Source organism: Brachyistius frenatus, unplaced genomic scaffold, assembly GCF_029030835.1.
Source record: "Brachyistius frenatus isolate BFR_SWC_R1_liver_20210118 unplaced genomic scaffold, ASM2903083v1 Contig_25, whole genome shotgun sequence".
Taxonomy (NCBI): domain Eukaryota; kingdom Metazoa; phylum Chordata; class Actinopteri; family Embiotocidae; genus Brachyistius; species Brachyistius frenatus.
Window position 1 is genome coordinate 3009163 of NW_027210624.1, and position 144179 is coordinate 3153341.

At 43.8% G+C, this 144179-nt stretch overlaps 3 protein-coding genes across 8 annotated transcripts; all 3 read left to right on the forward strand.

Moving 5' to 3' along the window:
- Positions 1-29390: 29390 nt before the first annotated feature.
- Positions 29391-90929, forward strand: nrp1a (neuropilin 1a). 2 transcript variants are annotated; one of them, XM_069698039.1, is made up of 18 exons: positions 29391-29934; positions 31231-31659; positions 32981-33155; positions 50392-50573; positions 57829-58056; positions 61135-61290; positions 63997-64163; positions 73559-73714; positions 75773-75917; positions 79428-79759; positions 81045-81189; positions 83541-83630; positions 84413-84463; positions 86681-86824; positions 86927-87204; positions 87338-87434; positions 87555-87608; positions 87712-90929. In XM_069698039.1, exons 2-18 carry the CDS (start codon positions 31593-31595, stop codon positions 87996-87998), a joined length of 2754 nt encoding a protein of 917 aa, XP_069554140.1. In that variant the 5' UTR covers positions 29391-29934; positions 31231-31592; the 3' UTR covers positions 87999-90929. The 2 variants fall into 2 exon arrangements, with proteins under 2 accessions (XP_069554140.1, XP_069554139.1); XM_069698038.1 differs by having other exon boundaries at positions 29392-29934; positions 83541-83651.
- A 4647-nt stretch (positions 90930-95576) lies between these two features.
- On the forward strand, positions 95577-120644 carry itgb1a (integrin, beta 1a). 3 transcript variants are annotated; one of them, XM_069698030.1, is made up of 18 exons: positions 95577-95907; positions 105611-105784; positions 110493-110559; positions 110930-111015; positions 111647-111866; positions 112074-112244; positions 113264-113502; positions 113819-113974; positions 114062-114157; positions 114708-114797; positions 115057-115197; positions 115309-115511; positions 115611-115849; positions 115977-116199; positions 116922-117157; positions 117368-117534; positions 118994-119071; positions 119580-120644. In XM_069698030.1, the coding sequence occupies exons 2-17, from the start codon at positions 105767-105769 to the stop codon at positions 119069-119071; spliced, it is 2430 nt and encodes an 809-aa protein (XP_069554131.1). In that variant the 5' UTR covers positions 95577-95907; positions 105611-105766; the 3' UTR covers positions 119580-120644. The 3 variants fall into 3 exon arrangements, with proteins under 3 accessions (XP_069554131.1, XP_069554133.1, XP_069554132.1); XM_069698032.1 differs by lacking the exon at positions 105611-105784; XM_069698031.1 differs by lacking the exon at positions 118994-119071 and having other exon boundaries at positions 119580-120643.
- Positions 120645-123657: 3013 nt separating this feature from the next.
- rab18a (RAB18A, member RAS oncogene family) lies at positions 123658-133010 on the forward strand. Of its 3 annotated transcripts, none has more exons than XM_069698052.1 (7): positions 123658-123843; positions 125614-125669; positions 128464-128525; positions 128846-128918; positions 129842-129960; positions 131062-131375; positions 131416-133010. In XM_069698052.1, exons 1-6 carry the CDS (start codon positions 123776-123778, stop codon positions 131368-131370), a joined length of 687 nt encoding a protein of 228 aa, XP_069554153.1. In that variant the 5' UTR covers positions 123658-123775; the 3' UTR covers positions 131371-131375; positions 131416-133010. The 3 variants fall into 3 exon arrangements, with proteins under 3 accessions (XP_069554153.1, XP_069554154.1, XP_069554152.1); XM_069698053.1 differs by lacking the exon at positions 131416-133010 and adding an exon at positions 130426-130492 and having other exon boundaries at positions 131062-131296; XM_069698051.1 differs by having other exon boundaries at positions 131062-133010.
- The last annotated feature ends 11169 nt before the right edge of the window (positions 133011-144179 follow it).

A 144179-nucleotide genomic window follows, 5' to 3' on the forward strand; every position in this document is an offset into this window, starting at 1 on the left:
GAGTCACAGTTCTTTGACTACCAACTTGTGCACTCTAGTTTATTTCCGCACAATCCCACGTAAACCTTTCCGCGCCATGAAATACTCACTAATGCACATACAGTGTATCCGGAAAGTATTCACAGCGCTTCACTTTTTCCTCATTTTGTTATGTTACAACCTTATTCCAAAATTGATTAAATTATTTTTTTTCCCTCAAAATCCTACACAATATGTGAAAAAAGTTTGTTTAAAATTTTAGCAAATCTATTAAAAATAAAGAACGAAAATATAACACGTACATAAGTATTCACAGCCTTTGCGCAATTCTTTGTTGAAGCACCTTTGGCAGAAATTATAGCCTCAAGTCTTTTTGAGTATGATGCTATAAGCTTGGCACACCTATTCTTGGGCAGTTTCTCCCGTTCTTCTTTGCAGGACCTCTCAAGCTCCATCAGGTTGGATGGGGAGCGTCAGTGCACAGCCATTTTCAGATCTCTCCAGAGATGTTCAATCGGGTTCAAGTCTGGGCTCTGCCTGGGCCTCTCAAAGACATTCACAGAGTTGTCCCGAAGCCATTCCTTTGTTATCTTGGCTGTGTGCTTCGGGTCGTTGTCCTGTTGGAAGATGAACCTTCGCCCCAGTCTGAGGTCCAGAGTGCTCTGGAGAAGGTTTTCATCAAGGATGTCTCTGTACATTGCTGCATTCATCTTTCCCTCCATCCTGACTAGTCTCCCAGTTCCTGCCGCTGAAAAACATCCCCGCAGCATGATGCTGCCACCACCATGCTTCACCATAAAGATGGTATTGGCCAGGTGATGAGCGCTGCCTGGTTTCCTCCAAACATGACGCTTGGTATTCAGGCCAAAGAGTTCAATCTTTGTTTCATCAGACCAGAGAATTTAGTTTCTCATGGTCTGACAGTCCTTCAGGTGCCTTTTGGCAAACTCCAGGCGGGCTGTCATGTGCCTTTTACTGACTTCCGTCTGGCCACTCTACCATACAGACCTGCTTGGTGGAGTGCTGCAGAGATGGTTGTCCTTCTGGAAGGTTCTCCTCTCTTCACAGAGCAACGCTGGAGCTCTGTCAGAGTGACCATCGGGTTCTTGGTCACCTCCCTGACTAAGGCCCTTCTCCCCCGATCGCTCAGTTTGGCCGGGCGGCCGACTCTAGGAAGAGTCCTGGTGGTTCCAAACTTCTTCCATTTACGGATGATGGAGGCCACTGTGCTCATTGGGACCTTCAATGCTGCAGACATGTTTCTGTACCCTTCCCCAGATCTGAGCCTCAATACAATCCTGTCTCAGAGGTCTACAGACAATTCTTTGGACTTCATGGCTTGGTTTGTGCTCTGACATGCACTGTCCACTGTGGGACCTTATATAGACGGTGTGTGTCTTTCCAAATCATGTCCAATCAACTGAATTTACCACAGGTGGACTCCAATCAAGTTGTAGAAACATCTCAAGGATGATCAGTGGAACCAGGATGCACCTGAGCTCAATTTTGAGTGTAATGGCAAAGGCTGTGAATACTTATGTATGTGATTTTTTTCGTTTTTGATTTTTAATAGATTTGCAAAAATTTCAAAAAAATGTATTTCACATTGTCCTTATGGGGTATTGCGTGTAGAATTTTGAGGTAAAAAATGAATTTAATCCATTTTGGAATAAAGCTGTAATATAACAAAATGTGGAAAAAATGAAGCGCTGTGAATACTTTCCGGATGCACTGTAGGGTATTAATTGACTGTAGGAAAAAACAACCTGTATGGTCTTATGGGTTGGAGGACTTGTTGACTCATACCACGGGATCGCCAGGTTTTCTGCATTTACTCCCCTACAGTCGAAGAATTGTAGTTTTGTTTAAAGAGCACACATACTCAGTTTTTCCAGCTTAAATAAAGGCTAAACAAAAACAGATTACTAACATCACTTCAAAACTCACCAACTGAAACACAAACTGAAAACAACAGAGAAACATTCGTCCTCACATGATCTCACCCTGTGATTTTTTTTTGCTGTTTCCGACCTCCGTATATTCACATCCCGTTCACATTTGCGTGCCTTGTGTAGTTCACCTTGCAGCAGCCCTCCATTTACATAAGTATGTGCCTGCATACGTGCCTTTTTTGCTCATGTGACCATGCCGTGGCATGACAAGAAGGGCTACTGTCTTTCTATTAGAGGCAGCTGATCATTTTGTCTTCCTCCTCAAGATAGAAGAGGCGTACAGAATAATGATGCACATCGAAGATTACAATCGCCCCGTGGATGCCTCTTTGTTCCTCCATGCTTGATTGATAAGGGATGCCACCTGTGCGTGTGTTTGAGTGTGTGTTTGTGTGTGTATGTGAGAGGGAGAGAAAGACTGAAACAGCCAGGACAATCAAATTTTAGGGCAAAGCAGCTAGTTACACATAATTATACTGCAAATGTGTTTTGCATACTTTAGAGTTCGCATCATAGAAAGACTTCCCCTTCTGTTGCACTCAGAGGACAACACACACACACACACACACACACACACACACACACACACACACACACACACACACACACACACACACACACACACACACACACACACATCATGATAATAGCACTTGTTAGCAGGCTGGGTAGAAAATCACAGTGCTAACAAGAAAATGTATAAAAATGGTTTAAACACCCTTTTTCACTTGTCTGAATGATTTTCCAAGGATATTATATGAAATCTGTGCACAGTATATGTCCTTTCCTCAAATAACATTTCATGTACATGTTCTGCTACCAGGCGCATGGCTGGGCAAGATAAAGGCAGTGATCCACCACCAACCTTGGCTGGCTAATCAAAAGATTTAGCAGAGCCCTGTAGTTGGATCGCGCCATGTTGCACGAGGTGGAATGGGGAAGTCTAATTATGTCCAGAGGGCTGAGATGGGCTTCCAACTCTCTCCCCCACTCCCAGATACTTCTCCCCTCGCGAACACAGACACAAACAAACTTTTTTTTTTTTTTCTGTTAACCATTTCATAGTGAGGGGTTGGATGAGCTCCAGCTTGTTTACCATCTCCAGATCCTGTGACAGCTCCACTCTGGACTTTTTACACAGGAGCCCGTTTGACCGTCGAGGCCAGGTGACAGATAAGCTGGTGGACACTCCACGTCCAGGGCTGTAACGATGCTGACATTTGTAAACACAGATAATCGGTGACTCATTCGGCTCTGAGTCCCAGGACCTCTGTTGTTTAGGAAGGTTATCTCCAGCTGAAAGTGGAGTCTGGACCCTGCAGGCATGTGGACAAGACGGCAAGCTTGTGTGACCTTGTTAGCCTTTGAGCACGCAGAAACCTCAAAGCTGGCCCTGGTTAAAGGTTAACACTCGGCTTAATAAAAGGGTCTTTGTAGTTGTTGACCTTTGCGTGCATGGATCTCATCACCCGTGTAAGTGTACAAGTATGTAAAGTCATACAGTCTATTTCCAAGTGAGACAGCATAATAATACAAAATGCTTGTTCTGGGCTAATTTTTTTGTTTATTTTGTTAACTGGAGCCTGCGTAGTGTTTCTCTGACACTGTGCAACTTCACAATAGCCTTGATTGTAATTCGATTTAGTACACTTTTATTTAGCGCCAAATCACATTATTCCAGGGCACTTGGCATAGACCTTACAACAGAACCTTACAACATTAAACAAAGGAACTAAACAATTCAGGTAGGCCTACAGTAAAAATGTATCAAAGACACAATAAGGTTACACAGAAAAGCAGACACTGTGTTTACATTTACTAAAACTTGTGTTTACATGCAAGAGTTCATCAATCAGATTATTTTCTTAATCCTGATCTAATTTGAGAAAGTAACTGCTGCAGGCTCACATAATACATTACTCGCATGCCTGTAAGCATACTGAGATACAAATTGGGATCAAATCTTTCACAGATTACTCCTTTTGTGCTTTAATGGACCACAATACAGTAATGAGCATAGGGCAGGGGAAAGCTGTAACAGAGACCCTTGAAATGTTTCACAAAGCCCACAGTAATGAAGCACTGAGCCAGGCGAGGTGTTCTGAGTGGTATTCATGTTTCAAGAGAATGTCACTGTCCGAAGCTGAAGAAAACGCGTCAGGTCAGGAGCTCAAGCAGGTGGGTTTTATTCAACGGGGTTCTGCACTGTGAATTCATCCCACGGGGTCAGAGTGTCAACACAGAGTTCTACTGTGACCTTCTGAGGCATCTGAGGAAAAACATTCGTTGCAAATGACCAAAAACGTGACGCGATGACACTTGAATTCTCCAACATTTCAACACGTTGCACATTTAAAACACTAGAGTTTATTGCCCACAACAACACAATCGCCACCAAACCCACTCACCTCCTGCAACTCTTTCTGTTTCCTAAAAATTTGATGTGTGGTCTCTGCTTTCGTTTTGACGCAAATGTGCACGTACCAGAGGTCACAGAAATGCTCGTACTAACTCATACAAGTTATTGCTTCCCACTGCTCCATGCACATAACTGAACTGCACTCCACGCATGTCCAACAGGAACAGTCTCAGAACTTTTTGATCTCACCTTGTAGTTATAGGTCTCTGAAATCATTGCTCCTGTTCGTACGGTGAAGCTCACCCTTTCTAGCGCCCATAATGTATGAGACTGGGGACGAAACTGCATTTGTGAGTTAAGCTGAAGCAAATATGAGTCTATGAGTGTGTTCCACAGTTATGGACTTTTTGTTCTTAATTGCCTCTTTATGGTACTATCCCTCAATCACAGATTAGTAAGAAACAGTGGAAAAACACAAGCAGGGACTTTTAAACAGAAACAAAATTTGATTTGTCTGGAGGAAATCTTGCTGAAGAAATTGGCTTCCTTTAATTCAAAGACGTTGTTACTCGATGTTCCAGAAATTAGGTTAGTTCACAGCAACCTGGTTGAGTGCATGTAAACACACGGCCTTCAAATCGACCAAACTCACTCAATAAGGCCCAATATGTGGCGTCAGACAGCTTTTGTACTCATGTCTGTGACCTGCTGACATTTCAGCATGTTGCTCAACTCCCTTGACTTACTGTGTCTGCAACACTTCAATATTTGCTGGGGCCCATCAGCCAGCCCAACACTCTTTTCATAGCTGTGAGTGAAATCAAGCACTCCTATCTATTTGATTTCTCAGTCCTAATATAACCTCTTCCACATGAGGCTTTTTATTACCGCTCAGGGAGACAAGCTTTATTTGCAAGCTGTTTGCTGTGGCAAATCGTTATTGCTCCATGGCATTTCAATTGAATAAGATATCAACTTATTGTGTCATTCACTGGGCCCCAGACGTGACTCCAATAGGAAAATAAGATAGTGAAATAGGGATTTTAATAAAGAGAGCTGAAGATATGATTCTACCTGAAGAAGGTAGGAAATCTCCAACAATAGTGTGAGAAGAATAAATATTCCCAAACTGATAGCTGCTAATCTTAAGCACTCCAAACATCTGCATGCAGAAATAGAGATTTTGTCAGAAGTTCACACACTTGCACTTTCACAACTTCATGTTTCACAGTATTGTAGATCCTTTTGTGATGCTGTTATTTCTCAATGCAGTATTTTTGAATGAAGGGCAGAATTAAGGAATACAGTGACCCCTCGTTTTTCGCGGGGGTTACGTTCCAAATAGAAACCGTGATAGGCGAAATCCGTGAAGTAGTAACCTTTATTTTACAATTGAAATAGATAGAACTGGACATTAAATATATCTACGTTACATATAGTCGTAATGTGATTTCAATGCACGATGCAAATCCGTGAAGCAGCGAGACCGTGAAAGGTGAACCGCGTTATAGCGAGGGTTCACTGTATATGCAATATGTAAAGGTTCGACGTACCCACACATTTTTTTCTCACACCATTTTCAGTGCTGAGTTTTGTAATTAATTTAGACTTTTGACTCCAGTGCCATGGAAGTGGGTAAAATTGTATTTGTGCAGCACATAAAAATGGGATTTGAAGAATAAAACTGCTGCACATCTTTCCACAGACCTTGGACCCTTTGTATCTCCAGTGTACAAAAATACTTAATACTTAAAAAATGTCCCCTCGGGGATTAATAAAGTATATACCTACCTACCTACCTCCTTCTTGTTAAGCAACATACAAATTTCAGAAAACATTCTATAATCATCAGTTTTCTAACATTTAATATTTTCTCCAAGGCATAGTCAAAATTCACAACTGGTACAGGACAGCCAATGTTCATTGCACAGATAAACTGCCTTTTTTACACAGACTTGTGAACTTAATTCAATTCAGTTTCATTTATTAAGTGCCAAAAAAGTTTAGTTAAGGTCACTTAACAGTCAGGTCCTTACCACACAATAAAAGAAACCAACAATTCCCACATGAGCAACAGAAGAAAGAAAAACTCCATTTTACAGGATGAAACTTCCAACAAAACCTGGCTCAGTGTTAGGAAACCATCTGCCTTACCTGGTTGGAAAAAGGAGAGAGCAGAGACAGAAAAGAAAAGCATAGAAAGACAACAAAGAATAAACATTGTGTTGGTTGGTGGGGCCAGTAACCACTGATCAAAAACATGTAGCTCCACAGATACCTGCCGAGATGGCACAAAACGTTAGAAAAGAAAGGACTCAAAGTTAATACGATGCAATGGTGGTGCTCAGTGCATCATGGGAGATCCCCCAGCAGCCGTGGCCTATAACAGCACATCAAAGGGATGACTTAAGGTCACCTGAGCCAGTTCTAAGGAAAATGAAAGATTTAAGTCTTTTCTTAAAGGTAGAGAAGGTGTCTGCTTCCCAAACCCAAACTGGGAGCTGGTTCAATAGTTATGATATCTTAATGTGAATGAAGTTAGAGTTTAAAAATGTTACTGAATTCAACTTAACTCTCTAAAAACCTTTTTATCAAAAAAATGTGCCCACACATGGAGCACAACCACAAGCTTAATATAGTTTGGGTGTTGACTATGCTGATGATCAGGTGTCACACTATTCCTGTTCAGATGGTGTTCATCAGGCTGAAACAAGATTTGCAAGTGAGATTTAGAATATACAATCCCATTTATTCCGACAAATCCAGATCCCACACACTCACCTCCACAGATCTGGACTATTTCTACAGTACAAAGCAGGCTTCAATTAATAACTGCTCACAACAATGTTCTGTCATGTCATTATCCATCGCCACTTATCTGGAACCAGGTCACTGAGGCAGCAGTCTCAGAAAAGACTCTTTTAAATGACTTGGTTGACATGATTTTAGAACTGAGTTGTGATTCAACCGCTCCAAAGTAAAGTTACAGGCCTGAAGCTTTTCTTTGCAAGCCTGTTTATGCTGCTGCAGGCGACATATTTCCCCAAACCCGACCAGTATGTGTCCACACTGGTCTGTATGCAGCTAAAATGTTTGGACACACACAGACACTTTTCTTTATCTGCTCACTGTCAAATTTGTTGTGGGACCCCCAGCTTGACAACACACACAAGCTCACATCAGGCAAACACCAGACAAACAGACCGACTCTTTTGCTGTCCAACCGACAAACATGCATACACCTGCACACACATATGCATCTTATCACAGTGGTGCGATGTGGTTTTGAAGCTGTGACAAACTGTCCAGCCAGCTGAGGCTACCCATGGAGAGCTTTTCTGTTCTGTTGTTTGATGCCGTTTTAGTAATTAGCTCAGACAAAAGCTCCAGCAGCTCCCCTCTGATGTGAACGCAGCCCACACTCGCACACACAGAAAGACACATTCCACATCTATCCTCCGTGATAAACGGCAAGACGGAGCACTGTCGACAGCATGAACACCATCGTTCAGAAATAGTTTGAAAAGGAGCCATTGGGAATCTGCAGAAAACCTGAAGAATGTGAGGTTTTGATTGTACTTATGGTCTCAAACAGTAAACATTTGTCTGATATTCTTCTACAGATCCCGACACATAGATCACACACTGAAGAGTGGCGTATCATGCAATGTAAATGTGTCAGCACATGATAATTCAGTGTAAGCTGTTAAAAGCTGCACTAATAAAGTGAGAAACAAATTATTTTCAGATGGACCTCCAGAAAACTAATAAGAAAGAGCGACTTCAGCAAATATTCAGCAAAAATAATGACTCATATCAAAAAATTATTGACTTTGTATTTCTTGAGAGAAGTTGATTGAGAGTCTATGAAGTCAGAACATTTTTGTAGCCAAACCCTAGTGGCCCTGCAATTTAAGGCACTTCTGCAATGGCCTCACTTTTCATACCTGGAATCTACGTCCCCTTTTATATACACACAGAAAACGGCAACCGCACGCACGTTGTGTCATAGGAAATGTGTGTCCCTCAAAATACTTGTAAAGGCACAGCTTCAGATATTGTGCAGTCTTCGAAATAAAAGTTTGACTTTTTTCTCTTCCCTGAACTTTTTGTTTTTTCCATGCACACACCGAAAATGGCACCGCAACCGACTTTGTGGTCGTGAGCCGACAATTGAGAACGGCTTAACGAGATGTTCTTCTCTGAAACCACGAGCTGTTGTAATCCCTGCTAATAAGAATGCACACATACTAACATACAGCCAGTCTCTGCACCAATTACTTTTTATATCTTATAATGGGCCATAACAGTATGGACCATGATAATATTTATAGTTGCCACCATGGAGCCCGTTAACGACATGCAGCATTTTACTTTTCAAGCTTCAAACTACAGCTCTGCACCATATTTATCTAAGTCTGTTTCCCCCCTCTCGTCTTGAGTGTTTGATCAAATGGGAGTTGTTTTCATATTTACAGAGAGGGTTTCTTTGGCAAATAACTACATACGCCTCTCATCTAGTGATATTGCATTTGAGGGAGGTGAACGTTGATCCTTGGTTTGGTTCTCAGAGCATATATTGTCCTTCTTTGGTTTGACATCTTAGCCTCTATATTTACAGGGGGACTAAAATGTTTATAGTAAAACGATTTTGAAAAATTAACCATCTCTTGTTCACAATACATGTTTCCTTTTGTGGGTAACTCAACCCTGAAATCTGGTAACCGGTCTGAACGTGGGAAGCAGGACAATCCTGTGTTAAACAAGAAATAAAAGATCCAAGCATGTGCAAGTCTCCACAAACGTCTTATTGAATCAACCAATTTCCCAGCTAAACCCTCAAAACCCACCTGGCGCTCTCAGCTGAGCTTCAGCCTCCCCTCACTCACAAAAACCCTCACCCACATTGAAAAAGCCAAAGAAATTCCAAGCCGCGCATTGTGTAGCTGAGCCAAGTGAAGCATTCCACATGTAGTGATATCAAAGGGGCTTTTGGGAGAATTGTGGGTTCAGCACTGCAGACTGTCAGAGCCATTTCCAAGCAGCATCATATCTAAGTGAGGTCATTTTGTTGAAATACCCCCCGAAGCGAATTGCCAACGAGGCCTCTAATAACTTTGTTACCACATACATCAAGGCCAGGCTTTGGTCTTTTGCTTAAATTTGTGGGGGACTTGGAAGCCATCTGTGAGCTGCTGTGCTGCTCTTCCACTCTCTCCTCATTCGTTTGACCTACAGTCATCACTGGCTTTGTTTTGTTTTTTTTTTTCTGTTTTTTTTCTTTCTCGCTCTTCTTTGTTTCCCTGCCTGTCTTCATTAAACTTGTCAAGTCCCTGCTACAGCTACGCCAGCCCTGTATTATGCTCTGCTGTTCTCATCACCATGCCCTTCAGTTGCCTGGAAACTGGGTATGACGAAGACATGTGAACAGGCAGAGAACACCTTCTGACACAAAGTAAACATCAAACCTTGTTATATAAAGTATATGGAAAGTTTTAGAGTGGAAGTGAGCAGCAATTAGAGCGCACTGTTGGATAAGGTAACATTTCCTTCTTAATATGCATCGCTGTGTCTGCGTCTTCTGTGGTGGCGTTTGCAGCTGACACATTCCAGAGAATAAAAGACCATGAAAAGTAAAGTTCCTTGATGTCTGGGATACTACAGTTCAGTTCATGCAGTAAATTCATCATAGGACCTGACAACACTGTGGTTACAGTTTGGTTTGATTTAGACAGAAAACAACCTGGTTGGGTTTCAAGAAAGAAATCTTGGTTTGGACTGTAATATGTAATTTGTTAAGGTCATGGGATATTTGTTGCCATGGTTGCTGTAATAACCATGTGGTTAGGAAGCAATCATGATCATGCTTAAAGAACAGTTCACTTGTCGCTGAAAATGGGATGAAAACAGTAATCTTCCATTTTAAAGGTGTTTTCGTTGACCCATCCATCCACCACAACCTCCTCTCACTATGGAAACGCTGGTGCTCTTTAACAACATCACTTTACTTCCTTCTTTGCTTATGTCTTGATGACCAACCCAGGAATTCTACAAGTCAGCAGGTCACAGATGGCACATTTTTGTTTAATCTTCTGCATGCTGTCATTCAAGCGTTTCAGAAGTAAAACATTTTGTATTAACTTCCTGATTTGGTTATCTTTCCTTGATCTTTGTTCTTCTAGTGTGGAAATGTAAGCTAGGTTTTTAAAGGTTTTGTGTTTATTCTCGTTATTTCCCACTTTGCCCTGCAGTCTGCAGACAAAGTATAGGAAGCCATGATTTAGTTCTTAAAAACCATTCAACCCTTATAATTATCTCATAACTATTTCAAATGCTGTGCCTGTTCTCCTCTTGCGTCGTTGTGATGTAGTTTATGATCGGGAGTCTGCAAAGCGTGTTTCATAGTAAAAATTACCGGATTGCCGTTCATGTGTCTGACCTCCTGCCTGCCTGCCTGATCTGCTCTGTGCAGTTTAACACGGCTTCATTCAAAAATAAACAACACATATTTTCAGTAAAGCTGAGAAGAGAGACACTGCTGGCACGCCTCTGAAACGCACTGCTCTGTGTCTGTTGGAATCAGAAGACTTGTGTAGTATGGCTGCAATCAGCTACGGTGGCCGTGTTGGAGCTAGAACATCCATTTCTGTTGGAATCTATCTTTAAGGCCATTAAAAGGCTTTATATCTTGAATGTAAGTCAGGGGTTTCCAACCAGTAGCCCGAGCGCTACTGGTTGAGTCTCTGTGTGTGTTTGATACCATGTGGTATTGTTCAAATAAAAGAAGCTTATACAGCCAGTTTGGTGGAGCTGTGAATAAATGTTGCAGTGTCACTTTCATTTTGTCAAAGTAGCTCTCAAAGGGAAAGAGGTTGGAGACCCCTGATGTAAGTATGTCATTCATAGAGAAGTGGTTTGTTTTTCTTGGTAATACAGACTCAGCCAAAGGTATATGAAACAAAGTATGTTGACAACTGACAGCTTTCAAAATCATGGTCATTCGGGGAGCGCTTTCGGGGAGCCTGGTTGCGTTTGGCCTGTAGTAATGGTAGACACTGATGTCAGATGATAAGACCTGGCACACACTCTCATCCAAACGTGTTGCATAGGGTTGTGGTCTTCAAACTCCAAACTATAGAGCTGGCTTTGGATACAGAGGCTGTTTCACACTGAAACAAAAAACAAGCCCACTAAGACCCTATAAAGAGGAAGTAATATAATATTTGAATTATGGAGCATTTATTTTGGGAACATGAAAACCTTCTAACATTTGATTGAATACTATAGCTGTATAATTTCTCTTCATTATAACTAAACTAAAGCATGAAAACCAGCAGCGATCAGAAGTGTGCAGGCCGAGAGTACTTTCGGCGATACAGTGGCTGTCTTATCGACCGCATGGTACTAAATCTATCCTCATCTAAAAAAGTGTTTATTAAACGTTTACATTCCTTTGCAGAAGGCAGGAGAGGAGGTAGGAGAGTTGACTTTTTGAATTTTGTTTTCTTGAGATAATGAGAAAATCACTTCATGATCTTGGCCAGTGCTTTTTCTGGAGCTCACAAAATGGTAGCAGAGGCAGATAATTGTGGCTTGTGGGAGCTGGGGGCAAAGATAAGTGCAGTGCCAGTGACTGCTACTATAGTTTTTCTTTAAAATGGTACAGTGGTAACAACAATGACATCAATGCAAATGATAATAGGGTCTATTAAGTTAATTATACTGCTATAAAACAAGGTTCTGGTGGCCACAGAAATCCAACATTACTCTACAGGCATGTGATGTAGAGCTGGAAACTAATTGTATGTTTATACCTTAGTTTCAGACAGTTTCAAAACCCATATATGACAAAGCCAGTTAAGGCTCTGTAACAATATGCAAGTTATAAACTGAGTTACTGTGAAATTCAGTGAGAATATACACGATACATTTACAAATGTAATACTATCAGGGACGACACAATGTTTTGTGCCCATGACGTGAATACAGTTTGTGTTTGAGATGAATGGATGGACATTAACAAGCACATTTATTTGTTCTGCGTGTTGTGAAATATTTGCACCAACACTGGCAGGACTGAACGGTGGACGGCTGTAATGAAACGACTGCTCTGTCACAATCGCACCGACTAACTGCCTAATTGACTTCTTACAACAAAAAGCAAGCAATTTGGGGAAAATGAGATAGCACTACACAGAAAGTATTGCACGCCATGACATTAATAAATGTGACAATAATTAAAAAATGAACGTATTGCGGCTGCTGATAGCTAACAGTCACTTAAAATCAATTTTGAAAAAATGGTCTCTCACTAGTCACGGTGGAAGGATCCGCCTGTTTCTGTGGTTCACAACAAAGCAGTCAGTCAGCATGTCAGCGTCCGGCCCTTTGGAATGACACATCCATCCATTTGGAAACACTATATCTGCTGACACCTGACTGATGCAGGCTAACTTCAACTCTCCAACCAAAACAAAAGTCACCACTGGAGTGCTTTTGTATGTAATAAAACTACTTACTTTATTATACAAATTGAGCATGTTACACAGTATTTACTTTCTCTCTTTAAGGTCACTTTCTTCCAATAAAACTTTTAAGACATCCTTAAGAGCAGGGTGGCCCATTCAAGATGAAGCTCAATAATTCCCAGTTAACCTGTTCCACCTGGTGTTTAATGGAATAATTACTTCAGGGCCACAACAAAGGTTTATCTTAACTTGAATAACAATTTCATCTCATAATTCTTGTGATTTTTCAATAAATATTTTGCAAGTCAAAACAATCTTCGTAAGACAGTTTACACCACCAATCCTTCACACAGATCATCAATGTTTTTACGTTATAGCAGCCTATGATCACACATGTAATACACCCAACAGTCCACCAGAGGATACCATGTTTGTGTCATGATTTTCCATGCCTAAGCATGAAACAAACATGCACCAATGACCAGGCCATTCTCGTTCCCAGGGATACCAGAAGTGGTAAAGTCTGGCTGAGGAGGTCGGGAGTGATTCGATGGAACAAACACAGGACTTTGATGTTCGCGTCCAAGAGGCAGCAAAAGTCGAAGTAGATTTATTTTATGTGACTTAAGTGAGTTACTTAAATAACATACGTAACATTGCTTTTATAAAATTATTTATCCAAACCCTAACCAAGTAGTTTTGGTGCCTAAACCTGAGACATGTTACTTTCATGCCTAGCCGAGGCAAAACATGACACCTACAGGGTATCACCTAGTGGACTGACGGGTGTATTACATGCTATGGCATAATACTGGGTTGGTTGTAGTCTGTCATTCTCAAATTCCATTAACAATTACTCTCACTGTAAACACCAATGTTAAGATTTAAAAAGATTTTTCTCCCCAAACCATTAGTTCCATTAGTATCTGTTCAGGAGCTTTCAGTCAGGATCCTCTTCAGTAGATGGAGTTTAGATGTCATGAAAATACCAGTCTTCAAATTTGAACATCTACAATTCCATTAAAACTGGACAATTTTTTTGTATTATTATTTCTAAATTGTCATAAGGAATGATAAGTTTGTAATAGCCACTGTCTCATTTATAGCTCTAACAGTCAGGAAATGTGTGAAATGAGAAACAAGAGCAGCTGACAGACAGGATTTCCTGCCCCTCATGAATTCAGGCAGCCCTCCATTAGTTCATCATCGCAGACAGCCGGCCAGCCGTATCTGTTGACTTTTCAAAGCAGCGAAGGAACACTATATCAAATGCCATCAGTCCTACTTGTCACCCCGCCGCCCATTGTATCTTGTCAATGTGTGATATACATTACAATGCGATATCCCATCAGTTTTTCTAAAACCAAAACAAGGGCAGCCGATGCGTACATCACTGCCACGCAGCGGCTGACATTAAATCGATACAGGGGGCATGTATTTGTGGGTTGCACTGTGGCCGCAGAGCTAATGACAAAACAAGACAAATTAAGTGTCTGCTTAGGCGCACTTCCTCAGCTTGACAAGATGATGGGGGCAGCGTAATGGGAAAGGAGGGGACGAGCCGACTAGAAACCGTAAGGCCAAGAAGAACGCTTTGTTTTATGGGCTTCATTTGAAGAGTTGTTGTATGTGCTTGTGCACAATGTGATGTGACACTGATTGCCACTGGCATGTCAAGGCAAGATAACCTCTGCGCGCACGTGTCATGCTCGGTGTATATTTACGTTTGTGTGTGTGCTTTGCCTTTATGGCCCATTGTGAGACTGCGAAGGTGCAGAGTTGCAGAGACACAGACCAGGACTGATAACCCCAGACGGAGGCATATCACTACATCAGACGCTGGCAGTGGAACAAATGGGGTCAGAGGTAAAAAACATCACAATGTCAGTCTCAGTCTGCTGCTAGCATGACTGTTAGTCTGAGTTGATAAACCCATGTCTGAGCTGACACACTATTGCAAAGCAGCCACAAAACAGTTGCTCATAGTCTGGGGTTGATTCATATCAGTGAAACTGAAGGAGGAGGTGTGTGCGTTTGAAAAAACAACAGTGCATGAAATGATTGTGTGTCCAATTGCAAATTAAAGTAACAGCTACCAAGAATGCAATGTGTTGGGAACAAGTGTGTTGTTTGGGTCCTGCCAGGCCTCCGTTTTAAAAGTGTTCGTTCAAACCTTGTGGCGATCACACCCAGCCATATGTCTACTCTGTGAACACTGTAGCTTCACAGCCATGCGATCCATTTGGCCTTTTAAAAACAGCCACTCTAATCAAACGCTTTATAATTAACCATGAAATATGACTGGAGGAGCTGTGGTGAGCTGTCGCTTTTGTCCGCTGTCCAAAAAAACAGGCTTGGCTTCCTCGAGGAGGATGATTTCATGAGTCTTTATAGAAAATTAAAACGGATGAGGGGGGATATGTGTGAGCTCTGTGTGTGTTTATTTTCTATCCATCTCTATTCATCTATCTAGCTTGACAAAATTAAAATAATACTGGTAGACTATATACTGCACCCTTAAATATACAGTCAGACTATAGTGTGCTGAAAAGGAGTGGTTTTAACCCCTGCTTGGTAACGTGTTGGAGGTCGGTACCAATAAACATGTGCTTCTCCAGGGCTGATGTTGTTTTTATTTTTGATAACAGTCCTCTCTGTTTGAAAAGCAACTGTGAAGCAACGGGATGTTTCTGTAATTCTTAGTTCTCACTGTCTGGTTGTCTCTGTTGATACCTCTGCCTCTATTTCCATCCCTTTCTCTGTCCAACTCCCTGTCTATATATACTGCATAAACACAGTATATGGTCACATATATACACGTTTTGCCAGGACAAACAACAGCATAAGCAAAATAGAAACACTGGTACGTGACTGCAACATAAATAGGACACAGGAATAACAATAAAATATATCCACATGCACACTCTCAGTATGTATTTAAGAACAAAATAAAAGACTGTCCGCTTCTGTTTATCATGCTGAAATATAGGTTGGTGCCCTTGATACAATTTTCTCTATTCTTACATTGTTAGTACTTAAAACTTATTTCAACTTATTAAGGCCAGATGTGAAAATACTGTAATTTCATCTCTGATATCCACCTGAAAAAGGAACTGGATTTTAAATGTTATGACTTTTTCTTTCTTTGTTTTGTGTTATCCTGTGCTCTGTGTAATTATTGTTAGATAATCCCTATATAATAATCACAGCCTCCCTATCAAACCGTGTCTCTTTGAAATCATGTTCACATACTTGTAATTTGTAAAACATAACTGCTCTCTGTTAAAATGTTCACTGGCAGCATTTTCCAGTCAAGAAAGTGTCTCATTTTGGACCAGATAGGGGAAATACACACACACAACGAAAGCTAGTAACACTTGTATATGATTAGGGTTGGTAAATAAAAGCACTTTGGTGAGACAGTGTCTGCATGGAAGGCCTAGGGTAGCACGAGCAGCACGTTAGCAGAGCACCAGCAGTAGCTGCTGCGGTGCTCCATCTCTATCTACACTGGGTGCATTCAGGCACCGTACTGAGCTGTAGGTCAGAGGCCAACACACAATCGCTACAGTAAGGTCATAGAATGCAGGAAAATAAACTTGAAGTGTAAAAATACAATACAGGTCCATGTGCAGGTGTATAGCACAATAAAAAACACCAGTCGTTCCGCTGCCTGTGAAGACAGCAGGATTAATCCAGTATGGGCATTAAACTCATGACCTTAGTTTTAATATCACTTTGTCCCCTTTCAATCTTACTTTCAGTTTTAAAATAAAATCCAACAGTTGACCTGCCCACATGCTTTAACTTGGGAATCAAAGTGAAGAAATATTTTCAGCAAAAGAGAGTTTATACGCTGATATTACTTAACCATCAGTTAATATTTCAACACAACATTAAGTGAGTAAACTGAGCACTATTACCTGAGAGTTTGTACAGTGTGGCCTATTGGATAAAGCATCACTCTATCTTGTGTTTTGTAATTTTGCTGGTAATCTACAGGGCAATCATTAGTGAGGAACTAAACAAACAATATGATGGTTATTGAACCTTGGCATTATTAGTGTCACACTCTGACCATCTGAGCGAACCGGCCTGTTTTACTTGGTTTATTAGCTCAGATTTGTTCCAGGATTAATGGATAAGAAACTGAAAATCAAAACGTTGGTGAGGAATTAAACAAACAATATCATGGGAATTTGCCAAACTCGGCACTACAACCTCTATGTTTGTAAACTGTAGCTGCAGGTAGTTGTACAACGTAGACTGGTGGACAAAGCATCCATCCATCACTTTATATTTTAGTCATTATTTTGTATTATTAACATGGTCTAATCATTTGCCAGCACCATGTGTGACACATTTATGACATGTAACTGTAGCTCAAGTATCCAAATTGAAAACTGTATCATGAGTCTTTTGCAGAATACTGGCTAGTATGGGGATTGAACCCATGACCTTGGTGTTATTCTGACCATCTGAGCTAACCGGCCTGCGTTCCTTGATTTATTAGCTCAGATTGGTTCCAGAATTAATGGACAAGGAACTGAAAATCAAAACGTTTATGAGGAATTAAACAAACAATATCATGGGTATTCGCCCAAAAGTCTAATCTGCTTGTTTTTCATCAGTAAACTGGGCGCTTTTATCTTAGAGTTAAAAATGTTAACTTTGTATAGCCCAGTTTATTTGTGAAAATGTCTGTAAACACAGTCAAGGCCAGAGATGTTTACTTGTGGAGAGTAATGTAACATTTTGGCAAAGAGCAATAAGATAAAGTTGTTTTATTTTTGTTGTTGTTGTTATTTTTTTATCAGATTTTTTCAAGTCATGAAAAATGTAGAAAATACCAGACTTACCCACTATTATATTTTGCGGGTAAGATTTATATATGACCTTTATTTAACCAGGTAGAATCAATTGAGAACCAATTCTCATTTACAATGATGACCTGTCATTTGATTTTGTTAGACCTGAAGTGCATGTTTTTGGATGATGGGAGGAAGCCGGAGAACCCAGAGAGAACCCACGCAAGCACAGGGAGAACATGCAAACTCCACACAGATAGGCCCAGGACCAGATTCGAACCCAGAACCTTTTTGCTGTGAGGCGACAGTGCTAACCACTGCACCACCGTGCCGCCCCAGTTCAGCACAGTTTTGCTTAATTAATATGCATCTTTTACAGTTACATTTTACAAAGGTGTGATTGCAGTTTACTCCTCTGATTCACTTTCTTATTCTTGCTACTTGACTTCCTTGCTCTATTTCTCTTTCTGCATCCAATTACATTTTTTCTCTCTCCCTGTCAAACTCATTTTTCTCTCCCACTCACTCATTCACTCCTTTCTCTTTCTGCTTTGTCCATCTCTCTCCCTACAACTCAATTCCTCATTCTTGAGATACATACATTTCTCACTCACTGTCCCTTTTGTAGCCTCCGACTCCAACTATTTCTATTCCTTTCTCTCCCAAGTTCTGCCTCTATTTGTCTCTGCCTGTCTCTTCCACCCTCTCACTCTTCTGTCCTGCTGCATCTCTTTCTCCCGCTGTCTGTCTCTATTTGTCTCATTGGACAGGTTGGCTTCTCTGAGGGCTGCACTCTGACATAGCGAAATGGAGTTAGTTTGTTCCTGCAGCGACGGCGGCACTTTGCAGTCAGGATAACAACTCCAGATATTGACGGAGAGGAAGAAGAGGACTTCAGGGGTCACCGAGATGCTGGCAGGAAGGAGGAGTGAGGCTTCAAACCACTGCAGACATTGGCTGTATCGGTACAGTTACTGGAAAACACAGATGTCCAATATGTCAGCCTGAGGTTCTTGAAGGATAATTATGTTTTCAACGATTTTATCAATTATGATAACATGATAGGGTGTAAACCAGCATCAGTTTAGAAATACCACTGCAACAACTGTATGTTAAAGTCTGTATACTGTGTGGGTAATCATTTTTCTTTCTTCAGAATATGTTTTACTAGCCTGAGGGTTTCCTTCCAGCCTGTCTGATCATCTGACTAATTGTGTTTCATGCTCAGATCACAGCACATTACTAAACATTTGCTGTGAGGCTTAAGTTGTGGCAAGACTGACGTTTTATTTACAGTAATGTGTATTTAGTCACCAAAAGAAAAGTAAGGATTCTTGCCAAAAAAAATGCCATCCGTAGTTTACATGTAGTGAACCTTAAATCAGTACCCAGTTTAAGCACCTGTTCCCTTTGAATCCACACCAGGTCTTTTCTGTGCTCTTGTCCACAGTTTTCCAAGGTACCAGGTGTGAAGGATGTAATAAGCATCATGGAGACCTTGTCACAGTTCTTTTGTGGATTTTTTTTTCTGTCTTTTTTCTCTTTGTGATGTTGACTCAGTAATGTTGACATCAGGACTCTGTGGGTGTTGTACCATCTGTTACTGGATTATTGTTCTTCATGCGGCTGAAGATACTTCCTAATGACTCTGGCTGAATGTTTGGGCTTGTTGCCAGGCTGCAGACATAATGGGTAAGAATCTACAGTACAATACATAAATCTACAATATTGTGTAGATACAATCTGTATCTACATTTTTTACTCCCACCTAGTAATCCCCCAATACTACCTGTGGGGGTTAATGTTCTTCAGCTGTTGTTTACCTTTTCAAAAATGTACCAACATGTCTCGGCTACCATGTAGACACAGAAATCCTGTTGGGATCACACAAAATGTGATTGGTCAGCTCAGGCAGATTGCCTTTCCAATGCAGGTAGAGTTTGTTGCGAGTGAAGACAAAATGAAGCGAGTGGAAATATAATAGTTAAAGTATCTTATTCCTTAACACACGTCTAACAAAGCAACCTCCACTGGCACATGAAGGGAACACTGCATATAGCAGTAGCACAGGAGTTACTCCAGTTTAATGTAGGAATGTAAAAACAGTTACTGTGAGGAATGTAATTAAAAGACAGGACTTTTGCCAACCATTTGCGTCGATCGACCTTTATGTTCTCAGTCATTCTTTTCAGTATTTTTTATTTGACATCAAGGTCAAGTAATGTACAGTTAGTCCTTCAATGTTGCCTTGCAACTGCAGCTCTGTGGACCCAAACTGTGTGGCCTTTTAAAGGTATAATGTGTAACTTTTCCATGCTGAAATGTCTTAAAACAACCAGACTTATGCTATATATTTGAATCATTTGAGTACTGATATTTTCCCAAATGTTTCCAACAATCAATCCATCAATCCCAGAGAAATCCTCAAATTTAATCAATTTGTTTCAATTAGGTGTCTTTTCAATTAGGTCTTTTCAATTAGGTGTCTTGTCAATGGTGTCATATCCAATTTATCCAATCTACTTCTCATAAATTCCAATTAAGGACCAAGTAAAGAAAGCTAACGGTAGCTAGTCACTCCATTGAGCTATTTGTTTGTACTGCTCACTCATGATGGGGTGCGATTTTTCCCCGTTTGCTGCGGGTTCGGTCACTGAAGCTGTTCCCGCAAAGAAAAGCATACAGTTGTTCCAAACGACCCGCATTTAGAAGAGGAAGACAGCAAAATGAGGGTTAGTGTTGGTGTGATATTTTCATGACATGGAAACACGAAAAAGGGAAGCTTGTCCCTGTGTTTAACTGGACAGGTACACAACCATTTGGCTACCAGTATCTAAATGATAATGAAAATCTCTCCAATGTTAGGAGCTCTAGGCTGTCTGTTCGTTTATAGCAGTGCATTGCAAGTCCTCATGAAGTTATTTTGGGGGATTTTTCTAACTAGCCTAAAATGTTAAGTGGTAAACTGTGGACTTCTGCTTCGAAGTTGAATTCCTTTGTTGCGTGAAAACAACTTTGATACACAACCTCGTATGTAAACATCCTCTCCTCTTTTCTTCTGTCTGAGAATACTAGCAAAATGTCATACTCTGCACTTAACTTGGTGATAACTCATAAGAACTCAGACACACTGCTTACATTGTTTCTGGCATTAAAAGTGTAATTTGAAGCATCTTCCAGTAACTGCCCTGTCAGATAGTTAGATTTATGGATGAGACATATACAAGCTTGTAGGAATGGGGTGAAGAACTGTATATTCTCCCTCCGACACAGTGAAGAGGTCTAATTTAGTCAGAGCCTGGTGTAATTTCCAAGTCGCTGCTCTCAGGCCGGCTTCTGGCCAGTGTCTGCAACTGGAATCAGTCCAGCAGACTGGGAATGGTTTTGGTGCACCGTCGGTCTGGCAGGCAGGCGTGTTGGAATTAAGCTGCTATTGTGCTGCATCACTGAAAAGAGAAACTGTAACTGTGAAGCAAGAAGGCCTGCTGAAACCACAACAAAATATTTGCCACAGCTCACAGATGATTGTCTTTGTTAAGTGTTATTACCAGTCCATAAAGAGGAAGGAACGTTATCCAAAACTGAACAATATATTCCTCTGTGCTGCTACACCTTAAAATCCCATTAAGCTGTGATGAGGAAACTGGAGAGCCTATTAGCTTTTTAGGGTGAAAGCCAGACTCATTTAGAAAAATGAATTTCAAGAAGTCCTGCCTGTGCACAGCCCGAGGACGATGATATATCCTGAGCAGTATGTGATGGGAAATGTTGTGCATCAGTTTGTTGCCAATGGAATTTCAGTCTTATTGACGAGTCAATCTTTTACTCCGATTGAATTTCTGTGGCATTTTAATTTTGTGCCTTCATGTTAAATCAGAAATAATTGTATGACTTTGACAGAAAAGCGAGAATGCGTTTAGGTGGCTGGTTGTTTATGGCGTGGTCGCATGGTTCTCTTTTAGAACTTGGGAAACATTTGATGTGAGAAATCCCCTCAGTTGTTCTGCTTTCTGAAGAAAAAATATCAAGAAAAAGAAAGATATTCATAATACACTGCATGTGACCGTCTTAAGTCTTGTCGGGGAAATGCAATCTTGTGATGTGAGCGTTAGTGTGCATGCGATGGCAGAGTGTAACCACCACTTCTTGACCAAATTAGGTCTCCATCAAACGTCAGCTTTTTTTCTGTGATCTCATTGGCTCAGCCTCTTTAGTCACATCCTGTCAGTGTGCAGTAAATAATCCAAAACTAAATCACCAGTCCTGTCACATGATAGTGTGTTGTGCCAACATCCGCCTCATGACAACAGTCAGACCTTGTGAGAAGATTCACACAACAAAGATGTTAAATAGCCACATAAAATATATAAAGATGACAGCACAGTGAGTGCAACGTATTCACCCACACAAACACAGACTGAGAGAGGTACCGCCCACCCCTCCAGCAACTCACACACATACACAAGTACAAAACCAGGCATCTCATCTTCCTCAGCGGCTCGTTTCACCGTTTCAGCTAATCTTTACCATCACAGGCCGGGCCGCCATTGTTGGGATTTCCTCTTCTTAATTTCTGAGAAGCTGGTCTTTGTTCTTACTGTGCTGCTGTTTCAGGCTCCATTTCTAACCCTGTTGTGTGTGTGTCTTTAACCCCCGTGTGAGCTCGGAGGGCCAGAGGGGCAGCTAGGTTTACCACCTGTTGTGGCAATTACTAAGTGAACAAAGCATGGAGGGGGGGGGGGGGGGCTGGGGTTCACTGGTCAGCACATTTTATCTTTCCAAGGAAAAAAATTTACAATCACAAGTAAAACTGTCACCACTGTCACCAAACCTAAAAGTGGAAGCTTAACATTTTAATGTTAAGATGCATTTGATCATCCCAACATCTCTGACTAAGAAGCAATACAAAAATATACTGCTGATAGTGACACTGACAAAAATAAGCTTTGCCATCCCCAGAATCTAATGACTCAAAACAAACCACATAAACAGCATGGATCTGCTTCAAAAAGGGGAACAATGACTGAATCAACCAAATGCCTTCACCCTCTTAAGACACAAAGATGCATTCTGAGGTCATGAATGTTCCTTGTTACATGATTTCTCAACAGAAGCTGTTTAAGTTATTATAAACACCTCTATTAGTTATAGAGGATTAAGAGATTTGTATTAGGTTTGTTCATTTTTTTTTTGTTCAGTTTTCAAGAAACACAGTGTCTACTTCGCTTTCAGTACTTCTTGAGTGACACTGGATAAATGGATAAAAAATAGTTAGGTAGAAGTGGATTCTCTTGCTTTAAACTTTGAAGACCAAGTGACCTCGGTAGGGCTTAATGGTTAACAAATCATATAACTGATAAAGGCTTTTTATCATGACTTTCATGTTACACCTGCATATGTTAGGGCGTTTTTGTAGACCTTTTGAACACTACTGTTTACTTCTTTTGTGCATCCTACGAATCCTAAGTGCAATCCACGTTCACTCCCGTTTACACATGAACTTCTATTTCATTGAACGTATCATTTTTATACATCCTTCTATGTGTCTGGCACTCTTAGTGAAATGTCTCTCAGTTTATCTGTTCTGAACACACTTGCAATAGCAAGCATGTCTCACTTTTGATGTCGATGTTACCCAAAGAACTCACCATTGTTCGTAATTGTTGGTTTTCTCTTTATAATGAGTTGAATTAGACAAGTGTTTTGATTCCACCAGCTTATGTGAGAATTGCTGGGTTTCTCTGTATAATGTTGTAAAGTTCTGCTGTAAGGACTTTAATGTGTTAAGTGCCATGAAATAACCAGTGTTGTGATTTGGCGCTATATGAATACAATGTAATTGTTTAGGAATTATGTCCAGATTGGATGAATATTGTGCACCTCACAGTTTACAGGCAGTAATACGTCAAGAAAAGATGTATAGGTGGAGTAGTGTTTGGGCATGTTGTGCATGGGATATTCATGCAAGAGATCAGAGTGTGTTTTCCAGTCGCAGATGTGCTTTATTCAATCTATAACCACGACCTTTCCCTGACCTTGATCACACTTTAGCAGAATGCTGGCAATGAAGGTTAAAAACATAGTCATGAAATATGCAAGGGGTAAGGAGACTTATCTAATATTCAATTCAATTGTATTTAGTTATTTCAGGGCATTTAACATAGTGAAGTTCTTGGAACGGAACTTAACAACATTAGATAATGGAACCCAACAATTCAACAATTCCCACATGAGCAGCTGGGAGGAAAAAACTCTCATTTAACAGGAAAAAACCTCAGACAGAACCAGGCTCAGAAGTGGGTGGCCATTGGGGTGAGTGGAGAGCAGAGAGAGAAAAGAACAGCACAGCAATCCAAGACAATAGCAGCATTCCTGTCGGGTGTTAGGTTGCTCTTACTGTGATTTGCTATGTATTATACATACAGTAGTAATCTGTATCATGTGTGGATACATAAAGTGAAGGATAGTTATCTCTCCACTAAATGCCAGTTTATATCTGAAGGAAGCACCTTCACAATAAAGAGGACTGATGTTTCTTTGAAGAACTTGGACAGACTTGAAGTGTATACGGTATAGATATGTATGTCTGGATCCCCCTGAGAGAAGAGGGCTTCTACGGCAGTCACCAAGGTGATTTTAGGGAGGGTAATCTCTCATAATTCAAGTCAGATGGATTCACCGGAAATCAAATCAGCTTCCCAGACTGTGAGCTGAGGAGGCAATATCCTAGTGCAATTCTTCATTGACCTACATAGCATTTCTTCCTGACAGTTCCCTCCCGCGCTTACACCTCCCTCCCTTCCATTGCCCTGATCTCTGGGGCTCCTGTGCGTTTGATGATGAGCAGCACAATATTCATCATCTCAGCCTCGAAAGTGGTGGGGAAAAAAAAGAGTGGCGAATAGAAAATTAACCCACCCAAATAGAGAAAAATATATATCTACACCAAAAATTTGAATTTGCCAGGCAGTTTGCTCCGTGGCTTTCCAGAAATGTAATTAAGCATCGGAGACAATCGCGAATCTGTGTGTCTCCAAAAAAACGATCGCTTGATTAGGTATCTAGGATTGGGCAATTTCCATCAGTGATGATGTGAAATTGGGGTGCTGCAGAGTGGAGTTGGATGTGTGTGTGTGCCCAAAGTTCACACACACACACACACACACACATTTGCAGCTAAACGCATGTGCAGACACTCATACAGAGCCACATACACACGGAGACAGACAGTAGGCTCCCTCATCATTAATTCAGGAGCCATCACTCTCACCCTCCTTCTGCCCCTGAGAAGCTCTCGATGCTTCCCGGCAACATTATGCATATTTATTCATACATCCTCTCCGCTTTACTAAATGTCACTGTAAATGTTTCTACTTCTAATGAAGCCATTTCTTTATGTTTTTGTTCTATTCCCTCTACCCCGCCCTCCTCCTCATCATCCTCCTCCCCCTACTCTTCCTCTGTGTTTCCGTTTGAATAAGGAATATCCCTGAAAACGTTTCAGGTTCGTTGTTCCTTCTCTATTACCATAATGTTCTCTAAACTTCAGAGGCGCTTTATTCAGCCCTCTGCTAATTCTGTTCACACTTAGTTTCACCTCGACCAGACGCCTCAGAGGAGAAACGTTGCCTTTGTAGCAATTACTCCAGACCTTGATCTGACTGAGCCTGCACCGGCACCAGCACCAACCCGCCGCGCAAAAGTCAGCAGTGCAGAGATTTTTCAGTGTCTCCTCTGTTTCCCATGTCTTCACCCACAGCCTCGGAAAGTGAATATAATAGATCTGGCTCACTTTGGCTTCTGTTTGTCTCTTTCCGCTTTGTTTTCGAATCCATTCACCTCCGTCTTCCCCTCCTGTCCCACAGAAACATGCTCATTCCTCCCAACATAAAAGCCCAGGATTACGACAGGTAGACTGTGTCTGAAGGTGTGTCGTTTAAGCCAGCAAGCCTGTTCAAGAGTGTGTGAAACATTCTTTGGCTAGTAATTATCAGCAGCTGCCAAAATTGTGAAACAGGTACAACAACTTCTATACTGTGAGAGCTGCATAGCCCCTATTCACGCACACAATAACCTTCCAGCCTGAGGCTGTCTTTTACAATGGTCGTCATGGAGGAGAAACCGGAACACTGTGTGATTAGTAGGTAACAGATTATTTTAAAAAGTTCACAGTCGGTGCCTTGTATCCACTTTGTAGTGCAGAAACATGCATTTAAATATTCCTAGTGGTGGAGGAAATACCAAATCTGTCATCGAATACTGAACATAAAAGTCCAGAGTATGATCTGCAGTGATGTCACAGATAAACTTTCTCAGAATACTTGTTGTTTTTACAGAGGAAATACTGCCCGCATGGATATGGGGTGGCTCCTATCAAAGGGTGGGCTTTTTAGCACATAAATCCAAGAGATTAAATGGTCCACATGACAGCAGCCAGCAAGACCCAGAGTCTGGCTGAGATCAGTGCACCATACGTTGGATGACATGACATCAGGACTGGCATCCTGCACCCCGTCATTTGGGGCAGCAACGCTGAAAATATCAGGCCTCGCTGTGCAGCTGCAATCGGAAAATGGATGAAATCTCAGAATGGGTGGCCCAGTTTAGTCCCCCGAGGCTGCTGGCTGGTTTGATTCTCCTCAGCAGAAAACTGTTATATACTAAAAGCCTATGGGGGAACCTTGGTAGTGATTAGCCCAGTTGTGATGGGAGTAAACGTAGCTTTAGGGCATTTTCAGTGGGTGAGCTGGTAAACTTGTTGCATTTCAGAATTCGGTTGGTTTCTTATCACACAGAATAAAGACATAGAAAGTGAACCATGTGAGAAGGTTCAATTTGTTGACTGGTTAAATGTGTCTGGTGCAGGTTTTAGGAAGTAAACACATGAGGATGGTCTTGAAAAAGTTCCTGCCTATCCAAATATCAAGAAGGCAACAATTTTATTGTTAAGTAAAAGTTAGACCTTGATTAAGTAAGCTGCTAGGAACTGCTCATCTACATGGTGGGAAACCAAACCAGTATCTGAATCGACCAGATTCAGGCACATGGGTTGGAAAAATCCCTCAGAGAGGAGTGTTATGCAGATGGCAAAATACCCCACACATTTTTACTTGTAGGTCATATTGACTGAAAAATGTGTGATGAAAAGAATTTATAATCCAATGCCCAAGTTTAATGTCAAAACAGGAAGTGATGTGCCCTTTATGTTGCGAGGTGGAGAGTAACGACGTGGTGAGAGTGGTGAGAGTGGCGGTTGGGCGTCGAGCTTATCTTATTTTCATGCAGGAAACCAGTGAATATTTACAGACCTGTGTATCAGATTTGTGTTTTCATCAGTCATAACCATGGTTCCCTCTATTTGACTAAGTTGTTAAGATCCCATACGATGCACACCATTCATTTGGAAGATATTCCCTCATTAGTGTTGATTATGTTGTTACAAAACCTCCTATAGATGTCAAGCTGAGCTGATATCTGACTGTAAAGGTCATTGCATAATATTTGCTTATTAAATCATTGAGTGAAAAATTCTTCCTCATATGGAAGCATCACTTATTCTTTTTTTCTGTAATTTGTTGCCTGTCTGTTACTTTTTACCCAAAAAGTGTTAAATCATGTTGCAGTTCTTATCAGCCGACTCCACAGAGTGACTTTTCAATCAGAAACTGAGGTGCAACACTCACGCTGACTTCCTGCCAGATGCTTTGAGTCTGTACATTTCACTCTGACTCACTCACTTTGGAGAATAAAGGGCAGGCTAATGAAATCAAGTCCACTGCTCAGAGGAGCCATAAAATGACTGCTTTTGTACCGTAGCTAATTATTCATCAGGGCCGTACTAAAGATTAGCGTGGATATATATGAAGAGGCAAATCCTTAAATGGCTCTTTTATTGTACCTCTACAACCCTCCACCCCAACCCCCATTTCAGATACGGCACTGGCAGGCACCCTTGTGAAATGACTCTAAGACATTGTTCCTGTGTTATCTTGAAGACACGAAAGGCTAGTTAGGGCTGCCTTTGATAGAGATGCCCTGCACCATTTTAACATGTGTGTTATCAGCAAGACAGATAATTACTGAGGCTGGGATGTGAATAAAGCCACTCGATCCTCCGTCTCCTTCTCTCTCCAGGAATAAAAAATAATAATGTGTAAGGATTGCGGGCTTATCTAGTTCTATTGTGCCACCAAAACTTCTCAGAGGACATCTTAATACACCAAAAACATGGCAGCCTCTTGAACTGACAAAGTGCTGCTTATGTTTCTCGTAGGGGAACACAGTGATTTGCTTGCTACTTTTCCTTAGAACAGACAGATTAGAAAGCACAGTACATGAGGATTATTGTTTCCCCACAACTGCAGAGAGCAGTCTTAATTCTGTTTCATTGGAAGCTGAATTAAATGTAAACTGAATAGTGATTAGGTGTGCAAAAGCCTTGAATCAGTGCACTTTTTTTTAAACCCAGCTGTGCGATCTCAGGCAGTACAGTAAGGTGAGCCTGAGGAGCAATGGGTGGCTCTCTCTGAGCTGCTCACCAGCTCTGATGCCCCCTACAGGACCGAAGCTTCTGTACCACAGAGACCTGCAGTCAGAAGCATCACTTATTGCAGTCAATTGAGCTAAAACAGTGGAGAACTCAAGCTGCATGTGTGTCAGGCTTAACCCTGAAGGCCCAGTGAGCGTGGTTGGAGAAGTAGGGTCAGGGAACTTTGAGCCATATGAGTCCGAATCCTTTTTTAGTTTCAGTTCCCCTGATTGGAGAATTGCACAATTTCAGTAGTTTAAGTATGAATGGATGTTTTGACCAGAGCTCTTTCGCCACTGTTTGTAACAGTTTGTTTACAGCGAAACTCATCAGAAATCTTCTCAGATGAGTGTTTTCAAAGCAGCATCTGTGAATGCAGTAATAGAGAAGGTTATTCATAACTAAATCTTTGGAGACTAATGTCCAAACAAGTAATATCGACAAGATTTGTCCTTTTTTTTTTGAGTCCACTAAACTCCTTCTCTTCCAACTCTGGTCTTCATTCAATAATGTGTTCGGCTATAAATGTACATTCCTATGAATTCTGTGTGAATCATAAATAAAAACAAAGGGACATTTATTGTGAATGATTTACCAACTTAGTGTCACATGTCACACCTTTAATGCCACTTCTGACCAGATCATGTTCAGAATTACATATGCTGCCATTCAAAAGTGTCTGTGTTTATTTTTGGTGCAGGCTGAAGTGGGTGACAGACAGACAGACAGACAGACGGAAAGACAGGTGGGCTGTTCATACACAACCAGAGAACAGCTTCTTTGTTCACATACAGTAACTGCAGTGAGTCTCTTGTTTGCCCATTTAGGCTCCCTGAAAACTGCATCAGACCATATAGAATCTGCACAATATTAATGTGATATTGCTATAGGAATTTAAAGTGAGTATGGTGCAGTACAGTTGCCATAATACACGTCATTGTAGTTTTGTGTTAGGTCTTGTGATGATCCAACAAATCTTCTGGGCAATTACAGATCAACTCTGATGTGTGTGTAATATCCTTATGAAACTATTCTTGTTTTTCATAAGGATTTTCTGTGAGTGATCCAAAATAAAAATAAAAAATAGATTTCATTCAAGATGTCTCACAAACGTAGAGACGCCATCGGGTTGGTACATTTTATATTTAATGTGACTTTCTGATGTGTCCAATAAAAGCTACAGGCTGGGAGAGAGAGACGAAGAGAGAGAGTCAGCTGGGTGAAATCTGCATATCGATTGCGGAGACACACACACACCAACACACGCACGGAACAATCGCGCGCATCCGCGTACTCATCCCTCGTAAAGGGGCGTGTGGAGCTGGCAAGGACTCAAACCCTCTGCATTCACATCAGACGAGGAGCTGTGAGCGGTAGCGCACAGAGAGACGGTCGGAAAAAGAACTTATATTAGATCAATAAGGACTTTTATTTTAAATCGACAGCTCTCTTTCTCTCACTGGGACATTTCTGGACTGCCTGTTTCCCCTCACGTTGGTTGGACTTCAGTTGTGACATTGCTGAATAAGAGCCAAACACGGAGAGATCCGAAGAGATCCGCGGTGAAAAGACTATTCTGTACGCGGAGAGGAGAGTGTGCATCGGCTGTGCGTCTTTGCGCGGACTGGACTGGGGTGCGTAGTGCAGTTCCTTTGCGTATAAACGAGAGGTTTGGGGGATCAAATAAGTGGACTTGATTTTGTGGAGCTCCGGAGAAGATCTTGTGTCACATAAACAGAATCAGAGGAGGGCTATCGGATCGTACACTCTGCTCCACGCATGTTGGAAGTGAAGAGAGGAGGGCTGGATGCCTGCGGGTTTGCGAGTCCTCAAGACGCAGGTGAATGCAGTTGTTTTTATTTGACTTGTGCCAATGGTTGAAATAAATACTGCGTTAAAATGCACTGAAATGATAACAGTTATCCATAATTTTCCCCTGATTTAAAATCTGGCTGATACAATACCATTATTATTTTACAATCGTTTTATTGTTCCCATTTTTTTTCCAAAACATACAAAGTGTGCATATTAATTATTTTTTATTTTATTTTTTTGTAAATTATGGGGTGCCTTGTGATGTGTTTATGCAGGATTTTGCACATTAGTATTGTACGTGCTGATTGTTGAGTACCAACCGGCCCCGCTCCTCATTGTGCAGTGTGACCCAGTAAGGGCAGCTTTGAGTAAGCGACTCGAGGCTACTATAATTTACGCTTTAATTGATTTCCTCTAAATTTCAGAGTGCCCGTTTAATGGTGTCACTGTTGTGGGGCAGGCTTTAACAATCGGCGCATCTGGACAGCTATGGTTAAAAAAAAGACATTCAAGAGAACTACAAGGAGGGAAACACTTTATGTCATTTAGCTCCGGAGCAAACAGAGGGCCTGGAATAAATACTGCAGCACAGATGTGTTTCCATTTGAGCTGGAGTATCAGTGTTTTAAAAGACTAAAGGACACATAGGGAAAGTTGTGTTGATTAGGTAGTTCAGTGTGTCACATGAAGTGATCAGAGCCAGATAGAAGCGGAAGAGGGCATCCTGAGGAAATACCCCGACAACATTCTTGAAAATCCAGACTTAAATTAGTTAGACTTAAATTTATGGCAGCATATTTTCACCAAACTGCATGTTCTGTTTTTTTTCAATGGTAAATTGTTAAATAGTGACTTGAAATGTTCCTGTAGGGAGTCCTGTTCTGTCACTACATCTCCCATTAATGTCTGGCTCCTTTTTGTAAAAGAAGAAAAAGGGAGGGGGGCAGAGAGAGAGAGGGTGAATGAGTGAAAGAGAGAGAGGAAGAAAGAGAGAGAGTCATGTCACTTAACGGACTGCTGGTGCTCTGTGACTCAGTGTGCAGCTCCGCTTACATATAAAGACACGGGGCTTTTCAGACATAGGTTGGCTATTTGTAATCAAGCCAATCATCAACCTCTCCGAGTCCCCACGTTGAGCCTATAGAAGCACGGCGGTCACAATTTGGAGAAGGGGTGTATCCGTGCCTTCATAGTCTTATTTGTATCAGCATCAGCCCTCTTAGACAGATTGGGGAATGTCCAGAGAGCACGGCCGCGGCACGCATTCATAACCTGCTCACATCTCCGCCTATTTTTTTTGCTATTTTTTTGCACTCTACAGCAAAGGATTACATCCTGCCCGGGCATCATCTGAAGGAGTAAGGACGCATAAGGGGGTTGGAGTGGGTCATTTCTTCACATATCTGGCGCTTTGGCTTCTTTGGAGAGGATATGGCACGGTCGGCGCTGGAGAGAGGAGAGCAGCCGGCACAGGCAAGAGGAAACAGGAGCTGAATGACAGGATGCCAGCGACCTGAGCCCGCACTCAGATTAGTTCCAACTTCGTCTGAAGAGACACTTCTCTTTTATTTGTTGAATTGAGAGGAGGGAAGAAGAATACTTGCCAAAAATCTTTTGGAGGAGTTTAATCTCGGAGCAGTTTTTTTGTATGCGTAATTTTATTTTTTTGGTGATAAAACAAGGATGCATTGTGGATTAGTTTTTATCCTGTTCATAGGAATCCTCTTGGTGGTCAAGGCTTTCAAAAACGGTAAGTGTGACATCTGATATCTATATAAATAGCGGGTTTATGTACTCTGCAAATGCGACTAATCCCAATATTTTTTTAAAAGATTAGCCCTCTCTGATCGCCGCTGATCTCTGGGCAAACGCACAGGCGCTCACCTGCCCATTCTGCCAACACCTAAAGAAAAGCCCTTTTATAGTATTACTACTCAGGCTTTAGCGTTGCTCAATCGTGCCTTAATAGGAACTTTATTAAAGCCCTCTTTAATTGTGTTTTACTCTTTAATTGTTTTAATTTGTTTAATATACTCATTTAATATGTTTGCCGTACAGTGTCCTAGGTTTTGTTCCCTTGTTCCTCCCTTAATACCATTCAAATGTTCCTTTATAGCTGACTTAATGTGCACAACTACACTTTCTTGTGAGACTTGTAACCTGCAATAAAACAGTTTATTGAGTTTAAAGCCTTTTGGTGTGGAAAGAAGTTTAAGTGCCACTGGTTAAACATGTGAGTTGTAATGAAGTTCAAAAAGTCAGCTCAGAACCTCGACTTACACAACTTCCTCTTCTTCTATTCTTACGTTATCTGTTTCGTTTCTACTTTTATGTATTCCGATTGAAAATATTTCCAAGAGGTTAATGGTAGAGCAGCAGATGGCGGGCGCTTTAATAATTAAATTAAATTTAAAGAGATGAGTGCAAATGAAGATAAATATGAGAAGCAGCAACCTCTGAAAAATAAATGATTATTACTTTTAATGATCAAACACGCAGGGAAGTTTAAAAGAGCAGTCTGCAGATACTGTGACTTCGGGCTTCGGCAAAACCAAACTTCTCCTGATGCTACGACCCTCCATTGAGACTTCAGTGTTACAATATGGACCACTAAACAAAAACTGTTAATTTCTTATCTCAGAGTGATGCAGAAGGAGGTTTATCCTTTGTTTGTAACTGACTTAAATTCATGGGGTCATTATAACTAATTTCTGATGATTACACATATTTTCTCTCTATTGTTGTTGACTAAACATCAAACTTTATGTCAATACTTTGAGTACTTTGCTCCAATTTTACAATTAAAGTGCGTAAAAGAAGAATATTTCTAAAACATGTATTTATACATTATTCAGGCTTGTTTCTGATAAACACCCATTGTTTGACTCGATCCTGACATTGCAATAAAAGTTATACGAAAGATTTAGCTCTCTTTTTTTTTTTTCTGTTGGTGTAAGAGATTGTCCTCAGCAAATCAGATATTTACCTCCTTTTAAGTCCAACTCTTCTCCCATCAGCCTACATTTCTGTTGCTTCTCCCCTTAAATATTTCCTCTCACTCCCTTCTGCAGATAAATGCGGAGACAACATCCGAATCTCAACCGCCAACTACCTCACGTCGCCCGGATACCCCATGTCTTATCCCCCCTCTCAGAGGTGCGTGTGGGTGATCTCGGCGCCGGGTCCTCACCAGCGGATCCTCATCAACTTCAATCCGCATTTTGATCTGGAGGACCGGGAGTGCAAGTAAGTACACAACGATTTAGCGATCTTCTCCATGAAAAACAGATGTGCTCTTGACCCCTCCCTCCCTCCAATATGGGATTTTATTCCCGGGGCCCCAATTTGATCTGAAGTTAGTCGGGAATAAAGCGGGCTAGAGTGGACCCTGTATCAAAATAGTACAGCAATGCGCTTTTATGCCATTAGTGATGGGGAGCTTTTCGATGTCAATGTCCAATGAGATATAGTGTTGATGCTCTCCACACAAACAGACCCACCTCTAGATTTATATGTATTTATATTTGATAGTGTGTTCCATTCATACGAATATTGTGTGAGTATGTGACACTCATTCCTCCCTCTCCTCGTGCCCTATTGCACATGAAACTGCGCCATCTAGTGTCCGCAGGCACACTGAGGCTGTGTTAATGTGATCCTGCTCTGGCAATACATAGGGCAGCAGGAATGTCTCACCCCTGCCATTTGGTTTTGGAATGTCCTTGATTTTCGTCTTTGTGCGATGAAGTCACCGCGGCTTTAATATTGATTTGAACTGCTGTGCTTTTGCAAAAAGGCTTTGGAGGAGAACTATTGGGCCAAAACCTCACCAGACGCCATGAGCTGTGGCTACTTTGTATCCTGGATGAAAAAAAAGATCCATCTTAATGAGCCATTTACTTTCATATTCCCTCTTAAAATCCAATTACTCACCAAATAAGTGAGAAATTCCAAGAAAAGGTTACATAAAAAAAAAAACAAGCCTCAGCTCATTTTAATTTGGCAGTCAGTGTGTTAAAGTCACAGTTGGAACCAAGTAAAATTCTCCACCTCAGATGGGATTTTTTTTTCACTCAGATTTCCCCTTAAAACTTAAAAATACCCTTTAAAGGTGGACCTCTCAGTGACAGTTAGTTACTGATCCTTATTTGACTCGTAAGCGACGAGCTGTCTCATCCAGCGGCTAAGCGGCTAACCTGTTGTCAGATAGGTAGTTTAAGCCGATGAAACCAGAGACAGACAGTAATGTGATGAGTCTGTGTCAGTGCGGCTGCCCCGGAGGTGAGCCTTGCCTGGGCAGACTGCCTCATTCTGATTGCCTGTCTTTCTTTGTGTGTGTGTGTGTGTGTGTGTGTGTGTGTGTGTGTGTGTGTGTGTGTGTGTGTGTGTGTGTGTGTGTGTGTGGTTTTCTGCGTGTGACGGTGCCTCTGCCCTGCTCTGTCTCAGCTGTTTGTTTACGCTGCAGGGCTCAGGAGAGTACGGGGCTTTGCTGGATCCTGTTACTGTATCCCCGCTCCACCCAAAACCTGCACCCTACACTTCTTTTGTGTTCCTTGAAAGGCCCCTGTATACGCTCGCAGGGTTTGTTTTTTTTAATCCCGGATCCAAATCCCTCTTTAACCTTTTCTTTACTGCTGTCAGAGATTTATGGCAGACTGAACGCTGCTGTCTTTTAAAGGCTGGATGCTCCTTGACAGTTCTTCTGGGTCCGGTTTCAGCACCAGGGGGACTGTTAAGCTGTCCAAGATCCTCAGTTAGAAGCAGAAAGCGATGAAAAGCCACGAGGAGGAGGGGGGGTGCAGGGGCCAGTAACAATGCTCGTGTTAATCAAATTAGTCAGGAATGAATTTCCTGTGTCTAAACACATGCGAGGAAGAAGAATGCAGTCCCTTCAGGCACAAGGAAGTCGGTTTGAAAGTCTTTGAGTTTAGTGATCCATCGATGTATCATTTGCAAATTAGCGCTGCTCTTTCATTTGGCAGCCGCACTGAATTTGCAGATTGCGGATTGCCAGTTAATTGGCTGTTCATAAATGTGTTAGCAGATGAAGTTTGTGTTGTGGATGTGTTTACATCAGCGAGCATCTCTACCTCTCCCTCCTCCTCCCCCTCCTCCTGCTCCTCACTGCTTTCCTTTGCTCATACACCATACATGCATATTCCTTACATTTGAAGCAGACACAATGCAATACCAATAGTGTGATCAGGAGGTTATAAACCTCGTGTCTCGAGGATACGTTAACAAATAACCCAGGCAGATGGCTGTGAAACATAAGTCAGTCTGTAATTCATGTGGGTCGTGCTGAGATTGCGCCGGGGAAATGGGGTCATCCTGACCAAGGGGCTTTTCCTATTTTTAACTTGGTGTACTGTTTCATTTTTAATGTTGTTAATGGAGTGGTTTTCATGGGACTTTAGTTCCACTTCTTGATATATTGCGTCTCGTACAGCTTCGCTTTGGCTTTAGACAGAAAAGACAAACCATGGAAGTGAAATCCATTTTCCTCCTTAATTTCAAATGATCATGTAACATGAGGCAGGATTATCATGCTAATCGCTGACAAGGCATGTCATAGGAAATTCAGTTATAAGCAACGGTATACAGTCACTTATGTATCTGCAGACAGTAGTTGGGTGTGATTTGTGTTGGACCCATCAGGATCCCTGTCGCAACCCCACTCATCAAATCAGCCCTTACATAATGGAAACTGATGAGAGCCAGAATGGCTTCCTTATCTGATGGACTGGCAGAGTGGGTGGAGGTGGAGGTGGAGGGGGTGGGGGTTACAATGCATGCTTCAGTGCATTGCCTTGCAATCTAATTAGTGGGCAAATGGAACACACATGCACCACATGTTCTCCAACATGGCTCTTATCAGCAAACCAAACAAGAAGCACTCAAAGTGGTGCTCGTAAAAAGAAAAACAGCCTTTACCGAGGGGCGTCTGGCTGCGCCGGTGTTGTTGCACGTGTGCTACCCTTGACAGGTTTGTTTGGGGAAGTGCAGAGGCCTGTATCCTGAGAGCTGGGGGAGAAAAACACTTCATCACAGAGATAAGGGGACTAAGTGAGCCTTGCGATTCTGAATGCAGAACGTGTTTACCTTTCACGCACCATTGTAGACTTTCACAGAGTGGAGTTTCGGGGGCCGCCCTCGCTGCCTCTCACAGCTAATGAAGTTTGAGGCAAAGGCGCAGGCAGCATCAAGACAAATATTTGAAGTCAGTTCCCTCTCAAAATCGGTGGAATGAGCGAGCCAAGCTCAAGTGAAAAAGTGAAGTAAATAGATATGGTTTTGCTGAGCTCCCTTTCTGTGCACCCATTCTCTCTCTCTCTGCAATCTGATAAGGGCTGTCAGCCTCATCGGGCAGCCATCTGAGGGAAAAATGGAGGTTTCAGTGGATTTGAATCTAAACAAGTGGCAGGCAGGTTTTACACAAAGCACACTGAAGGGCAATTTATCCAATTTGAACGACATGCTGTGGTTCTTATTGTTCAAGTTTTATGTTTCGACGACTGATAAAGTTTTGAACTTACTTAAACCTTGAAATCTTGTATCCTGAGCTGCAGGCTGTTCTCTCCACCTCCTTCTCTCCTGCTGACTTGAAGAGGAGTACCAACTTTCCACAGATATGATGTACTCCTGACAACATTATGAATCATTGATAGCATCGGATTTGCTGACCAGACCAAAAAATTGTTCTTTCTTCAGCACACTGAAATCCCGTGCAGTCAGCCAGTCAGTCAGTCAAGGCTGCACTGTTTGTTTTAAAGAGGTTAAAAACGGGAGGAAGACAGAGGCTGTCTCCTCTCACGCAGCCCTCCCCCCGTTTCTTTGCTTTTCTCTCTGTCTGGATGGTATTTTTCTGGACCTCACTGAAATTCCAGTGTGACCCTGTGTGCAGGAGACGGAGGGCGGGGTGGTGTGTGTGTGTGTGTGGGTGTGTGTGTGTGTGTGGGGGGGGGGGTCCAGATGAGATGTATGGCAGGGTGGTACTAGGTAGCGGAGATATTCAAGGAATGCCTTCTAAAGCAGCCCTTTGTGGGGGGAGACAGAAGGGAGAGTCAGTGAAAGTCTCCCCTCCTCACCATGCTTCAAAAGTCTGCGAGAGCCCCCCTGCCTTCAGGTGCCTGAAACTCAAAGCTTGGAAAAGCACTCTTTTCCTCTTTTTAATTGTTAGCTTTCTCCTCTCTCTGTCCCCCCGCCCCTTCGCTGCACCCTCCCGCTGAGCTGCTGGGCCTGCTGGGAAGGCAAACATTCTCTACTGCTTACCTTCTACAATAGACATCCTGCCCCTCCTGGCATCTGTGACCAGGCCATGGACTCCAGAAGAGGAGCTTGGGAAGGGGGCGGGGGGATTATTAACCTGCCTTGTATCTATAGCCGGCTCCTTCTTTGTCATGTGGAATCCCACTAACTCCACTCATACAGTCATAGTGGCCAACAAAGAGTGCCACCTGTTTCTAGGAAGTGAGAGTGGAGGACAGAAGGCGCTTCAGGGAAAAGATCCACTCAGCCACTTTTCCTAAATCCCTTGTTACCCTTCCACCTTAAAAGCATGCAGCAGCTCCATGATAAAGAGCAGTGGAGCTTCACAGCTGGGGTGCGAAGAGTCAGAGTAACCCCTTGCTCTTTGCTCACCCTCCTCTTCGTGGGCAAATAAGAAGAGGTGGGCTGTGTGATTGTTCATTAGCCGTTGTCATGGAGGAAAGTAAATAATCCAGGAACCTTTTTTTTAACAGGCCGGCGGCGGTGGCAGCTTTTAAAGAAAAGGAGTGCCGTGACCTCGAGGGCTGTGGGGATGGGGTTTGGGATTGACAAGAATTGTTGGAGATACTTATGGCCTGTTAGCGAGCATTTATTTCTGCTGTCAGCATGTTCCTTTTAAAAAAAAAGCGCATGTCACAGGAGCAATCCATGCTGGGGGAGTTCAAAGCGGCACTGCAAAATAGGCATGGCAAAATAGAGTGCGTAGGGCGACACCGCTTCTTTTAACTACCAGGTTCGGCAAAAACAGCTGAACAGCTGGTATTTTGTGCACTGACAGACTCCCACAGTTTGTAACAATGGAAATCAAATTAGACCTAAAATTACACTGAAACAGCGCACCTTGAAAAAAGCTTGTCAGCAGCATCACAAAGAACAATCTACTTTGAATATGTCTTGTTTGCACTTCACAGCAATTATAACAATCCTTATTTTGTCAGCATGTTAAAACTTCCCCAGACTTCAATTTCTATTCGGAAAATATCGTCCCAATTTTCTACTTGCAAGACATAACTGTGAGCGAGGCAGGTGAGCCGTTCAGAGCAAATGGAAGCCACACTGCTGCTAAATCTTCAGACGTGTTCACCTTGTTAATTAACCAGAGGGCACAAAAGACTGGACAGCAGACAGAGATGTTGCATCAGAAAGCCATTGACCTTCACTCTCATTACTCTCTTTCTTCTTCTTCATCCCTTTTAAACTTGGAGGGCTGACTCCTTGGCTAATGAGAAGGATTAAAGTAGGTCTGTGCACATGTGTGCTTGCATGCATGCAGTACATGTGTGTGTGTGTGTGTGTGTGTGTGTGTGTGTGTGTGTGTGTGTGTGTGTGTGTGTGTGTGTGTGTGTGTGTGTGTGTGTGTGTGTGTGTGTGTGTGTGTGTGACCGTGGGGTTGTGGGTCTTTTTTTTTTTTTCCCTCATCCACCGGTGAAGTGTTTCACCTTGGCCGCGGCTTGGAAGGGCAGCCTGATTGAAAAGCTTTCTGGCCGTGGCATCTGCCATCCTCCCCGCTGCTCTGTCACCACTTTGATTCATGCACAACCTGACCACAACCGGGAGGCGAGCCACTCTACCTCGCAGCGGGAGGCAGGTCCACTTCACGGCGGAGGAGTAGGAAAAGGAGGAACGAGGTGGGAGAGGAGGAGAGGAAGGGATGACACAAGGCCCGCGCTCATAAATAATCCGCAGGATTTCAAGCTCCGGTCGCATATTTGCGGCAGCACAAAAGCATCCCGGTCTCACGTGTCTTGCTTGTTTTGTTTTTCATCTCGATGTGGGAGTTAGCAACTTGTGTTTGCCAGGGACTCGTGTCCCGAAGCTGTTTCTGGCTTATGGCTGGTGAATTTGTTTTTCTTCTTCTTTTTCTTTCCAACCTCAAACCAATACAAGCTTCCCTATATGGAAGTTTCTTGTCAAATGGAGCTCCAGCCCACACAGCTTAGCGATGTCAGCCGTATGCTCTTTTACTTTTTTCTTTTTATCCGAAACAGATTGCTAAAAAAGGAGCCCTGTGGACAGACTCCTGATTAGAGGACAACATTTGGTAATCTCAGCTCTCTATCTGGACACACGTCTATTGACTGTAAGAAAAATTCATACTCATTCTCCTTCTAACGCCGATGAAAAAGCATTAAACACTGAGACTATAATTCAATTATATGTTACTGTTTCCAAAAGACAGTTGGCAATAAGCGCCGTCTCCCCCCTCGCTCTGCTTCGTATAATATAACTAGCAACAGGTTTTCCTCTCTTGCCTTTTTTCCCTCCATCAAATGCGGATTTCTCTGTTTATGAGGTTTTATGGAAAACAAGAAGACGTGATAAGAAGGATGAATGAATAAGTTGGGGATGTGTGGGTGGCGGAGCAGTCGTCAGGGGTGGCTTACGTTGAAACAGTCCTTCTCTTCTCCACCCGTTCTGGAGGAGAAAGAAGGAGAAGAGGCTCCATGCTTGAATTGAGGAGGGAGTCGTGGACTCTTTAATACCGCTTGTCCAGGCTTGTCAGACATGTTTCGTTCAGTGGTCTAACCTTGAATGGGGCCTATAATTTTGATTGATGTGGCCGTGGTTCCTACGCAGCTTGTTTGTTGCCCTAACGCCCCGGTGCTTACAGATCTACGAGGGGTGGCAGGTGGGGGGGGGGGGGGGGTGTCTCACCGACCACAGGGCTTTCTATTCAAACAATCAAGCGTGTCCCCAGAGGGGCTCCGGGTGATGCAAAGTTTGTTTGCGGTGGGTAAGGGGGTAGGTAGGTAGGAAGTAGGGGGCCGTGGACCCTCCTGTCTCAGCCCCAGATCCCCGGGGTAATTTTTGGACACGGTGTTTGTTCTCAGCAGGCCGATGGCTCGCTGGCGTTTCTCCACCACTCAGCCTTGCGTGATTCGGCCAGAGCCGCAAGCAGACAGTGATTGATGGGGCGGTACCCCAGTGCTCTCTGATTGAGTTAGAGCCACTTACAATCCCTTTCTTTGTTTGCTCTTTGCTTGATCTCTCCTCACTAAATTGGCAACATTAGTTGTGGTCTTTCATTTCCATTGTAGCCACCATTAAAAAAAAAAAAAAATTCTCACGGCCCTATTTCTTTTGTTACACGGCAGTAATTGTAAAAAAAAAAGACTGTAAATTTAGCCTAACAGCAACCTTTTCTGGCATTATCTCAGTAGGGTAGTGCGGCACCTCTGGCGCCTGCCCGGCCTCTCCAGGATAAGGGACAAGAAGGGCCCTCTCCTGCGTGCATACTTCCACAATCTCCCAGGGGATTTCGCCAGAAAGCTCAGGGAAATGATTGTACTGGACAGATGGCCTCCAAGTTGACAACAAAGTTTGATTGTTCAGCCAGTAAATGGAGGAGTCACCTTGCCCTGCAAGTGCTGGCAATAGCTCGCTGGCCATCAGCACTTAAATCAGCCCTGTAATGCCAAGAATTCAGCCTCTCTGCCCGACACCACGGAGGAGATGGACCGCTTGGCATGTGGCCCTCACAGCACGGCCTATTTGGCTTTCAAAGCGCTGCATCACTGGAAAATCTGAGTTCTTTGCACACAGTGGGAACAATGCAGCCATCAACATGGAATAAAGGATGAGGTTTTAAAAAAGAAATATCACCTTCGAGGGCTCAAAAGAAACTCGCCGGAACTGGCAACCAATGTTTACCTGGTCGTGCCCGCAAATATGTGCCCATTGTAGAAACACTCCTTCTATTTGTTTTGATCACAATCTTTGTTCCTCTTCCTGTTAAGAACTAGAACTATGGCTTGTGTTGTCGCCAATTTAATGTGTGGGTTTAAGGTCAGGTGTAGTTTATTTGGACTGTTTATGTCTCTTTAACACTAAAGAGGACAATCGTGGTCCTCAACGCTCCCACGGGGGGGTCTGGTCCCAGCCTTCCCCGCTCCAAGCCAAGTGGCTGCATGTCCAGCCAGATGACCGGATCATGAACCACCCAGCACAGACTGCTCTCTGACACCCCCCCCCCCCCCTATCGCCTTCCACAGCCTCCAGGGAGGACAAAGTAAAGGAAGAGGAGGGGGAACGCCAGGGGGGACGGATAGGACATTTAATTGAATAATTCCCAGTGCGGTTATTATTACCGTTGCCCTCGAGCTTCCTCGCCATCAAAGCCATGTAAAAGCATCTTAGAGAGAGGGAGCAGGCTTCACCCCACTGAACCGTTGACTGGATTCACTCTGGCACCTGTTTGCCAACAACCACTATCAGCTACTCGCGCTATTTTCCTCTTTTGTTACAGTTCCTGTGCTCCTTCTATCAACAACCTGACTTTTCATGCCTTCTCTATCTCCCTCAGCAGTTTCCTTTTCACACCGCCATCCCACCCACACCACACTCTTTCTCTCTTCCTGCCCATTGTGGAGCAGCGAGAGAGTTTTGAACAGCACCCAAAGGCTTTACCTCTAGTTGACCTCATCTTCAACTCCACCCCCCCCCCCCTTTCCTCTCCTCGTTTGCTCCCCTTGCCTTCTTTGAATGTCCCTCGCATATACAGCTCATTTACTCGGCGGAGAGCTCCACTATTCTCTCACAGCATCCGAGACAGATAGATGATTTGCCTCCGAACCCCATTTTTGTTGCTGCTGTTGTATTTGCTCGTCAGCCCATAAAGCGTAAAGTCATGAAGCGCTCACGTGGCTAATTTTAGTCCCATGTCAGGTTCAGTGGGTCACTAGCTCAAGGTTGTTTACAATTATCTTCACATTTCCTGATGTTTCTTGTCACATGGTTCCAGCGAAGCCTGGCCTTAATCATGTACATCCTCCACATGCAGCCATGAACAGGATATCCAGTAATAGTTTGACCCCACCCCCTTTTTGTGACATACCCTTAATAAATGGGATAGTGTTCTTTGACTGTCATCACCAGTGTCATGATTTATCTGGCTCTGCATCCTGGTCTCCCCTTTTAGAAAGTCACAGTTAGCCTGATTATGAGTGAACCAAATGACCAGAGATACAGATATGATTTTGTCAAGACTTGTTATTTAATGAAAAATGTATGTCCGCAGCTACGTTTGCTCAGATAAAGGCACAATGGAGCTACTGTATTTCCATAAGACAACAAATTCTTCTCCAAATGTGGTGATGATAGCACTTCAACTAGAAGAGACCACAAAAAATGAAACAATTTAGTGACAAGATTTTGGCACCGAATCGGACCCCGGGGACAGCGTGATCGTGGTCGGTGTAGATCCTTGCAGAGCGCCCCGCAGGACGGCTGCCCCGATAAGGAGTCCTGAGTCCCCTGGTGGTGTAGTTGAAGCTGGGGTGGTGGTGGTGGTGGTTGCCTGTGAGACAAACATGAGATTTTGAACAGTATGAGACGTAATAGAAGGTCTGGATGGGTTAAATGGGAGGCAGGAGGAGGAATGTCAGTGAACGTGGTTCAGTCTCAACCCTGAACTGCAGTAAATGTCCAGGGTAATTTATCCTGCTTCATAGTTTTTCTTTACCGAGCTGTGAGGCTTTGCACATCTCAACTGATGTCAGTTGCTTAAGGGGCTGTAAGGGTCAGATACTTTACATTGTGAACTAAGATATGGATTTTTGAGTCTTCATTATACAGAAGGTTCATGTTGAGGTGAAGCAAACATTTGCTCTCTCTCCCTCCCTGCAGGGCATGCATGTATTCATACCACTGAGGTGTTCCATAGGATGAGTACGGTGGGGGGGGGGCGGTGCGTTTATATGAGACAGTTTACAAGTCGGCCCTGCTGTGCCACATCACCCCTTTTTCTCCCCGCGTCCTGTTATTTTTACCCTTGACTTCTCATTGTCGTAACGACGGTGTATCATCTGAGCTGCGCCACAGACCCCTGTGGAGAACTCTCTCCTCACTCACCTCTGCCTGGCCCTCTCTCCTGTGTAATCAGAGATCCTCTCAAATGTCAAGGTGGGACAAATGGGAGCCATTCCCTCTTGTAATGGCCCCAGAAAAGGGCTGGAGTGCTTCTCCCTTCCTCCCTCTCTTTCTGAAAACATTTTCATCCTCTTTATTTTTTGGGCTGGGTTTCTTTCCTCGTATTTTTCAGTTTCTTGCCTTTCATTTTGGTTCCTTTCCTAATTCATATCACAGAGTTTCTGGCTGTGTTAACATGTTTAACCTTTTTCAGAGTGTATAACTGACATATTGCATAGCAGCTCTCAGTCAAAATGACTATATAATAAGGCCACTATTACATCGCTGTTTTACTTCTGTGAAGTGTTTCTCTGAAATCTACCCAAAGGGCAGATTTCAGGTGGCTTCATTTTCCAAAGCACACATTTTGAGTGTGATTATTCATATCTGCACACTAACATGCATGTACGCTTTATTTCCTGTAAAGCTGTGTAATTTCCGGCATTCACTTAGCGGCAAAAAAATTGCTAGATGTGCAATTCTATTTTGCCATTGGCAGTTTTCTAATTGACTGTACTTAGTCATTCCTCACACTCATGAGAACAAAAGGAGATGTGAGCTAAATGCTTTGTCCTGCTCGCAGCAATATTACATGCTAAAAGATCATTTTCTATTTGACTCTTAAAAATCATTATGTTTGTATAATAGTTAGGTGTTAAACCTGCCAGTCTGTAGACCAGGCCTTTAGGTTAGCTGCAGGGTCATCAACTGGGAACCAGCATTCATGGATGTTTTCTCCTGGTGGCGGGGCAGTGAACAGGGACGTCTCCCTGACAACCCCCGCAGCTAATTTATCTCAGGGGTTGCCGGCTCCCCACGTCTTCTCAGTCAGAACCAAAAGCTTGACTGCTCGGCTTCTTCCGAGAGTTACCAAGTGACTTTGTGTAATCCCTTACCCTGCAGTCTGAGGAGGCAGATATTTAAAAATATACAATATTTTCAAAATGAATTTATCACTTTTTATTTTGGAAATTCAAGGAAACAGTTGCAATCCATGTGAAAATCGGATTATTATCAACTATGTATTTTATTTATTGCCGCATTTTTCTCTTTATTTTCTGCTTGTCAAGGCATTTTCACCAAGAGGACAGTTTACTGTTATATGTAGTAAACATTGTCCTCTTAGAGCAAGAATGAACTTTTTCACCAAAAAGTGTTCGAAATCAACAAGGTCTTTTAAGAAACTATTTTAATCAGCAGTATTATACTACATATTAAAAAAAAGGACTTATTTAATTGTTGAAACTAGTGATGTCTATTCACATTTCTATAATCATATTATTATGACCTATTTGTCATGCTCCACTATTCTAGTAAGGGAAGAGAGGGCAATTGTGTCCAAGTAGGATGACTGAAAATATGCACAGCTCTGCTCAGGCCCTGCAGGCATGTCGCAGTCGTTCATGGGAATAGAAAACAAGTCAGCTGAACATACTTGAACGTACCCAGGGATCAAAGTGCAGCAGGCTCTACATGTGAGGTGAGCCCGGGCGATTTAGACAGCAACAGTGGGAGCTTTTGTGGGCAGCTTTATTTCCCCTGCTTGTTTTTAGCCCCACACCCTCCAAGCACCCCCTCTTCAGTTCACAGCGGTGTGAGTCGGCTGTGTGCTAAGCAGCAAGAATCCCCCCCTTGGGGCAGAAATCTCCTTCTGTCAGTCTGTGCTCATATTTCGGAATAAAGGATTATTGTGCATGCTGCAGAGGGAGGGTGATACAATAATTGAGTCTAAACAGCCAAATTCATTAATTTGATTGTTGGCGACAGCAGATCTCTCAACAGTGTAATTAGGGAAGCTAATGGATGAAGGCATGCTAAATCCATCAATGCTAATGATAATTGCAGTTTAGGAAGGCGTATATGATTCACAAGTGTGTGGCCGAGGCCGCTACAAAATCGGAAACAGCTACGGTATCTAAAAATATGACAAGAGCTGAGTTTCACCGTGTGGTGGAGACACCCAAAGAGGCCCATTGGACGGGTGCAGCTGGGCCATTTGGGTGGGGAACATCCATCTTTTTTGTTGATTTTATCTCCATCCATCTATGTGGAAAGACGGCGGTGAGCAAAGCAATCATGCCCTTCTCTCCTCGCCGACAAGGAACCACTTCTAAAGCCATCAGCTCTGATTGGCTGGTGGTTTATTCCGCGGGGTGAGTTGCCATGTTCTGAGGTTCTTCAACTCCTGCAGTAATTTTTCATCAGTGGAGAGTGATGGCCAAAAAAAAAAAAAAAAATGTATGCATCATGGTCAAGCTTGTGTTTAAATGATTAGGTCTTTCCCTTCAATGAAAATCTTAATGTTAGCAAGTCAATTAGGGTTCATGTTTTTAGCTGGGAACATTACGACGTAGGCCTGGTTTACTACCCCATTCTTTTCTTATTTCCTTGTCTGTCCACGCCGGCTGACATGGGGGTCATTACAGCTGGACTGGTGCCCACGGAAAAAGGGAACCTGTTATTCTAGTTCAGGTTAATGAATGTCACGTGCAATAGGGAGGCAGTGTGGGATGGAAAGCGGAGTGAAAGACCATTTTATTTCAGCGAGGTATGTCCCCTCCAGGCTCGGAAAAAGTAACTCGTAGAGCTGCTTGTCTCGGGCCCCCTTGAACAAACGTTAATGATGTTTTGCCGGAGCCCCAAGTGACAGTTTGTTCGGCGAGACTCGTTAATATATGAAGTCTCCGGGCTGGAGTTTTCTGACAGTTGACAACAAGGTCCTTTTTCCTGCTAAGTCTCCCTGGGCCTCACAGAGCTGCCCCGAGTTCGTTGTTTAGGCATTTCCACTTGTGCTACCCAGAGATGTTTTGACATGTTGTAGGTGACATGTTTTCATGAAACAGCAAGTTGTTGAAACTGTCAGCCGCAGACAGAGAAATGCAAGTGAAGGGGTCAGACATTTGTTCAGTGTACAGCTGAACCGAAGGCCCGCCACAAAGAAAGAGCTCTTGTTCGGGGGGTTTCCACAGCATGCTTGAGCTTATAAATGGTCTGATTAACAAATCTAACCAATTGTACGAGGCTTATACAGTCTGTCATAGCCTTAGTCCATTGGCTGAGATTGTATTGCTTTTGTAGAACCATATCAAGCAGACATTTATAGAGGGAGGACAGATTATTTCCATGGGAAAGCTTCAGGCAATATGACTGTTTTATTGTTAGGCCGGTGGTTTGTCGCCTTCTCTTCGGCTTTGTAAGGAGGGCTAATGTTTTCCTTTGACACTAGCGGATTGCTTTCTCTCTGCGCCTGAAGAAAGAAGGCAGGCTAATACATTTGAGTTGGTGAAGCGAAGGTCGTTGAGAATTACATTGGCCCCCCCACCCTCCTACCTCGCTCTTTTTTCCCTTTAATTTCCCCACTGGATTGGCAAACCGCTTTCACTATTAGCACTGTGGTAGGCAGCTCACTGTATGTGTGTAATTATCTGTGTGTGTGTTGTGGCGTGTTAGCAGGCTCACCCAGACCCAAAGCAGACCAGACAGATAAATAGGTGCACGGCTCCGCTGGATTGCATTGTCATGAGGAATAACAACAGCAGCAGCAGTAATACAGCATAAAAGGTCACCACGCAGACTCCTGAGAGGAAGAATACTAACTTGAGAGATCAGGAGGACATAGATAAGCAGGAAACCCCAAAACTGAGGGACCGTCTGGGGTTTACAAAGTAGGCCAGATTCATCTACTTCTTTTATGATCCTAAATCGAGGTTGTTAACTGTCCTCTGTCCTCCCTGAGGACTCTGAAGCCTCGAAGTGAGTCCCCACAGGTGTTTAGAGCAATAGATTAGAGCTACATTTAACACAGCTGGCTAAAGGAGAGACTTTCGAAAGGCGTCAAACTGCCCAGCCAAGCGTTTCTCATAATGCCTTCCAGATGATAAGGGCCTGGATGGATCTGTGTTAGCAGAGCGTAGCGTTGCGGACCCAGCGGCGCAGAACCACCCGAGTCCTGGCTGACACACCAGTCATTTAGGCACAAATAGAGACATTTTGGAGAAGGAGGTCTCTTCCTTGTATCTTCCACAGCGAGGACCCCCGAGGCGTGTTCTCTCTTCCATCTGCATTCTCTCCCCTGCTGCGCCGCCTTCGCGAGGGCCATCCAAGCTGATGATGTGCCAGCGTCAAAACGCAATAAACAGCTTTTCTGGAGGTGCAAGGAGCTGAAACAGAAGCAAAAATAAGCCTTTTCTTTTCCTATTTAGACGGTGAATGAGGGGTCTGTGAGGATTGGCAGAATGAAAACATTAGCTCTTCTTTTCATGGGCACACACCACTACTCGCTATACTGTTCACAATATTCATAATGCTCTGCATGCGCACACATTTGTTTGATCATATATTGGGCATGTATGCTCACAAAAAACACCGAGCGTACACGTAAACATTCGCTCAGCTCCTTCAGCTGCACCGCAGCTCGCTCGTCTCTCCTTCTTCATCTTAGTGATGCATCTCAGCATCAATTTTTTAGGCGTCTGGCAATGCTCAGCTTTTGGCAGCTCCGGGAAGGAGAGGAGGGGAGGAGGGGTAAGATAGCTGCAGAGACAGAGGCTCTGAGGTGAATTATAAGTCTGCTGATAGAACAGAGCAGGGCCACAGAAAGATTGATGCTCTCTCTAGTGGGCTGTGAACCAAAAGGAGGAGAGGAGAGGAGAGGAGAGGAGAGGAGAGGAGAGGAGAGGAGAGGAGAGGAGAGGAGAGGAGAGGAGAGGAGAGGAGAGGAGAGGAGAGGAGAGAGAGAAGAGATGAGAGGAGAAGAGAGATTTTTTTCTTACTGTTGTGTCGTCTTGTAACTTGAACCACGATTTCAAGTTAAACTGAAAACAATAAAATGCATGCCTTTGTTCCAGTTCCTAAAATAGCATTTAGACTAAAGTAACGTGAACTTTCTTTTTTGCTCCTGTGATTCAACTCGACTATATGACATCTTTACAACTAAATCCCAGTGGAGCCCTTTAAACTAAATAATGACTACCTCCCCGGCTGTTTGGCCTCAACGCAAAGGAGGATAACACTATAAACACCACGTCAAACTAGTATTTTTTACTACTTGTGTAAGCCGATGCGGAGCTGATGTAACAGCTGGAGGCCCAACGAGGAGAGAGGAAGAAGAACTGGTTGAGTCGAGGAGTTTTGTGCCTGTACGGAGGCGATCGTGAAAAGAGGTTTCAAGACTGAAGGGCTGGCTCTCAGAGACTACTGGCAGTTGCTGGTTTTAGAGACAGACAGCAGCTTTTCTTGGTATCAAACCTTGAACCCAACACACTAAAAATTGAAAGGGTAGATGAAGAACAAGAGGACGTACTTGATGCATCTTGACAGCTCCATATCACCTCAGATCACCCCGAGCCGATCTAAAAGACGAGTGAAGTCATCCATCCTCCGCTGTTCCCACAGGGGACCCAATTTGGAGCGATGTCACTTCTGTCCAGCTCTACATTAACTTACACTCTGTACTCCCCTCGCACTCGCCTTAATATTTTGCATATGAAAACGTAATAGACACCCCTTCCCCCCCTCTCCCTCAAATCACCTCCAGTAACTCGATTTCTGCTTTACAAATACAATTTTTTTTTTTTCATTTGACGCAGGTGAAGGAAACCATTTAGTAGGAAAAGGTGGCAACGGGTGCGTGTTGATACATGTCAGGTCCCACCTGAGGGATTTAGACCCCCCTCGCCATCAATCAAAGTGTAAATCGCCGTTTTGTGTAAAAATCCCTGCTCTGAGTGAGTTCAGAATCACTAAGGAGGCCTGATGTTTTGACAGTAATTTAGGAATCAAGCAAAACTATGAAAATGGGCCCCTTTTGCCCAGGAGGCACATATTTTCAGAGGAGACAGAAAGAGCGTGTGTGTGACTCATGTGACTTCACACCTGCTGCACATTATACTCGCGTATACCCAAATTAATTTCTGTATTAACTGCATTTTCTTCATCTGGTTTACGATGAAGATGAAGGAACAGCGCTGCAGGTGGTCAGTGTTTGGGCAGGAACATATTCGATAAGTGGCCCGCAGAGCAGAAAATGTGTCGTGAATTTCGCGTTACGGGCAATTAGGAAGCGTAGAAACCTGAACCGAAATCTGCTTTTGGAGCGCCGCTCGCTGCCGTCGCTCCCAGTCAAAACACAGCGCGCAATAGTCATCCCGACCCATCATTCAAACACGCACACACAAGCAGGCACGAGAGCGAAAACCACAACTCAAACGGATTTAATGTACATTTTTAACAACTGCCTGCACACACGCACACGCTGATAACCAGAGGCTGTTTAGACCACCCTGCTTGGCCGGGCGCTCTGATTTCTCCTCTAGCAGCTTAAGTTTTGCATGCCAGAATCTGTGTGTGTTTGTGTGTGTGTCTGTGTGTGTCATGGTTCTCGTTCCCAGTCCTATTTCGAAGCTGTTTTCCTCTTCTGCTCCCAAACTCTGCACCGACTCAATTAAGCGGCCGCTCCCTTCAATAGCCGTGGGTCTGAAATTCCATTTGAATGTGATGTTTGAGTGTGTGTGTTTTTAATAGCCTTAACAGCTGCTCTATCTATACACCAACCTGAGCCAAAGGCCAAAATAATATTAACTCCCATATTCTCTTATAGAACAGGCACACACACACACACACACACACACACACACACACACACACACACACACACACACACACACACACACACACACACACACACACACACACACACACACTAACTCACACTGTGAGTGTTTTCCTGTGGTTAAACAGAAAGACAACTGTTCAGCTAAAGTTTAGTAGTTAAAGCAGTTACATAAACCTGACCTCAGTGCTGCTGGGAGCACAAAACCTCTGCAGTGTGTGTGTGTGTGTGTGTGTGTGTGTGTGTGTGTGTGTGTGTGTGTGTGTGTGTGTGTGTGTGTGTGTGTGTGTGTGTGTGTGTGTGTGTGTGTGTGTGTGTGTGTGTGTGTGTCAATATAATGAAAGCATAGCCTGCCCACCTGTTCTCTGTGTTTTAACCTGAGACCTCATTAGTACACGGTGTTTTATTTCCACTACATTACCTGCACAATATGCTGTGTTGCTCTGTATGTGGTCCTCTGAGAGTGTGTGTATCTGTGTGTGTGTGTGTGTGTGTGTGTGTGTGTGTGTGTGTGTGTGTGTGTGTGTGTGTGTGTGTGTGTGTGTGTGTGTGTGTGTGTGTGTGTGTGTGTACTGTATGTCTTCATAGATGCACAGTATAAACAGTATGAACTGTAAAGACGAGAAGACGTAAAGGAGACTCAGATTTACAGCTCACCGTGTGACTGACGCTGCCTGTCTTGCTCTCTTTGCTCAGGTATGACTACGTGGAGGTGCGGGACGGCGTGGACGAGAGCGGTCAGCTGGTGGGGAAGTACTGCGGAAAGATCGCGCCCTCTCCGGTCGTCTCCTCCGGAAACCAGCTCTTCATCAAGTTTGTGTCTGACTACGAGACCCATGGAGCAGGTTTCTCCATCCGATACGAGATCTTCAAGACAGGTGGGTGATCATCACAGCTTCAACCTGATGCCCAGGACAAGACACTGAACAGATTACTGATATACACCAACAACCATAGCTATGCTTCATATCATACTTAAAAAATTGTAATCTTAAATATTTTCCATCATCAATATATTCTTGATCAAATCTAGCTCACCATAGCTGAATCTATGAAACCTACGCAGTCCGATGCGGTATGAGAGCCGCAGGAATAATTCCAATAATGAAGCAAGAAAGAGCCTCGCCGTCTAATTTCATGGTTTGTTTGTGATGTAGTCAAGTCATCAGAGCATCAAATTATGCAATCGCAATATGGCAAGCAATATGCTTCATTCAAAACCAATGAATCAATGTCCCATATGTTCCGTAATTGTGGCAATTTTTATCTGCCGTGAATTATAATACAATAAGCAATGGCGTAATTTGCTCAGCGCTAATTTAACAAATGTTGTTTAAGTGTTGTTTTATTGTCACATGACGATCCACAGTGAGGAGATGGAGCAGCCATTATGGGCTGGTTGTGGAGAGAAAGTGAATTCAATCCACTCAACAGGGTTCAGGTTCAGAAAGTGCTCTCAGCGCACTTCTGTTGTATGCAATCAGTTTGAGGTTCCTTCCTCAGTGTTTAACCTAAATATAGGAGCTGTGGGTAATTTTAGCTGGGAACCAGGTACTGTATGTTAAACTACAAATATTATCATGGGATGTCCATCTTATCAGATCACAGCCTAACAAGGAGGAGAATTTCCTGTTGGCCTGCCTTCCTTTGTTTGGTCTGGAAGAAGGAGGAAGAGGAGGAGGAGGAAGAGGAGGAGAAGAGCATGTCTAGAGAGTGACTAGAAGGCAGACAGGTGCTACAGACTCCACTTTCATTAATTAACCTTAGCAGCAGTCTACGGGACAGCCCCCCCTCCCTCCATGACCTCGGAGACGTGATGAATGACTCGGCGAGGACCCTCCCTCCTTTTAATCTGGGCTGGTTTGTGTTTGTGTGTCTGGGTTTGTGCGTGTCACCATCACGGCGGAGCAGCTGGCAGAGTGTGGGTGCATTTATGAGATCAAAGCGACACTCAACCTTGACATACGCAGAGTCGTCCGCACACACCGCCTCGTTCCCCCTCGATGGGCCCGTTAAATCTACTACATTCTTTCCACGATTAGCTCGGTATTTCCCGCTCTCATCTATTAGCCAGGACTGATTATAAATGAGCCGTGTTAGGGGCCCTTCGGCGATAGCGGAGGAACTGCTGAACACACTCGCAGGCTGCTGAGATATGAGGAAATACAGATCTAGCGAGAAATAAGCGTGGACGTAGATGAAGTCAGGACTCCAGAGTTGGAGCTTGATGACAATCTGTGTTTTTTTTTTTTTGCTGATTGAAACCAAAGGCGAATCAGGGCTGAGGAAAAAGGCAGACGGCTGAACTTTTTTCATCCGGCTGTTTTGCAGCTAGTTCAATCCCCCTGCGGAGAAGAGCAACATGGGTGTGCCGTGGCTTCCATAGTGGATCCAGACCCTCAAAACGCTTTGAATTCACTGTGTGTTTTGACTACTGCGGCGCTGGCTCCCACCAAGAACGGGGCTCTGAGATCAATTAACGGCTCTGTTTGTTCGAGCAAGAGAGGGAACCAAGCAGAAAGCGAGAGACAAAGCTAGCTGATTAGCACAGCTTATCAACAAGCAGGGTATTAGTTGGGAAAACATTGTGTTGGCTAACACATGTAACGTTAATGATGATACACAGATGCTCTGATAACGCATGGAGGAACGGCAGGCTGGCGCTTGTGCATGTCAATGAAGGGTAATGCAAAGAATGCGGCCTGTTTATCACTGCGATTATAGACCAGGATCACTGGAAGTCAACCTCGGGGACTGGTACTGCCTTTCATCCCCGGTTAAACACAAGCAAAGGTCACATGGAAGATAAATACACTCACAAAGCAAACATATGTAAACACACACTCCCCTTAGGGATCATATGCCAACTTCTACAAGGATGTTTATATGTGCAGGTCTGCCCACTTTAGCTGTAAACTATGTAAATACACTTTCACACACACTTGAAAAACTGGCATTCGTAGCCCTGGCTTTTATCAGCGCTAGCCTGCAAAGTGTCTAATTGGAAGAGAGCAGGTTGTTTTGCGGCTCTCTGTGGCCGCTTCCACATCAGCCTCTCCACTCCTCAATCCCATCCAACCATCTTAATTAGCATGGGCTATTTATTTTATAGCCTGCAAATTGGCAGCCACGCTCGGCTGGCTGAAGTCTGGCAAGAGACAGGAAGAGTGAGATGGTGGAGGAAGGAACAGATAGGAAAGAGGGATAAGGCGCAGGGGGGAATATTTGGGCTGAAGGGAGCAGATTAGCAAACTGGTTGTGTTTGTGTTTGTCTCCCCAGACGCCTGACTTCCAGCTCAAAATAAAAAGGTGAATAAAAAAATAAAAAAGCTGGGCAAACGATAACCTTGACTTGAAAAGCAAAAGCCAGTGTAAACAAAAATCTGTTATAACAGACCCAAAAAGTTGAGTGAACTGAATTGACGCCGGGTAAGAAAAATCAAAATGCTGCTGCTTTTGTAGAAGGTTGTGTTTACCCTGTCATCTCACAGAATCTCACTTAAAGTCCTCGAGTGATTCTGGAAAGATTCATCTTCTTAAGTGTACACATGCACAGCATATGTTTTCTTTTAACAGCTCTGCAGTTTGCTTAGAGCCACATCAAGGCTGGACGAGGGCCCATTGAAGTGGGCGAGGAGGCAGAGATAGTGCCACTGGTAGCCCCCCTCCCCCCTCCTCTTCATCCCACTCACACACACACACACACACACACACACACACACACACACACACACACACACACACACACACACACACACACACACACACACACACACACACACACACACAAGCTCATCTCTGCCTCAGTTACTCAGCAGAATGACTAAGTCTGTTGAAGGGAGGCCTTCGGTGTTACACTAGAAAACATGTCATGCTTTTACCATGTCATCCTGATGCGGGCGCTTCTACTGAGCACACACCTGTGAAAACACTTTCAAGGTGTGTGTGTTTGTGTGTGTGTGGGGTGGGTCCTCATATAGGGCACATTTTGTGGACGGCACGCCCTGATGCCATAGGTCACATCTGGCATGGAGACGCAGTCACATCACACACACACACACACACACACACACACACACACACACACACACACACACACACACACACACACACACACACACACACACACACACACACACACACACACCAACGGCCCTCATGGAAACTCGAGACAACAAATATCTTCAAGGAGAGTCAGAGGGAGAGACTGCCCTCCCCTCTCCAATCAGCAGTGCGTCATCCCCCTCTGAGTGTGTGTGTGTGTGTGTGTGTGTGTGTGTGTGTGTGTGTGTGTGTGTGTGTGTGTGTGTGTGTGTGTGTGTGTGTGTGTGGGGGGGGGGGGGCATCATAGGAACAACATGCTAAACACCATATCAGTAGCACAGTGCCTGAGGATGTGTGTGTTGGTAAACGCACCGTTCCATCTGTTTAAATGACTGACACTCGGCAGGCTTCAGGTTCATGTTTGATTTAGTGTTGAAAGAGTCCATTTTCCACTGGCGATTAACCCCTTCTGTCAGTGTGACATAAGGACAAAATGGAGAGAGAGGGGGGGGGGTGTAATAGAAGGGGTGGGGGGCAATAATGGGGGCGGAGGGGGTGTTGAACTGGGCTAACGATCAGCCAGAGAGCAACACAAACAGTGGTGATTTACCTCGCAGGCCAAGAACAACACCTTCAGCTCCTGGGACTCCGGCCACTAATAACCCTGACGTGGAGGTGGAGAGAGTGATGATTAGATGGAAAAAAAAACAAAAATAAAACCGTGGATGTGTTGAACGGGAGGAAGAGACATTTTCAAAATGAAAATAGCGAGAGGCTGTCCCATTTAACGCCCGTTCCTTGGCGCGATGTTGTTCCAATGATTAACGCCCGGTCGCTGGCCTGCTCTCAGCACTTAGAGCAGCAGCTTAATAGAGACGCAGAGGACAAGTCATCAGGGAGAGCACAGTTGAAAGGCACCCCGCTCCCTTAATGTGAAAACCATATTTATTTAAGATTAATCATAAATCATGAACACTCGCTAAAGATTGAAATCAAATCTTCATTAAACATAATTTTGCTGGCTACAACTCATCCTGTTAATCAAATTCTAATCAATCAGCAAGCAGGTCGCAGATGACATTTGTTTACTCTCCCATCCAGAGGAGGACTCAGTATAACAGAGAGTTAAAAGAAGCCATTAGAGGCAGCAGTAAACATCGGAGTGCCTGGTTGGAGGCTGACGGTAAATGTTTTGCATTCAAGGTTACTTCTTTTCCTCTCTGCTCACTTCCTCCCGTAAATCCAGCTGTTTGTTTAAAAGCAGAAGTCGGACAGCCGGGCGCACTGAAGCTACACTGTTTGTTTCATCTCAGATGAAATTAAACAGTGGATGTGTTTGTTTCCTGCGAGCCTCACCACAAGTTGCGAGTCCAACTTTCATATTTACAAAACCAATTTTTGTTACCTATTTCGACCCCGCTCCCATCGGAGCGATGCATCCACGAGGAGCGGCAACAACAACAACAACAACAACCGCAGCGATAAAAAAAACAGTGGCAGCAGAGACGCAGCGCGAGTAAAGGGCAGGGAGTGACAACTGGATATATTTGTCTCCTGAAGCTCCTTGTCAACACAGATTCATGCACATGTACGGACGCTGCCATGGGAAAGTGCGACTGCTGTCAGTGAATGCCCCCTCAACACAGACGTCGGCACAAAGCATCCAGCGACGGGAGCTGGAGACGAAAAGCCCTCCCGTGTGGAGGCACGAGATAAAAGAGATCTGTTGGATGATTATCTCGCCGGTGGGAGCGACCACAGCGCTCTGTCTTTCTCACCACTCTATTTTGTTGGTGGTGTTCTGCGCAGTCAGGCACACAAAAGACGACAATGGGGGCAGTTTGTCCTTGGCCCGGCCTCATTCATGATCATTCAGAAAGAACACAGAGACCCAGAGAGCTGATGGAGACGGTGACACATGGACAGTAAACCCGCATCAATTTAGGCACCGTGTGCTTTTATGTGTCTTCGTGGAAAGACAATGTATTGACAGGAAGAGACAGGATGTAGCGAGGCGAGAAAAACAAACAACAACAAATAGAGACAGGGTCACATAAGTAGCGGAGTTGGAACAGAACAAAGATATTTGGATTTTCTTGTTGAATTACACATGTAATGTGTGCATGTAGTGATAAAAAGGCAAGAGAGAACATTTTGAGAAAACGTATAAATAATTAACATTAGAATAGTGAATAAATGAAAAAATAAATTAAAAGTAAAGAGGGGCATGACCAGTGACCACCAATAACATTAAACGTGTTTGACTGGCAGTCTAGTCTGGATTTCGACAGGTTTTCCAGCGCGAACCATTTCCAAACACCAAATCCGTTCTGGTCAACTGCTGAGCTGAGATAAGGGTCATGGTGGAGGCTGCTGAAATGGATGGAGAGAAGACTTCTGAGCCAATATCCACAGGAAATTCAACACACTGACCTGAAATGCACTTCGGTTCCAGCAGCTGTCTCGAGCCCTGAGGCACCACGGCTAAAAAAAAAAAAAAAAATCCCCCAAAGAAGTGCCTTGCATCTATAGTCCTCCTCCCCCACCCCCCAAAAACAGTCTGACACTTATCCAAAAGTGGTGAAGTAAAGTGTAGAACTGCAGCATCCAGCAACCCTCTCATCACCGGCCCAACGCTCTCCCTCAACAAAATCTCTCTATATTGGGGGGGGGGGTTAAATACGAGGGGAAGCTGTGAAATTAATGGCGCCCACTGCTCTCGAAAGCCACACTTTAGCTGCTGCACTAAATGTCAACTCTCTTTTCGAGTCGAACCGCCCGCTCGCCGCGGCTTTCAACTTGGGAGAAAGAAAATCAACGTGGCTCTCTGTCCCTTCACTCACTGCGGCGGTGGACAGGCTCAAGTGGGCCTGATGGTCTTCAATTAGGGGCCCAGGAAGATGCCTGAGCGATGATGGAAAAAGCAGTTTGCCACATTCATTTAAGCTACAATGACTGTAGCGTGGAGGTTATATCTAGCGATAACTCCCTGCAATTTTGTGTTTCGATTGGCCCCATCTGCACCCATCACGCCAGCTGCCAGACGAGCATGAAAATGATGTTATCCTGGGTACATTTCTGCCACTAATGGCTCCAAATAATTGCCCTGAATGACAGTAGTTCTCTTCTTTTGTGTTTGGGCTTGGTAACTTTTCGGTCCAGCCCTCACAAGAGAACATGTCTTATTCTGTCGCACTCTTAAAAATGTTCCTGCAGCTGCTTGCATCATTTTTCATCACATGTCAATCATCCTCCAGTCCTAATCTTGTTCTCATGATGCTCTGTGAAGTAGCTAACATGGGAAATGTGTTAATGCTCCTCATCAGCTGAAAGGCAGCTCTCCAGGGAGCAGTGCATAAATATTTTGACTTTCCCCTGTGCAGAATTGTGTATTTAAGTGTGCGTGTGTGTGTTGATTTATGCGCAGTCATTGCCCTCAGTTTCCATCACTGACGCTGTAATTTTGCCTGAGCACCTCTCATATGTTTTACAGACGGGTCCTGATGAGTGCTTGTGTGTGTGTGTGTGTGTGTGTGTGTGTGTGTGTGTGTGTGTGTGTGTGTGTGTGTGTGTGTGTGTGTGTGTGTGTGTGTGTGTGTGTGTGTGTGTGTGTGTGTGTGTTTGTGTGTGTGACACAGAAAGAGAGAGATGATTTGTGCAGCGTGAATCAAGCTGTTTATTCATCGTGCTCTGTTTCTGGTGATTGAGGCCTTTCACTAATGTTTACACTATCGGTCCAGATGTTCCAGGAGTTACAGATGTAACACACACACACACACACAGTGAAGAGGTGTGATGTTTGCTCCCATAGGGGGGATAAAAAGCACAGAGCAACATAGAGGAGACTTGAGGGATCCAGATGTAGCCTCTCGTGAATAGAAGAACTGTGAAGGTGGTCTCTCGGCTGTATGGGCCGTAAACTGTCCACAACTCAATGGAGCAGCTGGGAGGCAGAGCTTCTCAATGCCCACCACTATAAGAAACCCCAAACAGATCACAGTAACAGTCACTCAAAAGATGCATCTCCACCTCTTCCTTTGTTCCCTTTGTATCTCACCTTCTCATTTCCTCTCTGCATCCTTCCTGCAGGTCCCGAGTGCTCCAGGAACTTCACCTCCAACGGCGGCGTCATAAAATCACCCGGGTTCCCGGAGAAATACCCCAACAACCTGGACTGCACGTTCATGATCTTTGCCCCGAAGATGTCCGAAATCGTTTTGGAGTTTGAGAGCTTCGAGCTGGAACCCGACACGACGCCTCCTACTGGTGTCTTCTGCCGCTACGACCGGCTGGAGATCTGGGACGGATTCCCTGGAGGTGAGCAAAGATCTGAGCTGTGGATTCTTGTGGATAATTCAAAGTGAAAATGTAAAAATAAAAAAAATAAAACAGTGACTCACCAGATTCATGAACAACCTTTACCTCATGTTATGCACCCCCTCTGTTCTCCTACATATCCTGTGTATCTCCACTATCACTATTAAATACATGCATATAATGCACAACAAATATTCCAAACAAGAAGTGAGACAGCTAATGAAAAGTTCATAAACTATAAGAATGCACTGTTTTGTAATTCAGGACACTTGTGTTTTCTGCTACTTTGAATGCTGCTGGAATGTTAATAAGTACATTTGCTCAAGTACTATAAATTTAAGCTATTTGTACTTAACTACAGTGTTTCCATTTTTCTACTTCCACTCCACCAAATCTCAGAGGCAAATATTATACTTTTTACTCCACTACGTTTGTCTAACATCTTAAGTTAACAGTTTTTCAGTCCGGTGAAAACCATGTTTCTCCCATTTTTTTCTGATAAATTGGAGGATTATATGTTTTTTTATGGGTTGTTAAACCTTCACTTCTCACTGTTTTTCCAGAGGAAGTGAACAGCTTTACACAATGCGATGACATTATCCGGGCCGGTGGGCTAACCGCCTGAACCAGACGCGGCAGGGGTCTCACGGTCGTCACAAACGTAACGCTTCGTCATCGCTCAATGCCAAACACTTACTTCTTGACCATAACAGCCTCCCACCCTTCCTTTTCAGTCAAAGCCTGCATTGTGTTGGACAGTTTGTTAGTGCCTATACATTCAGGAGTTCAAGGTCTAGCGTAGGCTGTGATATTTAAGTTGTTGCCTCTCTGGCACACAGAGTCCCATCTCTCAGGAAATTACCCTAAATGGAATTTCCTTTCATAGGTTTCTTTGTGCTTCCCACCAGAGCGAAAAAAAAACAAAAAAAAACAGGGGTTTATTACGTCTGAACTGAAGTATCTCAGGGTTTAGCAAAGGCTACAGCGCTCATGTCAATCCAGACACGCAGTCAAGTATTGACTTAAAATCGTATTCTCACATCCATCCATCTTCCAATCAGCAGCAGCAGAGGGTGAGCAGTGTTCAAAGCACTGCTTCCATAGCCTGAGATGAGGCTTTGAACTCAGTGAGCAAAATCACCTCTTGAAGTTTTCAGTTTTTCTTCTGGCTATTCCAGCGCAGGGTGCCGACGAGATGAAAGCTTTTTCTCACCATCAGTGGCTGAAAATTTAAAGACATTTTTATCTCGTGGCATTCAACCTGGTGCACATCGTTATTCTCTGCTCTTGCGTTCCAGGTGATAAGGTTGAAGTGTAAATCACAGCGCCTCTTCAAGCGAGTTTACTTAAAGTTCAATATTCTTTGAGCTGGCGTCTTTGAAGATGTTAACTTTGCAGAGTTGACCTCTGATTCCACATAGTGCTTCCACAAGTCATTTGTAGGTTCTCTCCTTGAGGTGGGACATGTTTAATTTTCAAGACTTGTGTTGATTAAGTGGAGTCACAAAGAATTTACCACCTTATTATCACCTTTTAATATATATTTTTACAGAAGACCTCGGGGTCTGAAAAAAAAAAGATTTCTGTGCCACTTCCAACTCATTAAAATTCATCGATATCTTAGTTCATTCAGCTGAAAGTAAGACACAAGAGAAGCAGAATAAGATACTTCTTTTGTACAACAGTGAGCCTGTTCAGGGCAGAAACTGGACGCTACTAATCCGGACCGATGTGACATCCCACCCTTCGAGTGTTGCTGTGTGTGACAGACAGTCCGGTATAAAAATAAGCCACAGTGTTCCAGCTTTTGCCAGGCGGTTCCTGTCGTGCCTGTTGGATCGATAGTGCATTAGCACAGAAGGCTGGAGGTACGCTAGCCACGGGGTGTGCAGAAGTGGGAGATGTCGAGGCAAACGCAGGCCTCCGTGAAGCGGCGAGGGAGTCGCACCTCCCCGTATACCCCCACCTCTTAAAGTACACTTCGCTGGGTCGGCGCTGTGAAAAAAAGAACCTCCACTCCCCTGTCCGTCTTCCCTGAGGAGCGGGAAGGCGGGCAGGACGCAGAGTTCATAGCGAGGTTCTTTAAAATTTTATAGAACTGGGGAGTCATGCAGATAATCCAAGAGATGGCATGTTTTTTGTTCAGCCCAGGTCTTAGCGAGTTTAAAAGCACACATAGATTCCCAGGCACATACACCAGGCACCTGGTTTATGGAGATTAATCTGAGCCGTCACACCGCTGCCCCAGAAGTCCCCGCGGCCTGGCCTTTGCCTTTCATGTAGGAGCTGGGCTGGAAGAGGCATGTTTTGGATGGCAGGAGGCCGCGGGGAGGCAGGACTGTCACTCGTCACTGATCACAGCATTACTAATCACAGATAAGCTGCGGGTCCCCACACACCAACAGGAACACACACTCACAAATGTGCATGGATCATAGCACACATCAGAGACGGAGGGCAAGGTCATTGTGATCTTTCCTGCTCTCCCGCTCCCTCCCTCGTTGCACCATCACTCTTTCCCCGTGTTCCTCCGTCTCTCTGTCTCCCTCTAACGTTCCTCCTCCCGACGCCTCCCGTTTCTCATCCACCTTGCTCAGTCAGCTCGTTGGAACGTGCTCCTCTTAGGCTTTTATTGCCGTCTGTCTTTTACTGCTCTCCTATTGTCTCCACCTTGCCTTTCCTTGTTTGGTCTCCTTCACTAAACTCACTGGGCCGCGCCTGCGTCCACCTCAAAGTCTAAGAAAACGAGTGTGGGTACATGAGGTTTGAGGTATTTACAGCCAGCATGTAGACAGAGCCGGTGACCTGCCCCACCCCACAGGTCACTCTTCCACTTCGCCCTTTTTGTGTCCGACAGGCGAGCAGGCGAGGAATGTTGGGAGTCTTTTCTCACACGTCTTTATGGGGTCGGGGAAAGAAATGCGGCCGGTGCCATACCTCACTGACACACTAGTTCTCACACCTCCACAGGGGGGAGTTGGTAGTTAAACCCATGTGTGACGTTGGCGCGGCAAACAAACAAATATTGAGTTAACCCGAGGAACAATATTTTTGCTTTTCTCTCCTTTGTCCCTGCAGTCGGTCCGTATATCGGGAGATACTGTGGACAGAACACCCCGGGCAGGATCATCTCCTACACAGGCATCCTGGCATTGACAATCAACACTGACAGCGCCATCGCAAAGGAAGGATTTTCTGCCAACTTCACCGTCATCGAAAGGACCGTCCCAGAGGGTGAGCCGGCGTGAAAACACAAACAAATCGGACAGATGGGGAGGGTCATGGAGGCGGAGTTACAGATAGCCAAAGAGCTAAGGGACAAAACAGGTTTAATTGAGGTAGAGATCAGAATTAAATCCAAAAATCAAGAGAGGTTTGTTCAGTGAAAGGAAATTTAGATGAGCCCGATTTGAAACTCACAAGTAACCACCAGAGGAATAAAACAGTAAGAAGCAGATATTCTGTGCTGATTCACACATGGTTGACAAATTCCCACCCGTTAAACAGAGCTCAAGAGTTATTAAATAAACACCTCCTGCTTCTTTATTTGGGGAATGTGTTACAAAGTCTGCCCTCCCCGCAGTTTACAAGATATACGTTCACACGCCGTGGAGCCCAAACCGGCTCCGAAAGGCCGCCTCCCCACCGGTAACCACCCTGGATACACGCTTATACACACACCCCTAGGGCTTTTACACGCAGCGTCGTTGTCACGGGGCTCGACACCCCTGACCCCATTTTGCAAAACGCTCCATCTAAACATTTCATTAAGGAAGACAAGCTCTGGTGGAGTCGTAAATCTGTCCCACGGCGAGACCACCCCATGTACTAACACAGAGTCAGTCTTTGAATTGCAATAGAGATGGATGACATTCAGCAAATCTACCAATCATCTCCGAAAAGGATTTTGCCTTGCCCAAAGGGAAGACAGACGTTGCGTACACACACATGTACACACAACAAACCAAACAAGACCGCCTCGCAGTAACAAGCACAGTGATGACTGCTGATGTAATTTCTCCTCCACTTCTTCCTGAGTTACTTGAATCGCTTTAATCACACATCTAAGATCAGATCTTACAACTCAACATTTCACATACAGCATTAAGAGGCACGGTGAAATATCTGACCTGTGATCAGTAAATACCTTCATTTGGAAGTCAGTTGCTCGGTCTTACATCACCAACGGAGACGTAGCCAAGATTTAAAAAAGAAAAACTTTCTCTATGCTTTTCCAGCCTTGTACCACTTAAATGATTCATAATCCCCTTATGCATAATACACTGCGGATTTTCTCGCTTCATGGCGAGGGGAAGGGTACACTCTGGCTGAAAGCTACTGATGAGAAGAGATAAGGTGTTGAAAAGAGGCCTTGTCTTTTGTTCTTACCCCCGTTTCTCCTGCTTTCATTCCCTCCATCTACCCTCGCTATTTTCTCGGCTATCAACCCTGCTTTGGTGGGGAACGCACATGATCAGATATCGTCCTCGGCGGCAAACAAACGCCTCTTTGTGTTTTTGTTGATCATGGTCAGTAATCTAGATAATGCGGGTCTGAGTACAAAAGTTTAAGAAGAACAGACAGTGTTCTCAAAGAGAGCCGACAATGAGTGTTGGGAGGTGCGAGACAGTTTTCTCAGCCTCACACAGAGACTCTGACATATTTGTGAGCACGAGCATGCGCGTACACGACCACGCATCGACTCCGTGAAGCACAAACACACGCTGACCCACTGACTGAGGTGTGTTAGCAGTGTGGCAGATGGGGGGACCATCTGTGTTAGCTCGTAGGCAGCAGCCACATAGTAGCTCCATGCTGCTCTTCGTCCTGAGCCCTCCGAGTGTGTGTGTGTGTGTGTGTGTGTGTGTGTGTGTGTGTGTGTGTGTGTGTGTGTGTGTGTGTGTGTGTGTGTGTGTGTGTGTGTGTGTGTGTGTGTGTGTGTGTGTGTGTGTGTGTGTGTGTGTGTGCATACAAGCACATTACTTTTTGGGGTTTTATATTTACGCTCCAAGTCGCCTTGCCTTTAGAGAAGTGGGCTGATTTAAGGGTTAAAAGTAAAAAATGTTGTGACCAACTTCTGTTTTGGACAAAAAAGAAGTAAATAAATGAGGAGAACTGTTGGCATGGAAGTGCAAAAGTGTGCCTTCACATAGCTCCTGGTCATTATGGTGACGTTATAGAAGTCCTGCCCAGATGAAAAGGTCATTCTCTTCGTTCCAACGGTTGCTCCACAGCGGTGTCAGCATGTCTGACCTCTGGGGGGGAGAAAGGCCGACCCCAGACTGACCCAGCAGAGCATTTAGCCACGGAGCCCCGTAGATGCCTCAAAACGGCTGCCCCATGACAACACAAACAAGGATGGCCACCTCGTACCGTGGGTGGTTCGCCCATTGAGTGTGATATACGGCCCCTAAATCCAGATACTGAACACACCTAAACTCCCCCAAGAGTCCAAGCGGGGAGGGGAGGGAATAGTTACAGTGTGCAAAAAAGATAAACTGCCCACCGGGAGGTGAGGGAAACGGATCCAGTCAGTGGAATAAATGACCGGAGAGACAAGTCACTCCAACGCCTCACACCAGCGTGAACTTATTAGCCCACGCTGAATGTTTTATGAAGACATTTTTACGTCTTAATGCGGAACACTTCCATCCTGCCTCCATTAGAAACGAGAGAGGGAAAGACACAGAGAGGATTTACTGAGGCGTTGCTGATGTGCCGCTCTTTTTCCGGCCAGCAGCTCTGAGTGCCTGTCGTGTGGTGGCCTTCTCCCCAGAGATGAGCTCTGAGTCTGAGGGACACTGAAAGCACATGCTGGGTACAGTCTGCTAGCTCAGGAGTGAACTAAGCATCTTTTACTTTCTCCCTTTTTTCTCCCTTTTCTTCCTGCCTCCCATCTGTCTTTTTCCTTCCTCCCTCTCTCCCTCCTCCTCTTCTCAGACTTTGACTGCAGTGATCCTTTGGGAATGGAATCAGGAGAGATAACATCAGACCAAATCATAGCTTCATCCCAGTACAATCCCAGCTGGTCCCCAGAGCGCTCCAGACTCAACTACTACGAAAACGCGTGGACGCCGGCAGAGGACTCTAACAAGGAGTGGATACAGGTAACACTTGTCATGTCATAGAGAGGAAATTATTGACACATGGTAGATAATAGTGACCTGAAATCTAAATAAAAAGTTAACAATGTCAGTAAAGAACAATTGGGCAACTTTCCTGCAGGATGTTTTTGGAGGTGAGTCACAGTCTGAGGGCGTATTCAATGCCAGAAGTGACTCCTGCCTGCTTGAACACAGTGGGTGTGTTGTGTTTGTCCTTCAGTGTGTGGAGGTACTTTCTCCATAACACCCAACAATTTGGATGATGAATGTCAGCTGTCCTGATGGACCTCTGGGTGGTTGAGTCCACACCTCACAAAAATTGCCCGTGTCCAACTCTCTCTGTCACTGTCTGCCCATCTGTCTGTCTTCCTGTCCTACCTGATAACTTTTCCCTTTTGATAAAAGAGGCCGCCTCCGGGGATGCTGGGATTTAGTCCAGGCATCCTGCCTAGCTTCACACACTCACACAAACCGGCTCTGTCATATTTTCTTGTCTGTCGGCTTATCTGCACAAAGCGATCATTGCCCACCGAGGGAACTTTATGTGGGAAGATTAAGGATTTAGTTCTTCCATCCCTAGATGGGGATAAGTCACATATCCCAAGTCCACTCACAGCTCAACCCCCCCGGTGACACACCCACCACAGCCCTACCTTAATGCATTCGGAGCATGTTTGATTTATTAACTGAAATCCTTCAGGCCTTCTAAATGCCCAGACTGTTTTTCTTTTTCTGCTCTTTCTCTACAGTCTTTGCTGAAAAGTTTGGCCCCAGCATATTCCTCAGGGGATGAATAATAGAGCTGACCCAAAGCCAAATATTTGCTCGGGGAGGGCCATAAGCAAGCTTTTCCTTTATTATTGCAATGAAAATATTGTCCTGGGGGCCCCCGCTGCTCCTTCAGACTAATTTAATCAGTGTGTGAGTGTGTGTGCGTGCAGGTTCATGTGCGTTCTCCCATGCTCGTGCGTGTCCGTGTTTGTTCTGGGCTTTCTGGGTGAGTAGGAGGGTCTGGCAGGGTCCATATTGTCCTGCAGAGGAACGCAGCATGTGTCTGAGTGGATCGAGGAGAAACCGCCTCTCTTACCACTTCCTGCAGCAGTCTGTTGCATTAAAGTATTTTTCTCTCTGAAGGGAAAATCCATTGTTCATAGTGAGATGTGTGTGTTAAGTGTAACAGAGCAGACTTGACGGCTGCCCTGCCCCGGTTTGCATTCTTGTCAGCGGAAATTACAAGTGATCACAATGATTTGCTGCCAGTCCAAACTCTCCCTGTTATGGTATTGATCATATTGAGGATTTCATTTGGCACTAAAATGCCGATTTTAAAGGGGATGTGCTCTAATGGGCATGCTGATTTTCCAATGCTAATCAGATGAAAACCCTCAAAGAGACTCTTCTAATTTCTAATTTCAAACGTAGCGAAAAGAGCCAAGTCTGCGCTTACCACATAATTTATGTTTTCTAAGGATGCACTTGTGCCGAGCAGTCTGAGCAGAAGTCCAATTATCACAAGTGGTATTAAAAGAGTAGAATTCTTCATTCCTCTTTCATTAAGTCTGTCCGTGGTGTTGCAACAAGCTCAGGCCCCCTCGCGGCACGTATAAATCATCTCAGTGCACAATCAGATGCATAGTAATCAATTCATTATTTATTTCATTATCATTCCCTGACTGCAGTTGAGGCAGACGGTTTTATTATTCATGACAGGCGGCCTTTGATTCCAGGGCATTTCTGCTTTCCTTCTTCTTTGCCGAACATAATCCAGATTTGTCATCCATTTTAATGCCGCCTCATTCTGATGCATGGAGAGAAGGAGGGCAAGATGCTCGGGTCTGTGCGCTCTTCGCCGGGTAATTAGATTGGTGTGGCGTGGTTGAGCATTGAGTGCTGGGTTAGCCAGGTCATTAATCAGCCCTTTGGTGTATACAGAGATGGACACATGTCCTTTGAGGGGGTTTGCAGTTGAAGGAGGGAGTAAAGAAAGAAGCAATAATCCCTCAAAACAGGCCTTCATTTTAATTCTTCCTTTCAGATCTGTTCCTTTTCAGTCCGCTTCATTTTCCCTTCCTCTCCTCATTCCTCTTGAAAATTCAGGCTTATAGATCTACATCAAGGTAAAGGGAGATTTGTGCATATTATCTGCCTGTGTGAGCCGCGGCTTTCTCTGAAGCTTAGCAGTATGAACAGCGGGCTTCTCTGCAGCAGATTGCAGCAAAAGAAAATGAGGGTTCACCACCAGACTTCCCAATCAGTGTCCTGTATGATCTCACATAACACTGGCGAGGAAATACCTGCACCTGGGCACCATATTTGTCTCAGAGGGGAATGCATAGTATAACGGTTCCTCTGGAACTGTGATTTGGGAAACTGCCAGGAAGCTGACACAGTGTGGAACAGCTTTGTCAAATATGTCGGAGGAAGGATCTGATGCCCACCAAGAGTCACTACAGCATCCGAATGATGCAATAAAAGTCTGACTGTGTGTTCCAATATCAATATTACCACACTGTTTAGGATGCCAGAAAAAAGATTTAGTACGTCCCAATACATGTTAAATGTAATATGCCAAAAGTACCAGAATGTCCTACTACATCCGGTTGTATTTTGCAGCATGCAGGCCAGCATGCTGCTTTGGCTGTTCGGACCCACAATCAGCTGCACGGAAGGATATACTTTTGTATTTTGTCTTTTATGAATCACGATGGATATGACAGAGAGGGTCAAAGTTCAAGGCGCACTTTTATATGCCTACAGCTTTCAGCAGTAAATACTTTGTAAAGGTGGCTGCAGTATGTACTGAGAGTTAAAAACGATAGGTTTCAGAACGCAGCTTGACTCTCTGACTGAGTCTGGCAGCTGCCATTGATTTCACATACACAAAACATGAATAATTTACACTGTCCTGGAGAGAACCCAACTGTCAATACCTGAAAGCCTCTTTATTGAGCATCTCATAATGGCAATATACAGTACATCAGAGTTCATCAGAGTTTTTCATCCTTATGAGCTTGAGCTCGATCTCCATATCTATAATTTAGCTTCAATGGCTGCTGCCATTATCTTCAATCTTCTTGCAGGATGCATTATCTCTGCAATGCTTCATCAGTATTTATGTATTTATCAGCCTCTGATGACCTAAATTGTTTAATCACAAGAGGAGATAACGAGTCTCTTTCCTCTGGAAATGCTTCCATCTCTGGCAGATGAAAGCAGTAAACCTGGAAGTAAATCCGTGTTTGTTGACACAATGTGCGCCTGTATCCCCAGCACGTGATATCAATCTCAAGGTAAAGTCAACCATTACTTGTCATGGGGGGAGGCATGACCCGTCTGGAGCGTTATTTCCTCAAGCAGATCTATAAGACAAATAGTGCTGAGTTGAGTTCTAGCAGCTGACCAACCAAACAAGCTCTAATTGCACACTTCCTTGGACAAAATGCAGAAGCTCAGGTCAGATGCTGAACCCGTTTCCTTCTCACCCAGATGTGCTTTCAATTACCTGAGGTCAGTGATTTGCAGAAATGTCCCCTTCATTTCCACTGTCTCCATCCTCACTTCATACCACCGCACAGAGTGATGAGTAATTAGAATATGGACTGGTAATTAACAGCAGCTTCTCAGTTGATGAAGTCTAGCGAGAGCAGAGGAGCGGAGGTTGGCATGCGGCTGCTGGTGAGATCATCATCGTGCCATACAAATGGAAACAATGGATGGTGTCTGTGCCTCGCTGCGTCTGGGCCTCGCTCTCAATTGGAAAATCAATGCGAGGATAGACACCCGCACACGATCAGAGTCGCCCAAAAGTGGGACTAGAAATCGAAACATGAGGGATGGCATGATGTAATGAAACAGTGGCGCATAAGTACCCTGAGATAAAAAAAATAAAAAAAATCAGCTCAGCCGTAATCAGTGTCATTTTTAGTTTCTTAGAGAGGAAAAAAATTCCTGAGAGCTCTGTAGTCAGTCGTCATCACTAAACAATCATGTGCAGCTGTACATCCTGACATCGGATCATCAAGCGGCTTCCAGACGTGACATACCTTCAGGTCTCGTTTCCTTCCTCATCAATGTGTTTCATAACCATTACTCAGAGCATTAGTCATGTGTGTGCGGCAAGGATGGGAATGACCCTGGAGTTAAAGATGATTCACCGGGAAATAAACCTTAAAACCAGTCTGTTGTGCTTCCTGTAACAGCTGCAACTGAAACCTTTAACCAGGCGGCGCTCCACATATACAACAAACCAGACAACCTTTTATTTTATTATCGCCGTCATCTGACCTATACATCCCTCTCTGTCAGGGAAACAGATGATGGGCGCATGGGTAGACATACATAATTTAATGCCACCAAAGAGGTGTCGCGGTGCTAAAAATAAACTGTAATTCCGTCAGGTGAGTATTGTGATAAATGGAGGGTCGTGAGTGGAGCTCATAGTTCCTGCAGCATTTGAGTAATACAATTTTCATGAAAGGAGAATTAATGACACTTTCAGGTAATGGAGCTCTTCTAAAAAGCTTCCCCAACCAACACCAAAGTAACTGTAGGTGAAATTAGTGAACAGATTGCTGAAAGGTGGTTTAATAATACTTCATCTGGGGATAGAAATGCATCTCTTTAGTTTTAAAGTAGCTGAAAAAATATCTTCCCCTTTTATTACCACATGAAGGAGATTATAATCAGATTTTGAGAAGAAACAGGTGACCTGAGGCTCTGCATCTATTTCATGACTTGTGACTGGAGCATCCTCTGAGATCCATAAAGCACTTCCAGAGGTTGTTTCCTGGACCGAGTCCTCCGTCTGTGTCCACCAGCTGCTCATTGGCTTTTGAACACAGAGGAGCACTCCCTTCCTACTCACCATTAGCATTTCTCTTATTGTTTTTTTTGGTGAGGGGAAAAAACGAATAAAGTCGTTCCTCGAAGGCCTGGCTTATTCAGTCAGCAGCCCACACACACATGCAGATGGGAAGCTACCCCCCCCCCCCCCCACACACACACACACACACACGCGCACACCCCACTCCCCCGTTGGGGAAGCAGCGAAATGGATTTAAAAGAGGAAGTATTTGGTTCTTCTTCTCGCAGACTGCAGATTGCTGCATGCAACTTCTTGGCAACTCAATTATAAGCCAATCAAGCAGCGAGAGATAGAGCTTTTGAGCCTTTGCTGTTCCTTGAACGCCCCCCGCCCCCCTTCCCCCTCCCGCTCCCGCTCCCCCTCCCAGCCCTTTAAACCGCATGTCTCTTTGCTGCACCCACACAGCACTGACTAGGCTTTAGCCTCGAATACATATCTTGTGGCCTTGCTGCACATCTGAGTCACACAGCGCAGAGACAACACACTGAGTAACATAGATAGACCTAATGATCACGCCCACAGCTGCCTCTGCCATCGAGGGATAATTGGAAAATTATCTTGAAACTAAACTTGTACAAACAGACTTAAATGTGTAAATATGTCTGCCTGGCATCCCCCATCATTTACTCTTAAAGTCACACACATAAAATACCCTCCATTCCTTATGTGGATTTCAGTGTGTCGATCTAATTGTATGCACACCAGGCTTTAACTGGCTGATGTTACAAGCCCGAGCACGACTAATTCTTTTTCTGCCTCTCTGGTTTCATTAGTTTGTGAAACTACTGGAGCTGTGCACACTGGCTGTTGCGAGACAAGGAGCTTTGAGTCATCAGTTTGCCTCACAACAGTGGGACAGAAAACACCCTAAAACACACACAAACACACAGAGTCAGATATATTTCGGAGCAAGCCGGAGCAGGAAAAAAACTCCCGGGAGACAAGGACACATTGAAGTGTTGCCCACATATCAGCTTGCGACTGCTTTATGGAAAGATCTGGAGAAGCCCGGGTGATTTCTTACCCTGCCTGGCATGTTTACGGCTCAGGTTGTGTGTCCCTCCAGATATGAGTTACTGTGCACCAGCATGCCCGGAATATATGGTGTCATCTATAGGTGGGCTTGAGTCCAAACACAATAACAATATGGCAAAATGTGGAGAAGCTTCATTCTGTTACATCAGCAAAGTCTCAAAATGCAGCGCCTCGCTATAGATGCAAGATTAGGAGTCATAACTCACACTTCTCTGTTCAGCGATTACATCACCTATTGAGCATGATTCAGCTTCTCAGCTCTAGATGACAAAGAGTTTCACATCTTTGAGTGATGAACTTACCCAAGATCCTCTGGACATTTCTAAATGTTGGCTATTGGTTTATGTATATAGGTCAGCAAGTTCTGCCGTTGCCTCCGGGCTAAAAGGAGTCCCACTAGTAATCATTATCTGGCCCTGTTTGTTTTTGCTGTGGTCTCTGCGGTGTGGGATGGACTGTGCTTTACATCCCAGCGTCCTGGCAGCTAGTCTTCTCTCCCTGACCCGTGTAACCTCGGTCTGTTAGCGCAGCCTCGGCTTCGTTCTTCTGCCTCTAACAAGCAGCCATTAATAAATCATGCTTTTGCTCATTACCCAGGCCCTGTTATCAGCCCGTGTCTGTGAAATTGATCTAGTCTGGGCACTTCTTCACTGGAGACCCCATGCCTCTGTCCTTCACATCTTGCAAGGCATCACTGTCAGTGGCTTGTTTCCCCTCCCAGCCCTCTCTCCTCTTCACTCTTCTCTTCATCCTCCTCTCAGTGGACTGGAGCTCTTTCCTCTTTTCACCACTCCCGCTCTCTTTCATCATTTCTCCTCATCACATCCTGTGACAACTTACCCCGATGCCTCTTTTGGACTATAGCTGCATAGAATTTAAACATTTGTTCCAAAAACTTTCAAAACAAATTACAGCGTTTCAGTTTGCCCTGGCAACGCTAAGGTTTGTGGGGCTTTAAAACTCTCAAACCATAAGGTGATGAAAGTTTGTAAAACTGGGAATTTAAACCGCACCCATCAAATGGCAGGGAGCCCCTCAAAAATATTACTGCTCTTTAAATGAAAACATTAATTTACAAAAAACCTCAGCTCATAGTATTGATTAAAGTCATAGATCGGCCCAACTCTCTTCAAATCAGCCATATTTCAGTGCGCTCATGTCCTGAGATTGTTTGAGTGTGAGCACCCATGAGTGTTCCCAATTAGCCCCGCTCCTCAGCTCATTCCCAGAGGCTCTTCTTTTCCATTACACCTAATGAGATCCTTTCAGAGAAAACATCCCAAGGCCAAGTCTCCCTATTAGACCATTTTTAGTTAAGCCTTTACACTAAGCCGCTGTGCCATTGGTCCAGATCGGAAAGAAGTCCAGCCGGCCATTTGAATGCAGATGTTAAAGCTAATGTACAGTACATACTTCCATTATGCTTTCCCCATCCAACTCTGGCACGCGTACGGCCATTTACCCAGCAGAGAGGAAGTCAGCTTCTGCGTTATTAAATGGGAACCGTCAGAAGCCGGCAGGATTTGATTTTGTTTCTATTTGTGGACCCAAAATAAATCTGGGACTTACTGTAAAAGCCTCTTGAGCCTGTTGACAGGAACAAAAGTATTCTGTCTCCCTACGTGACTGTCTTTTTTTGTCCGTCTCCATCCATCTAAATCCTTTGAGTGGCGAGGAGAGAGTGTGAGAATAGCACAGTTGAAGCTCATTCATTGCTCCCAGCTGTTTATGTCTTTTTACTCCTGGAAGAGAAGACGAGGAGCAGGAATGACCGGCTCTCTGTGGCATGCAGATGTTCCTTTCCTGCTCTTTGCTTTGAGTCATTAAGTGTGGCACGGTGCTATATAGAAGGTTGGCAGGCAAAGCCAGCTGACTGGATGGCTTTAACATGCTGGAGCTCTGCTAAGACTTTTGGAGGCAGACAACCCTGGCTTTGATTTTCTGAAATATGTGCACTCTGCTGTGTCTACCCGCTCGCTCTCACATAAAGCATTTCACTGTTGTCACTCTTTCTTTCACACCCTTGCACACGCACATACCGATGATCTCGTCTGAGTCGATGCAGTAATCTACTCAAGGCTCTGGTCGCCATCCATCAGAGCCTGGGCCCATCTCACGTCAACATCAAAGGCCTCATGTCTCATCATGATCTCTGAAAACCTGTTCCGCCAACGCTTCCTGCAGCGCTCGCGCGTTTTTAGCGGCGTCCGCACGCAACACCATTACTCCTCATTAACGTCAGCTCAGCCTGTCAGAGAAGAGTGTTAACGCTTGTTAAAATTAAGCATGCTGCTTTTACACTGAAGGGCTGGGATTCTTTGAAAGTTTTTCATGTTCACACCACACCCACTCTCTTCTTCTGTTATGGATGAAGGGATGGTACGCTGGGTTAAGTAGCCTCCGCAGTGGTCAGAGGGAGACCATTAGTTATCGCTGGAGGCTGAAAAATTACATTTGAGCCCCGTAACTAGCAAGAGCTGACTCCTTCTCCAGACCCTTAACATCGCAGTGAAGTCAGGCAGCAGCACTAATACGATCAAAGTTTGAAGGCTGGTCCTGCCACAGAAAACAGCAGCCAGGGTGACACACAGAAGTGTGTGTGTGTGTGTGTGTGTGTGTGTGTGTGTGTGTGTGTGTGTGTGTGTGTGTGTGTGTGTGTGTGTGTGTGTGTGTGTGTGTGTGTGTGTGTGTGTGTGTGTGTGTGTGTGTGTGTGTGTGTGTGTGTGTGGTCCTTCTTTCCTGGCAGTGTTGGTCCTGGTTGTGACCGGGCATGATGGTTGGCAGACAGACGCTGGGCTCCTTTTCCAGGTCTGATGCAGACCAGTCTCTGTCCCTGCCCTGCATCAACCCACACATACATCATCCAAACATACACATGAAGAGACTCGGTCATGTGCCTCTCTGACCCCATGCACCGCCTCTGGCTGTCTCCTTGTGAAAATATAATAGGCCTTCAGTAATGCACTGCAGTTCATGATTACTTTATAAAGCCCTGCATATTTTAAAGGCACAATATTTGATATTCAATCTGTATCTCGCTTTCCTCCTGGCCGATTTTGATAATGTGATTGCAGACCTTGTTCTATTCAACGCTCACTTTTATCCAATAAGCTCTTGTCGCCCATCTCAGGAAATTAAGTTGTCATCCTGTGTCTCTTTCATTAATGTGAATATCATTTCATTGCTGTTTATTAAATTCCAGGTAGCAGCTGATGAGATGATGGCCAGAGGTGATTCTGATAGCAGGGCTATATTTTAACTCCAGCTTTGCAGTGTGGAATTAATATAGGCTGTGCATTACAAGTCTTTTCTACAGAAGTTATTCATACATTTAAACAGGCTGAGAGATTTACATTTCAGAGGGATCTGCCTAAGTTAATCACCATTGTGAAAGTGTAGCTTACAGCAGCCGCTGTGGAATTTTCTTATAACAGATGACATAAAGACTCTTTTTAAGCAGCTTTTTCTCAGTCATCTCTTCTCTCTTCGCCCTCCTCAGGTGGATCTCGGGTTCTTGCGGTTCGTCTCGGCCATCGGCACCCAGGGCGCCGTTTCCCAGGAGACCCGGAGGATTTACTTTGTCAAGTCCTACAAAGTGGACGTCAGCTCTAATGGAGAGGACTGGATCACGTTGAAGGAAGGCTCCAAACAGAAGGTATTCCTCAACATTGGTGTAATAAAAGTTTTATCTCAGCTAGGAATGCTGTACCTTTAGGATTAGTTATGAGGCTAACTTAATTTGCAGTGAAAAAAATTGAATTATCCACACACGTGAAGTTTTCTTTCTAGATACGTTTGCAGTCCCTAGTTCTACATTTGTGGAACAAATGCGAGAATCAAAATAACGGTTGTTTGCATCCTCCTGACCAACGACTGTGTCATAAAAACCACCCCTGCACATGTACTGCATTTGGAATATCCCATCTCAGTTAAGCAGCCAGCTGACTTGAATTGTGGTCTCCTCCGAGTTGCCTTTGAGCTCAACAAAGGGGGAAGTACCCGGCTATATGTACTTGAGTCTCTGTTTCCCAACGTGCAATTATACACTGTGATCGGTATGGTAATATCTGTGTAAGTGGATGGTATTTAGAGCAAAAGCTGCAGTGCTAATATAGCACTGACTTCAGGGAGGAATGTTGCCTCTGATTTATGTCAGGCAGCCGTCGTAAAAGAAGTGGAGGTGACAAAAGACTTGACAAACAAGAGTTAGAGGAGATCAGTGTAGATGGAAACGGGAGAGGCTGTCAACTTTGAGCAGCTGGTGGAGGTAGGTCCAGATGAGAGGGAAAAGAAAAGGAAGGAAGCGAAGGATGGCATGCTTGACCGGAGCGTGACAGGCTGTAACCATCGATCGGCGATCAGCCCGTCAAACAGACCAGGTTTTGTCCATCTGGTGGCAAACACAGCCGCCGCTGTGGGTGTCCGGAGACGTGTGTGTCAGGCAGTCCTGATGTTTGCGTGGCATGTAAATACCACAAGGCATTTTTCAGTAAAGGGGTATGAGGTGACGAGTGGAACACAAAAAAAATTCTCAGCAGCCACAGAGCATCCAAACAAGCGTGTTTGTTCTGCGCCCCCGGGCCTGACTCTCTTACCGTCTCTCCAAAGTACACAGTTCCTTCTGTAAAGTGGCAGCTTAAAGGTGCCGTTGTGAGCCAGGCCTGTGTTTTTCCAGACTCTAAAGTGCTTTTGTGTGGACGGGCACCATTTGCTACATGCTGAGCCTGCAGTTTGGCATCTTAGCACAGCTCGGGAAAAAGCCACTTTACTGTTAGCGAGTGGAGAAGAGACTTGGCGTGGCATTTAAGAGAGTGGATGACTTTGTAGCAGGGTCCCTTAGTGATGTGGCTGACAGGTATTGCTCAAGGACTGAGCGGCAAAAGGAGGTAGGCAGGCTGTGTAGACTAATGGGTCAACTCTGGTGGTGTTTTAGTTCATCCCAGATTAGCTACCTTTCTATCTATCTGTCCATCCTGCTCCTGTCAGCTGGATTCTTCTCTGCCCCATAGCTACTCAGTCAGGGAGGTCAGGAGGTCACATGGTCACCGCAGTGATTCAATTACCCAGAATGAAGTGTGACGGACTGTGGGGAGTTGTTTGGCCTGGGTGGCCGGTCTCTTCGTATGGTGCTAGTAAACTGTTGACTGACCCCAGGGGAGAACAGTGACATCATTGACCTTTTAACAAGACACTGCAGTAAAAACCTACACCAGATCTGGAGGTCGAGGACAGAGAAAGGGCATCTTGAGCCAATCTGGTCTTGTCAGTGTTACACATCCTGCCTCAGGTTTCATAGGCGCAGGCCACGGCCTGCAACATGTGGTGCAAGATGAGACGCAGGGGCAACTCCAGGAGCGACAGGGAAACTGTTCATCAGGGAGCAAAACTTTCAAAAATGTGTCTCCTGTAAAAAAGTAGTGGTACCAAGAAAAGTAAAGGTCGACCCTTTTAATATGTCATTAGATTTCCAATGCTGCTTCTTGTCAATACCTTGACTAAGTACAGAGAAAGATCGATGCCTCAGCTCCTGTTGTTTTATTTCTTCATTTTCAGATTCACACGAAACATCTTAAACATTTATTGGTCTAAAAGGAATGTGAATCTTTCCTTGAATTGACTGTCTCTTTCAGGATTCAATGCAGCCAAGGTCTCTGACAAATTTCCACTTTGTACCTTAACTAGACAAATTCTGTCAATAATTTGTTCTTCACAGGTTTTCCAAGGCAACACCAACCCAACAGACGTTGCCAAGACGATGCTGCCCAAACCCACGCTGACGCGCTACGTCCGGATCCGTCCCGTTACCTGGGAAACAGGCATCGCACTGCGCTTCGAGGTGTATGGCTGCAAGATATCAGGTTGGTTACTGCTGAAGATCCCTGCTGATCCGCATACATACACACATGCATCACATCTCTATCTTTGCTCTCAGCTGCCACTGAAAGTACATGAATCTATATTATAGTGCTTATAGTCTAAACTGAATACTTTAAAAAATAATAATCAGCTGATGCCACTGCCTTTACTCTACTGCATGACTCCATGTTGGTTCAGCTGTGTTCTTGTTGCAACACAGTTGGTATTTCCCATCCAGGCCTCGGTCGCACAAACACCTCGCTCCTCCTCATCGGTGTGAAATGAAGCTTTCTGTGCGAGTCGTCCTGTAAGGCTAAAGCAAACTGCTGCATAATGGACAAGTGGCACATAAAGGAGGATTACCTATTTATGTTACCCCGTGTTTAGATGTACCTCATTCAACATTAATGGAGCCAACAGCTGGCAGGCGGAGGGAGCTGGGTGGGCTCTATATGGTCCCATCCCTCCCACTGATCTGTTCGCAGCCTCCTCTTTAGCCCACAGTCTGTCTTTTGATTATCAACCTTTGATTTTGGAAACTCTCCTCTCATCTTTGCCTTTTTGTCGATGTTATTTTAAGGTGCGGTGTGTGCGTGTGCCCGACTCCTTTTTGTATGGTTTTAGCACATCTGTCTGCATCTCTGTGGTATTTTGAACACGTGTATCGAGTTCTAATTAGTGCTAGCTTGTGTGTTTTGTTTCTTCTGTACTTAGATATCTTTCAATGACAGAACAAAAACAGAAAGCAGCCATTTTTCTTGTCAGTGTTGTCAGCTCAGCATTAAGCCTTGGATTAAATCTAGGGTCAGGATTAGAAGTAGCCAGCTAAACGTCCTCATATTTGTGTTTGTGTGTTTATGTGGAGCTACGCAGTTCTGCATTACATATGCGTGGCTGTTCATGTCATAGCTGAGGGCACTGTGGGTACAGCAGGGTTACAGCTGGGGCGTATGTTTGTGGCACACAACCAGACCGCTGCGCAGAGTGTAAACACATCACAGGATCCAAGTCACCACAGGGCCTCCGTCATGACGTCAGCACCCCTGGGTGCTCTGAAGACACGGCCAGCTCCACTGCAGGCTAGTAGCGCTGTCAAAGAGAGGAACTCTGAGGCTCTTGAGGGCTACATAAACTCGATGACTCACTACATTTGAGTTATGAATCCTTGATACAAGAACTTTAATGGGGAAAAATAAAAGAGCATGGAGAGCTTTTTAAGTGCATCTCAACTTTTCCTGAAAAGGGCTGCCATTGTATCAGCCGAGCGATGCACCAAAATGTGACATAAACTATAGAAACTATTCAAATGTGCATTTTTTTTTTTTTTCAAACTTCCCACTTTCTGTTTTTGATGTCAAGACCATAAGTCAGGTGTCACAGAAAAAGAGGACGTGAGCTCCATAATGTTCTTCTTTAAACCATCATGGTCGCGTGGCCCTGCTGATACCATCAGCTACTCATTAATAAACAGAGCCACCGCCCTGTTGTTTGTAAATATGCCGTGGTCTATAAATATCTCTGATGAACCACTGATGCTCCACCCAAAACCCCGGACGTGCCCCATGTATCACCATCTCTGCGCTTTGCAGTCCACAAACATTGTGTTTGTCCCTCTGGGCGTGTCACTGCGTGCCATCTCGGCAGCTTCTGTGATCGCAGCTGAAGTCGATTAACAGCTCCAGATGATCCGGGGAGTTCACTCAACTGTCTCAACTCAGATCACTCCTACACACACACACACACACACACACACAGTCAATCACACACATGTATCTTTCTCTTACATGTTCCTACTTCAAAGGCGTTGAGTGTGCAGTGACTTAGCTTTGCTCTGCCAGAGGTTAGCTCCTCTGATCACTCTCAAACACATCTTGGCCAAAGACGAAAGAAAGTTGGGGGGAAAAAGAAAAAGAAAAATAGCCAAGAGGCTTTCCGCACAGCCAGCGTTTGTTACTTGAGCTCCGATCTGGACTTTTCTGCAACGCAGGGCCAGAGATCCGTCTCACAGGTTCACATAGGAGCTGCTTCAGATAACCGGAGAGAGAAACAATTCTGAAAGAGGCCTTGTTCTCCAAGTCTTCGCTCACTTTTCCCAGATGCAGCTATTCTATTGAGTCCTGCTGCGCTACAGCGCACACTTTGTCTCATAAGGACACAGAAGATGTAATAATGCCCGGATTTATCCTTCCGTGGGAGCCAGATAGTAAATATGTTCCTGCTCACCACAGGTCTCTGAGTCAGTGTCGGAGTTAGGACAAGAGAGACAGGAGGATTTATGCCTAATACAGGCTGTTATGTGTCAGGTTTCTAGTTACAGTAACAACATGGAGAAACCTTTACGAACACCTGTGTATTCTTTCATATAGAGGCAATTTAAAGTGTGTAATATAAACAATATCCTTTTTAAAGGCGAAAATTGCACCCTTCACCACTCACCATGCACATATCAACCACAGTTTCATCTCTTCGGTTATTGTGGTCATTGTCAAAAACAAATTTTGTGTTCCTACCTTCGGGGCAGTCGAGTAGATCAATATGATAATGTCCAATTACATTTACTTTTGTTTTGGTAATTATTGTTATATCAGGTTGTTGGGTTGCATCTATTTTTGTTGACAGTGCCACTAGTAATGTTTCCATTCATGTACAGTCAATAACTTTTCATCAAACGGGATCTCAACAACTTAACAATCCTAAGACTGGATGCCCCTCCTTCTTTGCTGAACTACAAAGACAAGAACATGTGGGAGGTTTAAAACAAAATTGAGGTCGAGCTTGCAAATGTTTCCAAACTGTAGCAACAAGTTGTTACCCTGCCCAGCTCTTAATATAAAGGGATGTGACTAAAAAGGAAAAGTTAGAGGACAGCCATCTCCCTTTGGAAACAAATGGAAGATGGATCCAATGATGCTAAAACTTAAGATGGGATAAGATCAGAGAAGTCAAAGGAAAAGAAGGAAAAGAAAGTTTGGAAGTGTGGACAGGAAACAACGAGGTGTTCAAAGATGTGGTCCCACAGATGTTGACAGCCGTAGAGCAGAAGGTAGATGAGTGCAGCAGCAGATAAAACACAAAGAGAATGTGTTTTTGTGTGTGAGTATATGTGTGTCTACAGAGGGAGGGGTTGGGAGATGAAAAGAAAAAGCGCTCCCAGAATGCAGGAGGTGGAAGCACCAACCGAGAGGAGGGTTTTAATTGGCTGCCTGGAGACAACCGCTTCAGGCAGAAGAATTAGTATGCATGAGATCTACAGTCAGAGAGACAGAGAAAGAGAAAAGAGGGAAAGATCACAGAAACATCACGAAGAGTTTGGGGAATTGATTTTGACGATCCCTGTTGCCCCTATATGAACCTCAAACTCAGCAAACTAGGCTTGTGGCCTGGTAAACCACATTGAACATCAAGCCTTTGGATATAGATCAAGTCTGTTTTTACTGACCATCATCTTTGCAGGTTTTCATTAGTTTGTATCAAAAAGCTAAGCACCTTTTGCTTTCCCTTTTGTCTTTCAGAGTACCCATGCTCGGGCATGCTGGGCATGGTGTCAGGCTTGATCACCGACAACCAGATCACTGCGTCGTCCCATACGGACCGGAGCTGGGTACCAGAGAACGCCCGCCTGCTGACGAGCAGGACGGGGTGGACCCTGCTGCCCCAGCCACAGCCCTTCACCAGCGAGTGGCTGCAGGTGGATCTTGGTGAGGAAAAGCTGGTGAAGGGGATGATCATCCAGGGAGGGAAGCACCGTGAAAACAAGGTCTTCATGAAGAAGTTCCGCCTCGGCTGCAGCAACAACGGCTCCGACTACAGGATGGTGCTCGATACCAGTGGGAACAAGCCAAAGGTGAGTTTTTCTTTCAATGCATTTTGTCGAACAGATGCTACAATACCCTTGAGCAATGCTTAAGAATGTCTAAAATCACAGGGGAATTACGTTCTGGTCCCCTTCATCATTTCTTTCGTGTGGGCACATTTCTTTCAAGGGACTTCATGGTTTGATTTTGATCACCAAAAGATTCTTTTTACCTTCCGCATTGTGGAACACATTTTAAATACATGCTTCTAAAAATGGCTCTCAGATACGTCAGAACATTGATTCTGATTATGACGCATTTAGTCAATTTTCACCAGAGCGTTGCGCCTGGCAGTTGTGAGTCATTCGGCAGTCATTGTGAGTCAATTTCAGCAGTGCTTTGAATCACATCAGGATAAGCATCTCAAGTCCTTTTCCCAGTTCTCTCTTCCTGCTTTGTATTCTGCACGACGCACACCGTTCAACTCTTTCAAAGGATAGTGAAACCTCTCCAGAGAGGAAGGAGGGGTGAAGGGAGTCAGGGGAAAACAGGTTGGAGGGAAGATGAGAACAAGAGAGGAAAAAAAAACATGCAGCACCGAGAAGCGACCAAAGATTTATCTGCCCGTACAGAAGATGCACGCCAACACTTTTCCCAATGCATGCCCACTCTAACACACAAACAAGTCATATATGCTCACGTACGCTACCGCACACACCTCCAGGAAGAGCCACAACAGCCCGTCCCCAATTACAAGTGTCCCTGACAGGGCATAAATCTGATCCGGATGGGCTGATGGTTGATTTATGAAGGTAGTGAGGAGGATCCATATCCCGCCTGTCCTAGTTAGCTGCCTTTCTCCCCTCGTCTAAGAGGTTCCCAGCATCAGAGGCTCACCAGGCTCCTTCACGTGATCACACCCATTAATCCTCTTCCATCAATCCTTGATCTCCTTCTTTGCTTGCTTCTCTTGCACCCCACATCTTTCTCCCTCATTTATTCTTCCCCTTGCGGAGGATCTGAGGCGGAGAGAAAGCGGACGAAAGTTGCCTCTGACAGAGGTGTGTGTCATGCTGTCTTTTCCCCAACGTCACTCAACTAAGCTGTGCTTTAGATGTCTGCGAGATGAGGGAGATCTGGTCATCTTCTTTTCTTTCCCATCATCCTTCCACCTACCCAGCACCCCCCCCTCCCTCCTATCACTTCAGGTTTTCAGATGGCAGGATCAGGTCCGTCTCAGGGTGTCTGCGTTTGGAAAGCTGCATCAGTCAAACACTCAGCAGCCTCATTACCAGCAATATTGCTCTTGATGCCTCTTCTCCTTTTCCCGACCAGATATTTGAAGGTAACAGCAATTACGACACCCCTGAACTGAGGACGGTGGAGCCCCTGCTGACCCGTTTCGTCAGAATTTACCCGGAGAGGGCCACTCCTGCCGGGATGGGCCTGCGACTTGAACTCCTGGGCTGCGAGATTGACGGTAAACCGGAACATTGATACAACTTCTCATTAAATATGTTGCATTGTCAGTGCTCTTTCTAAATAATCTTTTCTGTTCAAGGCAAATAGCGTTTCTATTTATGTTGGTTGACATGTCTACCTGTTGTACTGATTCCTCTACCAGCAGTAACAATGTTTCTGCCGATGGTGGCAACCCAGGGTGAAACCTTTTTTTTTCTTCTTCTTGCTGTTGGCAGTTTCTGCTGTAGTAACAGTTTAAACCACAGTAATGACATTTTCAATCCCAGTGCTGACATGAAACACCGTCTGACAACATGTTTACATTCTTAGTCAGCTGATAAGGCAAACCTCCATCTCGGTTCATTCTCAGACTGTGCGTACAAGCGTTCACATGTGACACGTCCTGACTCGCAGGTGAGCAATCTATCAACCTCGATAATGACACTCGGCTTGCACGTCATGTCTTCGCCACAGTCCTGGTTATTTAAAGACGTGCGTGAGGGCTCCCTGTGTTGAGCCCACAGCTGTCCAGCTCCTGCTCTTTATCCCTACAAGGGACAGTTGTGTTGTCTCCCTGTTACATCAAAGCTGCCCCCATAGCTAGCCACTTCTAGAGGGGATCAAATGAAAGCCCACCTGGCCGACAAGGATTATTGCACCCTGGCCCCCATCACACTCTTCTCAACCCGTGCATGTCTCAAAGGACTGCGCACACTTTGCAATCTCTAAAATTACCCTTATTTTTTTCTAGCTCTTTATCTGTCTCTCGCAAAGCTGATGTAGCACAGAAACAGCTCAGCAATATAAGAGTGTGGCGCATGTTAGCCCTAAGTGGATTTACATATTGGATTTCAGGGAGGCCTATTCTCTTGTAAGCCTCATGGACTCCCACCGGGAGCTTTAGTCAGATGATAATGCTTGTTTTCAGTGTTAATGCCAAACACACACAAACTCACGCAGACGTGTGCACACAGAGCAACCGCAACCACCTTGCCAAACATGTGGTTACAGGCAAGTACGTACACAGGTGCTTGTCCTAGTGTGTACAAGCGTGTGTGTGTGTGTGTGTGTGTGTGTGTGTGTGTGTGTGTGTGTGTGTGCATGCGTGCGTGCGTGCGTGTGTGTGTGTGTGTGTGTGTGTGTGTGTGTGTGTGTGTGTGCGTGGTACCCCGTAGCAGGAGGGCTAAATCCTCATTTCTGTGAGAGGCTCCCCTGACGCAGCGCTGACCCCATCCCTGACCTTCCCCACCCTGAATCTGACAGGAGCTGATCTGCCTCATATTTCATGTAGCAGAGAGAGAGAGAGAGAGAGAGAGAGAGAGAGAGAGAGAGAGAGAGAGCATCGGCTCACATACACATTGATTCTGTACACATTTTTCAGGCAGTTTGCCCCTATCAGTCTATGCCTCTCCTTCTTCACCTCTCTCCTCGTTCTTTTTCCTGCGTCTGCTCTCGGGGAAGCCCGTTCATTACTCAGTCAGCGTAAACACTCGAAAAGGCACACATACCGCAGGACGGCTGTGCTGCAGCGGAGCGTGGAGCGGATCTCGGCCCTTGACCACATCCAAGTGAGGCAGGCTCCTAATGATAGGATAGGATGATCCTAATGACTCGGCGGCAGCCAGGGGCCCTGCCTACAGCCAATCCCAAGTCCTGTTTCTGCGTCTTTGAGTTTCAGCCGCCCAAGTCCATAAGCAGCGTGCTGTAGCTTCAGCTCCATTTATACACCCACACCTCCACAGCTTGATAAAAGGAAGGATGCTAATAGCTCAGGCCGACATTGAAGCTCAGTGTCCAACTGTGGGCAGAACATGCTGCGCATTCAGATGCATATTTCCGTGTTTCTTTGTTTGTTTTCTTTTTTTCTGTTTTAGCGATAAGCCAGGCTGAAAACAAACAATTTCAGACGACATGTAAACCCCATGCTAACAGACCTTATTTCTCATTTCTTTAAAAAATGCTTAATATTTTTACTTCACCTCTCTGAACCCATGTTTGGTGCTTGTTTTAAGAGGGATTCACCTACAGTTTAAGGAGACAACCTACTCTATCTACTGTTACGTTTAATGCACTTAATGTAAGTGGACAAAAGCGTCTGCTTTGATTTCCTCTGAAGAAATTGTTTGCGATACTAACAGGATCAGACAGTGACAGGACCAAACAACAGAAATATATTCCTATACGACAGACAACAGTCTGTATTAGCGTACCTTCTCCAAAAAATGTAAGAAAACATGGAAATGACGGTTTGCTTTAAAGATGTCATCACAAAGTTATTAAGCTCCTCCCCTCCAGCGCACACAGTGCATTTTTGATGTTTTTACTTGAAATCTAATCTCTGTTGTCTGCTGCCTCTCTTCTTCTTTCCAGCTCCTACTCTCCCTCCTCCCACTGTAGTCCCGAGTACCACTCCGTCGGACGAGTGTGACGACGACCAGGCGAGCTGCCACAGCGGCACAGGTGATGACTACGACGTGACAGGTGCTAACATCGCCTTCATGAGACTGCCCCCCTCCCACACACACACACACACACACACACACACACACACACACACACACACACACACACACACACACACACCTCTCCCCCTCTTCCTTCTGCTATGGCTCACACTCAATATGCTCTCCTCGATCCAATGCCGGCACCTCTTGTCCAGCATCAACACTCTCTGCAACAGTTGGATTTTGTTACCGTAGCTAACGTGCCATCAATCGTGCACGCTCTAATTCTCCTCTAATTAGCTGCACCTGTTGCATCCACCTTCCCTCTTCAGTCAACCCCTGCTTACCTCCACCTCTGAAAACTCACTGAAGACAATCATTCACCTGCACCAGAGATCTATCCACACACACCTGCCTTTCAAACTACCAACAGCAAGCCCTGACTCTCTGTATCGCTTCATCTCTCACCTGCTTCTCTACTCCTCTTGGCCTCATTTGCGACTAACCCGGTAACTCTCGGAGTCTGCGCTGCTGCCTGCACTCCCCATTCACCAGCAGTCTCCGATGGGGAGCATGGCACCGTCTCAGTCGCGTGTTTTCAGAGCATGACATAAGTGCTTTGTGACAGATATACCAACAGAGGGTATTTGTAAGAATGAAGTGAAAGACGAGGCATGTGTTGATGAGCTAAATTTAGCCAGCATGGATATATAAAGTGCATGAGTGCAGTTATTTGAAAAAAGAAGAAAACTGTGTTCAAGGCGAGGCTAACTGTCCTAATGTCCCGTGTCGTGATAGGTGGTACTGTGATGCCGGAGACCACTACTGTTGAAGTGGATACCATCCCAGGTGAGCAAAAAACCTAGACATTTTTCTTTCCTATCAACAATCCCACATCTTACTGAGCACTGAACAGGATGTCTTTAAAGATTGTGCACCACAATGATGAAATACAGAGTAAATATTCAACTGTTCAAGGTTTGTTTTGAATCCATTTCCATAAATTCATAAAGAAACATACCTTAGCTAATGAGTGCCAGCTCAAGGCGGCCTCTCTCCTCTGATGTGTGTCTGTTATTAAAGCTGATGATACGACCCTGAGAGGCTCCTGCTGACAAGGTGAGGGAGGTTGTGTGATGCAAGGCTAGCTGATGATTAGCCCTGGTGCTCTGCTGCTGCCTCCTCAGCATAATCACTAATCATTGGGCCGACACTGACGCACACACACACACACACACACACACACACACACACACACACACACACACACACACACACAACACAACACAACGCAACACAAAACCGGAAAGCACAATGCAAATGACCAGAAGAAATTAGGTGTGCTTCGGGGCCTCACGCACGGACAAACACACAGAGCAGCGTCTCCTATAGCAGGTTGATGAGGCAGCAGCCAGCTGAGAGGCTCTGCTCCAGTCTGACCTTGGCTAATGGGCCATAGGCTCTACCCTGTCCCCCTCACTCAATCAGCTGGCTCCGCGGTCTGTCTGCAGTCTGCCGGGGCATCAGCTATTACAGATGGGAGTCGAGCTGTAGATGCGTGTATGCATATATGCATATTTTTATGTTTGAATGTAACCAAGTGTCTGCGGGTTAACACTTACCTGTCTGACTTCAAATTTCAAGAGTCTCAAACCATGCATGCTAATATGTGTGTGTGTGTGTGTGTGTGTGTGTGTGTGTGTGTGTGTGTGTGTGTGTGTGTGTGCGTGTGTGTGTGCGTGTGTGTGTGTGTGTGTGTGTGTGTGTGTGTGTGTGTGTGTGTGTGTGTGTGTGTGCGTGCGTGTGTGTGTGTGTGTGTGCGTGCGTGTGTGTGTGTGTGTGTGTGTGTGTGTGTGTGTGTGTGTGTGTGTGTGTGTGTGTGTGTGTGTGTGTGTGTGTGTGTGTGTGTGTGTGTCTGTGTGTGTGTGGGTGTATGGAAGCCATGCACCCTAATCTCAGAGGATGTAGTTTCTCTTGGCATTCAGCAAGAAAATGTTTCTTTTTTCTTTTTATGAAATGGCCAAGTGAGTCATGTGGTTACTCATCTCATCCAGAACTTGTTGGTAGCCTCAGTCAAAGCCTCCCAGCAATGGAACAAAACAAAAAAAACCAAAGCCATTTTAATTGGGAATGGGGTTTCTATGTGAAAAGACGTGGCTTGGAGTCTGAAATGTGGTTCCACATGGGAATTCCATCCTTTGTGTTTAATGGATAAATAGAGGCCCTCCCATTATTAAAGGGAATATTGGCTCATATATTCTGTCATTTGGAGAGCGGCCTCAGTGTATCTCTAGAGGCATCTCATGCTGGAGTATAAAGCCATGGCTAACATCCCAAACATCTCTCTCCCTTGTGCTCCTTGGAAGTATTTCTTTATCCAATTTGAAAAACACTCAAGCCTGCGCTCCCACACATTTTTCTGGCCCTCTGTGGAGGCTTCTTCGGCGCGACGTGTGTCCATGGGGTATTGCATTGTTGGAGTGGGGCCCCGGCACTGTTACCATAGCTGTCTTTAAATCTGAAGTCCCCGCTCTCATTAAAATCCTTAGCTCTCAGCGGGTTGCTATGAATGTTTCTTTCTCAACTGGACACCGTGTCCAGACTCCGTCTTCGTGTCCCTGTCGTTGTGCTGTGCCTGTTCTCAGGGTCCCTCTCTCTATCCCCCTCTTTACATACCCTGCTACATTCATTAAAGGAGATCATTAAACACAGCCGAGATATAAGGCCCGCATGAGGTCTACGCTGTCAGTTCACTCTTTTTCATGTCAGAGCCATAATTTGCCTTCTATCTGCTTCTCCCTACTGAGTTGTCTGCTTTTACCTCCCCCAACTGTGGCACTGGAAGGTTATGTCCTGCAATTCTTTGCTGCCCTCTAGTGCTTGTAGCTGATCAGAAGTGGAGGAAGCCTCAAAGTGTAGCCTGAAGTCATGTCATGACCAGCCCTGCGATCATTTTTCAAGTAAACTCCAGGAGTTATTGGCAATTTCTCCTTTTGCAAAAGGGAGGATGATGAAGTGTGATCTCCTGCGACACATGATTCTGACCTTTCTTCTACACACTTGCAGCTTTTCTGTGGTTTGCCTGCGACTTTGGCTGGGCCAACGATCCGTCCTTCTGCAGCTGGACGTCGGAGGACACTGGTTCCAGGTGGCAGATCCAGTCCAGCGGCACCCCGACCCTCAACACTGGACCCAACATGGACCACACAGGTGAGTGTCCTGCAGGGCCCTTTCAAAAAATGTGCAACCTCCTGCTGTAAAACAGTCCCGTTGACAATGTTTGTCAGTGATACAAGTTTATTTATGCAACAGGTGGATCAGGGAACTTCATCTACACCTTGGCGACCGGTCCCCAAGAGACTGAGGTGGCTCGGCTGGTCAGCCCTATGGTCAGCTCCCCAGACTCTGACCTGTGCGTGTCCTTCTGGTATCACATGTTCGGGTCGCACATCGGCACGCTGCACATTAAACAGCGCAAACAGACAACGGACAGACCTGCCGACATTCTGCTGTGGACCGTCAGCGGTCACCAAGGCAACCGCTGGAGGGAAGGTCGTGTCCTCGTGCCCCGCACCAACAAACCCTACCAGGTAAATTGACATTCTCATGAATTTCAGGGGAAAAGAGAACAACCTTTCAGTCTATAAGTCACACCTGTGCTCTTTCCATTGTGTCGCTCAAGAAAAGGTAGCTGAAAATTCACCGTGTGTTTTTGTTTTCCAGGTGGTGATCGAAGGTCTGGTGGAGAAAAAGAGCTGGGGAGACATTGCTGTTGATGACATTAAGGTTCTCAATGGGCTCAGCATGTTGGACTGTAAAGGTGAGGCTTTTAGTGGTCATAGTTACAATGCCTGCATTCAGTTCTTAGTCTGAACTATACAGGTCTGACCGCAGCTTATTTTCCTTCAGCGCTGAATTTAATGAGAATTCCTGTTCACAGATCCTGACGTGCCCACTGAGCCGATGCTTCCGGAGGATAGCTTCAATGGAATCCGTAAGTTTATTTCTCATTACCTCCTTTCAGGAAGTGTTTGCTTTTGGTATACATTAGACCTCACTTCTCATTCTCATCCTCTGTTTCTGCCTCTTTTCTCCAGTTGAGGAAATCACAGAATATCCGGACTTTGTGGAGACCAATCAGATCAGTGGAGCGGGCAACATGCTGAAGACGCTCGACCCCATCCTCATCACTATCATCGCCATGTCCGCCCTGGGGGTCTTCCTGGGTGCCATCTGCGGCGTGGTCTTGTACTGCGCCTGCTCACACGGAGGCATGTCGGACAGGAACTTATCAGCTCTGGAGAACTATAACTTTGAGTTAGTGGACGGCGTCAAGCTAAAGAAAGACAAACTCAATGTACAGAGCTCGTACTCAGAGGCGTAAGAAGGGACTGAGCGCACTCGTGTGACTGTATGACTGGCCGAGCTCGCACAAGACTGTCTCTAGGCATATCCTCTCGTGTATCTGCGAGTGGGGCGGGCTCAAAGGGACTGCCAACACCCCTCACCTCCTTGGATGAGGGACAGGTTCAGGAACCAATGGGAGGTTTGGACTGACCCACGCTTTTCTCAGGAGCTGCAGTAAAAAGAACCTACCAGTAGGGGACACTGTGTACAAATAAAATACAGGAAAAAAATATGTACAGATGATTTAGATGATATTTTAATTTTCTATTTTGATTTTCATTCATTTTTACAATCGGATGCTGGTGTTGAGACCAATTTATTAATAATGTTAAAAGTATTTATCGTTTTCTGAGAAAGAATTTTTTTTTATTTTATTATCAGTTCATGATGGCTGTTGTTTTCTTTTCAACTTATGAGAGACGTATCAAAAATCCTAAATGAACCATATCTGGCAAGACTGTAGATTTGCCCCACAGTGTGGCATACAGTGTGCCCATAATCTTTGACCCTGAAACATGTACCCGTTCCCCTCTGACCCCTATCGCTCTAAAGTGAGGGTCCCATTCATGGCAATGTATGGTTCTGACAGTGCCTTTAGTACAATTTGTTTGGCCTCCTCTGTTGATATGGGTGTTTTTTTTTTTGTTTTTTTTACTGTGCTTGGCTTAAGTTATAAAGACAGGAAACAGGGGCACATGACCTTATAAATACCTGCGACACAGGAGTACAATTTATCACAGCGCTTTGTTTTGGTTTTGGTTTTGTTTTCTGTCCAAAAAAACCACACACTGTAAATAAGTTTTAATATATTTTATTGCCCTTTTTAAAGAAAGTAAAAAGGAAAAAAAACTGCAGTATCCCTTTTTTCATGGGTTTGTGTGTGTGTAAATACAATTTTCTGACTGTTTTGTGGAAGGTGCAGTGCTCATTTTAGATTACGTTGCTCAGGCAAGCTGAAGAATTTGTGTGACACTGATGTTACAGCAATTTCAATGTGCATTCAAGCCATGTGTCATCGAAACACCCACTTCATGAAAACCACCGGAGGACAAATGAATCAAAAGGTAACACATGTACAAAAAACTGCTTAAATAATTAAACTAACCTCTCATAACTTCATATCTCTTCACTGGTCACTAGAATATTTTCAGAGAGCTTCAAACATGCTCATGTGGATAATAGGGAGGTGGTAAAACATATTCAATGTCCACCATCATACCAAAAAAAGAAAGAAACCCACCAATTATCACTGCTTTGCTTTAGCTAAGACTTATCTCCTCACCTCCAAATGTCACTGTGGATTGTTCACTGAAGAAGTGGACAATGCAGCTTGAATGCACTTTGTTTCTGATCTCCTCGTGATAGAAACCTGTTAACCGAGGGTTGAACACACTAACTGAAAAATGGTGCTATCCGTAATTTAGCCAGACACCTGTGTCTCATTATGAACCTAGTTTGTATTGTCCACATGCTGTAGTGTAGCTTCAGGCCTTCCGGGCCGCAAAGAGTTTTACGTGTTTCACGTGTAGCAGCCATAATGTTGTGATGTCAGCTCTGATGTCATTAGGACGGGACACTGGTACAGCGGGGGATCGCATGGCATCACCTGAATCAGGTCACCCGGCCTCCCTCCGTGGCTTTACCAAAGGATGGTCGCCCCTGTTCTTGTTCGCTGGGGGTTCTCACCAAGTTCATTAACTACTCACAACAGAACTGACCGCTTTCTTTGCCCTGTCAGAGACCCCAGAGAGAAAATCATGAGGGGGAATGGCAGGACACTTGGAGAGAAGAGCTCTGTTTTTCTATCTCTTTTTAAGCTTAAAAAAAAGTGCAGATGTCACTACGATGTGAACTCTTCAAATCTCTACTGAGACTCCTGTTTGCAGATGGATGGATGGGACAATCCCACCACTCCTCACTCAAAGGGGAAAAGAATCAGACTGAAGTATGTGTGAGATTGACAGTATCAGGACACAAGAGGCCCGTGGGGCCCAGAACTCAGTGGTTTTCCGCACCACAATCAAACAATCAAAAACTTGATCCTGAGAAGGGTGACTTCTTTTACATCCGTGTGCTTTCTATGTCGTGCCGTGGTGAACACATTCTCAGCTTGTTCATTTCAGATGGGACGGCCCACTCTCCTCAGCCTCGACACCGTCCCGTCTGCGCTTTCAGCCGTAGAGGAGCGGAGCTGCAGCAGCTCGAGAAAAAGGATACTGTAGCGTGGACTCAAAAGGAATAATGTTGCACTGACAAATATATTTAAGAGGTTTATGTGTTTATAGCGTTCATTTGCAAAAAAAACAGAAGAAAGTCAAAAACACAAAAAACACGTGTTCATTTTCTTTCATCTTTTTTATATATATAGTTTCAGATTATGTGATACGATTCTGAAATGTAAAAATATTGAGATGTTTTCATTATTGAAAAAGGCATAACAGATTTTTCAACAGTAATGTCCCTCCCCCTACATTTACATGGCATATTAACGCTTCGTTTTGTACTGTCATACAAATTTTGTGCAAATTCTTTTTTTTTTTTTTACAAGAACAAGAAAATAAGACTTTTATTTTCAATACTGCTTCTGTAATTTGCTGTTGTAGGAAAAAAAATGAATAAAACAGCAAAGGCCTTAAAAAGAAAAGGGAATATTTGTGTTGTGATCCCAAATTTGAACCTTCAGCAGTTTTTCTCTCCCTGTTTCTGCTCAGATGTACATCCCAGCCCTGTTGTAAAGGGTTAACCAGCAGCCCAGCTAGCAGCTCTTTGAAACAACATCTGTTTTTTGCATCAAAGTAATGTGAAAGCACCATTACAGCAAGACAGTGGTGTAAACAAGAACATTTTGTCTAGTCTGTCCCACAGCCATCGCTTTCCAAAGATACAATAAAAAGGCGTCTTCATATGACGGAGGTTGATCATTTATTTGGTAATTTATCAGTATAAGTGTAATGGAGTTGTTTTGGTACATTTGATATCAGAGAAAAAGCAACATTAGCCCATTCAGTCTGACAATAAGTAATGAAAGGTGGATATTTATGGCCAGATTTCCGAGCAGATGGAAACAACTCCAGTGACGTCTCCAATGAATCTCCACCTTATTGGAGTAGTAAATGGCGGTGAACATGATGCCATTGAGCAAAGGGTGGATACTGACCACTAATGAGAAGCTGATGTGAGCTGCATTCAGTGCTCAGCTGGTTTTTGATGCTGGTCTATCATTAGTTGAAATCAAACTGTCTTCATTTCACTGTTTTTGTTTTATGTGTGTGTGTGTGTGTGTGTGTGTGTGTGTGTGTGTGTGTGTGTGTGTGTGTGTGTGTGTGTGTGTGTGTGTGTGTGTGTGTGTGTGTGTGTGTGTGTGTGTGTGTGTGTGTGTGTGTGTGTGTGTGTGTGTGTGTGTTTTATTCTTGCAGGGTATTAACAGGAAATAAGTCTGAACACACAGTACAGTTCAGCACAGTGATGATAATTTGTTTATTTATAGTTTCATTTTCATTCCAGTTCAGAATGGGAGACGAAAGGACAGAACATCAGTGGCTATTGGTGATGAGAAATGTCTTCAAACATGAACACATCTTTAATAAACAGCGATTCTTCGACCCCATCATCATAAACAAGCAAATTAGACTCATGCCGTTGTTTGGCTGAATCATCCTTCACACACAATTAACTACAAGGGATTTATAAGCAAGCAGCCTAACTAGATGCTTTTCCCCCTCTTCTGCAACTACTTCAACTAATAATCTTGCAAAGCAGCATAAATTAATTCATCAGTCGAGCAAGCAAGAGACAGAGAATCATCAATCATTTACTTATGGAGCACAGTTCATGGAGAGTTTGAGCTTCAAGTGATCAACAGAACAACATAAACAAAAAGTGTCTGGACATGAATCCATTTAGCAGGACCATTCTTGACTGTTGAAGTCACCTTTTAATAAAAGCTTCAGACTGCAAAGTTATTACCTCTGGCTGTTTTAATATGTTGTTCACTGAAGCTGTAGATTAGACTGCAATAGGAGGGAGTTTGGGGTTGCAATAGGTTTTGAAAAATCCGTGTTGTTTTTGTCCTTTGTGTTCTGTAATAATAGAGTCATAAATGTCTGATGCTTCATTAAATCTACAGTCATTAAAAGTCATTGATACAGGGTTATTATTCCATCACTTTCTAATAATCAGTCAGGTCTTCAGCTATTAATGGCAGTAGGTTGTTAATGAGTGTATTCTGGTCATTATGCCATACAACTGTTTTCCAGGTTAAACAGTCTGAATGAAGGATTGTTGAATAAGTCAGTGTCACACTGCAGGAGTATCTGCCATATGGGTTTTCCACATTTGTTCCTGATATGTAGAGCATTAGAATATACTGATTAACATTAATGAGGGTGATACTTCTTATAAACCCTGTGTGACTCATTAAAACTAGTTATCAATTCAGCAGAGAAACAGCAGGAACGTCCACGGATATTTTGTCACTGGGTGGCGCTGTGGAACAATATGGATTCTTTTTTCTTTTTTTTTAAACGAACTGCAAATAAAATATGAGCACAGTTGAACAAAACAGTGTTTTTTACATAAATAACTTCATAGCATGTTTCCAACATAAAGGGCGCATAGTTTATCAAATAAATGAGAAATTCTCATGAAGGAAAATAAAGAATCAGTTGATTCTGTGCATGTTCAGATGATTCAATCATTTTGTTTTCCTGGATTTTATATCATCCACATAAATGATACCAGATTTCGGAAGGCATTAGACTTAGCTTTAGTTTAGTTTTTAGACTTAGCCTTCCTGACAATATAGGGGACAACTGTCCAGGACTTTTTACTGTGAGCACGTCACAGAAGCCAAAACACGGGTGTCAATAGTGAAGGTAATTATGGCTGAGTTCATCAGCTGCTGTTGTTCGTGCAGGTTCACTTGCTGTGTTCGGATTGTTCACTCAGTGGACAACTGTCACACTGTCATGGTTTACTGGGACACTTGAACAAAGCAGAGCCTTCTTCAATGTTATTAGTAACACCTGTGCTTTTCCTACTACCACATGTGAAAATGTCTTCTGTGATAAAAAATTTTTTTTTTTAAAAAAGCATGTTATTATTTTATCATGGCAGTTGTTTGCTCTCAGAGTGACTTTAATGACAGGATTAATGACAGATTTTACATGGAACTAAAAAAAAAAAAAAAGTGAACTCTGCTTTTTATGCTTTTTCCCTGTTTCCATGCAGTGAGTCAATCACACCACAGGGGGGCATCAGAATTCTTAAATACTGAAATAATGTACTAACTAGACTATAGCACTAGTGTTGAACAAGGAATAAATGGATGTTCCACGGATTATAAACCTGCCCTTTGTGTTGTGTTTATTTCTTGTAAGATTGTTCTTGTTTTTTGTTATTATGTGATGTCGTGCACCCATTTTATAGGGTTTATTGTGATGGTTATATGGCATAACATTTTGCTATTTCAGATTTTACATTTGATCACTGCATTTTAAGTAAGTTAAGATAAGATGGTGAAGTCTATTATCATTGGGTCACATACAGTCTGTGTGATGTGTATTTTGCATATCTCTTCTGACAGGATATGTCAAATATTTGGCTTCCCGCTTCCACACAATCTTCATCACATCCACTTCCTGAGTTAATTTGTTGAAACAAACCCCTTTGGTTGTTTTTTTTGTTAATTTTGCTGACTGATTCATCCAGTTCCAGCAATGTCTCTATTCTTAATTCTTGAGTGTGATTCATATCAGTGAAAAAAAGATTTCTAGTTATCCAACTATAGACAGACTGATTAACTGTATAAAAACTAGAGTGGAAAAAGTGGGCAGATTTAATCTTGTTTAAGCTGATTCAACTTTTCACCCATCTCGAGGGATCTGTGGGAGCACAGGGAGATAAAGAGCTGCATTCCCTTGTAAACACTCCCTGGAGACTAAACAGGATTCAAGGATCCTCCAGACCTAATAATTTGTTTTCTTTCACATTTTTCCACTATGTCCCCTGTGCTAAGGCAGACATAACTTTCCACTAAGGTTAAAGCAAATAAATAACTGACTGGGTTGATTATTTTCACTGAAACCAATCCAAAAACCTTAGAGTTTGTGCCTCGGTGGGTTTTATGTGGCCTCTACAGTGCTGTGGAAAACTGAAAAACAAAAACTGTTACTTTTATACAAGTTAATTTATGTGTTGTGACAATTGTACATTTAATGCGTTTTTACAATTCCACTTTCAAAAAGTTTTCACATGGTTTTCAGAGATATATTTAACAACAAAACATGATTTTCCTTCTTTCTTTGTTAATATTTTGAGAAACTTGATTGTATTAGTCAATCAAAACTTTTCGAATACACCTCATAAGAAAAGGTGTGAAAGATGAGTGAAAGAAATGACTTTAAGAGACATGTACATTTACAAAATTTAAAAAAAAAAATCAAAAGTTTTCATTCCTCAGTAGCCTACTTTTCACAAAGAAACTATAGGTTACTTATTCTGAGGGTCTGACTGGATTTTATGTTTTTGTGATTAATGACATAGCAAGACATCATGAGGGAATAAAACACAGTCTGAGGTGCTTAATTTTTATTTTATTTTATATAACTTATTTGCTTCACTGCTAAACTGCATGTCGGCAGAGAAATATGCATTACTGTACAGAAACAAAGCAATGATCTTGTAGTTACCCTGTTTTTGTTTTTAGAATGTGTTCTACGTGGTGGTGATGATGATGATGATGATGAAAGAGGTGCACTTTATTGGAGATACAGATTGATGTAACATTAAATTGACATGTTAGTATAGCATCTCTATAAATAGGCAATTAGGTGAGAGTGTGTGTTTGGGGGGAGGGGGGTATGTCTACCAGCAGTGACGTCAGCAGAAGGTTTAGACTGAAGTCAGCGAAACTAAGAAAAAATAAAACGGAAAAACAGAGGGATCTGCCTTCAAAATAAAAGTAGTAGAGATGTGACTTTTAAAGATGTACATTGGCAATACCGCATTTTAAAAATATAACTGAAATTATTCACTGGTTTCCTCTTAGGATTAAGGTCAGGGACAATTAAAGTCACCGATTACAGCCATGGATATTTTACAACCAATCACAGTACCTAAATTTAGGATGTCAACCTCCCGCTGATGAATTTACCACCAACAGCACTTGCAGGGTCACTGCTGTGAGAGTCAGGTCATAAAGCCAGGATTGTATTTCCAACATTGGCTGTATGATATAATAATGGCGTATTCCTTGTTTATTTATAGATGAGGCACGGTAGCTGCCAAAGGCTACAAAAACCAGAATAGGTTTTATATTAAGTAAAGTATTTCTGTTAGTAGCCTAAAGCTATAGCAGCAACATGTAAACCAAACATGATTAGTATAGTGTTTCAGTTGTGTAATTGTAACACTGCTCTAATGTAATGGGCTGTAGAGAATTTGTTCAATTACTAGACTTGAAATCCCGTCATGTGGATTTTATTTTGAAGGTTGAAACCGGAAAAGCTCTATGTAACGTCGTCGCGTGAGACGCTCCGTGTGGCTTTGCAGGAGTTCGCCTCTCCGCTTTCCTCCGGTTCATACCGAAGAAAAGAGGTCCGCTCCGCCGCTGCTGTGATATTTCTCCACCTTTTGCTGCCACAGACCTGTTTTGGTTTTAGTCATTTATTCTGTACGCATTTTTTTTTTTTCTGCGCGTCGGGGTAGTTGAGGGGAATGAGTGGCAGGAGAAATCTCCCGTGACTTTCCTCTCGGAGAAAGTGACCCCCGGTGCCAACGAGGCAGATCGTTGCTGCTGCTGTCGCGGCTCCTCACAGGGAGCTGGACGAGGAAAGCGAGCGGACTCGTCCTGCATGTTGCCTCGGATATAACAGCACGGCGCCGAGGTAAACACCTCTCCTCTTCTGTTGTTGCAACCCGGTGACGTTTCACACGGTTCTCTTCGTGTCTGTCGTGTTTATTACTCGTGTTCATGTTTTCACATACATGAAGGCATTTTATGTCTCCAGTAGTATTTGGTATGTATTTGAATAGCTTTGTGAAGGGTGACATTACTCTCACTGTGATGTGCTTTACTTTATGTTGTATGCTGCGGTATCATGACATGAACATGGAATTTAGGCTTCAAGTTTAACATTTAAAGGTGTTTGACTAAATGTATGTTGTTTTTTTTGGAATGATTATTATTGTGTTTGTAAGTGTGTGTGAGTGAGTGTCCACTCATCAAAGATGCAGCAGGCTGCTGTCGCACGTCTCCTTCAGTGTATATGGTCAAATGAAAAGGCTTCAACAAGTGATTCACTTCAGTTACTCAGGGATCACTTCGCATGGGATGGGATGAGAGTCAAGGAGTCCCTGATGTCCCGAAGAGACAAACCCTCTGCAGCGAACACAAAACAGAGATTATGGATATCCGGTTTGCAGTTTCAGGTGGAGGACTGGATGCACACATCAGATTATATACAGTAGCTTTCTGACAGATCCTAAAGAGCCCGCTGCTTGTTGCTGCCCATGCAGGGCATGATTGACAGGCTGCACAGCATCCATTGATTGGATCAAGCAGCGACCCCCCCCCTCCCCCCCCGCCTCCCCTCTCATCTCATCTGCTGGAAAGCAGCAGGATGAAGGCCGTATAAATACAGCTGACCGCGCTGAGTGTAGACGGCGAGCCAAGGAGCTCATTTTAATCAGGGAAATGGAGGCAGGAAGAGAGGCAAGGATGCAGGGATTGAGGGGACGTCAGAAGGAGATATGAAAGGCATGGAAGGACAGGGGGACAGAGAGGAGAGGAGGGGTGGGGGTGGGGGGGGGATTGAAAAGGATGAGGGTAAATGTAGGACAGTGGGGGGAGTTGAAAGACGGTAGCGGAGCCAGTAGCCAGCAACAGAATGGATGTGACCTCGGGCCCCCGGGGAGCAGCAGCTGCTGCTGCAGGGGCCCCGGCTCTCACCTGATTTACGAGGCCAGTTACTCCACACAGAGGACCACGCCCGGCCTCTCTGCTGCACCGGTGGCGTTTCTCATGACTGTGTGTGTGTCTGTCTCTTTGACGGTGAGTGGCGTACACCTCGTGCAAACTTGTCGCCCTGAGAAGGAAGTGATGAATGTGCACTCTGGGATTCTGTGTGTGTGTGTGTGTGTGTGTGTGTGTGTGTGTGTGTGTGTGTGTGTGTGTGTGTGTGTGTGTGTGTGTGTGTGTGTGTGTGTGTGTGTTTTTCTTTCTCTGTTCCTTTGGGACAGAAGTGATGAATGTATACGATTGCACTCTACGACACATGCTTTGTGCCGTCGGGGACGATCCCGGGCCCAGAGGCGGAAAGTGGTGCAAATGATGGCGTGTTGGAGCCGTTTACCTCCAGCTCGTGCTCACACACACACACACACACACACACACACACACACACACACACACACACACACACACACACACACCCTCATCCTCCCCGAAGTTTGAAAGCGAGTGTACAACTGATGATCCCAGAGGAGCTGTTACCTACGATTTGTTCGGCAGTGACCCATATCTCTGACCAGCCAGCGCAAACCTCAGCAGTCTCTCCTGCATCCTCGTTGTTTCTCAAACCATTTGGTCATTTAAAGTGAGATTCTCAACTATCTTTTGTACAAAGTAGTAACTTCCATCCAAACCATTCTTCTGCGTATAATTTATGGCGCAGATTTGTCTGTTTTTGCCGCTAGATTACGAGGTGGGCCGCACTCTTGGTTTTGGGTTGCGGGACCTCCCGAGCTCCTGTCAGCCAAATCTTCTGCCTTCGCTCGTCCCTATCCGCCCTTTCTCTCCACATTTTTGCTCAAATGCTGTTCCGGGCCTTTTCTGGAGGGAGGGTGGCTCCTGCTTCTAAAAACAGCCTCCGAAACACCCGGGAGGAACGGCGCGGTTAAAAGTGACCTCTGCTTGCCAAGGTCTGCTGAGAAAACGCAGCTGAACGCGTTATGTTGGTAGTAAATAGTAGCAGACTTTTGCGGGCCGTGAGCTCTGTCAGTGTGTTTGTTATTGTGACGGTGTGAAGATTTAACTGCGAGGGCGTGCGAGTCGGACAAGAAATGTTTATGGGCCTTTCATTCACAGCACGGCTCAGTTTAGGGATATGAAAGAGTTTGTGTTTAGAAATGTGCCTGAGCCCACGATACATGAACGCCGGCTTGTCTTTCACCAACGCTCACAATCCCCGAGCTGTGACCAAACAGACATGTTATCGTTTGCTGGAGTGGAAAACGAGGGAAGGGATAGGCTGTCTAAATACTTTGTTGATACCAGCTGCCTGCGTGAGATAAAAGATTGCCGGGAGGTGACAGGAAACGAGCGGAGAGACGTGGGCATGACGACAAAGGTCCCCAGCAGGACTTGAACTTGGGGTTTTGCACCAACATGGTCGGTGTTTAAACGCCTTTTTACGAGACACGCACAGACACAGTCTTGTTTACTGTTTCTTTAACACGGATCTTGCTTCTGTTTTATACTTGACTTTTCAGCCTCTTCTTTATGTAAACCGAGTTCTTGTATTGACGCCAGTGTTTGGAACATCTGAGTACTTTGGTTTCTTTTGTTAAATGCAAAAGTTTCTTTGGCAAAAAACAACAACATTTTTAGTCGTCAAAGTGAGGTGTCAAAGAAGTGTCATGGTGGCGTCTGTATTTGAACTCGCGTACTGTAACAGTGGTGGTGTCCAAAAACATCCGCGCCAGTTGTTAGTCATATTGTTAGTCATGTTGTTTTTAAAACAGTACCCAATATATTGCGACAATTTACAGCATGGCCAGAGCATAACTTTTAATATAAAGCACATGCAGTCAGAAGTCTTAGATTTAGCAAACCAATAAGTTCCAGATAAAAGCATGTCGGAACCGTAACTAATAATCATCATCAAAATTATGAAATGTGCTTAAAGAAAATGCACCGTGCAGCGGTAAACAATAATCAAATTATACTCAGCACTACAATAACTGTTTAATGTTCTCTGAACATGAAGAGGATTTTTGGTGAATAGTATTTGATTTCATTGCGTAACACATACATTGTGTACGTCGTGTCTGTTTCAACTGAACTACCCCAAAGTTTTTGTGGAAAGTGGAAACTCATCGCTCCATATTTTATGGATGGGATTGGTCCTGTTTACTTTCCCACATCAAACTTTGTCTTCGTACCTTTACTGACCAGCGAGACACGCCGGCCTCCAGCGCCGACATACATGAACACACGAGACGAGTACAATGTGAACTCTGTTCTCCGTCTTTGTGAATGTGGCCCGTTTTTGACGCTGACGTCTCAGGAGTGTTAAGTGGGTCACCAGCAGGCTCCCAGTTCACAGACAGGAACACATTATAGTGCTGCAGCTCCATACGGGTGGGGGGGGGGGGGGGCTCTAAAGATGCACGACGGCGCTGGGAAATTCCCAACTTTCTATCATATTTAACCAATGCAACAATTGTCACATGTCGAGGATAAGAAAGTGGAAGCTTCAAACCTGCAGACCGTCGGTCTCCCCTGTCAACGCGTACTGAACGTCAGACTCGGCCGTTGCCGACTCTTTTGCTGCCGCGGCTGTAAAATGGTGGTTAAATGGTGGATGAATGAAGTAAAAGGTGTCGCACTCTGAATCTGATCCATTCGGTCCGCTAACATTCGGAAAGTCTGACAGAGCTGAAATAGTTGATCCCCATTTTAGTTGCCCACAGATCATCTGGGTCACAACAGATATAAATCAAATATTTTGTAAAGTCATGAAAGTAATGGATATTTATATGCCAAAGTCCTTCAAACATCTTGGAATATAAAATCATTTAACACTTATTATGGTCCTTGTGAAAGTACAAAAAAAGTCGTTGAAGTTGGTTCCTGTCCATCAAGACAAGACTTCACACCGACAGCTGTATAAGAATATTGAAAAGATTAAACGCAGCAACGTTTGAGGAACTTTACAGAAACAAGTGTACTTTCTGTAGACTGAATCGGACTGATGAAGCAGGCCAGCAGCGCCCCGTCAGCCCAATGACATCACACTCAGACAAAATGAAGGATCAACTCCATATATAATTCGCTCATTTATATTCAGCAGCAGCTGCGTTCAGGGACATCGAGCCAGAAAGCTGTAGAGCAGGAAAATACGCAGCTTCAACTGAAAGTCTGTCGCTCTGATTAAGCAGCACGGCGGAGCCTGAATGTAGCTTCAGAACACGATGTTCAGTCGGTGGCTCCCTAACAAAGCCTGGAGAATTAAACATGACAGATACTCCTTTGGTGTTCCCATGAGGAAATACGTGTAACTGGGGGGTGATTACCGTGTTAGCTCCGCACTGCTCTGACGCTCTCATGGCAGCGGAAATGGACGTCCTGTGATTCAAGTGTGAAGTCTGGTTCCTAATCAAAGACATCTGAGGGTCGTTAACGGGCCAGTTTTAGAGCATTCAGGCCTCAGCAGAGGTCGTGGGGGAGGTGGAGGTGGAGACAGTGGTGGAGGAGGTGGAGGCGGAGGAGGTGGCGACAGCAGAGGTGGTGGAGAAGGAGGTGCAGGTAGCAGAGTTGGTGGAGGAGGAGGTGGTGGAGGAGGTGGAGATGTACACAGCTGGCCGGCTGCACGGTTCAAACTGGATTAAGACCAAAGTTGATCTTATCTGTCCGTACAGAGAAAACAGAACTGATCTGAGATCTGATGCAGACGTTTCTACAGCATGTCTGTTATCTTCTGTTGAACAGTTGGTTCCCTGCTTCTCATCTTAGATATGTGTGTTATGTGGCTGGTGCTCTCTGACTTTTCCTTTTGTGACATCACGTTTGTGGTTCGGAGTCCGATATTTCGACAACTATTAGATGGATTGGTATACATGTTGTGCAGACGTTCGCTTCCACCGCTTCCATTTCTCATAACTTTTTCATATCTTGACTTTTCATGTAGCACCTCCATCAGCTCCAACCCTCTGGCTTCACACTGATGCGTCTCCGTGTCAGTTTGTCGCCTCAACTCATTTCCGTCCTATCGCGTCTTTCCTTCGACTTCGCAATTGCGTTGCCTGTAAAATCCCTCTCGTTCTGCCCGAGTGAACGCAGTCCGTCTTTATGAGCTTTGAATTTGAACGCTAACCTCGACCTGTGGACGTGACCTCTTCTTTTAGCTGATACAGTCGGTCTGCCGGTAGCAGCTCTCCTCCAGCAGTTTGATGTTTATTCTGGTCTCCATCCCTGCAGACTCTTCATTAATCACTTCGCAGCTGCAAATATTAGTGGGAGACTGCAGACTGCTGTCGTGCATCTGAGCGATCGCTCTGACTGTTCCAGCAGCGCAGGTGCTGCGCTGATTTTTCTAGGTCGTCCCAGAGGATTAACATCTTTGTCAGCCGCTTGTTAATTTCCAGTTTGGTCCTTTGGCTGTGCTGCTGTCATTGTTTGAAGGGGTTTCCAGGCTTGTTGAGCGTCTCCCGGAGCTTAGATTACAGCGATGGCCTGTTTTAGGTTTAGATCAGACACACTTGATTCACAAAGACAATTTGCTGCCGTTCTGGCAGCTCACTGTGGTTCAGCTCTTTGTTACAAGGCTGTCCAGTCCCATCCCTCTTTTCTGTCTTTCTCTTCTTTTTCCAACTGAACTATAAATTTGTCATCTTCACGGCTTCAAACAGAGATTTGGCTCATTTCCAGTCGACTTCATACAGGCTTCCCGTGTGATCCAGTTTAACTTCCTGGGAAGGGCCGACTCAGCAAAGACTGGATGTTTGGGGATGCTTATTGTACAGCAGCTCCCAGCTCCACAGACTGAGCCCGGGCTCACAGTGCCACAGCCAGGCAACCCCAAAACATCCACAGAAATCAGTGTCCAGTTTAGCCTGGTGGTAGCTGGTGAGAACTGGAGGCTCCCGCTTCTGCTTTTAGAGGATCACCGTGAACAGTAAAACAGATGGCTCCCCAAAAATGTCTGATTTTACAGATGTTTGAGCAGAACTGCTGTCTGCTGTCAAGATACCGTCTCCTACTTCAGCAGCAACTGCATTTGATCAAGAATGACAAAGGGTGTAGAAATATCACCATCAATATTGACACGATCAAGCTGGAAACTGTTCATGTTTCTGTGGGTTCGTGTGAGCCAGATCTGATTTTGTGTCTCCTGTGATTCAGTGCACCTTTTTGGAGTGATGGCCGAGGCCAGCTGGGGAGGACAAGTCAGAAATAACTTGTTAGCACTGCACAGCTATTTTCAACACAGAGATGGAGCCATGAATAGTGATATGGACTTGGCCCTCCTCCAAAGGTTCTGGTTTTGCCTCAATTGTTTGTACTCAGATGCTGTGGGAGGACGTGATGTGACGAGATGCAAACCTTATTTAATGTGAAGGTATTTTGGGTGCAGAGAATAGTCCAGCACTTCTAAAGTGTTCTTAGATTTCCTGACTGGAAAAGTTTGACAGTTCTTCCCGTCCAGAAGTGTATCTTTAGCCTCTGTCAAACACAAGGGGAATGTTGGCAGGCTTTAAGACAACATATTTAGCCAAGGAAGTGTTTTGTATAAAAAGCAGACCAGAATTTTAAAGACAAGCCCTACTTGAACTACAGATAACACTGGAATGTAGGCTGCAGCTGCAACCCTTATGATCCTATTAAACTATCACAGTGTGCATAATTACTGGCTTCCAGGGGAACCATTTTGAAAACTGCTTCATGCCTCAAGCACTTTGTACTGTATACTCTGAATATGTCTCTTAGTCACTACTTTAAACGGTTAATATGTCAACATTTTTTCTAATACAAAGATGTGTCACCATTTTAAGCATTCAGATTTATGGTTTATTAATCATTTATGGTTGAGTTTAAACCTTGGAGATGCAATTTGATACGTTTTTGTGCCAAACTGAGTCCAAAAAATAACATTGAAAAGTGTGCCATAGGCCATAATTGTTTCTGCAACATATTTTGCATACTGTCAATTAGAAAGAAGTCTGAGCTGTTTACTCTCAAGTATACAATAAAATAAGTAGACTTCTGACAGTAACTGTGTGGATCATTGAGCTACTGAACTGAGGGAGTTTCATCCTGGAGAGGACGTCACTTTCTGAACACACAAACTGTTACACCGCTAAAAAACAAAGTTGAAGTGAGTGCATATAGATTTTCCACTGGCCGGTCTCGCTACCATTTAAAGTGGTGAAGTTTTGCAGTGACACTCACAGTAAACAGTCCTGACGCTGCTAAAGTGTTTGACACGCAACAGCTATCATGGTGTATTAGCCAGTGACAATGATGCCGCTGTATTTCTGCTCTTTATACATCAAATTTGACAACGTTTGGAGCAACAACAAAAAAAGCCTCATGGTTGGTTTCATGTTGACCATTTTAAGAGAAATCTGCAGCAGCAGCTTCTTACTTTGTAATAAGAGTGAACACAACGAAGCAGCTGTTTCTGTCCTCCACTGTCCTCTATAGGGGCACAGGTGTTGGTACAAATACATGTCTTCAATAAATTGTGTGCATTTGGTGCCTCATCGGCAGCTGACATAACTAGCTTGCTAATTGATAGTCCTTATCTACCTCGGACAGCTGTGACTGATGTGGTCAACGGTAGTTACCGTAGTACAACAGTAGCTTCAACAATACTCCGGTGAGTATTCATCATCGCGCTCGTGGAACACAATCACACACGGGTGAATTTTGTTGTTCCACTCTCTGATGTGACTGAACTTCATGTCGCTGCGTTTGCTGTGTGTCTCTGCAGTCGAGGTGATGTGTCCCCCGAGGTTTTTCTTCAGCCGGTGCTTAAAAGCAGAAATAAGCAACCTTTGAATAGCTCTTGCTGTGTATCTGCAACAGTTTTGACATGTCGCCATCATCACGTCACGTAACGATGCAAACGTTGCATATTCTCGCTACGTGTCGACTCAGTCGGCACGTGGTTTTAAAGCCACTTTGTGGATATTACTTTGCATGCTCTTACCTGTGATTGAATGGACAGCCTGTCAGCTACTGTTACGACTCGTTGATTGTTTCCTCACACTGTGACAACAGAAATAGAAGATTAAGTATGTTGTATATGTTTTCAGACTAAAAATAAGAGATGGCAGATGAATCAAATGAGATGAAAATCCGCTGGCTTTGCTTATCCTCGCTCACTCACTTGTTCCACTCAAACTTCTTCTATTGGGGAATAGTATGAAAACTGAAATGTTCATGTAATGTGGAAACTGTGTTGAAATGTTTTTGTTACCCGTGTCCATCGTACTTTTCTCCTTTTTTTCCGAGTGGAAAATTCACATTCACAAAATTCTATGGTCGGCACATATCAGTGTCCCAGAAGCAGCAGAAGATTAAACACCTCGGCGTCTGTCTCATTAGTATTATTTATCACACGGAGACTCTTTTAGCAAAGAGGCAACGGTGAATAGGAACACTTTAAAGATCAGACCCTCTGTCATGGTCTCAGAGGGCAGCCTGATTCATTGCTTTTGTCTGCGGTGAGAGGGTCCTCCGGATGGTGCTGGTAAGTGGCGGCGGGGGCGGACGGAGACACAGACGGACACTGTTTGGTATTCTCCTTCAGTTCCGTACGTCTCAGAACTCAGACATGTTCACCACTCTGTGGGGTATGTGGAGTCAACGGGGCCACTGGTTTGGTTCTGCTCAGGGGGGGGAGGGAGTGAACTGAGCAATTGTGTGGGCGATATGAGGGAGGAGGGAGAGAGGCAGGAAATCAGGGAGAGAAAGAGGGAGGATGGGAGGATGGGATGCCAAAGATATGCCAGACAACACTGGAGTGACTGAGCACATCTCTGTTTTAATGCTTTAAACTTAAAAGCAACCACAGTCTATAAAAATACTGAAGCCACGCAGACCTGTTTATATTCACTTAGTTTCCGTTACCAAATAAACTCATGAATATTCCATTTACAATAAAACTGCTTATCAACCAGATATACTTTACAAATGGAGGAGGGAGGATTAGGAGAGACTAAAGGGCTAACTCAGCAAGGAGAGAGAGAGAGAGAGAGAGAGAGAGAGAGAGAGAGAGAGAGAGAGAGAGAGAGAGAGAGAGAGAGAGAGAGAGAGAGAGAGAGAGAGAGAGAGAGAGAGAGAGAGAGAGAGAGAGAGAGAGAGAGAGAGAGAGAGAGAGAGAGAGAGAGAGAGAGAGAGAGAGAGAGAGAGAGAGAGAGAGAGAGAGAGAGAGAGAGAGAGAGAGAGAGAGAGAGAGAGAGAGAGAGAGAGAGAGAGAGAGAGAGAGAGAGAGAGAGAGAGAGAGAGAGAGAGAGAGAGAGAGAGAGAGAGAGAGAGAGAGAGAGAGAGAGAGAGAGAGAGAGAGAGAGAGAGAGAGAGAGAGAGAGAGAGAGAGAGAGAGAGAGAGAGAGAGAGAGAGAGAGAGAGAGAGAGAGAGAGAGAGAGAGAGAGAGAGAGAGAGAGAGAGAGAGAGAGAGAGAGAGAGAGAGAGAGAGAGAGAGAGAGAGAGAGAGAGAGAGAGAGAGAGAGAGAGAGAGAGAGAGAGAGGCAAGGAAAGTCTGTAAGATCCTTTCCTTTAGACTTGAGGTTACCCCTTTTCCCTCCGAGCTGTGCCCCGCCCTTTCCTGTTTTTCCTTATTTTCCATTCCTTCTTTTCACAGGCAGAGAAGAACAGCCATTCTGAGCGAGGGAAGCACCAGGCCTTCGGCCACAAAGAGCGCTGTGACTCTGAGCTGCCACCGCTTCTTTTACTGCTGCAGTGTACGCTCTTACTGTGTCTCGCTGTTTCCCCTCCCCGACTCTACCGGTCATTATTCATGGCAGTGCTTGCTGAAGTAAGTACTTCTAAGCACTTGCAAATGTGGCTCAAGTTAAAGGAACGTAAATCCAGTTAAAGGAAAGTAAATCCAGTCTTTCACAGTTTGGGTCTGTGTAGCTTAATTAAGCTGGGTTTTCTACGCCACAGGTTTTTGCTCAGGGGTTCGGAGACCTCCAGAGAGTCAGTGAGGGGACATCTCTGGAGCTCAAGAACAATAAAGACCTGTCTTTGTTTATTATAATGTCACACTGAGTGAGATATATGATTTTAAAGAAGCAGTGCACAGATTCCGTTTCACATGGTCTGTCCCTACCTGCAGGTAGGTAACACTCGCCTGCAGCTGTCCGCAGATATCCGGCTGATGTCAGTCATGTATGATGTAAGCACAGACAGCAGCAACAGACGAACTGATGTGCAGAATCTGTGGTTTCAACTGGCTAATCAATTCATTTGGTATTTGTTTCAGTTAATGAGTTAATAGCAACGAAACTGGTAAGCAGGGCTTGTCTGAATCGGGGTGTTACTATTCCAGCATCCGTGCATCACGGGTGGCACAGCTCACATTTCTCCAAAGTGCAGTAACAGTATTACAGCTTACTATCCTGGTCAGGCAGCACTCAGTCTCTCAGGGATGCCTGAGAAGCTCAGCTCGTTTTAGTCACGCACCACAATGTCTGCCATGCATCACCTTCTCCTGCCAACTGATAAGAGCGTCGGAAAGACCGTAAAACACTGAGCTGCCATTAGTCACAGCTCAGGTGTGTGTGACAAGTGAGCGGGCGTTGAAGAGTAAAAGGTGCGTGTACAGTGTGTGTGCTGGCATCTGAGCGAGAGCGAGACGGGAACAACACGGGAGATAAAGCGCCCTATCGTAGAGGAATAACCAGCGCCGGTGTGTCCTGCTGTCTGGAACTCATCTTTAATCTCATGCTTTCCATTTACAAATACATTTCATCATTGCGGTTGTGATGCAAACACCTCCGTGATCATCCTCATCCCTCCCCTCTGCCCATAAGCAATTGAATTCACATCTGTGTCACAACCAAAATATTCAGGCTGTTTATGAAAGTGTACTTACTGGAGCATGCACTTCTCAAACCTCATAAATCAAACAGACGGTATTATTTATAGTGATGTTACTCAATGACACAAGAGCGTGTATTCTTGGCACTATCCTGCCTGTTCACAAATGGCACGTGGGTATGGTTTCTGAGCATCCCACAGACGAGTGTAGTTTAAAGTTGTTGTCAGGGAGTGTTGGAAATATTGTTCTTCCCAACAAAGCAACTATAACAATATGCAAACATGGACAACATTTTCTGGGAGGTCAGAGCTTTGATATAAATGTGCAGTGTGGAAACAGGGATTGTTGTAGGTGCTGTTGTTTATGGGTCACAGCTGCTTTCTCTGCAGGTGGACTCATCAGATCTTTACATGGCAACAAATCAACACGTCTGACTGTACTGCCTCCCGAGAATGATCAATGTACATCTGCATTGATTTGTCCATTAATCAGTCATTCAATCTATGTTAGTTACTTAACAAAATTACCCCAAAATGTCATCGGCCGGGCTTCTCAAATGTGAACATTTGCTGCTCTTCTGTGTTTTTGTTTATTTCTAAACTGAGTTTGATTTTGATTTTGGATTGTTGATCAGATTTCAGTCGCCTTTCACTCTGGACATTTCTAGGCACCGTTTTCTGTTAGTTTGTTTACAAATAAAGAAAAAGATTAATCTATAGACTTAAAATAGGTAGATATATTTATTGATGGTAAAAGTAACTTTTAGTTACAGGTTTTGAAGACAAATGGTTGTCCTATTGATCTGTGTCGAAAAGCACAGAAATCTAGACGTGGAAACAATGCTGACAAATGTGACCTCAGAGGTTAGGCTGCTGGAAAATGGATTTATATGATGTAATGTTCATAAATAATGACAAACAAACAGAAGCCTAAATATAGAATTCTTTACCAATAAGTTTCATGCTTGACCGTGGACACAGGAGAAAAATTAACTCAAGCTATAATAACTATCTTTTTCCGCAGCTTTCAACCATATGTCTCACCCTTTAGTGTCTATGTTGATCAAAACCACCTTAAAATGCTGACAAGTTGTGTTTATGACCGCTGAACTCTGAGCTTTAGAGGTATACTTGAAGGCAGCACAGCTTCCTGCTCTTCACCCATTTCTTTGGCTGCTCTCAGACTTTCAGCTCTAAATTTTATTGTAGGTTGTTGTTTTTTTTTTCTCCGTTTTTTTCCAAGCATTCCTCTCTGCTGCTGCTAAGCTTCAATGGATTGAAAACAACATTGTTATTTTTCTAACCTGACACCTCGCTGGAGTTTTACAGCCTTACTTTATATTTGAATGATTCTTGGGACTACAGAGGCAAAGTCGAAATTCCTGCAGGAATGAAAAGAAAATATCTGTGTCTGTGGTTTTGTTATAAGAGGAATGTGAACTGAGATTCCTTCATTTTAAGATCGGTTTTCACTGGTTTATTTAAAAATAACATCACAATCTCACAGCATGGAAACCTGTTTCATATATTTGTATTTTAACACATAGTTCTTTAATTTTAGGTTTTCACATAAAGATGCTGTGATATCTTTATTGTCTTCAAAGTCCAGCTTCAGTAAAGTGGTGGTCATGGTTTGGCAGATCCAGGATAGATGTGGTATTTATCTTACATGGAAATACAACACACACTAACACATACTACCCATGTAGAGCAGTGGAGATCCAAGCCAGCTGATCTAATCTGGGGGGCTGCAGACAGGCCGTCTGCCCCTCTGTGTCTATATAAACGGACACACACACTCACACAGGGACTCAGGAATGCATCAGTCAACACCACTGAATGTCAGAGCTTCCTTCACTGCAGTGTCAGGGAATGTGGTCTTTTAATGTCTCCTCTAAGAATAGCCAGCACCAGCCAGGGCTCCAAAACAAAACAAAAAGAAACCAACTTTTTTTCACTGTCTCTAATTTGAACCTCATGCTTTAATATCCAGTATGGTGAATATCAGCTTCTGTGGAGATTATCTCAGAAATGACTCCCCTTGAGTTTGTGATTGCTGGTCAGGCGGGATATTGGCATTACATTCCACATGTTAATTAGATTCAGCACATGCTGAGTCCTTGCTGGCCAGTGCACCTCAATACAACATCAGGACATTGATTCGGTGTCTTCCCAGCTGTCTTTCACTAGATCTGCCAATAAGAGAAGGTTGAGAATCCCAAAATCAAACCAGTTCAAACTAAATTGTTTGAGACAGCAGCAGTCATGCAGAATTCATAATGAGGTATAATGAGGTAGTGAGGTTTTACGGAAAAGCTTGTGTCCTCAAGTACAGATCATAAATATAATGTAAGCTCTGTTCAAGACTCAGGAGGTTCTCTCAGGTATGTTTAGCAACGCTAGCAGCGGTGGTTGGTTAGTTGATTGATTTGTCAGTTGGTTGGATACCTCTGTAATTGTTGAATGGATTTTAATGAAATTTGTTGTAGATATTCACTGTCTGTCCCAATAATAATAACAGTTTGTCCCAATAATTTCCATCATCTCCTAACTTACACCACCATGTACTTTTGAGTATTTGTATTTCATCTCAACATAATCTGAACTGATTAGCACTGAATTGTTTTTCCCAGAGTATAAATCCTTCTGACATTGTTGATCCCAAACTCTTTCTGTAGTGCCTCCATGTGTTTTTGAATGAAATGCAGACCAACCAACCGAGCCAGTTGGTTCGGCACTTTGATCCCTAATATATCTCCGCATCAATTGGATGAGTTGTCTTGAAATTTGGAAAGTTTTCCTCAAACACCGTCATCTCGTTAAACTTCTGGTTAATTTAATGCAGAAATGACACTCTCTCTGTGTATTTCGTGTTTACTGTTAATCAGCAAATGCAACCATACTGACCCTTATATATAAAATGTGCTAAACATCAGCATGTTAACTTTGTCATTGTGAGAATCCTCACAAGCTTTTCCTTTAAAAAAAAAAAACCCTATACATAAGTGCATCTTTGTAAAGCCACTACTGCGGTTGTAAACGGTTCACAAATCAGCCTTTTAGTGCAGAGAGAGGCCCTCTCCTTCACTTATCATTAGTAAGTCATGAGCTTTGCATTAAGAGTCGGCCGAGATGCATCGATATGGCTGACCAAAAGGGCCTGCAGCCAGACGGGGGATCAATATACACGACAAGAGAGGCGCTGACTCCAGGGAGCTGCTGCTATTTACAGTAAAAAGGGATTGTGGGGGTGGAGGAGCAAAGCTAGGGGCAAGTTGATGCGACTGTGTGTGTGTGTGTGTGTGTGTGTGTGTGTGTGTGTGTGTGTGTGTGTGTGTGTACGTGTGTACGTACATGTTTGCATGTGAAAGTGGTCTGAATTGAATTAGCTTCCTGTTACCCTGTGACCGACTGAGAATAGCTAAGCCCCCCCCCGTCACTGGATAATTTATTACCTTCAATTCTAACCAGGCCATTTACAGATTCAATCTGTCATCTCTCAGAGACTCTCTCTCTGCTCTGGACCCTTTTGTTGGGAAAATTATGAATCGAAGCATCCAGGACAACCAGCAGCCCAGCTGTTATTATTAATAAAAATGGTCACACGTGGCATATTGTATTTAAAATCTCTTTTTGTTTTGAGACCACAACACTTAAAAATATCTTCACTTGTGTGTGTTTTTTTTTTTGTTTTTTTTTAGATGGACCTGAAGCTGATCTTGATGTCTGTATTGTTAGGAGTCTTTTGCTACTGTAATGCTCAGAAAGGTAAGATTTTTTTTTTTAAACTATTACTATGATGCTGTAACATCCTTCTGTTGTCCCATGATGTCATTTGGTTGATGTCAGCTTTGTAAATCATTACATACAGCTTCTAATGATGAGACCCTCCTTGGAGAGAGAGGTGCGGGCTACTTAAGGTTAATGATGTCACTGACCAGAGCAAATGGAGCCGAGAGGATAATGGAAAGGACAGGATATTCCGTCTCTGTCTCCAATTACCGTCGAGCCGCCCAGTGTTCCAGATGAACTGATGTGTAAACACAGGGGGCTTAACAGGGCTGCTTACTTTGCAGAGTAGGCTGTACCACTGCTCCCTCTGACTCTGCCTACTCTTCTCTCTTTGTTTTCCATCTAGAGGGGAACGAGTGCATCAATGCCAACGCCAAATACTGCGGGCAGTGCATCCAGGCTGGAGCCAAATGTGGCTGGTGTAAAGACCCAGTACGTGAATCGAAGCTGTCAGCTAATTTTGCTGCTGAGAAATCCAATTTGATGCCATATTGATGGACCTATAGTGGATTTAAGCTTGTTGTTTTGGATGCTACGTATTGCAGGGTTATTGATCGATGTATTGATCTTTTTAAAGTAATTGATTAATTGTTTAGTCAATGAAATATCAGAAAATTATAAATATTTTGCATGTACCAAGGTTAAAATGACTGACTTTGTCTGTCTGTCCTAAATTACAACGTGCTTAATATTCTAAAATGTAAAACTGAGAAATGCAGGAGAGCAAAAAGTTAATATTGAATTTGTTACATTTAAAGCTACAAAAGCTGCTTTCTACATTTTCCATTTTCCAACTCAACAGTATCTTTAGTTGGACCCTTTCTGTTTGGTAAAATGCCAAAGTATATTAAACGCCATGCTCTCTTGTAGACTTTGTCATAAAATTGCAATCTTCATTCTGACATTATCAGGCTTCGTGTTTCAGATCTGACAAAACTCTCACGAAGCCCCAAAACACATCCAACAGCACAGACTGAATATTATACCTTCTGAGAAATAATCAGGTTTTACTTGTAAAATTGACCTCTTGTCTCTTTAATTCTTCCTGTAATGTCACTTTTAGGACTTCCTGAAACAGGGCGAGACTGTGACGACCCGATGTGACGAGCTGCAGTCTCTGAAGAAAAGGGGCTGCCCTGAGACAATGATCGAGGACCCGTATGGAGAACAGAAAATCCTCAGAAACAAAGCGGTGACAGATCGTAGAAAAGGAGGAGCGAAACTGAAACCAGAGGACATCACTCAGATCCAGCCCCAGAAACTCAGCCTCACCCTTCGATCTGGTCTGAATACATTTTTTTTTCTATAATGCTAATTTTTTTCTATAATGCACTTATTGTAAATCGCTTTGGATAAAAGCGTCAGCTAAATATAATATAATGTAATGTAATAAAGCTGTTGTGAAGCTACTTTTCACATCTCTTGGTTTTGATCAGATATCGATCACTGGGACACTTCAGAGTCATTTTATTTGTGGTATCTTGATGTAGGTGAGCCCCAGTCTTTTGACTTGAAGTTCAAACGGGCAGAGGATTATCCCATCGACCTGTACTACCTGATGGACCTGTCCTACTCCATGAAGGATGATCTGGAGAACGTCAAGAACCTGGGAACCAGTCTGATGCTGAAGATGTCAAAGATCACCTCTGACTTCAAGATAGGTAAGGATTATCAGTGCCGCATTGTTAATGGCTTAGTCCAGATTCATGCAGCCTACTTATATAAAGAAAGGAATGGTAAATGTACTGTACAGTATGCATACAGTATAGAGATCTTTTACAAACTCTGCCTCTCACCCAGTAGCAGTGGAGCTCCCAAGCAGCAATTTGGGGGTCGGTGTTTTGCCCAATGGCACCTCGGCATGTGGAGATTAGTAGATAACCAACCTTACTGCCTGAACCACAGTCCCAAAAGGCCTTCAACTTTAACTGAAGTCACATTTCTAGAACCACTGCGAATGCAACGTTACATGTGTTAAGGTAAAAAAAATGTTTCGAAAACATTGAAAACCATATTTTTTTAAAACCATTTTGGGATCATTTTTTGACTGGTCCCAAAGGTTTGCCAATTGTGGGGTTGGAGGAAGAGACGTAGTCAAAGATACGGAATGAGCTGAAAAATGAATGTGCATTGTGGTGGTGTAAAAACCTCTGGAAGCTATTTTGGTATATTTTTGATAGTAGCAATTTTCCAAAACTTGCAAATACAGGCTAAAACACCAGCGGCAGTTGTAGTTTACACCAAACTAACTTCTACTGTTTACATACCCCAAACCAAAGTTATTAGTACTGTTGTTTCAAAACTCAGAACACAATTATTCCCTCAATAGAAGTTAGAAAAACAAAATAATAGCAGTAACAAAATACATTGATAATAATTATTTTACACTAGCAGTATATTTCTTGATCATGTCCAATCAGAACGGTTCATGCATAGATAGAAGGTTGGAGATGGAGTTGATCTGGTTAAAGGGGAGGTGAATTTGAATGACCTTTGTTGTGACCTGCACATTCAAACCAAAGAAGTAAACACTTGACAGTTCAGTCACCTCCTTTGAATTCATTTGGTGTCAACTTACCCCTTGACTGGAGCACCCGCTCTCAAACGACGCATCTTGTTAACCCTTTACCCATATCACATACTGACCAAGTGAAATTCTGAATCCAACTTGATTCCAAAGGTTTTGGTTCCTTTGTGGAGAAGACCGTCATGCCTTACATCAGCACCACCCCGGCCAAGCTGCTGAACCCGTGCACAGGCGACCAGAACTGCACCAGCCCGTTCAGCTACAAGAACGTCCTGAAGCTGACCAGCGACGGAAAGAAGTTCAACACCCTGGTGGGCCAGCAGCACATCTCTGGAAACCTGGACTCTCCTGAAGGGGGCTTTGACGCCATCATGCAAGTGGCTGTGTGTGGGGTGAGCTGAAAAAAAACAAAAAAACAATCCTGTTCAGTGATCCTGTGGGAAATAATCACGCTCAGGTTCACAATTTAAGGTCATTTTCCCACCGTTACGGCACTCGCTTGGAGGGATACAGCGCCAGTAAAAGTGTTTATGTGTGAAAAGATATTTTATGAGTCCTCGGTGTTTACAAGCGGATTTTTGGACGCAGTGATAATCAAAAATTCATGCGTAACGTTCAACGCTGCTCTAGTACCTGCTTATTATTTTAGGGTGGTGATAGAAATCTGGAAGCAAGCCATTTGATTATTTCTTTGTTGTGGTTTGTCAGGACCAGATTGGCTGGAGGAACGTGACCCGTCTGCTGGTGTTCTCCACTGATGCCGGCTTCCACTTTGCTGGAGATGGCAAACTAGGTGGCATCGTACTGCCTAATGATGGAAAATGTCACTTGGAGAACAATATTTACACAATGAGCCATTATTATGTAAGTAGTTCAGTGCTGCTCTGACTGTTTCTTCTAAAGGATCCTTGTGTTGACTGTGTTACGTTGTAAATACGATTTCTTTTTCAGGACTACCCCTCCATTGCTCACCTGGTTCAGAAGCTGAGCGACAACAACATTCAGACTATCTTTGCGGTCACAGAGGAGTTCCAGCCTGTTTACCAGGTCCGTTGGTTCTGACTCCTCTTTCCTCTATCTACCCATTCGCTTCATTTTTCATCCTATCCTCATGGAGCATACTCTTCCTCGTTCCTTCTTTCTGCATGTGTGTGTCTGGAGGATGTCCAGTGCGTGAAAACATCCAACTGGCCTCCGGCATCTGCTGCAAGTTAATGGTAGCAGCCGCTTGAATGTGATTATTTCCTTTTGCCAAGCTGTTGCTTTTCAGGCCAGTTTAACCCAACTCCGTCTGTCTGACCAACTTTGGTCAGACTTTCATTTCATTACTTCAGTAGTCTCGGCATGCGTCAGAGATAGAACAACCTCTTGAAGTAACAGTTGAATTTGGCGTGGCATCGGTCTGAATCTGGAATGAAGTGGTTCAAGCAGTCGATTTTGAGGCTGTAACGTGATGCATTTGTGTATTGCAGCTGAAACAACAGCTTATAAATGTTCCAAGAAAAGTATTCTTGACCCTGTGTTGCGTCCAGAGAGGATAAGATTAACAGTGTGGTTTCTTCTTTTTCTTTGTTCTGAACTTTTCTTTTCTTCTCAGGAGCTGAAAAATCTGATACCGAAGTCGGCAGTGGGCACTCTGTCTGCCAATTCAAGCAATGTAATCAACCTCATCATAGATGCTTACAATGTAAGTACATTGGTGAGATTGTTGACTTAAAGCGCTCTTTTATAAAACTTTGATCAAGTTATTATTTACTCACATGAGCCACATTAACGCATTGAGCATTCTGACTGAGCTGGAACATTCAAGGCTTTTTCTAAACACTTATTCTAATTTAACCTGAGCTCAGCCTTTGTGTACCGTTACACTGTGAAAACAACCAGACATTCCAAAGCAGGACACAACATTCACATTGTTATCTCTGTTTTTTTTTTTTTTTTATCAGTCTCTCTCGTCCGAGGTTATTCTGGAGAACAGCAAGCTTCCCGACGGAGTGACTATCGCGTACACATCCCGCTGTAAGAACGGAGCGGTTAGTGAGGGCGAAAACGGACGGCGGTGCTCCAATATCTCTATAGGAGATGAGGTGAGAATTAGGAAAAGGCTGTTTGTTGTTGTAACACTTTGCCAAATGTTGATTTATTACAGCTATGTCAGTGTTTTGGTCTCTGAATCTTCTTTATTTGGTCACTCCCAGGTCATGTTTAGCATCAGTGTGACATCTAAGGGCTGTCCAAAAGAAGGCGAGCCAGAGACCATCAAGATAAAACCCCTGGGCTTCACAGAGGAGGTGGAGATTACCCTCAACTTCATCTGTGAGTGTGAATGCCACGAGGACGGGATCAAGGACAGTCAGTTCTGCCACTTTGGTAACGGGACCTTTGAGTGTGGAGCCTGCAAGTAAGTCTCTATTTTACACAGAAGAATATCCATCTTTTCAAGCCTCACATTCAGTTGTACTTGGATTTCTCGGCGTCACGACCTCTCCCTCTGTCTCAGGTGTAACGAAGGTCGTGTCGGCAGACAGTGCGAATGCAGCAGCAACGACGTGGCCACAGAGGACATGGACCGGACCTGCCGTAAAGACAACGGCACCGACATCTGCAGTAACAACGGAGACTGCGTGTGCGGCACATGCGAGTGCAAGAAGAGAGACAATCCTGACGAGAGGTACAGAGGCCAGTACTGCGAGTGCGACAACTTCAACTGTGACCGCTCTGGAAACAAACTGTGTGGAGGTGAGAATAATCTGTCTCTTTCAGTATGTACACTTTACTCAGTCTTTTTAGAAGCAATTTAATTTTAAATCATGATGTTTAAAGAGCAAAAAAGCTTGTTAAAGCGGTCTCTCTCTTTTTGTTTCAGGACATGGACGCTGTGAGTGCAGAGTGTGTATCTGTGACCCCATGTGGACTGGAAGCGCCTGTGACTGTTCTCTGGACAACAGCACATGTATGGCCAGCAATAAGCAGGTCTGTAATGGCAGAGGAACGTGCGAATGTGGAACCTGCAAGTGTAACGACCCCAAGTTCCAGGGTCCCACGTGTGAAACCTGCCCGACCTGTCCCGGAGTCTGTACTGAACACAAGTAAGTCTGAAATACACATCCGGTTTACTGTATATCACACAGTTTGATGCGTTCTTTTGGTGTATTATCACATGGGTTCAGATTTGTTTACGTCTATTTGGATAAAATATTCACACACTGGGTTGCTGTAAATATTCCTCTAGGCTTTGTTGACCAACAACACTGTAAAAAACTGGGCAGAAAATTGAAAGGGCCAAAATTCAGCCCATGCAAACCTGAGGCTTAAACAGCAGAGAATTCCTTCTTTGTATATTTCTGGGTGCTGTTTCCTTCCTGAGCCACAATGCAGGGACGTTTCCTGGTGATCCAAGACCCGTGACTCCGAGGTCATACCCACTCGATTAAACTTAATGAAGATGTTCAAGGCCTCATTTTAGAACTTGAAAACATGTCTTTGAACAGAGGAGCTGGATTATGTCTCCGTCACTTACATTCTTCAAAGGCATTCTTTCATTGCCGTTATGGACTGGAAGAACGATCACAGTAACTATTTTTAAACGTGTAGTTCACACTGAGCTAACTGACTCAATTTTTTCCGAAAAGAAAAGGGGCTGCCGTCAAATTTTTCATGCATGCAGAACCTAATTTTACTAACCTCTGTTTTCATGGAGCAGAGGTAGAAATGTCATTGACAGAATATCGAAAAACCGAAGTTAACTTCTCTCTGCATTATCGCCGCACACTACCGGACATGAGTGAGAGCGTCTCTCTGTTCCCTCCAGAGAGTGCATCCAGTGCCGGGCGTTTGGCACTGGTGAGAAGAAGGACACATGCGAGAGAGACTGCAGCGACTTCAACCTGATTAAAGTGAAGGACAGGGACAAGCTGCCGCAGCCCAACGACGCCTCCTTCCCCGTGATGCACTGCAAGGAGCGGGACGCCAACGACTGCTGGTTCTACTATACCTACGCTGTCAACAACAACACGGAAACGGAGGTCCATGTGGTGGACACGCTGGGTAAGCAGAACGCTGGACTCGCATGAACCGGGGCGTGGAAGGTCCGTGTTACAGAGAGAGCTAATTACAGGGATGGTGGTGGTGGTAGAGTCACAAAAATAGGTCTTTTGTGTACTCGCATACAGCCATGTGATGGTGTGTTTTTCCCCAAAGTCTTGGTATTTTTGCACTGTTATTTCAAGCTGCCTTAAACACCCTGCCCCCTTTCAGACTGCCCCTCCGGCCCTGACATCATTCCCATCGTGGCGGGTGTGGTCGCCGGCATCGTCCTCATTGGCTTAGCCCTGTTGCTCATCTGGAAGCTGCTGATGATCATCCATGACAGAAGAGAGTTCGCCAAGTTCGAGAAAGAGAAGATGAACGCCAAATGGGATACGGTGAGTGCCTGGAAGCGAAAGACGAGCAGGATAAATGTTTTTGATTTCTGGCGGAGGTTTTGGGTTGAGTCATTTAAATGTGGAAAACAGGTGTTGTTTGGCTGCTCTGCAGAGCCAGCCACTGTTAGGGAATGAAGTTGTGAAGATCATTTGTTGTTCTTAGCAGCAGATGAGATTCACAGACTTGTTTCTATCATTATAAGGTGTCTCCTTCTGTCTTCTGAGGCTTCCATCCTCTTCAGTCTCACAGCTGCAGAGACAGATTGAATTTGTTGCCTTTGAGCAGCGCTCAAAAGAAAAAGGAAAAATGTTGGAGACTGTGTGGACTTTTTTGGGAATGCTATGCGCTGTGTGCCTAACTGGGCTTTTTCCCGGGAGTGATTACAGCTCCTCCCCTCCCTGCTTCTTCCCCTGTGTAGCATCATCAGCCAACATCAATATGACAGAAAGCTGGAGTTCAGCATGACTTCATGTGCAGTAATATTCCTCCATCTAGTGGTGGGAGTTTGTCATAACAACAGTGAAGATGTTTTTTTTGCTGATGCAGATGTCCCTAATCAGCCCCCTCTGTATGTTGGGGTCTTCTTATTACCATGGGCAGGACGGCCTGTGGCTCCACATCCCTTTCATTTTGAGAAATGACAGACTGTTAGTGAAACTCTGAGTAACTTAGTTTCCTGACAAGATAAAATAAAACCATGACGGATTTCAAAGACACAGCATGAGCCTCCCTATGTCCTCTTTTATGTCTGAATACTTGGTTTTAGTAGGACAGTTTTATTAAAGTATCACGCAATCTGCGTTAGCAACGTGGCAATACAGGACGGAAAATACATAATAAAAATAGTTTAAAATGTCTGCAGCAGCACGGGGTCTGTGTTTGACTGTGTAAATGAGGGTGTTCAGTCAAACATCCAAGTTTTTCCTTCCCATCCTTTATTATTTGTTGCCAAGTTTGATTTATTTGGTATTATGTTTACATATTTTTATAAACCTAAGCCATGTTTATTTACATGACTTAATATTATTTCATTTTGTTTTCTATCTGACAGCGAGTTTATGCTTTTATGAGAGAGATGACTGTAGAGCAATTAGAAGAGAAAGAGCAGAATGACATTCAGCAAAGATCCCCGAGTTTACCAGGAAGACACACCAGAAACAGATGGAAACTATGCAAGTGATTAGTTGGGCTACTCTGGGCCTTGACTTGTCTCCACCTTATTGTAGGGCTTTAATTGTCTCATTGCTCAATGAGAGCTTCTAATTCAATCATTTAGTGCAACACAATTCTTATTTTGACTCTTATCTCTTCTATTTCTCACATTGTCTTCCTCCCGTCGCTCTCACCGCACTTTATTCATGTTTTTTCTCTTCATACTGCCTTTTTATTTTCTCATTCTGTGCTGCTGTTCTTTGTTTTCCTGCTGAATTCTATTCTGTCCTCGTTTTCCACCTGTAGCAAGAAAACCCCATTTACAAGAGTCCAATCAATCAGTTCCAGAACCCAAACTATGGACGTAAAGCTGCTGCCCTTTAAGTTTGTATTTATTTTCCTTTCCACTTCATTTTCCTGCATGGGCTGGTTTATGTGTGTCCTGAATTCATGCAGCTCCTGCTTTTTCTTTATTTCACCTGTCTTTTAAAACTGACAAGTAATCTTAAATAAACAAACCACAGAAGAGGTCCATAGGAAGAGCGATATTGCCTACAGAGTTTGAAAAGAACTGCATGAGCGTGCTGTGACAAACAATACAGCTTGGAAAATCACAAAACCTGTGCAGTGTTTGAGGATATTAAGTGTCTTCAGGGCAAAAATACCCAAACCGCGACTGGTAAGTATTTTATGTGTGTAAATATGATGCATGGCCGTTTGCCAAGTGTGATCCAAATAAAGATATGTACAATTAGTGATGAAGTTTTACTCTTTTACAATTTTTTGGGCACGTGATTTGGTAAAAAAAAAAAAAAAAGACTAACAAAAAATGTCCCATAGGTTTCGACTGAGTTTTACAATTATAAGTATGATTTCCTTTTTCACTTTTCAGGGCGAAAATCCGATCTACAAAAGTGCCGTCACAACTGTGGTCAATCCCAAATATGAAGGCAAATGATGGCTTCACAGATTTTCGATGGACTCCACTATCAAGTATCTGACAGCTGCATTATTCACCGTAGATTTTAGGGTCTGACGGGAGCACGTGGTGGAATTTGTGCATTTTTCTTGTCGCTTTATCATAATAATGTATCATTTGGCCACTGCATCTGTATTTTTACTAACACTTATGATTAATATGCATTCGTTGTATTTTAGATGTACAGTATACAGTATGTGTATATACTTTTAAGTTGCAGAAGTTGATGAAATGATGGTGGGTTTTTTTCCTGCCACTGGACTGTTATGGGCAGAGGATTTACATGTTTTTTAACAACACAATGTGGACATGATATCCAACATATGTACAAGAACTCTCCAGCTTCTGTCTCTCTGTCAGACACTTTTATCTCTGTTTGTCTTTCTCTCCTCGTCTCTCTGTGCACTGACTTCCTGTGACTTTCTGTGTGTTCCAGACAGGACCTGAGTTTAACATGTAAATTGTCAGCCATAGCAGCACATTATGTCGACGTGTGTGTATATATGGAAAACAACTTCAATAGGATGTATCGAATAATAATGACCATTTTTCTTGGATTGGACCGTTATGTTGAATTACAATAGATAATGTAGTGGTTGTAAATGTACAGTGGGTACGGAAAGTATTCAGACCCCTTTAAATTTTTCACTCATTGTTTCATTGCAGCCATTTGCTAAAATCAAAAAAGTTCATTTTATTTCTCATTAATGTACACTCAGCACCCCATCTTGACAGAAAAAAACAGAAATGTAGAAATTTGTGCAAATGTATTAAAAAAGAAAAACTGAAATATCACATGGTCATAAGTATTCAGACCCTTTGCTCAGTATTGAGTAGAAGCACCCTTTTGAGCTAGTACAGCCATGAGTCTTCTTGGGAATGATGCAACAAGCTTTTCACACCTGGATTTGGGGATCCTCTGCCATTCTTCCTTGCAGATCCTCTCCAGTTCCGTCAGGTTGGATGGTGAACGTTGGTGGACAGACATTTTCAGGTCTCTCCAGAGATGCTCCATTGGGTTTAGGTCAGGGCTCTGGCTGGGCCAGTCAAGAATGGTCACAGAGTTGTTCCGAAGCCACTCCTTTGTTATTTTAGCTGTGTGCTTAGGGTCATTGTCTTGTTGGAAGGTGAACCTTCGGCCCAGTCTGAGGTCCAGAGCACTCTGGAAGAGGTTTTCTTCCAGGATATCTCTGTACTTGGCCGCATTCATCTTTCCTTCAATTGCAACCAGTCGTCCTGTCCCTGCAGCTGAAAAACACCCCCATAGCATGATGCTGCCACCACCATGTTTCACTGTTGGGATTGTATTGGGCAGGTGATGAGCAGTGCCTGGTTTTCTCCACACATACCGCTTAGAATTAACGCCAACAAGTTCAATCTTGGTCTCATCAGACCAGAGAATCTTATTTCTCATAGTCTGGGAGTCCTTCATGTGTTTTTTGTCAAACTCTATGCGGGCTTTCATATGTCTTGCACTGAGGAGAGGCTTCCGTCGGGCCACTCTGCCATAAAGCCCCGACTGGTGGAGGGCTGCAGTGATAGTTGACTTTGTGGAACTTTCTCCCATCTCCCTACTGCATCTCTGGAGCTCAGCCACAGTGATCTTTGGGTTCTTCTTTTCCTCTCTCACCAAGGCTCTTCTCCCACGATTGCTCAGTTTGGCTGGACGGCCAGGTCTAGGAAGAGTTCTGGTCATCCCAAACTTCTTCCATTTAAGGATTATGGAGGCCACTGTGCTCTTAGGAACCTTGAGTGCTGCAGAAATTATTTGGTAACCTCGGCCAGATCTGTGCCTTGCCACAATTCTGTCTCTGAGCTCCTTGGACAGTTCCTTTGACCTCATGATTCTCATTTGCTCTGACATGCACTGTGAGCTGTAAGGTCTTATATAGACAGGTGTGTGCCTTTCCTAATCAAGTCCAATCAGTTTAATTAAACACAGCTGGACTCCAATGAAGGAGTAGAACCATCTCAAGGAGGATCAGAAGAAATGGACAGCATGTGAGTTAAATATGAGTGTCACAGCAAAGGGTCTGAATACTTATGACTGTGATATTTCAGTTTTTCTTTTTTAATAAATTTGCACAAATTTCTACATTTCTGTTTTTTTCTGTCAAGATGGGGTGCTGAGTGTACATTAATGAGAAATAAAATGAACTTTTTTGATTTTAGCAAATGGCTGCAATGAAACAAAGAGTGAAAAATGTAAAGGGGTCTGAATACTTTCCGTACCCACTGTAGTTTTGAACTGCAGCTTAGCGACATCCAGTGTTTAAGGTTGTACTGCATTCTTATTCTGTCTATCCTGAAGGAGTAAATACACAAAATGAAGGTAAATATAAACTATCATTATTTGTATTGTTGATATACTGTTATAAAAGGGATTGTATACCACTTGTTAAAATTATGAAGTTGTGGTGATGATGAACAATCAAAAGATTTGTATAGTAAAGACACAAGTTACAATGAAGTAATGAGATATTGCTCTATTTGCTAACTGCAGCAACTTTAATGCTCATGCTCAGGTCCTTTCCTGTGTTCTTGTCAAGTACACCAAAAACATGTTTTTTGTCAACTTGGTCAGTGAAGGGTTGAACTCGTCTGTACGAGTTAACTGTGTTAGTTTTAATGTTTTTGGGCTGTAAGACTGAAACAAGAGTATTTGCTGGGACGTCACATGAATCACCTCTGAAATGTTTCCACACCCAAATGCCTCTGAAGTACACCACACAAGCCTTGACAGTGTTGTTTTCAAAGTGCCTTTTATTTCAGTACCATGTTCTCTCCCAATGCTGTTTGAGTTATTTATTAAATAAAGTACAAAAACTGTGTGTCTCTCTCTGTGAGGCTAATATTTGACCATTGGATTAACATGTGGTGCTCTGTAAATGTCTTCAGCCTTTTTTTCGGGAGAACATTTTTTTATGAGTTATATCTGTTATTTGGGAGAAAAAAAAACTGATTTATTTAGTGAAACTTCTGAGTGCTTTTGTAGGACCACAGTCACCTGATGATATATAAATATCATAAGGATCTGTGTGTCCTGTGCATAATTGTGCTCAGACTTTCACAATAATCTGAATTAGAAAGAACATTTCCATTTTGAACATAAGAGTCCCAAGAATGGAGCCTTGGGGAACTCCACATGTCACTTCATACCCTTAAATAAATGATTACTGATGAAAACAAAATAGTTTCTGTCTCTTAAAAAGGATGCAAACCAGTTTAGCAGTGTCAGAAAGTCCCATCCCGTTTCCCACTATACTTACAGTATATGTTGTGGTTAACCAAGTTAAATGCAGAAGTGGGATGCAATGATAATATGACCAAAGCTTTTCCTCTGTGTTTAAATGGATATTATTGAAGACATTGATAACACAAGTCTCAGTGCTGTGGCCGCAATCCTGACTGGACAACATCCAAACACTTAAACTGTGAACTGCCTTTTCACTGAGTTTCGATGTAAAAATTGGAAGTTTGATATGTTTGTTGTGATTCATCTGGATTTACAAGGCAATTGGAAATTGGACGTGGAATAGTTGAAGTACATTTTGATGGCATGCAAATACACCTCGTTGGCATGTTTAATTTTCTGCCTTTTGGAGAAAATTCAGAGGGTTTGTTTGCCCAAAGAAAATGTGTGGCCATTACTGTTTTTGGCAATAATCACACAACAAAGGAATGCCTGCCATTTCTCAGTTCAAAAATATAAATGAAAAGCCTCTTTTTATAGATGTCACAATGAACTGGGAGAAATGTTTTTCGGTATCTGTCGAAATACTAAATAATTATGGTAATATATGAAAACGTTAAAAAAAAATGCACATTGAAAGGACCACGATCCCATTGATACAAATATATGAACACACACGAGTTCAATTTGTTAAAACGGTGTATTGTTTATATATATATATATATATATATAATCATAGACTCGATGTGGATATTCCAACCGGAAGTTCCAATAAGTCACACCGGATATGGTTGGAGGAAGACGTCTCGCTGTCAAACTATCTGTGCTGCGAGCTGTAAACAGCAGCGCGCGTTGCTCAACGTCGTTTTTTAACATCCCATATTTCGAGAGTAGCGCGGCTCACTGTGAAGGGAAAATGGAGGACGACGTACTAACGACCCTGAAATTGTTGATAATTGGAGAAAGCGGCGTCGGGAAGTCCAGGTACGTTTTCTCCTGGAGGAGTCGCGGCTCATTGCTAACCTCAGCTAGCTGGCGTTAGCCTCGCAGCGAACCGCGTCATGTGACGAGAAAGATAACACCGCGACTTTAAATCACGCAGATGATTCAGCGGTGGTTTGTCTTCTCCTTCATCACACAACGGGGCGAAATGAGCGAAAACTCTGGCGCGCAGCGTGCTGGTTGTTCGGCTAACTGTAGCTAGCCGACAGGAGCTGTTTGTGACGTCATCTTCGTTCACGTGCGATCGAGTTGGTTTCGGACAACATGTCTCGAGAGACGCTCACTGTTTGTGTTGGGGATGATTTGACGTTGTGATGTCACATCATGTTGTGAGCAGCATCCGTGTGTGTGTGTGTGTGTGTGTGTGTGTGCGCCAGAGGAGGACGTGGTCGGGTTTGCAGGTTTCTGTAACTGCGGTCCAGACTGCATGAAAGCCTGAACCATCGATCATCGCATGTTTTGATGCCTCCCAGGACCAGAGCACACAGATCGTGACCTGCACTCAGCTTTTCTTCTCAGTCTTTTTGTCAAGTGAACTGTCGAGCCAAGAAAAAAACAAATCATCTTTCAGTGAAAACTGATGACCAAGCCTCAGGTTCTCAAAATAACTGTAAAGTGTACAGAGGTTTGTATATAGTAATTACAAGACCTTCTGCGTGATGTGAAAGGGAATATTCCCCAACTTTGGAAGTTTTATCCCAGAAGGTTGTAAACTATCCGCACAAAAAAAAGTCTTCAGTTTTCTGCCTTTGCCCCGTGTCGATAGTTATTGATCTGAGATGTGTCCACGATTTCAGTTTATGAAAAAGCTGTTTTCCGTCTCACTTTTCCTGCAGTAGTGCCGGTAGTTTTCAGCTGTGTGTTGGCTGAGCACAGAGAGGGACTGAGTTTATGCCAAAACCATAACGGACCTGTGTTTGCTTCTACTTCCAGAGAACAGAAGGTCATGCGGCCTGCTGTCCTGCACGCTGCATCGTTCAGGCCGGACGCATCGTTTCCAGAGAGCAATTTTGTATTATTATTAAATAGGCTTTTGCTTAAAACAACAAACAAACTCGGACTGTGATTATTTTCAAATGTCACTATTTGAATTATTGCGAGCCGGCTTTGGTATCATCAAGTACGTACAATGACTCGACTAATTTCTAAATACCGTCGAGATATTGAATTTGTTTCCCTGCAATCTGTGGGAGGCCCTCAAATCATCAGAAAGATGGCTGTTTGGCAGGAAATACACGCGTTTCATTTTACCTGAACAATTGACCGATTTCTAACTTGGCTTTACTGCAAGCGCGGCTCATCGGCCGCACAGACCTCAAACAAGAAACACTCAGTGCTCCAGCATCCCTCCTGATGCCCCGTGAGGAAAAATAAGAGAATTATGCTTGGGTCAAGAGAAAGGAGCAAGCATATCGTCAGCGCTGTGATTAAGGCTCTTTCACTTGATTAGTCATAGTTAAGAAATGAACCCTGGACTCCCGACTATGATATCATGTGCAGCTTGTATGTGTAATGCAATTGAAGGACAAAGTGATCAATAGAAAGAGATATAGATACAGAATGAGACAAGTCTGGTGCTGCAGGACAAGCTGCGTGAGCCAGCCAGCAGGAAACCTGACCTCACACCAAAAGCTTGCTCACACCGCTCAGGAATAGATTTACTGAAAAAAAAAAAAAAAAAGCCACTCTGTTGAGTTTAGCAGTGATTCATAATGAGGCCTAATCTTCTTATTTCCTTCTTCCTGTCAACAGCCTCCTCTTAAGATTCACAGATGACACATTTGACCCGGAACAATCAGCAACAATAGGTGAGTAACACATGTGAGCTCATTTAAAGGAAGAGTCAAATAAAACAGACATGGCTTCGTAAACCAGAATGTGACTGTGATTGCGAGACCGTCGTCAGTAGAGTCAAAATGAGCAACAAACTTTAGTGGTCGTAAACTATCACCCAAAGAAGTTTGGTAACCAAAAAGATCTTGAGTAATTGTCGGCAACAGATTTGCTCCCGAGACGCCCTCAGTGGTGCAGCAGGAAGCAGATCAGATCATATCAAACATATCAACTCATATCAAACATATCAAACATATCAACTCATTAGTTAATAATGATATCCACATATGCAAGAATGGACACATTTAGAATCATTGTAGGTGCATATGCATCCTGCATTGAAAAGCATTTTAACACGCAGTATATTTAGTGGTTTAGTTTGTACACATGTACAATGTTATATAATCCAATACATAACTTCTACCTTAACATGGACTACGATGGTCAGTTTTGATTGAGAAAGTCCGAGTTTAACTGCATCTTTGTTTCTGAGAGCTGTTAGTATTTTGAACATGTTGACCACATCATGAATAAACACATCACCACTAATCAGCTCTTTCCAAATGTTTGTGCTGCCAAACACTTTGTCTGGAGTTAGTTTTAGAAACAATACACGACTGTTGTCCAGTGAAGAGGACTCTTCCTCACTCTTCTTCCTCATCAGTAGTCTGCAGGCGTGTTCAGTCCTCTCTCAGCTCACTGACCACACTGGCTTCATGTGTTAATTGAATTCCCAATATTACCGTAAATAGTTTCAAACAGATTTCTCATTTTGGCAAACTTGAGGTCGCCACACCGAGCTTCCGTCTGTTAGGAGGTTCGGCTAAAAGAAAATATGAACACTTGGCAAACTAAAAGTAACCGTCGCCACAATACCTCACACCCGCTCATCCACGAAGCCGTTTGATTGATTTTGAACTTGATGAGGAGGGTGGAAACCCTCCGCTGCAGACCACGGTATCCATCTCATCTGTGTGATGGTGAACTTTGTGATACTTTAGTTTACAAGTCGAGGTTTTCCCCAAATTCTGGTGGATCTGCAAATCATATCACTTTTCTTAATAGTATAAATCCTGTTCTATATTTCAGGTATATTAAGGCTGTAACTACCTGAATGACCTCAACAGCTCAAGATTTATAATGTTATTAAAGAATTTGGATGTCGAATTCTTTCTCTTTTTTTTTTTTTTTTTTAAATCTAAGTAAAGTGATTTTTGTGAAGCTCACAATGCTGTCTTTGTTAAAACAACCCAAAGACTCCAAGAGAAGCTGAAACAGTGAAAACACTTTGTTTTGTCAAGGTCACAGCGCGGATCGCTACTGTTTCACTTGGCAAGCTGGGACTCTTTGCCAAACAGATGTCTTTATTGGACTCGGTTCTTTGTCTTAAGATTCAGTTTTAATATGATATCATTCAATCTCACTTCAAGTATTTTCACCGTCACCCCATGAAGCAGTTCATCTGAGGTGATGTTTGTCCTCCTGACAGAAGCTTCTCTCAGTACAGTCGCTCTGAATGTCAGCCTGAAGCTACCAAACGGGGAAGAATTCATCGCTGCGCCGTCTTTTCCGAAGCTAATCGGCCGACAGACGAGCGGGACAGATGTTGTACTAATTGGTATTGATCGCTTTAGCACCCTGTCTCTTCTTTTTAACGCTCATCGCAGAAGCTGAAGGGACAAATCAGGGTCCCCCTTTTTTTTTTTTTTCTTTTTCTTTTTCTTCCCCTCCTGCTGATGTGGGTGTCTGGCCGGGCGCGCTGCGTCCGTGCGCTCTCAGCGAGGAGCTCTTTGTGGGTTTGCAGACATCAGGCCGGCCCGGACTTCCAGCAGCAGCGGCATCTTGTTGTGTCCGGACGTTACCAACAGATGCTCCGCTGCGTGTTCCCCGGGCAGGAGAGACCGCTCCGAGTTCGGGGGAAATGTCTAGCGTGAACTCGTCTCCGCGCGCGCGCGTCTCGGCAGCGGGTTTCCTAGCAACGCCGCCGGACTCGAGGACGAGCTGGTTGTTGAGATTGACTGTGTGAACGGAGCGTATAGTTGCGCGTGCGGTGGTGCACAATACTGTACTTCATATATCCTCCGCCTGTCTTCATGTCCCCCTTTCTCCTCCTCCGTCTCTCCTCTGGTTTGGCTCTGAACCCGAGCTCCCCTCCTCGGTCCCAGATGTAAAAACAAGCCCATCACAAGTGTACATTTCCCTGATAAATCTGTCAGTGGATGCTAAAACTGCGGCCGATATGTCATCCAGACGCCGCACGCTCGGCACATGGAGACGCTGCACAAAGGCAAGAGAGGAGATTTACTCGTGGAGGGGAAGGGGGGACAACATTGATATTTTCATGTAGATGTCTGTCCCTTTGGGACCTGGCAGAGGGTTTCTCAGGGTGAAGCATTGCTTTCTGAGCCATTTCGCAGGTGGTGTTTTTTTTTGTTTTTTTTAAATACAGACCTGTATTGGTTTCAGTTTAGGACATTAAACCACACGGTCCCTTTTGTGGTGGAAACGAATGCAAAGTCACACCATAATTTAACTGCAGGACACGGGGTGGGCATAGTGCCAGTCTGAGTAGCCTGGGTTACCAGAAGTTCAGAGACATTGTGTGGTATGTATGTTTTGACAATTCATCATCAATAATTATAGTCTGTCGCCATGATATAATATTGTTGGCAGTAATTGTGGGGACCTGTGAGAGTCATCATGCTGGGACTGAAGCAGGATGAGGTAATCGTGTCCGCTCGGGTGACTGACTGGCTTCTCGTTGTCTAGGTGTCGACTTCAAAGTGAAGACCATTTCTGTGGATGGCAACAAGGCAAAGTTGGCAATATGGGTGAGTTGCCAAGTTACACCGCGATCGTTACAACACGTCAATAACAATAACAAGCACGTAAACAAACACGCAGCTCTTCTCTGTCAGTCAGAGCAGAGACATCGACCGTCTCGCTCGTCTGCCTGCGTGCCGGCTGTTCACTATATCTGCCAGAAGATGGCGCTGATGTAACACCCTTTTGTGCCCGTGTGCTCCTTGATGGGACATGAGGACTCTGTCTGAGTCCTCATGTCCCATCAGCCCCGTTTTTCCTTCCGTCTGAGCCGCCGGTCTTCTCGCAGATGTGTCCGGTATTTCTGAACGTGTTTGTTGTGTTGCAGGACACCGCAGGACAAGAGCGCTTCAGAACCCTGACGCCGAGTTACTACCGCGGAGCCCAGGGAGTCATCCTGGGTGAGATGTGGACCATCGTCGCTCACACACCTGTGTGTGTGTGTGTGTGTGTGTGTGTGCGTGTGTGTGTGTGTGCGTGCGTGCGTGCGTGCGTGCGTTCGCCCTCTTAACTTTACAGTCAGACCTCTGTTGTAAAGAAAGTGATGGTTTTTCATCCTGTCACACACACACACACACACACACACACACACACACACACACACACACACACACACACACACACACACACTCACTCTCTTTCTCTGGAAGTTAGTTTATACCCTTAAGTCTGACTCCTCATATGGGCATGCATGTACAGCATGTATACACACACACACACACACACACACACACACACACACACACACACACACACACACACACACACACACACACACACACACCACACACAGGAAATAAGTTAAACCTCTAAAACAGACTTCCTCTGCAGCTCATGGTTTTTGACCACACTAATGATTTATAGAAACAGAAGGCGCCTCGCTGTATCAGCAGGATTATGAACTTCAGTCCAACTGTTCATCAGCCATATGTCTCAGTTTGTATTTTATGAGTTATCTAATTTATCTTATTTTGTTGTATTATCTTTTGTTTTTGTCCAAAGTTGAACTAAATCAGTAAACGTTTCATTTGCGCCGTGCTTTTTAATAGCGGAGCCACAAATGTGATATGAAATCCAAAGTCTCTTTTAAAACACTTCTGCATGTGCAATTTTAATTAATGCGAGACATACGATGAATACGCCGAAAAATGATTCAGATTTTGCACCCAAAAAAAATCATTTCGTTGCATCAGAGAAGGACAAATCCAGAGAGTCTCTCTTTCCATCTTTTGGACCTCATTATGTTCCGCCGGTTTTCTAAATGTACAAAATGTGTCGGCGTGTGTTCGCCGTCATCTCTGAGCGTGTCGCGCTGCTTTTCCAGTCTATGATGTCACGCGACGGGAAACCTTTACCAAGCTGGACAACTGGCTCAACGAGCTGGAGACGTACTGTACGAGGAACGACCTTGTGAAGATGCTGGTGGGAAACAAGATTGATAAGGTGAGTTTCCAAAGGTTGTGTACAAAATGTTTGTGCTTCTGCTCAGGGCTGTTTGATGAGAGATCAGCAGCATATTAAGATGTTTTTAACTCGGCTCCAGAGTGAGGTGTTTTGTTTTTTTGTTGTTTTTTTTCTTTGCTTCAGCTTTTGGAGTCGACTTCACTGTATGAGAAATTTAAAATACATTGCCAAAATAATTGTCTTTTACAGTCAGCTCGCTGTCAGTTGACAAATTACCGAACTAAATGACACGCTCATATTTTTGGCAGCTGGTTCTTCACCAGGATACCAGACTCGCTCAGTGGGGATAAAAAAAAATGCCCACTAAGTGGAGCATTATGAATTTATTGTGTCCTGTTCTTTCTCTGTGAAAATCACTTTTCCTCTCTGCCCTGTGACGACCACAGTAGCTGACAGCTCCGCCCGGCAGACCTCAAATAAGCCATTACCTCTCCTTTGTTTTAGGAAAACCACGAGCTAGACAGGGCCGAAGGCCTGAAGTTTGCAAGGAAACATTCCATGCTTTTTATAGGTAAGTCAGGAGGATTCCCTCCTCGACAAAGACCTGCTGGGCACATGAGTTACAGCAGACTGTTACACAGGGGAAGCAGCTTTTGAAATAACTTTCATACTTGCAGAGGAATGCTCGCATAGTTCTATTTATAAAACGGGCTTCGTATATATCATCTTCAGTGTGCTCTCCTTTTCTCCCCGCTGCTTTTATTTTTCACATTCAGCACTTCAAAGAGTTGACGTGCACTTCAACTTTAACTCTTCGTCTTCTCTATGGACGAGAGTAGAACTGTTATTTTAAACATGGCTGTTGAAATCGATTTCCTCATAATATCATTTGTGATTTGTTTTTTCTGAATCACATTTATTTCCCCATCCCGTGGTTACTGCTATTGAAATGTTTCTGGCCGTTACAACGCGCTGGGCAGTAGGTGTTGACTCCTGAAGTCCACTATTAGTGTCTCGAGTTGACCGTTATTGTCGAGACATTTTCCAGCGCTCCGTCGCGACGCCCAGCAGATGATTACATCAAGGAGCAGACTTTAATAGTTGTATCCTCTTTCTCCCCTCCACTCTCTGCTCCACCAGAGGCCAGTGCAAAGACGAAGGACGGCGTTCAGTGTGCGTTCGAGGAGCTGGTGGAGAAGATCATCCAGACTCCCGGGTTATGGCAGAGCGAGAGCCACGGCCGAGCCGTGCAGCTCACCGACGAAGACGCAGGACCGGGAAACTGTGGCGGCTACTGCTCCCTCGTCTAAACAACACACACACACACACGCGCACGCACACACACACACACACACACACAGCCCCCCTCCATCTGTGTGCTGTCCTGAGGTGAGCTCCGTCCTCAGACATCAAGGCAGGGGGGTCCGACTGTCCCATCCGCTGGGCTGAAACGACTGACCGTCCACACACACACACACACACACACACACACACACACACACACACACACACACACACACACACACACACACACACACTGTGTTCACACAGACACAACTTTTGCACACTTTCTAATAACTGCGCTGCGTTAAAATGCAAATACAGCTCAGCCTTCCTCTTAATGGAATTTGAGTGAGTGTTTCTCTCCTCTGTTTTGTTTTGAGTTCCAGTTTTGTGCAGTTTGAGACCTTGGTCAAAGCTCTCGTGACACTCGTATGATTTGGTTACAGCCGTGCCGTCAAATGAGTCCAAAAGCATAAGCCAAAGTTTGTCAGACATGTGGCTAAATCTCTCAAGTGTGATAATGCGAGTGGAAAGTCTTGTATCTGACCAAGGTTTCTTTTTGTCTCCAGCATGCTTTTTGTCCTCGGGGCACCTCGCCTTAGCAAGCACATGTGTATCAATGCAGGGCCGACTTCTCTCAGTGTTTGTCTTTCCTCTGCTCTGTCCTGTGCTGCATCTTGTCCCCTGTCCCCGCCTCCCCCCCTCCAGCCCCCCAGCACAGACTCTTTGAATTTTATGCTGCTTACGGAGAAGCTTATCAAGCCAATCTGTCTTGTACTCCGTCTCACATCTCTCAGTCAAAGGCTGGCCTGGATCGTGTGTCTCTGTTGTCCACACAACTGCCTCATTTCTTTCCAAGTGTTTCAATTGACGTTTTATTGCTTTTATTGACTTGGACTTCAAAACTTTGCTCTGTTTTGAAGAGTGAGTAAATCAAAGAGACTGGCACCAGCAAGCTTTCCACTGGGTACCGAAGAAGAGGGAACCTTTTAAAATTGCACGCCTTTTTTGTAACGAGTTGCTTTAATGGAGTGCGACCTACTGGCACTCGCTCACTCAGACAGATAATATCAGTAATATCACTAGCACCACTACAGTCTTTCATATTGACAGAGACAAAGGAAAAGTGTTCAATATTAAACAGGGCAGTGAGTCATAAGGGTGTTTCCACTGAATTTGGAAAATCAAAGAAAAAGCTGTGTGCTCCACATTGCTAATGGATTTCACAGCGCTCCCATCTCTGTTAGTATCTGAGAAAGAGTTATAAATGTACTGTACCCCCGACCTCTGACCATGTTTGTAGTATTCGAGTGCTGGTATGTGTTCTGGGAAATGTAGTCCTGATGTTTTTATCTCTTAAAACAGGGATGTTGAAAGTGACATGGAGTCAAGCATGTCTTATCACACACAGGATTTTTTTTTTTTTATTTTTTTTAATCTTTTTAATTGCATGGGAAATCTTCGTGCCATTTTATTTGTGTTTGTCTGTCCAGTGAATGACCTTCGGAGGCTGTTGACTATAAACACTAACTTATATTTAGCTGAAAATAAAACATTTAAGGTTACCATTTAAATTGAATGGTATAATAAAACAAAAGGAAGTAGGCTTTTACTTATTAAACTGGTATAGCTGTCTTTTTTTTGTGTTGGAAGTACGTTGAAACATGTATTCCTTGTAAATTGTGTGTATGTTAGGAATTCGTTGGGATAATTCCTGTATGTATGACTTGTAAAGCTGAATGTATGCATACTTCACTACAAACCGCCCTATGTATTAAACTAAATAAACTTCTTTTATAAGTGAAGAGATGTGAATATGTCTTGCGTTTTTGCAGCCACCACAGCTGCTGACATCTGTTACTCAAAGTGCCACGTTGAATAATGACGAATAAGCCTTTGTAGAATTGCTCTAATGTCCGAGTCTTCAGCAAAGATGACCAATAACTCTGCTGTCACAGCTGCCATGTTGGAAATGTCGCTGTTAGGTGATGGGTTCTTCACTCAGCGCCCTTCACATTCCTGTGTCCTCAGAATAAAGACTTGTGTTTAAACAGTGTCCGAGGAACCCTCAGAGCCCAGACGTGTGATCTCCATAAATCATCTTTTTTGGCCAACTTCTCAGGAAACACCACCGCAGCCATAACTCACTCTATCGGTGCTTTAACTGGGATGTGCTTAATTCCTGGGCGATTATGAAAGGCTCGGGGGTTGGCAGCGAGACCGAGGACTCTTCCCTCCTCGCATATCTCTCATCTCTTGCTGCAGTCCGGGGAGCTGTGTGGAAATATGTCTCGGTCAAACAACAACGGAGGCATACAGCGTGATAATGCCTTGATGTGGTCCGGCCATGTGCTGAGCTGCAGCGCCGCTGCTTCCTCATGCCGACCCTGGAAAAACATCAAGTACTCCCCGAGCTGAGCTGACAGATTCACTGTTTTTGAGAATAATTTGCAGTTTCTGGATTTACTTTCCTTTTATTGCCACAGTGGGGGCAGTAGTGTGGGCAGTCGCCTGAAAATCCCTCTACAGACACTTAACTTCATCATCTGGAAAAAAAAAGAAAAAAGAACTATGCTTCTTGTTCGGTAACGATAGAAACACTTCGTCTCCAGGCATGATCGCGGCTCTGATGCTCCACTTGTGCATCGCAGTTTGTTGGAATGCTGAAATCAGATATTGCAGATATTTAGGTGGTATAACATTTATGTTTACCATGTTAACAGAAATCACTCTTGATGGTCTTGCAATTTAACCTGTGGATGTCATTTTATGAAATGTATTTGCAATCCATCCAACAGTTGTTCATGTCACCCAAACACAAAAGTCCCACCTGTACGGTGGCCCTACAGAAAGGTTAGTGGATCACCAAATCAGCAGCCTTTACCATTTGGTGACAATGTGCGCACAAACTTCCGGGGCAATATATGCAATAGTTGATTTTTCAGTCTGGACCAAAGTGCATTGGTGTCCCTCAACCTTCAAGACTTTGGTGAACCTGCTCATACCCCGCAGCCGGTGGCAAGTTGACAACATTTTAAGGGGTCAAGAGCCAGAAAGCTTGGGAGCCAGTGATGGACAAAGAGAAACTTAGCTTCTGTGCCACAGACTTCCTCCAGCTGCACAGCGAGCACAGAAAACAGCAGGAAAGATTGGCTGTAGTTGAGATTGACGAGAGGCCTAAACACTCTTTGGCACCCCGAGATGCAGCAGCGTGCCAAACTCCCAGAACCCTCGCGTCCTGCCCCACCTCGTTGCCTCAGAAGTCCGAGAGCAGCTCTGCAGGGACAGCTTGACGGACCGCTCCGTCCTCCCGTCTGCGTCTGAGCATGCGGCCAGGCGCTAAACTGACAGAGCAGATCTGGCTCTCATTAACGCACTCTTGTGTCCCTGCTCCTCCTCGGCCTGCCGCAGTGCGCCGCAGCCTTATGGGTTAGCGTTCAGACGAGCCCCTCAGGAGAGCAGTCATGCTGTCGTGCGTTAAAATGTAACGAGACATCGGGCATCGTTTCATAAGGTGTCGGGTTCCCAGACGTCACTCACTCATTGCCGGGTTGCTGTCAGGTAATTGTTTTGCCATGCTGACTCAAAAGATTGAAGAAGAGAGCGAGAGGAAGATTGGAAAGCTCATCCTCTCGCACAGCCGCCTGAACTGCGTACGGTGGTGTTGAACTAATATGTTCGCCATACGGACGATGATGAGAATGCGAAAGGACAGGCTGAGCAGGCCGTCTCCGAGTTCACTTTAACAGAGCTTTTGGAGGAGAGTTCAGGGCCTTGTAGTCTCGGAGGTTGAAGCCTTGCAAACAAGATGAAATCCTTTTCTTTCCTGACTTGTTCTGGGCCAAAGGAACCTGTCGGTCTGCAGACTGTTTCACTGTTTACGTCCTGAGGTGAGGTAGAGGAAAATGCCCCGCTGCTCCCGCTCCTTCTTTCCTCTGAAGTCAGCCAGCGCCGAGCTCTGGCCTCTCTTAAGTTACCCTCTGAGCACCAGAAGACTGTGAGGTAATGACCGGCGTGACCAGAACTGATGGCTCTGTCACTGCAGGTGGAAACACTTTGATTACATGGAACTTTGTGTTTACGTTGTTGCACCTGTTTACATTTAGACCCTTTGACATTTCATCAGGCAGAGGGAGCGTCCCGTCTCAGGCCTGATCTGTTTTGAGCTGCGTGACCTCCCGTGTCCTTCGGGTTACAGAGAAGTCAGTCAACCCTCCCAGCTACTCCTCTTGACTCCTGTGACAATCGTTGAACCTTCTTGTGTGGGCCTGGGGTAAGTATTTTATATACTGAATAATATTTCAGCTGAGGAGACTACTTGAATGGTTACAGGGTTAAATGTACAGTAGAAATGTCTTTGGAAAAAGGTCCTGTCAGGGGTTAATGTGGATTCTGTTAGGCTTGCCCACATCCTCAGGAGCAGCAGCCTTGTTATATACCCATCGATCACATCAGGCCTCCTATAACTTAATAAGAACAGGCCCCGGGTAAGCAGGAAACTTCCATCTTTGTTTGGTGTGAACCTCTGGCCTCGGAACCATGTAAGTCAATTCAGTTGGTAATAGGGCTGTAATTGAGTTTCCTCATATTTGATACCCTGTCAATCTAATTTAAACCTAAATGATTGTATTGTAACCCACTCTTGTTATTTTCAAAAACATGGCACCATGTGTACTGGCCCTAAAGAAAGCAGGAGACAGGGACTCCTCGCCCTCGAAGAGAAGGCTCGTCTTGCCGTGGGGGTTGCTTTCGTCCCGGCCTCAGGTTACTGTGGCAATAAGCACGAGGGCCGAGGACAGGCCGTCAGCAGGGGCACTGCTGCCTTATAGAAACAAAATGGAAGGATGAGTAACTTCATTCATCATCCCACCGCCCATAATTCCCCCATGTTCAGGGTGCTCCCATCCCGTGTGGCACACATCTCTGGCCACACGCCGCCTTCTCCATGTCGGATTCGGCGGCCGTGTCGTCATTGACGGTGTCGGGACGCCCATCCAGATCTCACTCGTGCTACCGCTGCGACACTGAAGCAAATACGCATGTACTCAGGCCATCCGCTTCTATAATAAACTAATCACATTGTATCAACATGGGCTGGGTGTAAGCTTTCCACATGCCTTAAACATTGTCATGGACTAGACGCATGCTCCACTGCAGCTCTTTGGTCCAAGTGAGAAAAAAAAAAAGAAAAATTAATAAACTCCCTTTTGGGCGAGATGATTGGCATGTATAGAAACAAATTCATTATTTTGTATAAATAATCTGGGCCCTGTGTAGTAATTTCACTGTTTATTTTTCTTTGACAAGCTGATCTCGATTTTTTTTGGAAGTCGGAGCATAGAATTTGTTGTAACCACGACGACTACAAAGACCCCGACCTCAGTCGCTGCGAGGAGACGAGGAGGTCTGGAAGATCCACGGATACTTGACGGAGGCTGGAGGGAGAGGGTTCGGAAGGGGAAACTTGTTGGCACTTTTTCTACGTCTCGCAGGGTCTTGTAGCTCGAGGCCTTAACCTTATTACAGGCCCACGTAGCTTTGTTGTTTTCCTGACCATTTGCAGTCCTTTGTGCCGTGGATGTAACCCGAGTTTGGGTTTATTACTGCAAACCGAGGAAGCTCAGGCTCCTCGACTACATAGTGGACAATTGAATTTGAAAACACAAAGCCAACCTCGAGCTCTCCCACCCTCCCACCAGCGCGCTGAAGTCAAATAAAGCTCTCCAAGGAAATGGTACCCAGGTCACGCAAACACAAGATACTTTCATTTAATCCGGGCTGTGTGTATCCACTATCCACTTTGTCGCAGGATTTCCTTTCAATCAGATTATGTGGAATAACAGAGGCGTGACAAGTGTTTTGTAACCACATAGCTTGCGAGAGTCATTTAGTGGAGTTCAACCGCAGGTACTTCTGTCTGTCTAATGGCCTGAGAGAAGACATTGTTTGATCTCTGGTTACTCAAAGCTGCATATCAAGGTACGAGGAAGCAGGTTTTTTTTTTTAAGGGCAGTCCTTCTGAGCAAGTAGTACACTGCAGGTCAGCAGCTCTGAGTTATACAAATTGTTAAACCTATGAAAAACTACAAATCTAGCTCATGAACACATCATTTAGATATAAATGGGAATATTGTATCAAATACAAATTTCCAAAAGACTTCATATTCCTCATAAAAAAGGTATTGCTATAGTTTGAGCTAACATAAATAAAACATGTCTTTTTGGAAGTTTTGTTTTGATTTGTTTTACATATGTCTATGGTGTAATATTTTTACATCATAAAACAAGTGCCAAAAAGTCCGATTCTTTGTTGCAACTCATGTCTGACCAAATCTGTATTTTTAGTGTTCGAAGCTTTGTGGTTCTGTGCCGTTCTTGGAATTTGGAGAAGAATTAGTTGTGACTGTTTGTTTCAGATGTGGGGTGAAACAGACACCTTCAGATACCGTAGACTTGCTAACCAGATGTGCGTGCATGTGGGCATTCCTTTACGCCTGCCTGCCTGCTTGTCTTTGTGGCTGTGTGTGAGACTAGCGGGGTGTAAAAGTTGCTACAGTACTGGGGTTGGCTATTTTGTCTACACCTCAGTACCCCCAGTTGCAATATGGCTCATGGTATTACCCCGCTGAGCTCCAGCTCGTGCTAACGCAGACCAGCGCCGACTGCAGAGCTCTCTTCTCCGTGCCTTGCTTTGTAACAGCTTTCACAAACACTTGCGCCCGGAGTGGGCTTGTAATAAAAGACCACCACACTGTGCTGCTGCCTCGTGCCCTCCCGGGGCTGTGAACAGATAGTGTAACAGCAGCGTGTGTTGGTGTTTGCGTGTGCAGCGTAGTTCTGCTTCCCTACGGCTCCAGCCTCGGCTTCTTGCTCGCAGGGCCCGGAGCGGCTCCCAAATTCACTTATGGTGCTGGATGTCTGGGCTCGGCTTCCCAGCAGGCAGCGGTGCTGCGCTCAAATATTTACATTCATCCAATCAAGCATCAGACAGTAGCGCATATATATTTCAGTGAGGTCATGAGCTGCCATCCATTACCACCTCCACAGACTGGCTGCTGTCTCCAGTGGACCACATTTAAAGGCTGAATCTACTGTATATGTTTCATTTCTGTCTTTTCCTCACTGATTCCACATTAATACTGACGGAGTTCCTGCTGCGTTCTCAGTTGCTGTTTAAGGGGGATTTTGGGGAAAATGTACGTATTTACTTTCTTGCCAAATGTTGTTGCAAATGTAGCCTACATCTAGGATTGATTTGAGCCTAAAACCAGATACAGCTGGCCTGACTAGCCTCCAAAGCAAAAGAAAGATTCTCCAACCAGCACCTTAAAGTTCACGATTTTTGACCCACGCGTAGTAACAAGCTAGCTGTTTCCTTCTGTTTCCAGTCATGCCAACATAAACCTGTGCAGTTCTGTTACCACACATAAGAGTCGTATCAATCTCAAAACTCCATTTCCCATAATGTCCATACCGCTGCTTTAAATCAGATATCTGATCTGCTATGGGAGGGGGTAGTGTCTGACAGCAGCGTGACGTGAGTCAGAAAGACATACAGAGTGGTAATAAAAGAAGACAACACAGTTCTTCAGACACATCGTCTCCATAAACACAAACCAATGGAACTGGAGCTTTTCTCTCTGGTCTTCGTACTAATCTTGGCTCAGCTGCTGTGGAAGCCAAAAATTCTGACAGTTGTCTCAGGTGAATGGTGCAATATTTACTTTCTGTCATGGCAACTCTGACAGGTTACTGTTGGTTGAATGCTTCAGGATGTGATCCGGTACCAGTGAATCCAGTGTCTTGTGTGACATATTTGAAACCGTTAGGTCTGTGTCACCCGTGAGAGAGAGCGAGGGACTTTCTGCTGTAGTGTGAATAATACCGATTTTCTCGGCGTGCCCCTGATGCTGATTCACAGCATGGCGTCCTCTCCGTCCTTCTACCAGCACCGACACAAAGCCCACACACACACCGGTCTCAGCCAGGCGACTCTGAATGAAGAGGATACTGTATGTAATAATTGATGTCCCTGTGCGGTGGTCCTGCAGCCATCTGCTCCACAAAGTGGTATAAAGCATGATTATGAGCTTCGAGGCAGATTTCGTAGTGTTGCACGCTGTGTTCTCTGTAGGCAGAGAAAGAACCATATTTCAACAAAGACCTCGGGAGGTCCAGTACAGTCCTTGCCAAATGGTGCTGAAGTCTGGGCTCGGCTTCCCAGCAGGTACACATCTCTGAGGTTTATTCTGAGGCAGGTGAACCGCGGCAGAAGACCGGACTGAAGTAACTCCAACAGCAGGAAATCATACAGAGATCAACTCTAGAAACTTAACTTGGTTTAGAATTGAAGCATCTGCTTTGGCCGAGTCCGTCCAGGATATGAGATTAACTGAAAATATTTTAGAATTTCCCCTCAAAAGTAGCAAACAATTAGTTCACTGTTAATGACCGTGTGAGTGACTAATTCCCCTGCTACTAAATACATAGGGTTTGTGTTTGTCATAATAAAAACAATACAAAATATTAAAAATCCACCTGTTGTCTGTCCTGTTTTTCACCATCCAATAATGTTCCTGTCAATTATTGCCTTATTTAAAAAAAAATTTTTTTTAAAAAAACCTTGGATTTTCAGCTTATTATGACCTTTACATATGGTTTGGCATGAATAATATAAGACTACTGGTAAAAATAAATTACTTTTGTTATGAAGAAAAAGATGACATGCAGTTATAATGTAAATGTGTCACACCACTTTGAAAAATTGTCACTCTTAAAACAGTTTTAAAAGTTAGAATGGAAGTCCTCAGCCTAATAATTATTCCATGAAGAAAAATTACAATAACAATCAAATCTATTACTTAACATTTGTACAGCATTAAATACGCTTAATATACAATTTATACCCACATCAAATGTGAAACTTTTCTACAATTCTTAACTCATTCTTTGAAGCATCTTGAGCAGTCAACGAATGATTGATGACACATTAGCAACTGTATGCAAACATATACGAGTATATTCATGAACTCAGAACATGCTTTTTTTAATCAACATGTCATTATAAATGATAAACACTATGCTATATAATGTAATATCATCTGTAACAGAGGCATTCAGATGATTTTAAAGTATCATTAAATCACGTAAAATCTCCTTTATCAGTGTTATAACCACAATATAATGTGTTTTGGTACGTTATGCACCATTTGTTCATGTTTATAAATATTAGGAGCATCGTATTTCATTGGCAGTATATGATTGATACGATGATTCACATCCAGAAAGGAGGTTTTGATGTTTGATGATGAGAACATGTCACGAAAAAGATTTGACAGTAAACACAAGCAGTATTAATCACAAATATGTAATTAGTTTAGCGACCAGCAACAGTTGCTTTCAATTACAGTTTATACACTGTGGAAATACAAGCCTGCTTTTATCACAGATGGCTTCAAAATGTGAAAAATAGTTCACCACAAAAGAATTTAAAAGTACAGCGCGTTGGTACCGAGAGGCAACTTTCAGTGTTTTCAGATTACAGCCGGTGAATAAAGACAGATTGGCTGCAGAATAAATGTAGATGAGACAAAGTCAGGTCATATTTCTAGAATGTGGTATTGCAGTGGAGGCATAAATTGAGACAAATAATCAGTCCTCCCAGCACTAATGGGCTGTATGTGAAGAAAGATGAATGAGTGTTTGATGCAGCAGGAGCTCTCCTGACTTCCCGGTACCTGACAGTCACGTCCCCTCAATCTTTGGACAGGATTACGTGTCTGATAAATGTCAGCCCACTACAGCAGAAAGCTTGCAATGAGTGAAATCGAAACCTGACTTCATCAAACTGCGAATCACCCCATGACGAGATCGTGAATCCAGACAGCTCCAGTCCACAATTTTACGCCTAACATGTGTACGTATTTATCTGATGGGGGAAAAAAAATAAAAATAATAGTTCTATAAGTAACATCTGGAAGAATGAGCTCCTGCGTTGGCCGAGTGTGCCCATTCGATTCCAGATTCATGGTAACATTACAGCTTTGGCTCCGCTCGCGTGCTTGAGCAATGCGAAGCCTATTTATTCGCTGGCCTTCAAAACTGGCTGCCACTCTAGTGCCATGCTGAGTGCCAGGTCTGCAGCCTCTCACACCGTCTCCTTGTCTCTCTGCCTGTACGGTTAAATATCCCAATCTGCTCTTATAAAATGGCGAAACGTGTGTGTGCATCTGTGTTTGATACCTTTTAAGTACCTCTCTGACTGCTTCTATAATGCCATCCTTTTAAAATGTGCCCTGGGAGTTTCACTTCATCTGGGCTGGGAGGTCTGCTTTGATTGTTTTCCACAGGTCAATGGAGGAGATGGGACCAACCACCCTGTCCCCTTCACACACGCGCACACGCACACACACACACACACACACACACACACACACACACACACACACACACACACACACACACACACACACACACACACACACACACACACACACACACACACACACACACACACGGGCAGACATGTGATTGAATCCTGCTCAGACAATCAACAATGTATTTTTGTGTTCCCAAACACAAAGTGTTAACGTGAGAGGACCTTCCAGCCTCTCTCCAGGTTTGCTCGCTGCCAAACCGCATTCCTCCGCCGGCTGCCATTTCTTACATCTGCTGCATTGACGTGGTTTCACTTGACTGTAGTGAGGAATTTATTTAGCTTTTCTGTGATGAAATATTACACAGAGACACCAGGCCCTGCTCTCCTCCATGTCTTATTTGTGATCCCCCGGCTGTCATTATGTTATGAGCGGTTGTGGCTTCTGTGTAACTCTGCAGTCTGCCTGGTGCTGCTGCTGCTGCAGCTCAGTGCTGCGGAGGGGGTGGGGGTGGGGGTGGGGGGACCTCTGCCCTCTCACAACTTCAAGCAGCATCTAATGGGGGAACTGGGTCCAAAGAAAAATCAACCTGCCTTCTTTAACATTTTATGGGTGTTTCAAGTTCATTACCTGTCAATAATTATCTGTACAAGTTGTATTTATACAGCAATAAAGCGGTAAACTTGTTTTAAATTTAGATAATAAAGCACAACTATCAGACAAGATAATAAACAAGCATGAGCTAAACTAAAAAGAGTTAAACTAATAGAGCAAAAACATCAGTCTCTATTATCACTAGAACAATGGAAAACTAGAATTCCTGCCTCATGGTTGTGTGCTTCCACCAAACATCCATGTCCACAGTGATATGATTATATGTAGTGAAGACTTTGAAGAATATCCTCGTATGCGTTCACGTTTGGCCAATAAAGCTGGTTGACAGCCAACAATGCTTCAAATATGGATCTTAACCTACAAATTCTAAAGCGTGGCTGCTTCACACACATCTTCAACCTGACAGTACACAAACTCAGTGACAAATTCAATGTCCGACCAAATGTCATAATCTCCCTTTCTGTTTCAGAGCTATGGCGGTAAACACGTTTTTGCAGAACATAATAATTTGACCTTTTGGATATAAAATGTAGTCACTTTATCATTACCATTAGACATTTGTGTGACATTTTGTCATGATTAGCGCATGAATTCTGGAGTTATGGCCACAAGGTTTTTTTTTAGATCACAGTGACCGTTGAGTTTTTACCACCAAATTCTAATCAGACTCAGTCATGAGTCCAAGAATGAATAAATGTTTGTGACAAATTGGCTAAGTTCCCCTCAAGATGTTTTTAAGATATCACGTTCATAAGAATGGGAAGGACAGACCCAAAAACATAATGCCTGGTGCAGAAGCATAAAAATGACTCTGATAGGTTTGTCGCCTTGCCACCACAGTTCATACTAAAATCTAAGAAGCATTTTACCTTCTTAAATTTCAGTGTTTTGGTTTTCCAGTCTGAAACTTCAATGTTTGTATTCACTCTCACTGCTCTCATCAGTGTTGTTTTCAGGCACAACATTCAGTCAAAAACTCACCGTAAGCCACTTTTCCAGCATTAGACTAACGTCTGTAGCCAGTAGCTACTGAACATGAAGTAATCAAAGTAAACGCTACCTCAGGAGTTGCTGGAGACCAAAACAGAGCAAAAAAAAATGTAAAAACTGAACTTTTGTTCGTCATGTGGGCAGAAACGGGACTTTAACTGGAAGTTAATTTGTTCCATGTTTTGTTGGGCGTGTAAATAGGTCGCCACAGGTAACACGTTAGTTATAATACCTGATAGGATGACAAACTGCCATTGTTGTGCTGGCCCGAGTTAAACCACCGGTCCACCCCCATATACAGATTAAAGTAAAGGCTTAAAGGAAGAAAAAAAAATCTTTTGAAGTAGTTACTGAATTAGAAGACAGTGAAGTACAATAATCTCACTATATATATAAAACGATATATATGTATGTGTATAGTTTTGTGTTTACAAAATGCTTTTTACGACACAATTAAATATTACCATTAAATATAATGTTCTATTGTATATATACACACACACCATATATATATATTATATTATATTATATTATATTATATTATATTATATTATATTATATTATATTATATTATATTATATTATATTATATTATATTATATTATATTATATTATATTATATTATATTATATTATATTATATTATATTATATTATATATATATATGGTATATATATTATATTATATATATATATATATATATATGTATAAACAGTTAAATATGCAGTTATATGTGTTTACAAGTGTGCACATAATGATGCCTGTGAGATCCTCTCAGAAGAATTTAGTAAGTGGACCTTGAGCTGAGATAATGTTGCTGCATGGTCTTAAGTACACAACAATATAAAGTACTTATTGACTGTTTTTACACCAACAGAGGGAGGTTAAAGAGTGGTGCGCCTCTGTGAGGTAAAACTACAAGAATGTCTTTTTTTAAGCGGGCCTGTGAATGTGGAAGGATGATGCTCCCACCTCAATGAGACACTGTCTGTGCA

What these genes read in the sequence shown, in the direction of transcription:
- nrp1a (XM_069698038.1), top strand. Translation starts at nt 31,593, where the DNA reads ATGCATTGTGGATTAGTTTTTATCCTGTTCATAGGAATCCTCTTGGTG. An exon ending in ATACGAGATCTTCAAGACAG is followed by an intron (nt 50,574 to 57,828) that starts GTGGGTGATCAT and finishes TCCTTCCTGCAG; the next exon opens with GTCCCGAGTGCTCCAGGAAC. An exon ending in CTAACAAGGAGTGGATACAG is followed by an intron (nt 64,164 to 73,558) that starts GTAACACTTGTC and finishes CGCCCTCCTCAG; the next exon opens with GTGGATCTCGGGTTCTTGCG.
- itgb1a (XM_069698030.1), top strand. An exon ending in TGCAAGTGGCTGTGTGTGGG is followed by an intron (nt 113,503 to 113,818) that starts GTGAGCTGAAAA and finishes GTGGTTTGTCAG; the next exon opens with GACCAGATTGGCTGGAGGAA. An exon ending in ACACAATGAGCCATTATTAT is followed by an intron (nt 113,975 to 114,061) that starts GTAAGTAGTTCA and finishes TTTCTTTTTCAG; the next exon opens with GACTACCCCTCCATTGCTCA.
- rab18a (XM_069698051.1), top strand. Translation starts at nt 123,776, where the DNA reads ATGGAGGACGACGTACTAACGACCCTGAAATTGTTGATAATTGGAGAA. An exon ending in AGCGGCGTCGGGAAGTCCAG is followed by an intron (nt 123,844 to 125,613) that starts GTACGTTTTCTC and finishes TCCTGTCAACAG; the next exon opens with CCTCCTCTTAAGATTCACAG. An exon ending in AGGCAAAGTTGGCAATATGG is followed by an intron (nt 128,526 to 128,845) that starts GTGAGTTGCCAA and finishes GTTGTGTTGCAG; the next exon opens with GACACCGCAGGACAAGAGCG.